Genomic DNA, 121,896 nt, shown 5'->3' with positions numbered 1-121,896 from the left:
CTGCTGGCTCATGGCCAGCCACTGGACACCAGAATTCCCAGGTTCTTTGCGGATTTCCACTCCAGCAGCTCAACCCTCCACTTGTACTGATGCTACAGTTGTTCCTCTCCAGGTTCAGGATTCTGCACTTCCTCTAGTTGAACCCTATCAGTTTCCTCTCTGCCCAGCCCTCCAGATCCTGCTGTATGGCAGCACAGCCTTCTGGTGTCTCAACCATTCCTCCCAGCATCATATCATCAGCAAACTGAAGGTGGGCTGAGTCTGACTCAGTAGATTTTTATCTCCCAGCAGCTGGATTTTATATAATTTAACTAGCACTTTGTGTCTTTGAGACTTCAGATTCCCTATCAAGTTTATTAAAATGAGCTGCACACTCTGAGAAACCATTTATCAGGAGCCACAAACACATTCAGTTTAGGTAGGAAGAGCTGTTGAAAATGAAAGCCTGTCTGCCAGCCTTGTCTTCAGCTGGGGTCTTGGGTGTTATAGAAATGTACTGTGGGTTGGGTGCGAGCTGTTGAATGGTCCACAGCAGGACTGCTTCCCTACAGATGCAGAGGTCATATTTCTTGTGCTTGTTTCTGGAAGAGACTTTTTAAGGCCAGAGGGCAGAGTGCTTTGGGAAGCTCAAAGTGGTGAGAAAATTTCCCCTAATTGTGCTGTTTGGGCAGAGTTCGTTGCTGGGGTGCAGAGCATGGTACTAGTGCAAAAAGCATCCTCCTGAGGTGACTTCCATTTTGCAGGAGCTCTGCATGTCTTGCCATGTTACAACTGACCTGCTACCTGTTCAAGGCAGTTAAATCAGTATTAATATTTTATGATGTTGTCAAAGCCCCACTCAGGAAGTTGATATAACAGGTTGCTAATGCACTACAGCTCGTGCCCAGAATTGATTTCCAGGCCATTGAGGGCAGCTTTGGAGACAGTATCAAACCTTGCTTTGGAGTTCAGTCGCTTGCTGCCTTCCTCCTTCAAAGCAAATTCAAGACAGAAGACCATAATTGGAATTGCATTCTCCCGCAGAACATTACACTGGGGGATGCAGTACTTTTCATCTCTCAGTGTGAGACAATCTATCCAATACGATCTATTCTAAAGAGCAAAGCATTGCTTCAACCAAATCCCAGGACGTGGTCCCCATAAAATTCACGTCCAGAAGTCTGGCTGCAAAGAGTCAGTGGGAGCAGACCACAGGGAAACAGAACCTGCATGGGCAGAACATGGGCATGTTCCAAGGGAAGGCTGAGCAATTGGTCTAACGTGCCCCAAGGCCTACCTACCAAAGGATCAGCTTAACTCCAGGGCTTGGCATGCTTTAGGAAACTGGGATAGCAGCTCAGATCTGCATGCACCTCTAATTTGTAGGCAAACCAAAGCATGATAAAATGCCATTTAGCGTAGTGTGTTTGAATAGAAAGCTACTTCAAATCATTGAGTGTGTGACTGGAGCATGATACAGCACCCCACTGAAAGTCATATCTGCTGCTACATGATGCGCTGCCTAATAGAATTAATAGAATCATTAAGGTTGAAAAAGACCACTAAGATCCTCAAGTCCAACCCCAACGCATGCCCAGCATGCCCACCCATGCCCACTGTCCACAAGTGCTATATCTCCACGGTTCTTGAACACCTCCAGGGACAGTGACTCCACCACATCCCTGGGCAGCCCGTGCCAATACTCTACCACTGCTTCTGAGAAGAAATGTTTCTTGATACCCAACCTGAACCTCCCCTGGGCAACTTAGGGCTGTTACCTCTCATCCTGTGGCTGTTACCTGGAGCAGAGGCCAGTCCCACCTCACCACAATCTCCTGTCAGGACGTTGTAGAGAGCTGACCCTGAGCCTCTTCTCCCGACCGACCCATCCCAGTTCCCACAGCTGCTCCACACTGTGCTCCAGACCCTTCACAGCTCCATTGCCCTTCTCTGGCCCTCAGTTTCTTTCCTGTTGCGAGGGTCCCAAGCAATATGATAAAATCCTTTTTATTCCACACTGAACTCACTGAAAGCTGTTTAAAAATGCTTTGTCCAGGTGCACAGAGATGTGAGAGGTCTCCAAGCTGTGCCCATATAATACCTTCACCAGCCAGTGCTCCAATACAGCTCTACACCATAGGGCCCATCCTTCAGGAGCTGCCCCAACATGGCATCAAGCTGCCATCCAAGGGGACATGGACAGGCTCAAAAAGTGGGCACAGGAGAACCTCATGAGGTTTAACAAGGCCAAACATAGGGTGTTGGGTTGGGGCAAACCCAGATAGGAGTATAGGCTGGAGAGAAACTCACTGAGAGTGGCCCTGCAGAGAAGGACTGGGGGTGTAGTGGATGCCTGGTGGTGACATTCATGGCCAGGTTGGACGGGGCTCAGGGCAGCCTGATCTGGTGGTTGGTGGCAGCCCTACACGTTGCATTGGGCTTGGAACTGGGTGGTCTTTAAGGTCCCATCCATCCTAAGCCGTTCTGTGATTCAGTGATTCTGTGATGTTATGGAGGTGTTGCTGAATTCCAAGACAGATGTCATCAGGGCTCTTCCCTTGTATGCTGACACAGTTACACCATCATAAAAAGCCTCTAAAAAGCGGGTCCTGAAGGAAGGGGTCTGTGATACATAGCTGTTTTGGGGCAGGTTGAAGGGTTCTCTGAGTTGGAATGTGGGACAGGTCTGTGGGGTTCCCTGAGGTGGGATATAGGGCAGGTTGTAGGGTTCCTTGAGGAGGGAAATGGGGCAGGCTGAAGTTCATTCAGGTGAGATGTGGGTTTGTCGGTTCCCTGTCTGCCAAAGCAGACTTTGGGCTCTAAAATTCAGGCCTTGGACCATAAGATGAAGGTCATCCTGTCAGAGAATGCCATGGACACCTAAGAGGAGGCTTTATACCATAAGAATAACAATTTGGGCCGTAAAATGAGACTCCAGGCCTGAGAAAATAGGGAGCAGCTGAGAAAACAGTGCTTTCAGTTCCCAAGTAGTAGCTCTGGGCTCTGAAAATGAGGGTTTGGTACTCAGTATGCGCTCTGTGAAATGAACCCCCTGACCCTACGCTCGGCCCACAGCGCACACAGCCGAGGTCAGCCTCGAACCCTCAGCCGCTCCGATCCCGTCCGTTCCGCCCCTCTCTGCGCATGCGCAGCACCGCCCCATGGCTCTGCGCTGCGGTGTGAGGCGACAAGATGGCGGGGCGGGTAAGTGAGGCGGGGAGAGTGGGATGGTTGCTTCCTGTTCTCCTGCCCCATTGTGGGATGCTTCACCTCATTATCTCCGGCTCTGTCCCGTCCCTTCTGCCCCTCTTTAGGCGTTGGGGTGGGTTCTCACAGCCTGAAGGGTTGTGGGGTACCCGAAGGGTACTGTGGTGATCCCCCTTTGGTTATGGGGAGTGGAGATTTGGGGTCCTCTGTGGTCCTGTGGGGGTCCCTGACCCTGTAGGGTCCTCGAGGAGTACTGTGAGCCCTTCCCCTGCGGGGTGCGGAGAGAGGTGTAGGGTGCTGGGGGGTTCCTTTTGGGTTATAGGGATTTTGGGGTCCTCTAAGGGTGCTGTGGGGACCTTCTCCTCTGTAATTATGGGGCCGGATTTGGGGTTCCCCGCGGCCCTGGTGGGTGTGGGGCAGGTCTGTGGGCATCCCTGAGCTGCGATGTGGGGCAAGTCTTAGGGGGTCCTTGGGCTAGAGTGTGGGGCAGGTTGTAGGGTTCTCTGAGGCCCTGCTGGTATATGGGGCAGATCTGTGGGGTTCCTGCTCAGCCCTGTGGGCACTGAGGGTGAATGTGGGTCCAGGTTAAGTCATATTAAAACACAACTTAAGGACTGTGCAGTGGTTTTATTGTGTGCTTCCTAAAACAAATATAATAAAACAATCCTCTTGGTGACTGCTTAGCTAATATCAGCAAAAAGGCCTAAACATGTAAAGGAACGTGGGATGGCAGCAGGAGAATGATGCAGAGGTCATGTGAGCAGCCAACAGCACACGGTTCAGTGTCACATTGGTTTCTGGTCTGTATAAATAAGGAGCAGTGGGTGTGAGGGTGGAGGTGTGTGATATCTCCGTTACAACAGGTGAGCCTGATGCTGGAACACTGATGCTTTCCCCTGGTTAATGCTATTTAAAGGTGCTGAAACCTGGAGAATGCATAGAGAGGAGAGCTGCAGTGGCTGCAGGTGGCACATGCAGAGGTTTCTCTGCTCTGTTCCAGCCTGCATCAAGCTGTTGGTCCTGCACTGTGTTTCTGCTGGCACCAGATTGGAGCACTGCGTGAAAAAGTGGTGCAGGGAGCAAAGCAGAGCTGTGTGGCTGCAGTTATGCAACAGCTGCAACTTGTATAACCCCACATCATTTATCTGTGTGCAGTTTGGGATTCAGGGACAGGCAGTTAGGCATGAGGTGCTGTTCCCAGCAGCACGGGGCTGGGAGGCACTGCCCTATTTGCTTCTCAAATCTGTGGTTGGAAACGATTTTAGTTTCACTGTTAATAGCAGACATTGGTCTGCCTTGCAGAGCTGTACTGTAACCCCTCCAGAAGTGCCACTGACCCAAGCAGGAAACGCATTGCAGATACCTGTTGAAATCAACTATTGAATCAATTGAATGCAGAGCTGTTGGAATTGCAGTGAGGGACAGGTCCCTCATACCAGAACTGTGCTGATGCATGCTCTGCTGTGCACCTTGCAGTGCATCAGTGGGCAGTTTTAGGTCGGACACTTTGTGAGGCTGAGCTTGGGCTTTATGTTTTTGCTCTAAAGCTGTACATTCTAATTTCTCCTCCTTTCAGCTAACATATGGAATCATTCTTCATAGATGTCGGTGTCATCAGGCAACTACAAAAATATTCGTCAACTTATTTCTTTCTTGCAGTTTATTATTCTATTCTGCAGTCATTATTCTGCTATCACTGACATTTTTATAGTGCTTCCAAAGAAATAGTTTTTTTGCAGTGCTTTAGGGGAGCAGGGGAAAACTACATTGCAATGTCTGTATTGAAGTGCTGCTTCTTACAGGACTTCTCCATGGAAATCCATGATAGATTATTTGGAAAAAATTGTCAGCCAGCAGTCTGTGTTGGTATGGGAAGTCTGACCTTGTCATCTGTGATTGATTTGTTGCAGGAACAACATCCTCAAACCTTAGTAGTTAAAAAAGCAACAGGGAAATGTCAGTGTGTTACTAAGGAGAATCTCTGCCCTTTACTGGATGTGGAAGGAAATGTGACCACTGAGGATAAGGATAAGGAAAAGGTTCTCAATACCTTCTTTACATTTGTCTCCAGACCAGCTTTCCTTGGGGTGCCCTACCTGCTGACCTGGAAGTCTGGGATGGGGAGCAGAATATGCCCTCCCCCCACAATTCAGGAAGCATTAGTTAGAGACCTGCTGCTCCACGTGGACTGCCACAGGTCTGTGGGGCTGGATGGGATCCACCCGAGGATGCTGAGGGAGCTGACAGAGATGATAGCCAAGCTGCTTTCCATCATCTGTCAGTGTTCCTGATCAACCAGAGAGGTCCCAGAGGGCTGGCGGCTTGCCAGCATGACTCCCATCTACAAGAAGGTCACAAAAACTCCATATAACACTTACAGGTGTGGGGCAAAGTATTTGGAAGACTGTATAGAGGAAAATGACCTGGGGGTGTTGCTTGGCTGCACCTGAGCCAACAGTGTGCCCAGGTGGCCTGGAAGGCCAACAGCATGCTGGCTTGGGTCAGCAGTAGTGCAGCCAGCAGAGCAGGGGCTGACCATCCCTCTGTCAGCTCTGGTGAGGCCACACCTCAGTGCTGTGTTCAGTTCTGGGTCTCTCAGTGCAAGATAGACACTGAGGTCTGGAGTGTGCCCAGAGAAGGGCACAGAGCTGTGAGCGGTGTGAACGCAGTGTGTAGTGACTGAAGGAACGGGGATGGGCCAGTGTGGAGAAGAGGATGCTCGGGGGAGATCATATTGCCCTGACAGTGCCCTGAAAGAAGCTGAGAGGGGGAGGTGCCTCTGCTCCTGTGTAACTAGTGATAGAACGAGAGGTGATAGCCTCAAGTTGCACCATGGGAGGTGCAGGTTGTGTATTAGAAAAAATCTCTTCTCCAAAGGAGTGATCAGGCACTGAAACGGGCTGCCAAGGGAGGTGGTGGAGTCAGCATCCCTGGGGGCGTTCGGGAAGTGGAGAGATGTGGTGCTGAGGCACACGGTTTAGAAGGCAGGGTTAGTGGTAGGTGGATGATTGGACTGATACCAGTGGTTTTTTTCCAGCCTTAATGATTCTATGATTCTGACTGCTCCTGACAACCTCAGAGCTGGAGGTATGTCGCTTCTTTTCTCACTGTGGGCAGCCAGGATGACTACTTCTAATTAAGAATTTTCCTTCTCTGCTCAGAGGATGCAGCAAGACCTTTTTTCCTATTCCTGGTTCTGAGAGGTCATTTAGGAGAGGATCCTATTTGGGAGATTTTGTTTGGAATATGCCCTAAGATGTAGCTTGGGGTGAGTTCATACTGTCATAAAATCAGCTCTGCCTCAGCCCACAGAAATCCAGTCCTTAGGAAACAGCTAAATATACATTCTGCTAGAGTGCCCATCGGGCAGGACAGGATTGTCAGTCGGGTGAAACTATTGATGTCGTTATGGCTAATAGAAAAGCCTTGTTCACAAATCCTGTCACTGTGAACTGGAGCCATCTGATGCTGCATCTCATTTAAGTCGAGGCAGAACTTCAGGCACTCTGACCCTGCTGCAGTGCTGGAGCACTCTTTCATGTGTATGTAGGACAGATAGTTCAGAAGGGCCAAGTGTTAGCAGCACGGGAAGATAGAGCACATTGCTCTGCTCTCCTGGGATGCAATAAAGCAATGACCTTCTTCCACAAAATCTGGAGTAAGTTATGCCCTGAAGTTGTGTTGAATTACTTCCTTTTGCTGGTGAGGTCTGGAACATGGGCTGCTTATAATTGAATGCAGCAGTCATTGTCCTGGAATAATTAGTGCTGATAGAGCCCATCGGATGGGATGAGGTGCAGATAAGGGATAGCAGCACCACGAGGGACTTCCAAGTGAAGAGGGTGTTTTTAACTTTGTCCCTATTGCCTTGGGTATCTTGTATAATCAGATAATAATAAATGTGCATCCAGGGGGTGTCCTCATTTACCTTTTAATCTCTCAAACTTCTCAGTCTCAAAACTGTGACTTGTGTTTCTAATAACATTGCAAAGTAATGGGAAGAGTGCATCCAAATCCCCAAAGCTACGTGCACCCAATGAAACAGCACTGGAGATGTTGCCTATCACAAGGCATGGTGGCCTGGTTCAGTAACGGCGCGGCCGCCAACCCCAGGCTGCTCAGTCCATCAGCTCACAGACACCAATGTGGTGGACGGCAGATGGTATTCATTGGCGAGTTACGTGGTGCTGTATAACTTGAATTTACGAGGTGGTTTCATCACAAGCTAAAGGCTATTGGCTGAGAGGGGCCCTATCTTTCCGTACAGCACGACATCTTCCGTTCTCCAGACCCTAACTACCTACAGGAGATAGCAATCTCCCTGCAGAACTGAACTCACTTGGCTGTAAACTTTGCCAACAAAGTGAGCAGCAGTTGCCACCCTGCTAAAAAAAATCACCTCTTGTTGCTAAGTTTGGCACTTTCGTGGCAATAAAATGGCTTTTGTGGGAAGATGGGATTAATTTCTAGATTGTCTCCGCTCCGCGTAGGGGTGTGTCCATGCCATGGCAAAAATGGGAATATTAATCCCAAGATCTTAACTTTCCTCTCTTAACAGCAGAAGAAAATTACTATTTATGAGCTTCTTGCAGATGGAGAATGCAGCTCCTCCCAGACCAGAATTAGAGCTCCCAGCAGACTGCGGTCTCATGGAGCAGATGGAAGGACCTCTTTCCAGCTCAGGAGCTTAATTTTTTCAGATGTCCAGGAAAACCTTCAGCAAGTGATTGAGTGCTTTAGTGATTTTTCTTCTTCTTCTTCTTTTTTTTTTTTAATAATTTTAGAAGCTCAACATTTAGGACATCTGTTGCTGAGTGCATTCCTTGGTAAATGTGCGTCTCAGTGGAGCAGAAAATATATCACCTGTGTGCATTGCCTTGGCTGCTGGGAAATGCTGCTCATTGGCATCTCTGCAGACTAAAAGGCTGCACTAAATTTTGTAAAATTTGTGTGCTGTATCTTTTTCTTCTTTTTAACTAAAGCTTTCGTTTTTGCTTGTTTGTTTGTTGTTTTTTTTTTTGTCTTGAAAATTGCAGTCTGCTGAGATTTGCAGTGACTCCTTAGGCTGTGTCTTCCACTATTCCCATTGAGGGAGCTTCAGTCATTTGCCTTTTCAGGTACTCAGAGTGTATTTTCAACTGAAACTTGTTTTGTTCTGAGAGGTGTGATGGGGTGTTTTTACAAAGGTAAAAAACAAAAACAAACAACAAACCAAAAGCAAAAGCAGAGCAGTTTTGACATTTGACAGGTGTCTGTTCCTCTGCAGGCTGTGGTAGAAACGTGGCTGCTGCAGTGATTTCAGAATTGTTAGGTCAGGAAGGTTAGACTGCTGTTCACATCTAAAGCAATAGAGTAAATGGTTACAAGTTCTGATTTTGTTGAGATTGTGAATGTGCCCAGTGTGTGTGCTGCTAGACTTGTTCTGGCTTCAGTGCTCACCCGTGGGTCTGTGAGTCACAGGCAGCTGCAGAAACTGTCTCGAGGGGAACTCGTCATTATCTCCACAAGAAAGGAGCAGAAAGATACCCCATGGAAAGATTTGGTTGACACAGCATTGTTTTCAAACATCCTGTGTTCTGACATGGTTCATGGGAGGGTGTACAATTACCTTGGTGTCCTGTATTACTCCTGGTGCAGTCATGTGTGGTTTTGGTCACAGAAGGAAAATACTTTCTCTACAGGCTTTCCTATGCTGAAAGAGCTGAATTTGTCTCCTTCTCCCAGGCCATTGCTGACCCAGCTCTGCTCAGCTCATCTTCCTGCATGCTGTGCTGGTGATTGCCATCTGTGTGCAGCAGCCTCCTCCTGCTTACACTTCCCATGCTCATTTATTCTCACTTCTTTCCTCAGGTTCAGTTGATCAATTGGTGCAGTCTGTACCAGCTGCAATGCTTTGTGCATGTCTGCTTTGCAGAAGCAGTGCAGAGAGCAAAACCTGGCTCAGTTGTAGGAGCTGTTTGATAATCTCAGGGGTAGGATTAGGAAATGAGTTAAGCTGTTCCAAATGAAGAGCATCTTTGCCATATCATGTAATTTTTAGCTCTTACATTAAACTGACAGGTAAGCAGTGTGCTTCCATTGTGTACCGCCAACGTATCTCCTGTGGGGTGTGAGTAATGGGAGACGTGTTTTTCTCCAGCTTCCTCTGCCATCAGCCTTACAATTTGCAAATATTAACCATCTTATTGTACTTGGTGCTCACCCAGTTATGTTCTGCAGTACTGCAAAGATTTTAGTATTTGTTCTCTTTCTGCTTTTGCTTTTGGTTAGGATGCTGGTCTTGAAATTCAGGATGAGAAAGGGTGTTTTTCTGTGTGGATGAAAATACCCAAATAACGTTGCTTTTTGGACTGAGCTCTCCAAAATGCAGGGATGATTCGGTGTTGTATTTCATTGCAGGAAAATGGGAATTGGTGGAACTTTGAAAAAAAAAAAGAGAAGAAAATCTCAGATATTTTAAACATTTTGGTGTTTGTTTTGTTTGTTACGGAGCTATTTCTTCTTCAGAACAACTTCTACTTCTCAGAATATGCCAGGAACATTGAACATGGTGCTGAGCCTTCACATTTTGCATCAGTTCAGTAGCAGAGGAATGGAGACAGCACTGCTGATGTCTCATAAATCCGAGGGTGAGGTCCTACACATTTGTATCTCATCGTGACTTTTGTCAGTGCATCACACAGTCTCCTTTCTCTCTTGGCAAACAGAGGGGCTGTTGGCATGGGTGCAGATTTAGGAGCAATACCGCGGTGCTGGAGCTGCGTGATGCATTTCTTTTGCACTAGGAGGGAGACACAGTCTGGAATGTGGAGTCACCTCCCCAGAGCTCCTCTGTCCTTGGAGTTTTGTCCTTGAATAAATCAGGGCAACATCTGGAGGCAGAGAGGACTTTCATTTCTTTCAGCGTTTGGAACCCCAAACGTGGGCAGTGGACTGGATGGCATGGTGATGCTGCAGAGGGAACTGCGTTTCCCCGCACCCCTATCATGTGGTACAGCTTCCCAAAGGAACACTTTGTGCTGGGTTTGTAGTGCATCCCTTTATGTTCTGCATTTCCTTACAGCAAAGCTTGCACGTTCCCTAAAGTGGACAGAAATAACACAGAGCAGTGATGCTTACTGTTCGTGTAGGAAGCAGTGTGTCAGGAAGGATTAAAAATGCATTTGAGGACTCATGCTGTAAAGAGGCTTAATCCAGGAGCTCTGGTTTTGTCCAGAAATATCCTACCTGCTGCACTGCTCTCAGAACACTGAAGAACTGAGACCGTGGTGAATGCTTTTTTGTTCGAAATATGATGAGCTTTACCAGGCATTGTGTATGTTGGAAATCCACTGATGTCCATTATTACAAGAATATTTAATTAAATTTCTCGCTACTCTTCAGATTTGGGTAGATTAAGCTGTCTTCAAGGCAAAAAGCTAGAATGTAGCTCTGTCATCACATATGTCAAGGGCAGCTAGGTGTTATGAAATAATGAGTGAATCCACTTCTGAATAGCCATGACTATAGAGGAATTGCAGTGTTACCCAAAAAGCTGCTCCAGTCCACATGGAGATGAATTCATTGTGGTTCTTTTCTCAAATAGCTCAGAGTTATGAGATGGAGTGGGTTGAGTGCTGAGTGTGATGCTAACTCGTGGGAAAGTATCCAGATAAGCGTGTATGGTTTTAAGTGTGTTATAAGAGAAAATCCACTTGGAATTGCCATCGTCAATAAGTTGATGCTGACAAATGGTTGCTCTGGCTGCAAAATTTTGTCTGACAGAGAAAATAATTGGGTTTATACTCTGAAAGTAGCATCCTGCAGGATCATATTTAGCTTTGCTCTAAATTAAAATCTTCATTCTGTCGCTGGCCATAGAGATCTCGTGTCTTTTCTGTCATTTTCTCTATTTTTAGAGGCATTGTAGACAGAGGTTTTGGGTACAGTCGTCTTTGTTGATTAGAAGAGTTTGGAGAAAGCGATGGAGAGAAGAGCATGTCAGTGGCAATGGCCTGTACTGACACAGGACTTGAATTCTTATGGGTTTACAGAAGTTTTGAGGCATAAGACATAAAAGAAAAATAGGATTTTCTTTGATGTGTTTTCCTCTCTCTCTTTTTCATAGCCTATGCAAGCAGCACGGTGTCCCACTGATGAACTGTCATTAACAAACTGTGCTGTGGTGAATGAGAAGGACTTCCCATCTGGACAGTAAGTGTGTCTTTCAACTTTTAACCAAAAAGGAGTTGTTTTCACAACTTGAGCAGAGCTGGAATGGAATTTCAGATACAGTAGGTTAATTAAAAATTCTGTGTCGTTGGGACCAAAACTTTAAATGTGCTTTCTCAAAACTGGATATACTAAAAAATGTTATTTTTTTCTCAGAAGTATTTCTTCCAGCTTGGGAGCTGCTGAAGTAATTGTAAACACTTTTTAATGAAGGAATTCAGGCCTTTTTTCATCTTTTTTTTCTATTTTTTTCTTTTCCTGTTGTTCCTATTACGTAGTTGGGGTAATTTTCAGCTAGAATGTTATCATTTAATTGTGTTACTGGAGGCACCTTCCCACTTTCACATCATATTGCAGTACTGAGCAGTGTCAGTAGAAACTGTCTCTGCTTCTGGAGATATTCATGCATGAGAACAATAGGGCAAGACATCCAGATTTGGGCACAACAACTTGGGTACTTTAATGACAAGTCTATGCAGCTAATAGAAGCTGAATCTGAGCTTGACTTGTCTGAGAAAGATGAAACATTTTAAAAGTAATTTTTAAAATGGGAAGCAGTGTAAAGAAATGATACTGAGTTCTATTTGTAGGACTCAGCTCAGATAAATTCTGCTGAGGATGGAGAATGTATGCTCTGAATGGGGGGTGAGAAAGAGAGGCAGTGTTTCAGGACTTGGCTCTTTTTTTCTGTTGTGCTGTCACCCTGGAGAGCTCCTGCACTGCACTTTTAGTGCCAAACAAACTTCAGAACCCAAGCCACCTCTCTCTCCAGCCTCAAACCATAAAACTTTGAGGATGGGAAGCAGGCAACGTTGTCTGCTTGGGCATGACCTGTTCAAATGTTTTTCTCCAGTTGTTTTTATTTTTTATTTTTTCAAAATAATGGACTTTGAAAAAGATGTGACCTGCAGTAGGCAGCTGTTTTCCTTTCAGTCTGAGAGCACTTCTATTGCATTTATTGAAATACACAGGCAACAGCGTTCTGGGACATCCTTGAGAGCTGCCTATTTGCAGAAATTGGGGCTTACAAAACAGGCAGCATATGTTTGACTGTGAACAAATCCTATAAATTGTTATGAAAAGTATGAGGCTACAGTATAAACGTCTCAATATTCAGCTGCCACTGAACGATGTAGTCATTCTGCTGCATTGCAGATGCACTGAGCAAGACCATCCCTATGATCTGCTGCAGCAATGTGTGTGCTGTCAGCAGTTTTGGCTTGTATTGCCCTAATTGTGATTGGCTGCAGGGATTTTTTTTTTTTTGTAACTTTTATAGGTTTTAGCTTTTACATTTGGTGCTTATGGTCTAGAGCTGTTCCTTGACAGTGAGGTTGTTTAGCCCCAAGCTGCCACCATAGATCTTTTCATGCTTCGCTTTCCACACCCTGTGTGTTGCAGAAGTATGAATCATGATTTTATGATGCATGAGTTCATGGGATGTAGTACATTGTTGTGGTCACATTGTTTGGTAAGTGACACTGACATGCTTCTGTCCCGTGGATGTCCAACCTTTTGGCTTACCTGGGACATACTGAATAAATAAAACTGGTTTGGGCTGAATATAAAATATATAACACAGTTAATGTATGTAAGTAACAAAACTTAAAAAAAAAAAAGAGCACAGAAGCATAAAACTAGTGGGATATTTGACCTTGCTTTTGTGAAAAGAGTATATCAGGCTCGTTCTGTAGAAGTGATTGTAATTCTTAGTTCTCTACTAAGCAGTTTTTTGATGAAACTTTATTCTTTGTGTGACTCATCCTTGACAATAGTTGTTCACAGATGCACATAATCCCAAGAAGCAATGGCATGAATAAGGCGTGTGGCCATTCTGTCAATTGCAGGTTCCAGCCTCCTTTCTCAAGGACCCAGTGCCTCAGTTTGGGGTTCAGAGAGTCATTTTCTGGATCCAAATACTCACTGTAGGCTCCGGAGCCTCATTTTAAGGAACAGGCCTTCTTTTTTATAGTACAAAAGATCTCTTAAAACTTTAAACTCTCTCTTGGTGTCTAGGAAGCGTATTAATATTAGCCAAAGGCTCCATTTTACAGCCCACAGCCTTATTAAGCACCAAACCCTTATTTTCAAAGTCCAGAGTCTATACTTAGGATCTGAAGATAGCTTGATCACCTGCAGTCTTAATTTTTCAGACCTGAAGTCCTACTTTAGGGCCCAAAGTGTTATTTTTAGGGATCAAAGTCTCTCTTCGGTGTCCTTAACAACATTAGCAGATACTTCCTGTATTCTTGAGCTGCATATGGTGATCTTTGCAGAGATGTGTAAGGTATCCTCTCCTGCACAGGGACTATGGTTTTTCTTCACCAATCTCACCTGTATGTCCATTAGGTTTTACCTATTGTAGTTTCTATTGCACTCAACTTGGCCAGAAGTCCTATTAGCTGATGGTTTCCTGGATCAAGTCTTGAGCCCTTCTTAATAACTGGCATACAGCTGTGCTTTGGTGCTGATAGCTTCAAGCAAGGCTTTGTATGGGAATTAGAGCAGCAATCTCATCTGTTAGAGCTCTTGGGAAATACTTGGTGACTCATTGTTCATTTGTTAGGTTCTAAGCAGAAGTGGTTAAAGAGATTGAGTTTTTTTCCCCTTGCATCTCCAAGCTTCCTCCTGGTGAACACTGAAGTTAGAAAGTGAATTTTATTTTTCCTGCTGTTGCCATATTTTGGATATTCTTAATACTTCAGTTGCTTGAAGCCTGTGGAATTCTTTCTTCTGATGCTGATCTTGAGAAGAATCATAGAATTGTTAAGGCTGGAAAGACCAATAACATCCTCTAGTCCAACCACCAACCCTTGCCTGTGACACCTGTCCTTGTAGAATGTCAGGATTTGAGCTTTTCCAATCTTATCAGTTGGCTATATTTTTTTCAGAAAGCTGATTTTCTTTTCTCTTTTTCTCCCCTCCTCCTGACATCCATTTGACTGCAGCGTCATCATTCTGGAGGAGTTTTCCATGAATGGAACATACAGATGTAATAACTGTAATTTGTTTCTTTGTGGCTACTTCCCAGGCAGTCATGCTGCTGCAAGGGTTGTTCCTCCCCAGATGCAGGATGTGGTATTTCTCATTGTTGGACTTCGTGGGATTTATGCCAGCCCATGTCTCCAGCCTGCAGAGATGCTGCTGAGTGACATCACAGTCATCAGATGAACCAGCCTGTCACTAATGAAGCATTATTTCTAGAGGTCCCTTCCAACCCCTACAGTTCTGTGATTCTGTGATTTAACTGGTATAGGCCCCAGGATGGGGGCTGTGACTGGTGGCTGAAGCTGGGATGGTAGGGCCAGGATCTCCCTTTGCCCATCCATGTTGACCAGTCCCAGTTGTTCTCTTGTCCTTTGATAGATTTAGCTTCCAGGATTGAAGGCTCCACCACCTTCCTAGGCATAAGGTGAGGCTGAGCAGCCCTGCGGTTCCTTGGATCCTCCTTGAAGATAGGATTAACATCTGCTTGCTTAGAGAAAGGGTTCTGGATTTCTGCTTGGGGCAGCAACAAACAGAAGGGTGCACATCTGTGCAGTCGGGTTTTTGGCAGCTCATGGATAATTTGGGGCCAGAATTAGTAAAGGACAAATAATTTGATTCACCTGACAGAGAAGAAGTGTGTTAAAATGCTTCTGTGTTATCTTCTGCGTTATGCCTTCTGTGTTATCAAGAGCTAAAGCTGCTGGAAGGGTTTTTGAGGCTGCCCTGGGTGTGTGGGCAGTGACTAGCAATGTCTGGTCGTCTTGGCTATGCAGGACATGCGTTTCCTCTACTTTCAGAGGGCTGTATGTTCTTTCTTATTATGTAGCTGAAGCTGTTATGTGTACCCAGTGTAGCCAAAATAGATGTCCCTGTTTGTTGCAGGCGAGTTGAACAAGATGACCTTTAAGGATCCCTTCCAGCTCAAATGATTCTGTGTGCAACGCATCCTCTGCTCCAATTCAGTAGTCCTATTTCTGGTCTTCAGGTCCGAAGCAGTTTCATGTAGGTCATGAGCAAACAGGAGGGGCAGCTGCAGTGCCCCTCTGATTTTACTATTTGGACTGGAATTCCTTCTGTTTAACTGCAGTCAAAACTCCTGAACAATATATTAAGATTAATTTATATTATTTTTTTTATCATCTTTCTCATCCGGAATATGTTCTGTATTGGGGTTGAAGGTTGCTGTTTTCATATTACTCGCTTGAGATGTGAAAGTGGTGTTGATTTTATGTCTTTGTGGTTATGATTTGGTTCTGTTATGTCTGTATGGTGCAATTTCTGAAGCAAAGAGCTGCTATTTAAATTCCCCTAACAGCAGTTGTCTTGTAGTTGGGCTTTGAGATCATGTTACACTGACTGAAGGTGTTGGACACCTGTGTGCCAGCATCATAGCAGAATTCCTTTCAAAGCCCACTTCATAGAATGTCTTGGGTTGGAAGGGTGGAAGGGACATTAAAGACCATCTAGTTCAACATAAATCTGAAGTCCTCATTTTTTTTCTGTTACAGGTATAGGCTGGCTTGCTTCTTTTTAATTCTCATAGCCCTGAGAGCAATGCACATGGGTGTATTTTGGAGTAAAATCCTGTTCTCTCTTCTAGACATGTTGTTGTGAAGACTTCTCCTAACCACAAATATATCTTCACGCTGAGAACACATCCTTCTGTCGTGCCTGGCAGCATCGCCTTCAGCTTGCCCCAGGTATAAACCCTTTTGATAAAGAAACCATAAGCAACATCTCCACTTGTTTGTGAATTTGTAATGTTCCCTGGTTTTTGTTTTAGAGTGATTTATTTTGTTATGTTGCAGGAAGTTTCATTGATTATTATGCTCACTGTTTATATTTCTAGAGGAGGTGTGCAATTAAATGCATAAAATAGATGTAGCTGTTCACTCTTTCTTAATTAAGTCAAGCTACTGCATGTTAAATGATGGTTAGAGGAAATAATGATTACAGTTAAAGTCTTTGCAGAAAAATGAGTCTTTGACTGACTTACACAGTGAGTTGCAATGCGTAGGACTGCAACAACTGAGGTCACTGATTTATTGCTTTCATATTTGCTTACTGGTAACCCATCAAGAAGCAGAGCCTGTGCTGCACGCACAAGACTTTTCCTCAGGAGATGACTTGGCGTAAACCCCCAAACTACTTTTGACATGTTGTTCATATTTGTCCGGATGAGTGGGTGAAGGGAGTGTTAAGTTACTGTCTGTGCAGTTGAGTTTTAAATGCCAGGGCTGAAAACCAGCTATCAACGGAAGACGTTTGTATCACAGGGCTGAAACACAGGAGTCTACAAAAATGGCCACTAGGCAGTGAATGCCAGTAGTTACTGTAGATCTGGGGGTGCTCTTCTGACAAGGAGTGAGGCAGTGTGGTACTTCAGATGAAGGTGAGTTTAGGATATCTTTTTGCTGGAGAACTGCAGTGTCAAGGGAAAGGGGGGGATTTCTCCCGGCCTTGTAGATAAACACTGGAAACTGTAAAGAATGAGATTAAAATTGGAAATATTGTTTGTTTTCACTTTCTTGAAAATACCAAAGTATAGGTAAGCTTCCTGTCCTGGGCTTTCATGTCTAACGCTTGATCCCTGATTTGCCAAGGGAATTCTTTCCTTATCTCTAATTTTAGTTTGAATCCATGAAGATACTGAAGAGGGAGTTCAGGGGCAATTTTCATTTTTTGAAAAAGGTCATTGTTCCTTCCAGGATAAAAAGCCAAACATAAATGACCACAAAGCAAAGCATTTCAAATGCAATTTTACCAGAACCCTGTGTAATGATACTTATACACTTCTGTAATTCCCTGCTCTCTAAGGTCGGGGTATGTAAGAGATGGTGAGTGTTGCCTTGCCTGAAAAGCGGGCTGTAGATACACAACAGCCAATCTGTGTCAGAAAAGCCATTTGTTTTTGCAATGACTAAGCAATAACTTTTGGCATTGGAAAGGTCATAGATTTTCACATCTCATGTTATTGACCCATTTCTTATTTCTCAGGAAGTTCTGTGCTGCACAAAACTTTTTAAAGGAATTTGAAGGGAGCTGAAAATTCCCTTCTTGGTAATTACATGACCAAGTTTTAATTGCTTCAGGTTTTAATGCAACTTCAATTGTAACAATTTCCTGCAACTACTGCCTACATGTAAGCTTTTAAAATGGTCAGGAAAAAACATTCTTGTCTGTTGCACTACCTCCTCTGTGAATAGTACTAGAAAAGGAGCAGAATGGGGGAAAAAAAATAACAAAAATCATCAGACATATGCAGTATGATAACTTTGACATCCAAGATAGTGGGGTGATTAATGATATGTGGGAAGTTGGACAGAATCACTTCCCAGGGTCAGAAATTGGGGTTATTAATAGAGCTGATTGACTTGTTTGCTGTAAATTTTGAGTCTTCATCCAGGTCTGCTCTATTTTTCTTATGGCTCTTATGGTGGGGAGTTGGGGTCTGTTTTTCTAAGTAACTTCTGAGTAGACACATTTATGGAAGGACAGGCTTTCTTAAGTTTCTGTCTTACTTTTACAGAGAAAATGGGCTGGACTTTCCATAGGACAAGAGATAGATGGTAAGTCAGACAGCAGCATGATATATAAGAAGTGAGTTCCATGTTTCTGTGCTGAAGTGAAACTGAATTGGAAAATCCCATACCTTCAACACTTCTTCAAGTACTATGGAACCCTCATTTCTGAGATGAACTGCTCTTGTGTTTGCTGGCTTCCTGTCTCTTTAACATTTTCAAAACCACTGGAATATTTTGTCCACACGCAGGTGTAAACATTTAACATGTAACCTGTCCTTGTGGCTTTGGAGAACATGATCGTTGTTGTCTGGGTGCCTCACTGTGTTCAGTGCCCAGCTCTTGGACACGCCATCTGTAGGAAAGATGAAATCTATAGCTTCTTGCTGTCCCTCCCCTTTTGAACAAGATCTTTCCCTGTTAAGCAGTGTGTTTCTATTCAGAGCTATAAGGCCAAGAGGTGAAGGATTCTGCATTTTGATGAAGGGAAAGGGATGCATCTCAGGTTCTTGCAGACTGAAGGTTTGTACTCCATTGTTCAAATAAATGGAGCCTGTTGAGCCATTGCTGGCGTTGAGAGACTGATTTGCATCTCTCAGCTTGTGTGCATTTTCATTTGCTCTTACTGCCTTTCACCTTTACCTGTGATGCATATACAGTTGGCGTCACTGTTGGCTAGAGGTGCTGTTGTTTGGTCTGTCTGTAGCTTCCGGAGCATTGCCCCAACTTCTGGAAGCAGCTGTTGTTATGGGAAGATCTCCACTTTCTTTGCAGCACTGATAAAGGTAATGGATCATACCCATTCTTTTGACCATCAGGAGTTAGCTTGTGTGCTCATGAGTGCTGCCATCTCATAGTTTTCTTTGATAAGATTGTTGTGATGAAGCCCATTTCTTGTCTGGTCACCTTCCCAGATGCTTTAGTCTCAGCAGTCCATGGGGATGGATTGTTAGTTTCAGGAAAAGTCTGAAGTCTTTGTGCATCTTCCTCTGTAGTGACAAGCTAGAGTGGATGTGTTCACCTCTATCTAAAACAAATGATTTTTAATACTGAAATTTGGAGAATTACAGGCTAATATTTAGCACCATCAGTCTTTAGAGGACTTTTGTGATTGTACTTGCCCTAGACCCTGCTAAAAGCCAACACTGTGAGAATGTGCATTTAAAAAACACCCAAACAATTGAAGTAATGTCAGGCAGAATGACTAAATGTCATATGACTGCTGAGAATAAAGGATTTGTAAAGCCATTCTACAGATCAGGAGATATATTCATAAAACGAGTGACTCACTGGGGCTCCCTTTTTGTCTTGTTCCCTGAATAATGTGGAAGCTTTGCTTTAAATGTCAGTTTAAAATGGAGTCCTGCAGTTAGTGGTACAGTGATACTGAGTCCTGGTGGGCTCCTGGGGCCTTCCAGGTGGGTGAATCCTGTAACTTTGCCTTTGGGTAGTGGGTGTTTGATGCTGAGTTTCTCACTGACACCTAGCAGGAATCTCGAGATTTGCCTGGAATCATACTGTTGCCAAGAAGCTTCACAGGAAATAGGGGATTGTGTGAGAAATGCATTCCCCTTATTCAATTCCTACTGCTTTATATTAGCTGTGACTTGTGTATCAGACAAGACTTTTTCTCTGGATTCAAAGCAAACCTAGAATCACAGAATGGCATAGGTTGGAGGGGTCTTGAAGATCATGTGTTTCTGACCTCCTGCCATGAGCAGGGTTACCAGTCACCAGGTCAGGCTTCCCTGGGTCTCATCCAACCTGGTCATGATTGCCTCCAGATATAGGGTACCTACAGCTTCACTGGGTAGCCTGTTCCAGCACCTGACCACTTGCTGAATAAAAGACATCTTCCTTACATCTGGCCTAAATCTACTTTCTTTTAGTTTAAAGCCATTCTGCTATGTCCTGTCACGATCTGCTGGTGCCAAAAGTCGCTGTACCTCCTGTTTGTAAGCTTCATTCCGTACTGAAAGGCCACAGTGAGGTCTCCCTGGAGTCTCCTCTAAGCTAAACAAAGGAATTTCCCTCAACCTTTCTTTGTAGCAGAGGTACTTCAGCCCTTTGATCGTCTTCACAACCCTCTGGATCTTCTGCCATGGCTCCACATTCTTCCTGTAATGGGGGAAGAAGTTCCTCAGACTTGGACGCAGTGCTCCAGCTGGGACTTCACAAGAGCAGAGGGGAGCAGTCAGCTGCTCTCCGTGCTGCCACCCCTCTGTTGATGCAGCCCAGAATACCATTGGCCTTCTGGGTTTGTGAGCACATACTGATGGCTCACATGCAGCTTTTCATCTACTAGAACCTCCAGGTCCTTCCCTGTAGGGCTGCTCTCAAGCTCTTCTTCCAGTCTGTACTCATATCCAACACCCTGAACTTGTTGAACCTCATGGGGTTCTCATGTGCCCAGTGTTTGAGTGTGTTCACATCCCTCTGTGGTGTCAGCTGCACTGCTCAGCTTGGTGTTGTCTACAAACTGCTAAGTGTACACTCGATCCCGTTGTCCTTGTCATTGATAAAGATGCTGAAGAGGTCTCAGATGGAACTCCTATGGGCTCTCATCATCACCTCCACTTGGAGGAATTCATTGACAACAGCCCTGTGGCTGTGGCCATCCATCCAACTCTTTATGCAATGCATAGTTCAGCCTTCAAACCCATCTCTATCCAACTCAGAGGTAAGGACGTTGTGCAGGACCATGCCAGATGGGTGACATCAGTTGCCCTTCGTCCACTGGTGCCATCACTCCACCATAGAAGGCCTCCAGATGGGTCAGGCACTGTCTGCCCTTCATGAAGCCATGCTGACTGCCTCTTCATAATGTACTTTGATCTTCTGCTTCTATCCTTTGCTGTATTGTAATTTGTGAGTTACTTAGACTGCAAGCTTTGTGAGATCCTGGCTTTCCAATCGACTGTGTTGAGGCAGTAGCCCTGAAGTTGTGATCCATGTTTTTTACTTTCTGTCTTCCTTCCAGCAGCAACAGCCCTGAATTTTGATGAGAGATAGTTGAGACCTGTTGTAGTTGATACTTCATTCTTGTCTGTAGAAACCTGATAACATCTATACATTCATGTGCAGTAATATAGTGTAACTTTTCTACAACACTGTCTGGAGGAGAGCTAGTCGATATCTTGAATAAACAGTTATGACCTCTGGTAGATGGTTTTTCAAGCATAACATGCTTCCTTTGAGCTTTCTTAAGACATCCTCCAAAGCTAAAGTTGCTGAGAAAGCTATTGTGGTACTGTTGTTCTCCTCTGTCTTCTTTCCCTAGGCTTGTGTGGTGTTTGAGCTGTTTTAAAAGATGTTTTTTAAAGGACGTTATTAAAGAAATGCAGAGATTTTCAGCAGAGGTATGCCTGCCATGTTTTTGATGTTTCAGCGATAGAAGCAGCTAAAGGAAATAAAGTTTTCTATTAGAAATAGGGTATTAAATTTTATAAAATATACAGAATGGAAGAACGTGCATTGACAAACTTACAGCATGTTTAATTGGTTGTGTATTCTGGAATGGGTGTTTTCTTTTTATTCCAGTTTCCCTGTACACTTTTGACAAGTCTAAGCAGTGTATTGGCACGATGACGATTGAGATAGACTTTCTGCAGAAGAAGAACATCGACTCCAACCCGTACGACACGGACAAGATGGCTGCTGAGTTCATCCAGCAGTTCAACAGCCAGGCCTTCTCCATAGGGCAGCAGGTGTGCTTTGGATTTAGTTTTGTGTGTTGTATCCTAGAGACTAAAAAAACCTTAAGTAAAATGAATGCTTGTATATGCAGTGTTATAAGACAGGGAGTAATATCTAAGTAATTAGATATTAGCTGCAGAGAACAACGGGAAGTAGAAGTTGATTATTGTGTGAGTGTGGTCTTCGTGACGCTTTCAACAATCATGACTTCCACTGAGAGCAGGAGCTGAGTGATTCAGAATGTTCCTTTTCTTTAGCTAAGGAAAGCAATCTTTGTGAGGAAAATGGAGGTTTGAGAATCTGTGTTCTCTCTACATCTTGGCCTGGTTGGAATCTTTTGAGAAGTAGCATTTATCTTCCTTATGTACAAAATGTAAATGAATGTTGGATTTAATTAGTGCTCAGTAGCATAGTAAGGGATATGAAAAAGACATATTCGGTATTCTCTACCTTTTCAGAATGTAAATATGTGGAATTTTTTTGCTTGGGAAGCTTAGTCCTCAGGCCTCTTTGTCTTCCAATCTTACTAGCTCTGTCAAAATCCTTTTTAACACTCAATGACTTCATATCTACTTGTGTTTCTTTTTTCCACAGCTCGTGTTCAGTTTTAACGACAAACTTTTTGGCCTGTTGGTAAAGGACATGGAAGGAATGGATCCCAGCATCCTCAAAGGAGAGTCTGGAGCAAGCAAAAAGCAAAAGGTGGGGACACAGGAATGTACTCCCTAGGTTCTGCAAAGGCTCAAGTACAGATCAGGTGCTGCTACAGTGAGGAATTTGGGTTACTCCCATTTGAAGTCATCTGGCCACTGCTTGTGCCTTGGAAGAGATTGGTGTTCTCAGTTTCATACAGTCTCCTGTGATGGTGTAGTTAGCAGCTTGGCGTTGCACCCACTGAAGTGCAGAGCTGGATGAAATACAAAGATTATCTTTAGGAATTCGTACGTTAAATCATGGAAGCCTTCTCTCTTGAGCCTTTTAGTCTAGCAGATAGGCCCAATTTTGATTTTCCTTTGGTAGGAGGTACAAATATTTTGTTTCTTCTCCTCCTAGACCTTACCATAATAGAACAGTTAGTTTTGAACTAAACAAATAACTTCAAAAAGACAACTTATTGTGGCAATGAAGACCCACGTTCAAATTGTTACCAAAGCTGGTTTTAGAGGAGGTGTTGCTATTTCACCTTCCTTCCAGTAACTTCTGTAGCAGAGCTCTTTCTGCTCTTTCCTCCTGAGATCTGCTTGGAGATTCTGAAGAGGAATCTGAAGTTGATTCTAACAGCTTAATGTAACTATTGGGTTCCTTCTCTTTTTCAGATTGAGGTGGGTTTGGTTTTTGGAAACAGCCAGGTGGCCTTTGAAAAAGCTGAGAATTCCTCCCTCAATCTGATTGGTAAGTGCACCTTTATGTGAAGAGAGAAATAGTGCTCAAAGTTTGCTTCTTTTCGGGCCCTCAAGGACTTGTATACTTAAAAGATTGTTTTTCTTGTTATATTAGTTGACCTGATCCATTGAAAACTTCCTTTTAAAATGTCTTAAAAGTGTTGAGACTGTACTTGACCCCTTAGGAACCTTTCACAGACTCTTCAGAAAGCAGTTAGTCCATTCCAGAGTTTGCTACTCCTTACAGGGACTGTGAAGAAGTCACTGTGTTACCCCAGAGTGCAGCTCTGCAGCTCGCTGACGTGCTGGATTAGTTCTGTGGGCTTATTATCTGAGCATATTCAGAATACTTGGATAGAGATGAGGAGAGAAAAGGTGACCAAGAGACTTTGACAATAGCAAATTGAGTTAAAATAATAGAGGTTATCTTTGCTGCTCTGCACACATTAGCACAGCATATGTGTTAACAAAACTGTGAAGTTTTTGTCTTGGGAAGCACTTTCTAAGCCTTAAAACAAATCCTTATGTGTAATTTCAGATTTTACTAGCAAACTAATCAGCTAATAATTGACGTGTCCTCCTCACGTTTCCTAGAAAGGAACTCATGTAGAGTTCTCCCATAGTCACCAGCTTGAATGATGGGGACCTGGTCCACAAAGTGGGCAGTGAGGGCATCTTCTGGCAGTTGGCTTTATATGTGCCCTGGGCCCATGGTGGCTTTCCTGCTGAACAGGTACATGCTATTAATCTGTTCCCTTTTCTATCTGTGTTATGAAGTGGGCAACACTTTGCAAGTGTAATGTTGCAAACACCTCCCTTGGTGGTTAGATAGCTATAGGCATTCCTTGCTAGATATGATTGAATGTCTGTACTGAGCAGACATTCTTTTTCTTCCTTCTTATTTTCCTTTTTTACTTTCTTCTTAGCTCAGAAGCTCCAGGAAAAGGAAATAAAAGTTTTGTTTTTGCTGTTCCTGTTCCTGTTCACAGATAAGAAGTGGCAGAGGAGGGCTGCTGTGAGTGAGGGCTCAGTGAATGTGGTCAGCTCAGCTCAGTGACTTCCAATTTTTGCAGTAGGTTTGTGCTCAGAGGACAGTTCTGCTTGGCTCTGAGTACTTGGTACTTTGACTGTTTGGTTTAGAGGTAAAACGTGAGGCTAATAGCTCTCATGGCAGTAGAATTTAACTCAGTCAGCACTACTGGAGCTGTAGCAGAGGCACTTTTGATGCTATTCTGAAGTATTATCTCTCCTCAGTGCGAAGCTGTGACTTCTTGCTCTGTAGTTGTCCACTGTGTTTTGTTTGGACAGCTTGAGTTGAGTGTTAACATTACCCAATTTATTGTATCTGAGCAAGCAGTGATATTTTTATTTGCTCAGTATTCAAAGTAACAGAATGGCTTGAGTTGAAAATGACCCTAAGAGGTCATCTAGTCGTGTAATGAAATGACCTGTGACTTTCCTACTGGCCTGGGAAGGTGTGAGAAGTAGTCCTGAGGGAGGGTTAATTGATTGGAAATAGGATTCCTTCACTGTGATCCTGTTTCATTGCCTACAGACAAGACAAAAGAGTTGCTAATGCCTCAGTTTACTTCTGTCAGATTGCTCCCTTATTTAATTGCCTGACTCATCTGAGGTGGAACTCCTTAATGTGCTTTGTTTGTCTCTGGAGAATTGTGAAGTTGTGAATAATTAAATTCAGAGTGAGAAGATAAAAATAAAATGTCATTGAGGGAGGGCTGCTTCAATAAAGGGCCTTTATTTTCTCTATCAGATAAGAAATGTGATCATTAAAATATAATGCCAATTCTGTTTCTTATGTTTTCCATAAAACAATGTGTTATGAAACCATTGGATAGTGGTTTTATGGAATGTGTGAGAATTTTATTATGATCAGATGCAGCCAGAAGGGGGAGATACAGGCTTAGTTCAGGAAAAGTGACATAGGATCATGCCTGGCTGAGTGGACTGATCTAAAAATGCAGTGAGACACTGCAATAATAAATACAAAGCAGTCAGTGAGCCAGATGTTCATTGCTGTCCCACACAGCTATGTGTTAGTGTAACAAAACAAACACACCTCTAGCTAACATATTAGAGCTATAATATATAGGCACTGTGAGTTAAGGTGTTGATTCCAGGTGCATTCAGATGAAGATTCATAGCAATCTTATTCAGATAGCAGTTTGATCCTTACTGGACTTCTGGATGCCTGAATGTGAGGGTTAATTGTTCCCAGGGCCACTGTATAAATCCAAGAAGATACACAATGTTCAATTTCAGCAAAAAATTAATGGGTATTTTGAGAATCTTTGTCTCCTCTCTGAAATTTTAGTATTAATTCCTAATGAGAAGCCATTTGGAAATGTTGGTCCAACTGATATGAGTGCTTTCTATAAATTCCCCTCAGATCTAAGGCAAGACATGTTTCTGGTTGTTAGCAGCTCAGCTGTATTCTTACTGTGGTATTTGTGCTTATTGTCACCCTCCTAAATGCACTGAGTACTTTAAAGCTCTTCCAGCAGTTCTTATCAATGTTTCTTTAAAAGGAAACTAAACAGAAATGGATGAACAGTGAAAGGTAGAAGTAAATAACCAGTAAATAAAGGCTGAGTAACAAGGTGACAAAGTGTGCTCCGATGGGGCTGAGCAACTAAGAAAGAAAATGACAGAGAAAATTCAATATAAATAAACATGAAGTGATGTGTGGGAGAAACAGTGCTCCTAAGTTCAGTCAAATGTGATTGCTGCTTAGTCCTGAGATCCCAAGTATAAAGATGCAAGGAGAGGTTGTGGGCTCTCCTTCTGTGGACATACTCAAAACCCTTTGGACACCTGCTTGTGTGACCTGTTGCAGGGAGCCTGCTTTAGCAGGGGGTTGTGCTCGGTGGCCTCTTGTGGTCACTTCCAATCCTTACAATTCTGTGTGGTTCTGTGAAATGCCAGGTTCTCTGGGTAGAGCCATTCTGGTGTTTGTGCTGTATTTACTGTAGCTCTGCTGTGCCACAAGTTTGAAGTGGTTTCTTTTTTTCAAGGTAAATCAAAGACCAAAGAGAACCGCCAGTCCATCATCAACCCAGACTGGAATTTTGAGAAAATGGGCATTGGGGGCCTCGACAAAGAGTTTTCAGATATTTTCCGACGAGCTTTTGCTTCTCGAGTTTTTCCACCTGAAATTGTGGAACAAATGGGTAAGTGCTATACTGGCTTGAGAAGGCTGGATATCATGTAAGAGCCTCATAGCAGTTTCTTGAAGAGCTAATAGAATGACAAGGCCTTTTCTTCTACTGCTGCTCCCAAATGCCTTTCATTCTCCTATTATGGGGGACAGAGAAGCAACTTGGATGTTCAGCTCTGAACGTGAAATGTCTGAGCAAATGAGATACATGGCTTAACTGAATACTTCTCTGTTGAAGCCCAAATGCTGCCTATTCTCCTGAATGTTCATGTGTTCATAGCAGTGAGACCAAACTCTCCTATTTCTGACTTGCTGGCAACGAGCATTCTGTAGAAAACAAAAGAAATTCTGTCCTTAGTGGTCCTGCATTATGTATAGTATCTATTGTCCTGGCCACTGCACTATGTACTTATATCCTTCTCAAAGTGTTAGCCCAAAAAGGAGTGTTATTTGTGATCCTGGATTAGTCCAATTGAAAGTGCTAGAGAGGATGCAGAGGCCGTGGCATGTCTTGGAGTTGGAGTTTCTGAAATAAAAGCACAGATTCTTAAATATAGACTTTTGGGGTCTGGGGAAGCAAAGGCAGTGCCATTGCTTTGTAAACATGTGCTGGCAGGCAGATAAATGGGACTGATTTAATTTTATTAAGCAATGTGCAGCTGCAAATATCTTATTTTTTCCCATAACGTGGCTGAGGATGTTCTAGCTCGTCTTCATTCTCTGAATATAATCTCTGTGGGATCATATTTAAACTTGGAATTCAGAGCTACATAATTTCTAAATATGTTTATATTTCTCGATTCACCTTCCCTCTTCCCACAAATGAAGCAATCACGATTCTGATTACAAAACAGATTTTCATCAGGATATGTCCTGTTTGTGTGTACTTGTGTGGAGTGTGTCCATTTCCAGTGTTTGTAGAATTAGTATCAAAGTAAACTTCTCTGTGAGGTGTGTTAGGTCTGTTTTAAGCAATTTAAACTCTTAGGGAGAAATGTTGAAGAACCCCTGTAGGCTAAATCCAATTACTGCATGGTTCTCTCTCTGCTGCCTAATTTATTTTGTATTGATCTGTTAGGGAAGGCCTCCTAGGGGCTAATCTTGAATTAAAGGTGTGCCATATTATTTGTATAAATACATATACCCTTACTTGTGCATGTTTACACACATACTACACAGAGAAGCATTTTTCTGGTAAGGAGTTTGACTCCAAACAGAGCTCTGATTAACCCTAGGGCTAAAGAGCTTATCTGAAATTTGAAATAACAAAACTTTCTGACATTCATTTTCTTTGCCTTAGTTATAACTTGCTCTTAACTATATTTCAGATCTGAAATGTCAGTGTGACAGCTGTTCACCTTTGTATATAATTTATTGGGAAAGGAAAAGAAAGAATTTGCTTGCTATCTGGTGCTCTAGTGCTCACCCACTTCTGTTTTTTTGCTTACAGACTGCAACTTCCATGCCAAATGCAATAAATATTTCTGTCCCGTAACTACATAGAGACAGTATAGACCCTTCAGAAATTGCTCACAATTTGTGTGTGGTTTATCTAACTTCCAAGGAATGTTCTGGGTTTGGAGCATATAAATCAATGTTAGTTAACCATATCATCCAACGATGTAAACACTATTCAGATGCTGCAGTCTCTGGTTTATCCAAGAAAAGAAATCTAAGATCCATTTCAGCTGGTCATCAAACATTTCCATAGCTGCCCTGGAATGGGACGCTTTCCTTTTCCCTACCCACGCCTTTCCCATGTTCATATTTACCAACTCTTGTTGGCTTTGGAATTGTGTGCCTCTGAAAAGAGCTAATACAATTGAAAGCAAAAAAAAAAAAACACAACCAAAACCAACCAACCCAAAAGACAGTTCTCTGGTTGGCTTGATGTGATAACTACACTGATTGTAGCAGCAGGAGGAAGGCAGCAGACTCCTAGGGAACTTTAAACAATTTAAGCTGATTGCTTTTAAGGCTGCAGGTTTACAGTCGTTTGTAGATTCTTTAGTATTATGAACATAGCTGATCATAGACTCACTGAATGGCTTAGGTTGGAAGGGACCTTAAAGAGCATCTAGTTGCAGCATTAGAGGAATCTTCTTTCCAAAGGAGGGGCAGAATAATAAGGCAACTGGAGAAATGAAGTCTCACAGTAAAGAAATTACAGCTACTTCTTTTGCAGTCTTTGTAAAGGGCAGGATGTACAAGATATTTTATGTATAGGAAACCCAGTGAAACCCCTATAACATCCACATAGACTTTCCTGATCTGAGATCCAGGCACACTGGGGACTCTGCAGAAACCTTTTGAGTTGGGTTGCTCTCAGTAGAGGGGGTTGGCAAGTTCCTGCAAATTCGTTTTCATAATCAGCAAGAGAGAAAAGGATCAGTGAGCAAATCCCCAGGACATGCTTAAAAAAAAGAAAAGAGACTCTAAAGGCTATGTGTGTGGGGATGGTCTTCATTTCAGGGAGAGGGAGTTCCTTGTCCTGCAGCTGAGGTGCAAACACCTGTTTGGAGTGAGCTGAAGACTGACCAGCTTCATCAACATCGTTGGTGACTGGTTCTGCACATGCGCTCAGTCTGCAGAGAAACGGTTGATGGTTCTCAGTCTGCAGAGAAACGGTTGATGGTTTTCAAAAGTGTATGTTCACCATCATTGAATTGCAGTCTTTCATTCCCTTTGAGAACTCAAACTGCTTACCTGCTTATTATGCCAAGTCAACTTGGTTATAGCTCAGGTTCTTCAGAAAGATGATGCTCTCAATCTCTGGATTGTAGCATCTGAGATATCTCCAGCAACATCACCTCTATGGTAAGGTCTTCTATAAAGCGATCTGATCATCCCTGGTGAGCTCCCAGAAGACAGGTAGTGTTTGGCATAGTCTGCAATCTCTTGCACAGAAGTAATTGCATGTTCTCTGAAGTGAGCAAAACACTGCTGCCTTGCTTTGTGGCTATTAGGATCAAGAATCTGGGGCTGTGATGTACATAATTTTTACCTAGTGTTTGACTCTCAGTGATTTTGTGACTGCCAAATGGAATCTTACCTGGATGAGAACTGGGAAAATATCACGAAATAAAAGGGATGTTCCTTTTTTGGTGCCGTCCATGAGGCTTCTCTTCTGTAGGAAATGATGCTTCTGAGGAAAGAACGTAGTGCCTGCTGGCTGCTGATGGAGGTAACATGGCAGTCTGTGACAAGTGACACTCTTAAGGCATGAATTACTTTTGTGTTCACGTCTTGAGTGACTTTCTGTCGCAGAGTTTTCTGATCAAAACAGCATGCCAGCAGGAGAAGGGAAAAGGATGGCCCTACAAAAGCAGTATTTCTAGGGAGCTCCTTCTGGAGCCCTTTCTGGTTCTCTGTGACATTCAACTCAGAGTAAACCCATGTACCTACATGGTGAACCACATGCAGCTTTTCCATTAATTCATCCCCATTAGTCGCGTTGGACTGGTTCTGGTTACTCTTTGTTGCTGCTTAAGGCATCTTCTTCAAACTAATGCTTCTTGTTTTTATTTGGTGTTATATTATTGAATGCATGCTATAACATCCTTTTTTTGTTGTTTTTTTCTAAATTAAACAGATACTTAACCACGTGGATAACTTTTTTCATATTCAGTGCCTGTTCTTGAAGTACTCAGATAATATAAGAGTATTGGGAAGGATCTCATCCACTCTGTTATTAAAATAGTGGTTTTTTTTTTAAATAAAACATCACTGTCAGAGGTGTCTAACCTGTAATTGAGGTGATAATACCATTATGTCCCAATGCAGCCTGTGCCACTGCTTAGAGAACCTGTACTGTCTGAACTTTCCAGTTGCTTATTCTCTGCCTTGCAGTTTATCATATAGAATAATTGGAGTTAGAAAGGGTCCTTAAAGGCCATCTGGTCCAGCTGTCCTACAGTGAACAGGGACACCTACAGCTAGATCAGGTGCTCTGAGCCCTGTCCAGCCTGGCCTTGAGTGTCAAGTGGGTGCCAAGAAGGGGGCACCCACTGCCTCTCTGGGCAACCTGTGCCAGGGCTTCACCACCCTGATTGTAAAAGAGCCCATCAAATCTGTGTCTTTCCAATTGGAGATAAAGGTGTTCTGGGTACCATGTTAAAAGCCTCACTCAGGTTCAGATAGGTGACATCAGTGGCTCTTCTTTTGTCCAGTGATACTGTTAAGCCATCATAAAAAGCCAGTGTTGATCAGGCACGGCCTGCCCTTGGTGAAGCTGGTGATCCCTTATCACTTCCCTCTCTTGTGCCTTAGCACAGCTTCGAGGAGGATCTTCTCCACGATGTTCCTGACACTGAGGTGAGACTGACAGGCTGTTAGCTCCCTGAGTTGTCCTTTCTACCCTTCTTAAAAATAGATATATATTCTTTCGTTTTTAGAAGGGGACTTTTGTTTCTTCACGTAAGGTGCAGATGTAATGGGTGATCCTGTCCCTCCACTCTGCATTGGAGTGCCACATGTGGATATGCTGTTCTCAGTACTGAGAGACACGGACCTGTTGGAGTGCATTCAGAACAGGGCCACAAAAATGATCTGACAGATGGGACGTCTCCCCTGTGAGGGCAGGCTGAGGGAGCTGGGGCTGTTTGGCCTGCAGTGAAGGGGGCTCCAGGGAGACCTGGTGGTGGGCTTACAGTGTCTGGAAGGGGGGTGGAGCGGAGAGGGAAACAGACTTGTTGGCAGGATCTATTGTGAGAAGACGGGGGAAAGGTTTCAAACTGAAAGAGGTGAGATTTAGATGGAATACAAGAAAAAAGTTTATTATGATTAGGGTGGTGAAGCACTAGACAGGCTGCCCAGAGATTTGTTGCCTGTCCTGTCCCTGAAGGCATTCAAGGTCAGGCTGGATTGGACTCCAGGCATCCTGGTTTAGCTGTAGATGTCCCAGTGCATTGCAAGGGAGTTGGACAAGATGACCTTTAAAGGACCCTTCCAACTCAGTTCTATGATACTGATCCATCTTTCTGGCTATCAATAAAAGCAATGTATAGTGATGCTTCCAAGTTATTGGTTTGGTGTTTTCTTTTCATCCTTTGCTCACTTACCTTTTGACTTCATTTGGGCACTGTTTTTCATACATGTTTATAAGAATGCAGGACCCTTTTGTAATTTCATGAGCTTTACTAAGATCTAAATCTCTCTTCTTTGCTCTTTTTTTTTCTTCTCTCCCCCATATATGACCTCACACGCTTTCCTAGAGGGAAATTGTCTTTAGATGTATATACTAAATTTCTTCTGGATATTGCTTGTATCCTTTGTTTTTTTTTCTACCTGCTTATTATGACACCGTGCCAGAGTTCTCTGCGAATTACGTTAGTGTTAAGTCTATACAACAGAATCAGAAAGGAACAGATCTCCCAAGGTTTAGGCCAACCCCATGGCTCCTTTTCTTTCCTATGGCTCTTTTCCTTTGTGATGTGAAGAATGGCGACCATGTTCTTCCCCCTAGTGTTTTTCCCATCCTGTACAAATTCTCAGTGACTTTGAGATGACTTCACATGCTTGGAGTTCTCCTGAGTGAAGTCCAAGTCCAGGTGTATTCTCTTAAGTATTCAGTACTCCTCTGAGCTGTCTCTTGTTCTTTTCCTATTCTGTGCTGAGATCTTCCTGCTTTGTCAATGAGATGAATATTGACTGCCACATAATTTTAATCATTACTCAAGTAAAAACTATTGCCTGTGGTTGAGCTTTCTTCTCTGTCAAGAGATGGACCAAGGCTTTCCTGTGTCTTCACCTCCTTAATGCAATTATAAAATGAATTGCTGTCTTCACATCAAACCACGTGAGGACTGGAAGAAAGCAAATGTGACTCTTCTGTTCAGGAAGGCATGGAGAAGGAGCTGGGGTTCTTGCAGTTCCTGGGAAGGTGATGAAGAAACTCATCTTGGAAACCACTTCCACATGTGAAGGAGAAGAAGATGATAAAGAGCATTCAGCATAGATGTGCAAATTAAAAAATGATCTTTAACCAAGGTTGGAAAAGACCACTAAGATCATGAAGTCCAACCATGCACCTACCACCAATACTGCCCACTAAACCATGTGCCTCAGTACCACTTCTCTGCAGTTCTTGATCACTGCCAGAGGTGGTGACTCCACCACCTTCCTAGGCAGCCTTTTCCAATGCATTTCTGCTCTTTCAGAGAAGTTTTTTTCCAGTAGCTGACCTGAACCTTCCCTGGTGCAATTTGAGGCCATTCCCTCTCATCCTGTCACTGTTGCCTGGGAGCTGAGGCTGACCCCACCTTATCACAAACTTCTTTCAGTCATTCTACAGTTAGGAGACCAGTTCAGAGAATGAGAGGAGGAGTGTGGATATTGTTTATCTCAAATTTAGTGGACTTTCAGCACTGTCTCTTATAACATCCTTGTAGACGAACTGCTGTAAGACAGGCTAGATAAGTGAGGAGCCCAGTGGATTAAAATTTGACTGATCTGTTGAGCACAAAGCAGTGCAGAATCATGCTGTAGGCCTCTTACTTATGCTGTGTCTCATATGTTCATGCTGGGGCCATAGTTGTTTAACCAAATGACTTGGGTTGGAATAGTTCCAGCCAGAAAGGATGCAGTAGAACTGGAGAGCTTTGGAGCACAGCATTGGGATGATGGGCTGAGAGCAGCTTCTGTATGTGGACTGAGTTGTCTTGAAGATCTTCAACCTTGGTAGAAGATCAGCAGGCGTTTGCTCTTTCAGCACAGGAAATGTGAAATGCAGCTCACAAATGACAGGTGTGTAACAATGCGAAGAGGTGATTATCACTGAAAGTGTCACAAGGGTTTTTGCTGTTTTGATGGCCACGACCAGCACCAGATTCTGAATCATGAAGGACTTCTGCCCTCACTTCTTTTGGCTGCGGTTGTGGTGATCCTTAGCAGATATTACTACTTCTTGATAAGCATAGTGTTGTTCTGGCTGGAAATGAGCATTGGGATGACCCAGTAACTCTGTTAGTTTGACATTTGCTCAATCTGAATAGCTCCGTGGGTAAGTATTCCATGAGGTATTACATCATGTTGATGTTAAGTAAACCGAAGTGATCCAGCTTTATTCCAAAAAGTAGAGATTGCTGATGAGATTTATGGCTCTTAACATCCAGGTTGGATGTGACTGTAAGCATCAGCTGTTGTGTTCAGAGGTCCATCCAAGGACTCTTCATAGTCTTTGTCTTAAATTAGCAATGTCTTTGTAACTCTATTTGAGAGGCAGAGGGATTCACTCTTTTTTACTGTTGCTGCAGAGGTGAGTTCTTTTTGTTATGGGTTTGCATGTCCCATCTCTGAATTCAAAACAGGGATGGTTTCCTTCAGTCCTGCTGCTTGTCAGCAACACATAAATCCTTCAGGAGGATTAATGGGAGGCAGAGATACAGGCTGAAATATTGCTGGACTTATAGGTTGAGAAGAGGGGGAAATTCCACTTGGGTACATTTTGGGAAAGTCTTGTCCATGTAGCAGGTGAAATCTGGGAACCATGATCTTACTGTAACCTGCTTGGAGATGAATGTGGGGAGATAAGCATCTCTCCCTGCATTCAAGATCAGTGCTTTGCTTTCAGTGCAGATTCCTGATAGGTGCATCTGAATGATACAATTACAACAGAATGCTTTGATTTTAATTAGAAGGGGAATTACACTCCCAAGTAGAAAATCCCTGTGATGCTAAAACATTTCTTCTGATCTTTCAAAAAAGTGAATAATGAGAGTTGAACAAATGGACTTCATCCTGTCTCTGGGTAAGTGACATTCTGGATCAAAAGCCTCATTCTTACTATTTTTTGTGACTTTTCCCTAATATTTTGTGTGGTAAAGTTCCCATATTGATACACTTCAGTTCCTGTTAACATCTCTGTTCAGCCTGTAACCACATGTCATTTAATTCATAATTAGAGTATTCCATTACAGGGATGACCTTTGATTTGGGCTCCTAATTGTAAGCTTAACGAGTTAGTTGTCTGCACTGCTAATAATGTGTGTTTGTAAGATTCTCATAATAGTATTGACATTTGGCTACACCAGTGAAACCAGCAAAGTGGAGATAACCTTAATCAAAATTCCTTAGCATTTCACTGCGATTCGAGACCTAACATTTGTAGTTTGTCATCACTTGTCTATTTTAAAAATACCCAGAGTTGGTATTTTTGCTTCTTTTTGGAAGATGTGCTACGAAGAGATAAGACATTACAGTGCAGCTTTCCTACCCTATCAGGATACTTGCAGGGCTGTGTGCACATGCCCTGACTTGTTGGTAGCCTTCTGTTGGCCTCTCCTGCTTGAGCATTTCGGAGCTTTCTGAGCACCACTGACTTAACTTTCCTCTCAATTTCCCCTAAAAGCATCACTCATCATCAAAACCCTGCTTTGTGCTGCTCAGCTACATAGGTGATCATGTTCCTCTGCAAAACACATTCACAATACCTCTCGTGACATTGATTTGACAGGAATAGCTTTTAATTTATCTGAGCCTCATTCATTCCTGTGCAAAATTAGTTCTTCACTGACAGTATGTGTTTGTGTTTTTTGACTTGCAGATGCCTGAAAGTTAACTGATGGATTCTTCTTAACCAGACCTCTTGGTTTTTTTTGCAGTATTTTCTTTTCCCTTCCTTTTCCTCCTTTATCCTTCCTTTCCCATGTAGAAATCCTCCAGGTTTATTACTGTACTTAACCTTGTAGTGATGTTCTCTTGAAACTTTAATGCTGACAGCCTTAACTAACAACGTTAAAGCAAGAGAGCAGTGCATGCTGCTATTAGAAAAATATCTTGTATTGAGCAATTATTCAAGTTGAAAAGAGTCCATCACTGTAATATTGAGGAGTGAATGAAATTAAGTCACAGTTGAGCATTCGTAAGAAAACCTTTGTTTTCTAAATGCATTAGAGTACTTCAAGATTTCTAAGGTTTTAGATAAATCTAATCTTCTTGAAACAAAAACGTTTTTTGTCTTCAATTGTACCAATTGAAGCAAGAGAAAAGGAGAAGGTGGTACTGGACTCCCTACCCTGTAATTAACCACTTGTGTTCAAAGTGGAGACTTGTGCTGATGAAAGCTGCTCTGGGAGCAGTCCAGATGTGCTGTTTTCTCATGGACTGCAGTGAATGCAACTTCCTCCTGGTTTCATTCCTTGGGATGTCCTGTAGGGCTGGTGAGTTGTTGTTCTTTGTCTTCAAAATGGAATGAAAAGCAGAAAACAGATCTGCTGGAAACACAAGGATCTAAGGCAAAATAAGTTGTATGTTTCCTGTCTTCGACTTCCTCACCAACTTTATGGTATATGCATGCTAGTACTGTGATTTTTCTCTTTAAGACAGAGTATAAAATATTCAAGCATAAGGATATAAGGATATTCAAATTATTGATAGAGCACATATGGGGCTTATATGCTGTTTATCTAAAGTTCTGTAAATGCAAGGGAAAACTTTCTTGTTTTCACGTGGAAATATCTCTCAGAAGTTGTGTATACTCTTGTGCATGTTGCTGACTTTGAATGTGTCCAGCTGTAGGTCCACTGAATCTTTACTTTTTCTGAGAGAATGTAAATGCCAGTGTTCATGCAGTGATTGAAAGTCCTGTAATTTGATTGAGTTCTTTGGGTCTTTTTAGTTACAGGTCATGCTTTTTTGGCTCTGTTGGTTCTAATGGCTCATAGAAGCCTTTCTCAGTTTCATGGAATCATAGAATAGCTTGGGAAGTAAGGAACAATGAGCTTTAACCCTCTGCCATGGGCTGTTTGTCAGCTACCAGTTCAGGCTACTCCATCCAACCTGGCCTTGAATGCCTTCTTCCATATTTGTCCTAAAAACGTGGAACCAGAACTAGACACATTAAAGCTCATTGCAGGGGTAAAAAGTTAAATGATGAGGGGATTGAGTGTACCTTCAGTAAGTTTGCAGATGACACCAAGTTTGGAGGTGCTGTCAGTCTGCCTGAGGCTAGGGAGGGCCATCAGGGGGATCTAGATAAGCTGGAATGCTGGGCTGAGGTGAACGGGATGAGGTTCAACAAGGCCAAGTGCCAGGTCCTGCACTTTGGCCACAATAACCCCGTGCAGCGCTATAGGCTTGGGGATGAGCAGCTGGATGACTGTGAGGAGGAAAGGGACCTGGGGATGTTGTTTGATGCTTGGCTGAACATGAGCTGACAGTGTGCTCAGGTGGCCAGGAGGGCCAACGGCATCCTGGCCTGAATTAGAAGTAGTTTGGCCAGCAGGAGCAGGGAGGTATCATCCCCCTGTACTCAGCACTGGTGAGGCCACACCTTGAATACTGTGCTCAGTTTCGGACCCCTCACTGCAAGAAAGACATTGAAGCCTTGGAATGTGTCCGGAGAAGTGACAAAACTGGCGAGGGGTTTGGAGCACAGAGCTATGAGGAGCAGCTGTGGGAGCTGGGGTTGTTCAGTCTGGAGAAGAGGAGGCTCAAGGGAGACCTCACTGCACTCTACAACTTCCTGAAGGGAGGTTGTGATGAGGAGGGGTTTGGCCTCTTCTCCCAGGCAACAGATGTTTCCTGAGGAAACGGCCACAAGTTGTACCAGAGGAGGTTTAGATTGGACCTTTTGAACTTTGAACTTTTTCTCTCAGAGAATGGTCAGGCACTGAGATGGCCTGCCCAGGGAGGTGGTGGAGTTGCTGTCCCTGGCAGTGTTCAAGAGGCGTCTGGATGAGGAGCTATGAGAAATGGTTTAGTAGTTGTGGTAATAATGGTAATGGGTGGACGGTTGAACAAGGTGATCTAGTAGGTCCTTTCCAACCTTGTGATTCTGTGATTCTGAGATTCTGATATTCCATGGTTTCTGATTCAAGAGGTTATCTCCACTATCTGTGCCTACACCAGGAACTGAGCTTCATTTGGGTAATGTTGACGATGGTCAGTGTTACAAAGGATGCTTCATTTCCTTTTGATACATGAAAATTAAACTCAACTGAAACCTTCCTGTAAGGAAAGGTTGTCCTCATATGCGTTATGTGCCCCTGCAGGGGAAGTGAGAAGAGAATCAGTATTTTGGAGAGAACCTCAAAGATCACCAAGTCCAGCCCCAACCCATCCTCACCATGCTCACTGTCTGTGTCCTTCAGTGCCACATCTTCATAGTTCTTGAACACCTCCAGCAACGGTGTCTCCACCACTTCCCTGACTCTTTCCTATGTAACCCTGGTTTTAATCATGTTCTCTCATGTTCTAGGCTGCAAGCATGTGAAAGGCATTCTGCTATATGGACCTCCAGGCTGTGGTAAAACGCTTATGGCCAGACAGATTGGCAAGATGCTGAATGCCAGGGAGCCAAAAGTGGTCAACGGGCCAGAAATCCTCAATAAATACGTGGGCGAGTCTGAGGCCAACATCCGCAAGCTGTTTGCTGATGCAGAAGAGGAACAAAGAAGGGTAATGCAAACATGGATAACTAGCATGGTCAGGATGAATGTGCCTAAAGAATGCCTGGAAAGGAAGTTTGTAATCAGAAAATTGATGCTTGCATTAAAAGACTGAGTCACAGCTTTGCTTGTTATTATAGTTACTCCTTGCAAGTCACTGAATATTAGTGTTCTACAGATTCACACAGTGTTGGCTCAAAGGAAAAAGAATATCCTAGAACTGGAGAAGTCTTCCAGGTAGCTGTGCTGCAAATGGACAGTTTGTTTAACTTTCATATTCAGGTAACTCCTTAGTGCCCATCCTGCTATATTTTGTATTACACAGTATGTCAGCTGCTCAGAAGGTGCTTAAAATAAGTTCATAAGCATTTTGCTCCTTATTTTTGAGTTGTTTTTTTTTTTAAACTTTTTTCTTATATTATTTTTTCTTGTGTTATTCTGGAGATAATCTCCAGTTGGGAGTTTTGCTGCTAGGACCAGGTGGCACATAACATAGGATAGATTTCAAAAAAAGATTTCATGACCTGAAGTTTTTGAGTTACAAGGTTGTAGTATAAGTACATAAGTAAATATTATAATGGTGTTGTGGTGAGTGTAATAATTAATGCATTATTAATTTTTCTCAGAAGAAAACTAGTGGATAAGAACAGTTATGGACTGTTAGTTACGGAACTAATGGATATCTCAAAGCTTGAGAGTATAGATCTCCAATAGTGTAATTGGAGGCAAGGATTGTTTTTCCCAAATTTGTTGTTTCTGTCCATTATTTTAGCTGGATACAAAAAGCCCAATCTTTAGTTTGAGCTGTAAAATTCTTTTTTCCTTTGTGATATGGTAACTGTTTATATCACTACATCTTGCTAAAAGTTTCTGATAAAGAAAATATTATATCAGGTAAGTTGGAGTTAAATATATGGAGGTGTTTTCAGAAGACATTAGCAAAGGGAGTTGTAACCATTATTATTATGACAGCACTGCAGACTTTTAATAGTGGTTTGAAATTCTTTTATTTTGTATTAAGCCAGCTCTACAAGGGAACTCATGTAGATGTAAACAGCCGCCTTCACTCCAGTTGTTGCAGTGTAACTGGAAGCTGTGAGCTTCTTTCCTTTGCAGTAACACACCTGTTAAAATAGATGTGATATTGGCTGGAGGGTATGCTCCTGATGACAAGTTGTGAGATTAAAAAGGTCTCCAAAAGGTTGGTATTGTAATGACTTGTGTCTGGGGCAGATTGCCAGGGACAGCACATTCACCCAGTATTAACGTGGTCCCCAACTGACCACAGTAGGTGTTTTAAAGGTGGAATTTGAAGGGGAAAAGCTTTGCATTACCATCACAAAGACTATCCTGTTCTGGTACCAGCTGCAACTGCTTCACCTTGGAGTGAACCTGGAAGTGAGCAGTTCTGTTCTGATTGGCACTGAACAAATAGACTCTGTGAAAACATTGAGAACAAAATTACATGGCAAGCTGTGTATTTCCTGACTAAATTGTGACCTGGGATGTTTTCCACGTGGGTTACATCCATCCACTATTTCCAGCATTGAGTGCAGTCATCCCAGTTGGGTTGGTTGGATGTACCAGCTGACCCATTTTGGAGGATAGCAAGATGTTACTGAAAGGGGACCTGATGCACAAGATATAATATCCAAAACACTTGAAGAAATCAATGCTTTGTATTTCGCTGACTGATCTTCTTTTGAAGTTATGTTTTGTTAGATTGTTCTCAGTGGTGACGTGGCATTCCTGACGTGCTTTTCTCTCCAACAGCTTGGGGCAAACAGCGGTGTTCATATCATCATTTTCGATGAGATCGATGCAATCTGCAAGCAGCGAGGAAGCATGGCGGGGAGCACTGGAGTTCATGATACTGTTGTCAACCAGCTGCTGTCTAAAATTGATGGAGTAGAGCAACTCAATAACATCCTGGTGATTGGTATGGTAGTCTTTCTTGTTACGGGGTCAGCTTGAAATTTGCTGTTCTGTTTGTTGCAGGAACAATGCGGGTTTGATCTCTGTTGCCCTGATTCTAATTTAAGGCATGACTTTTCACAGTATTTCTGAAAACGAGTGTCTTTTGTTCTTTTCTTGAGACCCTTTGAGATCTCTTCTTACCTGTACAGACTGTATTCAGGAACTGGAGTCCTACTTAGTAAACTCAACTTCTTCTGGTTTAAATTTTGCACTTAGGAATGACCAACAGGCCTGACCTGATTGATGAAGCTCTGCTGAGACCGGGGAGACTGGAGGTGAAAATGGAGATTGGTAAGCAAGCTGTACAGCTCAGTGCATCAGCTCACAAATACTTAGAATAGCAAAGCAAATATGTATCATAATGTGAACAACAAATCAGGATGGTGAGGGGCTAGACTTGATGCAGCTCACCACATAATATTGCATATAATTTTTTTCAGCCAATTAAAACACTATTTCAGACATACCAGCTGATAAGCCATTGACCTCGTATCAGGGTCTATCCACCAGAATTGGGTAGGTGTGATCTGGAAAATGTTAATACCTCTTAGTAATTTAAAAGAGTCTTTTGTAGTTGTGCATATCTATCTGATGCTATCTCCAGATTAAATAATAGTTATCTGATGATCTAGGCTTTTTCAGGAAATTAAACCCGAATCATCTTAAGGGCAGTGTTATCTTTCCATTTGAGATCAGAATGTTTCATCAGTAATGATTATGTTGGTGTATAAGGATGGCTGGATTTGGTGCTCAATTCTGTTAACAGTTCTCAGAAGACAGTTTGAATGCATAGAGAATAGGCTGGGACTTATTGAAGGCGTAGTTCTTCTGTCTTACAGTGAGAACTACAAAGCAGTGGAGATTCATGCTTAAAGGCTGAAAGCACAGTTTCAGATCTGTAGTTTTTGTAAGAACTCATAAAATATTTTCCTATTTACTTCCACAGACACTCAAATGTTACAAAATACTTAGTGTGCTCTGAGCTAGGCACGGTATTGTAAAGGTGAAAAAAAATCACAAATTGTGGTGAGATTTATTGAAAGGACAGGCAAGGCCATCAGTATTACTGACATGTTTTTACTTTCAGTGACAGAAAATCAGACGAAAACTTAAGAGTTTGTTCATACCAAGAGAATGTTGTGCCACTGACTTATCTTTCTTTCGAGAAGAAGCATTTTCTATATCTTAAATTATGTGCATTTCAGAAGGGACTTGGTAGGGTGAAAACTGGGAAATAATCTCCTACATCTGAGAAAACGAAGGTTGTATGAAAATGACATGGTCAAAACTGTGTTTAGGGGTGCCAGGGCTCACCAGATTGCTCTTGTGTAAGGTGAGTTCCTGATGTGGAAGCCTGAGAGCAATGAACTTGGAGGAGATTGAACCCTGTGCTGTATCTCTGTGTAGTTTGGGGATGATGACAAGCAATTTGCCAAGGGCAAAATTTTAAATAATTAGATATTATATTAAATATAAGCATTTTAAAATATTCTAATGGCATGAGGGAATTGCTTATAGTGTCAAAGAGCCTTTGGAAGTAGGAGCACTGAGGAGAGGGGAAGGCTTTGGAGCAGCAGTGCTGGAACACAGGTTGACATGCACTGTTTACCATCTCAGGTTTGCCAGATGAGAAGGGTCGGTTCCAGATTCTCCATATCCACACAGTACGGATGCGGGAGCACCAGCTGCTGGCTGAAGATGTGGACATTGCAGAGCTGGCAGTTGAGACAAAAAACTTCAGTGGTGCTGAGTTAGAAGGTTTAGTTCGAGCTGCTCAGTCTACTGCAATGAACAGACATATTAAGGTCAGTCCTGTCATCTCTCACTGGCACAAAAAAAAAAAAAAAAAAAAGAGAAAATAATAGTTATTTATGGAGTCTTTTCTTGTATTTTTGAAGTGGTTAATGGCATCTTAACATACCTTAGATGATTTTTATATGGACAGCATCTTTTCACGTCATTCTAATCTACCTCTTTCATCTCCTTACTTCTCCTTGCATCTACATGGCTCTTTCATAGCTCAGTGAGAATGGAAGACAAATGTCTCTCAGTGTATTGTGAAAACTGGAAGACTTGATTTAATGGATTAGATGCAGGAAATGAGGTGGAAGTGAGAACAGTCAGTGATACTGGAGAGATCTCTGCTATAGCTTGTGCAGCTCAATATCTTCATAAATTGTCTAGAAATAGAGAACAGTGAGATAACAGGCTTATAGCTTTTCTGTGTCATATTGACTTGTTATCTTTTTGGCTCCCTCCATTCTAGAGGAACATCGCCTTGCTTTCCCAATGTTTGCTTTGTGTCTTTAACTAGAAAGGAGTTATAAGGACCATAAAATGTCAGGTTATATTAATCCAGATGCAAAACACAGTATTCAGTGGTGTTGAAATATGAGATGATTAGTTCATGAAGAAAGAGGCTGAAAGATGTAACCTCTCTCATGGCCAGGAATTGGTGTGAATTACTGCAGAACAGAGCCTTTAACATCAATTGCACAGCACCGATTCATTTATTTTAAGTAAAAAATCTATTCAACCTTTGATACTACAAAAAAATCTTTCTAATTTAAGCAAGAAAAATAATTTGATTTCTTTGATATTTGTATCTATTGGAAGCATTGGTTCTTCCTACTTATATTTCTTGTATAGACAGGAAGAGTTATTGTTTCCCATAATAAAAAGCACAAAGATGAACGCTTTCTCATTTTCTTGTATTCTGTCTCAAAAAAAGAAAGGCATTTTCATCCCTTCACAAACAAAGCATTTTCCTCTAAATATTTAATTCCACTTAGAATTGATGCTTTTTCGTTGCTTGAATTTTACTTGTTGGAGGCTGTTCGTGTTTTGATATATTCCCTGCTGTGCCAACATTTTGCAGTGGCAGAGGAGACAATGGTGATGTATAAATATAAAAGAACTGTCCCCTCCTTGACATCTCAGTAATAGATGTCTGTGTTTTCCGAATGTCAAGCAATCACACCCTGTTTTTCTTCTCAAACACTTACACACAGTATTTCTGGATAATCTTACTGTTTATTCTGAAGATGTCTTCAGCCAAATGATGTTTCATTCTCTCCTGTGAGTAGTGCAAAATTTAAAATATACATCATATGCCTGACCTAGATTTCAGAAGCATATGTGAAGCTACCAATTGCATTTGGAAATCAAATGGAATTATTCTTCTGAATCATTTAAACTCTTCTTGTAGATCATCCTAGTTAGAAGGTGATGGTGAGATGTGTGTGTGAGCAGGAGTGTTATTTGATTTGACCATGGGGGGGAAGATGTTAGACATTGCTATGCCTTCCAGAAATGCCTTGAATTCCCATTTTTTAACCTCCAGAACATTGATGTAGGGCCCTCATATTCTTGAGGTAAAACCATGTGCTGACATAAGATGCAGGTAAGCTTCAATGAAAATTAGGCTTTATTTGGAATATAGAGAAATTTCTTATGGTATAATTGGGAAGTAAAAAATATTACCAAAAGCCAAGATGTAGAAGAATGAAAATCTTTCACCTCATCACCAAGTTACTTAAAGTAGATTTCTGCCGTATCGCCTTGCAGTTAGATGGATTGCTTTACACAGATCAACTTTTGCCTCCTTTGTGACTAATCCTCTTTCTGCTATCTGTGACTCCATGCGGGATTGTCAGCAGACTGCACAGATGGGATTAGTCTGTAATAGTCAGTGTTGGTATGACACTTAGTGGGAAAGTTGCTTCATATCCATGTAATTCCTGATTGGTGCCTAAGGCAATCCATATATTTGCAGATCTAGAAATAGTCACAGAAAATCGAGCTGCTCCACAAAATAGAGTGCAGTCACAGTCAGTAATACATCCAAATTTGGGAGTAGCAGAAGGAAGAAGGTGCTGTCTTCAATTTAGAAAGGAGAGCCCTGTGATCTGAGCTATTGGTAGCATGTTTGTTCTGAGTAATACTGATGGTGCTGCCTTGGGAATGCTCGTGGCTTTGGTTGGACTGAGGCAAATATAGTATAAAGAAATCTAATATTTACCAATCCCCTTAAAGATTTCCTTGTGTGGAGAGGAAAATACTTTGTTTGAAGTTGTCAAAGATGGAGTGGGGAAATGTACTGTTGAGTTAAAGGAAGCTTTAATGTCTTTCTGAAAAAAGTCACAAAATGAAGGCTTCTTCTTTCTATACAGCACCCAGAATCTGCAGTGAAGTATTTCTACAGCCTGTGAAGGGAGAGAACAGTTCCTTACTCAGAAGGAAACCTACATAACTTCTGTTCTCACCGAAGTTTAGATTAGGACTTGATCCTTTTGAGTTGCAGCCCAACTGCAGCGTTGGATCCTTGCACTGAAGTTGGTAAGGGATCGTATGCAGCTGTGCTGTACTTCACTGTGTTTTGTTACCTTCCTTAGGCCAGCAACAAAGTGGAAGTAGATATGGAGAAGGCAGAAAGCTTACGTGTGACAAGAGGAGACTTCTTCGCATCCTTGGAGAATGATATCAAACCAGTGAGTAGGCACTGTGGAACTGGGTAGTAGAGTCACCCGGAACAGCTAATGATGCAAGGAAGCAAATCCTTCTGTAATAAGGCTTAAGCTCCATTTTTGAGAATTGCCTTTAAATGACATAGATTCAAAACCCAGCATTCACTGATGAAAATTTATGCTGAGGATGTGTGTAAAGTAAATGTTTCCTCTGTTAAAACAGGCGTTTGGAACCAACCAGGAAGACTACGCGAGTTATATCATGAATGGCATTATTAAGTGGGGTGATCCAGTAACAAGAGTGTTGGATGATGGGGAGCTGCTTGTTCAACAGACCAAGAACAGTGACCGTACTCCACTGGTTAGCGTGCTTCTGGAAGGTAAATTTAACAATAATATATATGCAAAAAAAAACCAAACAAAAACACCCTTCTGTAAGCTGCTCCTGTCAAGTGCCCAAGTGATGATCTGTTATTGCACTCCAGATTGATTTAGATTGAGTGTGTTGATTAAGATGTGTTCCTGGTCTCTAAATTATTCTGGTGTGAATTCAGGCAAATTATAAATTGTCAGTATTTCCTGGGTATTTATGCTGTTCGTTCATTCACCATGGTACCTGCAGACATCCTGTCTTTAAGAGACATAAACACAATTCAGAAAGATTCTACAAAATAGGAACACTTTCTACCATGGCCCATCCCACAAAATGTGTCATTTTCCTTTGTGCTAATTTCATGGCAAATCAGGTTCTGTGTGCTCCAACAGTTGCATTAATTTCTTTCATCTAGAGGATTGGACTGCACAGTTTTTTCTGCAGATAGAAGAAAAGGTGATTTCTCAGAGCTGAGCCTTACCAGACCCATTTTCTCCCTTGAATTTTTTCTAATTGTATTTTTTTATTTCAGGTCCCCCACACAGTGGGAAGACTGCTTTAGCAGCAAAAATAGCTGAGGAATCCAACTTCCCTTTCATCAAGATCTGTTCTCCTGATAAGATGATAGGATTTTCGGAAACAGCCAAGTGCCAGGCTATGAAGAAGGTACTTCTGAGCCCTTTTGTTTGGTGCCAATCCAGCTGTAGTGGAAGAAGGGTCTGTCCTGTCATTGTGCTCTCTGAAGGTCCTAAATTCCTGTACAGATAGGTGGTTATGAAGTTGAATGAAGTTCACTGTGATGATACTCAGTGACTCATCCTATGACACTTGAGTGCTTTAGCACGTATACAAAGCCTGCTCCAAAAGTAATGCCTGCTACTTACTTCCATGGAAAATCCAACATATACAAAGAGCACAATAACACTATTTGACAGAACACATTTTCAGGTACAAAACACTATTTTTCAATGTAGTTACCATCTTTAACTATGCGTTTTCAGCAGTAATGTGAAACTCTGGCAGAATCACTAATAACACATATTATTCCAGCTACAGGACATCTAAATTTGTATGTATTTATTTATTTTGGTCAGTTGTAGTTATATTTTCAGGGTGCTTGATAGGGTAGACCCGAAAGAAGGCAACATCTTGCTGATGGTAGCATGTATAAGCTTGTAGCTCACAGGCATTGCACTCATTTGTGTTCAGAAAAGGTCTTTTGCTTTGGTCCAACTGAGGAAATTCCATGTGGTCTCTTTGAGTGGGACTCATCTGGAAGGGAAAAATACCATGGTTCTGGCCCAGTTGGATCTGATGTATAATCATCAGTGACAGTGAGACAAAACCCCTGATCATTGATGAGCAAGTCTGGAGCTCTGAATCCTGGGATGAAAGCAGGAAGGGCTTAGGGCTGCACATGGAAAGAACAAATCCTGCCTGAATGAACAATTTTGAGTTGGTAGGGTTTGGTTAAACAAGGGTTTTAACAACTTGGGGCACAGGGCAAATGCAGACAAGTTGAACTCCTTAAAGTATTTCAAGTAGCCAGGTGGAAGGAAGGAAATTTAATTTACAGAAGCAAGCCAGCACTTATTTTTCATCTGGCTGAATTACACTGGATTAGTCATGCAAATGAGAGATGTTACTCTAAGAACAGAGGAGTAGTTCATTGCAAGATTTGCATAGTTTTTAACTTTTTCATTCTTTGTTTATTCCTCTGAATGCTGCTGTGCTTAGTTAGAAACAGTTTGACAGTTCTTATCACAGCAATTGTGCTTTTGCTGCTGAGATTTAGCAGTGACTCCTTATGCTGTTTTTCAGATCTTTGATGATGCGTACAAGTCCCAGCTCAGCTGCGTCGTTGTGGATGACATTGAGAGACTTCTAGGTGGGTTAGGTTGGGGACTGTGTTATCTGCCATGCAGAGATATTGCAAACTGAAAATGATCTGGAACTGTTTACGTTAGGAGCCTCAAACTGCTTTTTTGATACATATGCAACTTAATGGGCATTAAAATATATTTTTCATTTCAGATTATGTTCCAATTGGACCACGGTTTTCTAATCTGGTGTTGCAAGCCCTTCTTGTGCTACTAAAGAAGGCCCCCCCTCAGGTAAGGAGGTAATCGAGGAGTGTGATGCCCTATTCCTGCCATAATTCTGACAGTGGAAGGCTTTGTGTCTTGCTGATAGCTGCTGTGCTGCCAGTGGTATTAGTGCCATTGTCTCTGATTCAGTCAAGTTAATCCCAGTCCTGCTGTTCATTCAGTTAGACATTTCTAGGATAACCACAAAGGATTCAGCTTTAATTATCTCATTATTTAAGGCTGAATCTTACGAAATACTGGAGGAAGAAACAGGTTTAACCTTCACTGTGTAAACTCTAAACATGCAAGCAGTCTGCCTTGATTTAAATAACGAGCAGCTCAGCCCAAATCAATTCCTGGCTCAAACATGTGCTCCCTCCTTATTTAGAAACTGTTTTCTGAGTCACGTATGGTTGTGAATGTTGGGGTTTTAATTTGTTTTTGATATCATCAGGTGAGTATAGCTCAAGGTTTTACATCATTTTCTGGTCCTGTCAGTTTGTACTTTCTGACTTGATGAGGTTCAAGAACATGACAAACGATGATATTTCTGAAGCTTGCGTTGAATGAGACAAACAGGAGGGACTCTCCCTTTTTGTCTGCCATTTTTCCTCTAATGCACTAGAATTCTGCTGTGTGTAAAAGTATCTGCATGAGTAAGTAACTTTCTAACAGGAAAACCTTTAAAGTTGGTGTAAGGGAAAAGTAGAGAAGCATAGCCTGGATGAGGCCTTTTTGCTTTTTGTGTCATTTTTAATATCCTGGAAGCAATCATGTATGCATGAGTATTCTTTTCAATAGATGGATTGGTGAAAAGACCTTTCAAATCCAGAAGTTTGAATTAAATTGTAATGCCACAGGCCCTGAGGTTCCCCTTGTGACTGTCAACCTGGGAGAACAAAGATTTTCTCCCAGATTTGCCTGTGCCATGTGAAGCCTCTAATGTCAGACTTGAATTCTGTTACCTGTAGTTGGAACAGAAGGGCTGGCTGTGTGCAGCTGCACAACCTTTTTTGATTATTGTAATCTCATGCAATCACTGACCTATTGCTAGATATTTCCATAGTGCCATTATTCCCATAGATTAGTAGTGAAAAATAGAACTTGACTTGGCTCAGTAGTCTGAAATACTTAAAATACTACGTTTTCCATTTCATTATTGTGTCCACTGAGTGTATTTTACTGCCTAGCTGCACTTTTGTTGGCACTCGAGTCTCCTGAAAGCAGGATGCAGGGCTTGGAGCTTTCAGATACTTGCCAAGTTTATGCATGTTACTGGAGATTTGCGCTCTGCAATGTTTGAAATGCCCTTGAGGCTGAAGACTTCGGGTTGACAGCCAATATTATGGTGACTTAAGCCATAAATTGTTGGAGGGTAGAGAGTTTTCTTAGGAAATGTCACTCTTTGATTGATGCTTTTTTCTTCTTTTTTATTTTTTTTCTTTTAAGTGTCCACTGTTGGCTACTCTAGAAGTTAGGACATTGGATCAGATGGGCTTTTAAGGCTGACCTAGTTGGGTAGTTCTGATCATAGGGTTCTTTTTCAAGGATTCTGTTTTGTGAGAGCTCCCTGCATTAATCGTGACAGATGGGAATTTTTATTTATTTGTTTCCATAAATAACCCTTTGTATGAGATGTGGATTAATGCAGTAAGAGGACAGGAGTTTTCTCTTCACTGTGAGAAAGATTGAATCTGGGCATGGACTGGGCTCTCAAGCTCAAGTGAGAAGTGCACGAGGGAGGTAACACCACTGTTTAGTCACTGCCCTTCCATGTTTCCACTGGGATCACCAGTTCCCTTGGGGAGCGTTTTATTTGGAGGAAGTGTGTGGATCCAGGGGGTTTGGTTGTAATTTGAGATGCAGATACTGTGCTGTAAATGCACATGAGTAGCATTAGTGGTGCTAACTTGCTCCATGAGGTCAAACCAATGCAAGCTTCTTTATGTTGAGACCATCCTGGTCCCAGCCAGGGACCCAACTCCCCAGCCAAAGACCCAACCCCAAACTGTGGTCACGGATTAAGTTCATTCCCCGTAAAAATGGAGCTCACACTGGAGCTGTCCCAGTGTTGAAAGAAATACTTGTCAAGATGCTGAGGGGCATAATTCCTATCCTCTTCTACCAACAGGCTGAGGGGGTCCAAGTATGAGTACAAGTGGTGTTGTGTTTCCACAGCTTGGAAAGGGAACAAGAAAGTGCTGGGGATGGTGGGCAGCAGTGTTCCAGCGGTGCAGCTCTGCCTCTCCATCATTGTGGCTCAGATTATGTATTCACACAGCGTTGTCACATCTCATGCACAGAGTATACTTAATGTGCAGTCAGCTTCCTACAATCACTGTAGGCTATGTGTGTAAGGAGCATTTCTGGGAAGATATCTTATTAATTATGCATTGAGGTATATGTTAAGTTGGTTGAGGAAGGCTGCTTCCTAGCCTCCCCTCTTCCTATTGCGAATATATTGAGTGTGCAAAGGGCAAACGCTCGAACCTTCTTGTACTTTTGCAGGAGTTTTGGGAGTAAACACAATTAGGCTTTAAAGAAATGAGAAACGTTTCTGGGTTTGCTTTAAATTCATGACTGTGAGTTCCTCTGAGCAGTGCTTAAATAATGGTATCTGTTACCAGCCCCAAAACACTGCATTTTGTTTAGCATCTTTTTTTTTTAAACCAATTAAAAACCTTTTCTAAAATGAGCTAAGAGAAGAAAATAAACCATGTTCTCTTGGGTCTTTCTTTCAATTGAGTGCAGGAGAAGAGGCTGGGGGGGATAGAAAGCCTGAAAAGGACTGTCGCAGCAGGGAGCTGAGCGGGAGAAAAGGACTTCTCTGAGAACTAAGCAGCAGCAGCTCCGAAAGCCGAAGCTGCTTCATCGACATGCAGAGTCACACAAGGCATGGAGACGCTCACCAGCCCCACAGAGGTTTCACATGTGCTTCCCTGCTGGTTCCTGTGAAAAGCTAACAATCGGCTCAAAGGGTGAAAGACCATTGCAGCATCCCCGCGCTAAGCTGGACATACAATTTGTGCAGTGTTATGAGATGTCGGGCTTAGTGAGATGCTCTTGAACACTCCTGTGGATGCCCTTCCACTGCTCCCAGAGGCCCCCAGTCCCTTTCCTCTCCTCTGCATTTTTGCATTTATGAAAGTTGACGGAGAAAAGGGGAAAGTAATCTTGTTTGATATAATCCCATATGCATTCCTGATTCCACATCACTCAGTGCGAATTGGAAGCAGTGTGAGTCAATGGTGATGGTACATTTACACCTGTAAACCTGGGGAACTGCATTTTCTCCCATTTAATTGTTGATATCTCAAAACTTAAAAATAAAGAAGGGGCCGAAGTGAAGTGATCAGCTAATGGGTATCCAGCAGAGGCACTTCAGTGCCCACTGACACTTGTGTTTTGAGCTCCTCTTGCCTGGGGCTGGTGAAATGCACTGAAATTAGGTAATTTGAGACTCTGCTGACATGTTGAGACTTCATTTGCTTGTAGCAGTCTATTACATTCTTGTATGATCTAGTTTGGTCGTCAGTGCAATCATCTGGTACCTGCTAGGAAGCGAAAATGAGGTTAGAGCAATCATTCTCAAATTGGTTGAAAATGCCATCACTTATAACAGCTTCAGTTTATGAACTTGGAATCCCATAGTTGTCCAATTATGTCCTTTATTCATTTAAATTCTGTGTAGTAGAGAGAGGTGAAGTCTGGGGTCATCCCACTTCTAAAAGTCAGTGGGGCAAGTTAGACACCTCACTGGGGATCTCTTGATCGATATGGAGGGACCTTGAGATCCTAACTGGCACTTCCATCACCTGAAAATGGGCAGGAGGAAGCCAGGCTTAGGTGGTGCACTTGTATCTCATCTGTGCTGATGGAGGAAACTGTTCTCAAAACTTCCCAGATAATGTCTGAAATCAAATGATCTCAAGCTGTTGGAAAGCCAAGTTCCTTCTTCCCTGGGGTTACTCTGGTTATGCCTGATTTTTGGAAGTTCACTTCTGTCCTGATCTTCTGTAGCCTTTGCAGTGGCTATTGTAGAAGTTAAGGATCAAAAAATGTAAGATGTCTGGAATCAGGGACACTTCAGCAGTACATCTTAACATCAAGAATAAGTCCGGTGATACCTTGTAGTGTGCTGTCACTGCGGGGCAATGGGATGAAGTCAGCTTTTTCAGTTTGACTTTATGGCTTTTTGTGCTTTTGTGGTAGTGCCTGGGGCAAAACATTTCTGACTTGTAGCTTTTGCAGTTGTTTGCTGAGCAAGTTGCCTGAAACCTTGAAAAGTACAGGGGACTCCTGACACCTAAATTTTGTTTTAGTAATTGGTACAGCAGAGATTACTCTTGTTTTATAGTAACCTTTTCCAGTGGTTGAAGTTCAGAGGTAGCAAGTTAAAGTGCACATCTTCTTTTGAAGAAAGCAGGGGAAAAAAGAATGCTTTGGGTGGAGCAGTTAAAAACTTTAAGCAGTTTTGCAGGAAAGCCATCTGATTTGTTGAATTTTCTACCATTCATACCATCAGTGGTTCAGGGTCTTGAGCGTGGATAATGTAGTCAACATAAAGTCAACATCGAGTCAGCATAGAATTGTTTAAGTTGGAAGGGACCTTTAAAGGCCATCCTGCATTGAACAGGGACACCTGCAGCTTGATCAGAGCCCTGTCCAGCCTGACCTTCAATGTCACATAGTACTCTATCATTTTTGTTTCGAGAAACAGCAGTTTATGCCCTCTTTTCCTTCTCCACACCACCTCTGATTTTGTAGACCTCGCTATTACCCTTCCCTCCATCAGGTTATCAAGAGTCTTTTTAGGGAAGTCATATTTCCATGCATCTTCATTGGTTTCCTCTGATTTCTCCAGTTCAGTGCTATATTTGACATAGTATTTGAAATGACAAGTGTCTTTAAACTAAGAGCATAAAAGCACTCAGATTTCATGCAGTAGAATAATTATTTCTGTTTTCCTCTTTTCCCATTCCCAGTGTTTGTATTTTGAGTAATGTGTAGCACTGGGCTGATGTTTTCACAGAACTGGCCACAGTGAGTGATTCCAGTGGCTTTCCTAAGTGGTCATACAGTGTCATTCTTGTGTGTGTAGTAATTGTCTGCTGGCCTGATTTACTGCAAGTTTGGGATTCATCTGAATAAATGTGGCTGTCAGCAGTTAGGTTTTCTACAGCTGAGCTGGAAAATGGGTTGCTGTGAGAGTTCAGAGTAGAGGTAGCTTTGGGTGGAGGTATGTGTCATCTGGGCTTCATTAGAAAGAAAGAAGTATTGATAATGAGATCACATGAGGACACCTGAAGCTGGAGTCAGTGAAACTTACCTGATTATGTTTCTGTAGTGTTTTTATCTTTTCCTGGTGAGATCTTTCAGTCCCTAATGAACCCTCAGATACGTTCCATACTTACTATAACCAGGCATGCTCTTTGTCCATGTTCTAGTTGATCAGGTCACGTTATTCAAGCAGTTAGTTTGCAGGTTGTTACTCCCTCAGTTGATGTCTTATCTATTACCGTGAACATAACATGTCCTTGGGTGGTAACTCCAGAGAAAATGTTGGAGCACTCCATAGCATTTGTTATCAAGCTTCTATGGCTCGTGGTCGGATGAGAGCAAACTTCCAGCTGCTCAAGGAACTGCTGGATGGGATCTCTGGGGAAACTTTCCTTAAGGGTATTGGAACAGAACAGAGCTGGTAGTTCCCTGTGTCTGGCAGGACCCTGATCCTCTAGGTGTGGGTGAGAGGAATGGATTCCATCCCACTGTAACTGTGGAACAAGCCTGAGACCTCCTCATGAAACTGAATGTACGTAAGTCCATGGGGCAGGATGATATGCATCCCAGGTTCTGAGGGAGAGAGCTGATGTGATTGCTGAGCTGTTCTCCATCATATTTGAAAAGTCATGATTGTCAGTTGAAATCCCCAGAGACTGTAAAAAAGGAAACATGACTCCCATTTTTAAGACCAGGAGAAAGGATGACCCGGGGAACTGTAGTCCAGTGAGCCTCACCTCTGTGCCTGGGGAGATCACGGAGCAGATGCTCCTGGTTAGATTCTTAAGGCACACATGAAATGAAGAGGTGATCTGAGACAGCCAGCATGACTTCACCAAGGGCAGATCTTGCCTGACCAAGCTGGTGGCCTTCTGTGACGGAGTGATGGACCGGGGAAGGGTGACAGATGTCATCTGCCTGGACTTCTGCAAAACCTTTGACATGCAAAACCTTTACCACATCCTTCTCTCTAAATTGGAGAGGTGTGGATTTGAAGGATGGACTGTTTGATGGATTAAGAACTGGTTGGCTGGTTGCAGCCCAAGGGTTGTGACCAATGGTTCTATGTGTGGTATCCTCCAAAGGTCAGTCTTGAGATCAGTGGTCTTCAACATTTTCATCAATGATATAGGTGATAGAATTGAGTGCACCCTCAGTGAGTTTGCAGATAACATCAAGCTGAGTGATGCAGTCGATGCACTGGATGGAGGGGAAGCCATCCAGAGGGACCTGGACAGGCTGAGGAAGTGGGCCTGTGTGAACCTAATGAGGTTCAACAAGGCCAAGTGCAAGGTGATGCACTTGGGCTGGGGCAATCCCAGGTATTTATTCAGACTGGGGGAAGAACTCCTGGAGAACAGCCCTGCAGAGGAGGACTTGAGAGTCCTGGAGGATGAGAAGCTGGGCATGAAGCAGCAGTGTGCGCTTGCAGCCTGGAGAGCCAACAATATCCTGGGCTGCATTAAAAAAGAGTGGTCAGCAGGGAGAGGGAGGTGATTGTCCTCCTCTGCTCAGCTCTTGTGAGACCCCATCTGCAGTACTGCATCCAGGCCTGGGGCCCCCAGCACTGGAAAGGCACAGAGCCACAGAGCTCTTGGAATGGGTCCAGAGGAGGGCCCCTGAAACGATCAGAGGACTGGAACACCTCTCCTATGAGAAAAGGTTGAGGGAACTGGGCTTGTTTAGCTTGGAGAAGAGGAGGCCACGGGGAGACCTTGTTGTGGTCTTCCAGTACTTGAAGGGAGTGTATGAACAGGAGGGAGAATCATTGTTCACATGAGTTGATAGTGATCGAACAAGGGGGAATGGTATTAAACTAAGGGAAGACTTTGATTAGATATTAGAAGGAAGTTTTTCACTCTGGGTGGTGATACACTGGAGCAGGTTGCCCAGAGAGATGATGGATGCCCTATCCCTGGAGGCATTCAAGGCAAGGCTGGATGTGGCTCTCGGCAGCCTGGGCTAGTGGTTGGTGACCCTGCCCACATTACGGGGGTTGAAACTAGATGATCTTTGAGGTCCTTTTCAAGCCAGACCATTCCATTAGAGTTTTGGTGTCCCTGGAGAACTCACTTCACATTCTTAATCTCTAAGCATCTCTTGAACTTCTGGACAGCATGTGAGAAGGGTACTTGGCCAGCCAGATATCTTCCTGGCCCATGAGATTTGTGTGTACTGTATTGGAAAAGGGACAAATGACAGCTGATGAGTACAACATGTCCTTCCATCAGCCAACATCAATCAGTGTCTGAATCTGCATAGTAAAATTCAAACAGCGTTCCAGTGGCATATGTGGGATGATCCAGCAGAGGTTGATTTTCATTGACAGTTGATGTTTTTCATTCTTTTGTCCTTAACTCTATAAACCCTGCTTGCTGGACTTCTGGAATGTGATCCTAGATTTGTATGATTGATGTTGACAACTTCACTTGCTGAGAGGTGTAATCTTGCTAATTTTTAGAATTTTTACATGTCCATCTTCTGTTTCTCATTTGTAGTTAGCTGAAGCATACCCAGGATGATTCCTCTGTTCTTTTGTTTCTCCTTTCTTGACCCTTGCTCTGTTGTGTGGACAGGGTCGCAAACTCCTGATCATTGGAACCACCAGTCGCAAAGATGTCCTGCAGGAAATGGAAATGTTGAATGCTTTCAGCACCACGATCCATGTACCCAACATTGCAACAGGGGAACAGCTGATGGAGGCTTTGGAGGTGAGAAGAAATTAAAGGATGACAAATAACCTTATAATTTGCTGGGAATTAGTGATTTTGCAGTAGATCTGTATTTTGGAATTTTGTCCAACTTAACTACAGCTTCTCTGAATTCCTTGTTCATATGATAAATTAATGAAAAATGAGAGAATAGTAGATTTAGGGAAGAAGTTCATGTTGTGGATTGAAAGATCCCACTTTCATTCCCATTGAAAAGTAGATATAGTTGAGGTACTTAAAGTGGAAGATGCCAAGCTTTCATTAATTTGAATAATGTCAAATGAAGGGGTTTTGGTGCAAAAGAAAAGAAAAAAGAGAAGAAAAGAAAACAGGAATTACAGATGATTCACAAATTTGTGTTCTAAATGGCTCCTTGTTCTATGCCGTAGTGGAAATCCGAGTGAATACTGAAGGATGTTTTGCCTTGTCTGTATATATTGCAACAAATTGTGCTTCTAAGGCAGAAAATGCATTCTAGCTTCTCATTCACGCCCTCTGTTAGGTAGCACTGTTCCTTCAGGCAGTGTCCTGATTTCTTTATTTCTTTTCCAGCTCCTGGGTAACTTTAAAGATAAGGAACGCAGCACCATCGCACAGAATGTCAAAGGGAAATCTGTTTGGATCGGTATCAAGAAGCTGCTGATGCTGATAGAAATGTCACTACAAGTAAGAATTTTTCTGATCCAGGCAGGAGTGGGGTAAATGCAGAACACTCGGAGGTTCCCAGTTGTCTGCAGACTCCTTTGGAAGTCTTTGAATGGGTTTAATTGAGAAAAGAGCTTCAGTGAGAAGAAATTCTCTGAACAAAGGAATCACCAGGTCTTGGTCTGGGGAGAGATCTTTAAAACCACAGTGCCCATGGGCTGTTTAGAGCTGCACTTCAGAGACAAGCGTCTGGCAATGGGAGGGATTGGATTAACTCACTTTTCATGGAATTTCTCCTCTACAGTCAGCATGTTAAGATTGCAGATAGCAATCGCTTAGGATTCTTATTACTTTTTTTAAAGAAAAGGTGCTTGTGCAGGTGTATGTGCTCCTTCCCTGAAGAAGATAAATCTGTCAGGCTGTTCAGCTGCTCTCCTCTTCATTTTCCACTTTCAGCACTTTAAAGAAAATAATTGCAGAGGGCAGAAGTATGCAGCTCTTAACCCTCCCCCGCACCCATCACCCATGCCTGCAAGCAGCCATCAAGCTGCTGCTCGACAGTATGTGCATGCTGAAAATGAGAGGGTGTAGCGTGCAGCCCTAATCCTCTGCGCTGACATTTCAGCGCCCTTCTGAGTCCTCCCCCCTCCCAACACGCTCTCCTTTCACATCAAATGGATTTAGTGCAGCTGAGTGAACTGTCCTTAGATCTTCCTAGGAGAGGCTGAGCATAAGCTAAGAGGCATGTAGTTCAGCAGCATATAAGTCATGTATCCCTCTGTTCACTATTCACAATTCTGTTAAAACTTGCACAGCACTGAGGATATGCTCTGACTGGATGTCACCTCGGGGAATAAAGTCATTTATCTAGATTACTTTTTCTTCTTCTTCCTTGGCTTTTAATTCCATACCTACAGGCAAGTCAGTAAGTCATTGCTCACATGTATTAAATGTATTTAAGGGGTGCAGGCCTTCAGGGACTCTGCTGCAGCCCATTTCACTTCACCTCTACAATGGGTTCCTTCTTCTGACGCAGGATGTTTTCTGTTGCTGCTCTGACCTGAAGTGTTGGTTCTTGTCAGAACTGAAGGTTACAGTTATGTAAATTATGGGTGAAAGTGCTCACCCAGACTTATTCATGGCATGGCACCATGGGCGCACACCTATGATACTGTGTTAGGGACTTTTCATGCTACTGTACATTGTGCAAAGAGGAACTGTGCATTTTTTAACCAGGTAACTATGGCTGTAGACAAATGTGACCAGTCAGACTGGGAGGAGGTGGGCAGAACTGTACCCCTGTTCGTGCCATTCCTAGCAAGTGGCTGTTACCATCAGTGTAGGCGGCTGATGACCCACCTGTGTTACTGCACAAAGATGGCTGGTAGCAATGTGCCTTCACCCAAATTGGTTGTAATAATGTATGGAAGCTAAATGCAAAGATGTTCTATTGCAAAATATCTGAGCTGTTTGCTTGGTTGCATCTGCAGAAATGCTATAAATGCAGGAAAGCAGTGCAGGGTGTCACTGAAGAGGAGAATATTGCCACAATATGCAATTTGTCTTGCTTTACAGGAGAGCAGAATTTTATCAAATGAGATAATCTGATCCTTTTTATTTTCCACCAAGCTAGAACACAGCTTTTTAGAAAAAGTTTCAGTTAGAATCTGATATCCTTAAAAACTGCAAGTGATGAACGATGTTTCCCAAAATGCAGGTGATTAGATCCCATGGTGAATGGATTCTTTGCAAAAAAATCCACGCACCCAACTTCTTTCTCTGCAGTCCCTCAGTCTGTGTTTTATTTTGCTGGATGAGTAAACCCAACGTCTTCTTTTTGTAGCTATTCTTACCCTGTTTAAATTATTTTAGTTTATTTTCAATTTAAGTCTTGCTTAAGTAGTATCATAATCCTTTTGTGGAGTATCGTGAACCACCACATTGCTTTGATGCCTTGGCTTTGTTACCGTGTGTACAGACCTTGTAAACCCACGCTTTCTGGCAGTTCGATTTCCCTCAAACTGCGTTTATTGCTATTCCTGCCCTTTAATGTTGAACCGTTCACATTCAGTGCCTTATACTTTGGTCATCTTGTTTATACTGTGTGTCCTGGCATGATGTTCAGTTCTTGTTCAAAAGAAGCATTTCATGAATGGATCCACTCATGATGTACGACGTGAATCCAGTTTAGTTTTGCAGTGTTCTTGGCTGCAGTACATGGACTGCAGTACATAGTGCTGTCAGGTGCTACTTTCACATCTGTGGTTGGCCTGGACGGAGCTCGAGCACCTGATTGAGCTGTAGATGTCTCTTCATTGCAGAGGAGTTGGACCAGATGATGTTTAAGGGTCCCTTCCAACTCATACGATTCTGTGATTCACTTTAGCCCAACACTTGCAACCCTATCCTGGATATGTGAGCCTTCTTTTCCCCTTGCAGGGGACTGGTTCCTGCTGCCCATTTTCCCTGCCCACCTTGTTGCTCTTTGATTTAATTGTCAGCTCTTGCTCCTTCTCTCCGTTAGGAGCCCGACAGAGCCAGGCAGCTTTCCAGAAAGCCCTTTTTTGAACCTCCTCTATTTCCTGATTTGGTAACTCCTGTTTAGCGTAAATAAAACTTAAATTGCAGACAAACAGCTTCGCTTATTTTAACGTTCTTGGGAATTTATTTTAAGAGTCATCTTAAAATACTGTGTATATTATCTTATACTAAGTAATACATCCAGAATTTAGTTTTTTTGGTAGGTTTACAGGAGTATCCAAGGACACTCACATCTTACTGGATTCTCTCTTCTTCTCTGGACTGAAGATTAATATCTTTCCAGTTCCTTTTTCTCATAAGGAATCCCAGGCATATCCTGGGGCTGTACTGCCTTATAGAGAAGCAGCCAGTTTCTTTCCAGTGGTGGGAATTGTGTCACAGAGTTGGTCTCAGGTCTGTTCTCATAGAAAATCCCTCACCCACTTTGATAGGAGCATTTATCCTTTCACAGGTTGCCTGAAGTTCCACTCAGGAGTCCTGAATCTGGTTCTCCTTTGCGCTCTATTCACACTGTTCTTTCAGAACACATCAGCCTTCTCATTTTTTGTCTACATTTTGTGGATAAGCTATTTGCTTTAATCTTTTGGCTAAGAACTTGCAGGTAGGTGCTGTTCTTCCCAAAAGGTTCTGTAGAAGCTGTGTCAGTAGAAGTGATGGATATTTTTACCATTGCCACTTCTATTGTGCATAAACAAAAAGAGTTGGGGAGGGCCAACATTTTTGATTTAGGAAATGGAACACTGGCATTGCCAAGTGTGAATTTCAGCAGGTTGCTGCCTTAATACACATTTCCTGGTAAAGAAAAGAGATTCATTGCTCCTTTGTTACCATTTTGAGATTGTGATGAGTTTTGGGTGTTCATCTGACTTTTCTGCGGTGCTCAGAGGTTGCACCAAGGTCCTGGGAGCAGGATCATCTTCTTTGCAGGTACATAATGCTCTTGGCAGGTAGCTAATAACCTGTGTAAGTCATTGAGATAAGAAGTCTTGGAAGGAGCCAAGCCCTTGGACTGCTCTGTTTGAGATTTTTTCTTTAGCTTAGCAGTTTTTGCTGATGGTCAGAAGTCATGTCTCAGTGTTCATGGTTCCTTAGGTTAATTGGAGATTCTCACTTCACTCCGTAAACGGATTATTTTTTTGTCTTCTTGGCTCTACACCTGCTGTTAGGTCCACTTGACTGTTGGGCATTGGCATGCCCAGCAGTGTAAACATTGGTGGTGGTTGTACGGATGTTGCCTTTGGCCCTCAGCAGTGCTTCTCTTTGGAGTGCAGGTATCTGCGTAGGGAATTGCTGTTCCTTCAGTTGACAAAACTGCAATTCTGTGGATGGCCTTAGTTACAGAATTCTGACAGTGTTACAGTCTCAGAAGCATTCTGGTTGGAAAGGACTTCAAGATACCACCTAAAACAGCCATGTAGATCAAAGCAAGTCATTTGTCCACTTGTTTCAGTTTTCTCATGGATAATCCATCTGTGAGTTCAGATCGTACAGGAGAAGTCAAGTCTGAGGTCTTTGTGGGCTGCACTTGAGTTACTCCTCTGAAGTCCTTTCAGAAATAGACAGCCAGTACAGCCAATATCTACAGAAATGCTGTAGGTCTTACCTGACACGGTCAGGGATCCCTCCCAATTGCACTTTGCTACTCATGATCAAAGATTGGATGTATTTTGTCCTTTTTCTCAAATCCTTTTGAGTTTTGAATATCTCCAAGGGTGGACTCTCCATAGCCTCTATGGGCTGTCCCTAACAGTGTCGGATCACTGGTCATGGAGCTATCACTAGGTCTGTCTGTGTCCATGATAGGGGGACAGCAGGCCCACTGGCCTGAAAAGAAAAGATGGGATGGGATCAGTGGTTTACAACCCTGTTCAGCCCAGTTCTGTGACTTAGGGGCTGGGGAACCCATGGACCCACTCCCTGGGAAAGGGGAAAAGTGGGAGGGTAGAGAGATGGGAGATGGGCCTAAAGACAAAATAGCAGCAACGAGGAAAGTTAATTTACTAAATATGATATTGGACTTTAAGATAACACAATATACAATATAATTGGAATTGAGATTAATAAATAAAATGAGAGGGAGTGTCCAAAACTGAAGGCCTTACTCTGAAGCTGAAGGTAAGACAGCTGTGGAGCACGCACTGCTGAGCCAAGCAGCAAAGAAGAGAGCAATCTCATGACTTGTGAACAGTTTCATCCTTCCCTCTCAATGGAAAATGGAAATGCAGAGTCCTTTGGGGTATGTAGTTCTTTTCTGAGAACCAGTTACCTGGAGATTTGACAGCCCACAGAACTGGCACATTCTTTAACTCCCAGTTCTTTACATGATGTTACAGCGTGGAATACCGATAACAAAATCATAAAACCATGACATCACCCTAAAAGAAAAAAACCTTTCTCTTATATTTACATGTAATCTTCTGTATTTCAGATTGTACCTCTGATCTCTTGTCCTGTCAGTGAGCAGCACTAAGAAGATATTTTCTTACTTACTCCCCCATTTCTTGTTTTTATGCATGTTGAAAGAGTTCACCTTCAGGATCCCAGCGCTGAGTCTTTCTTTCTCCTGGCTCTCATGGCTTCTCCTTGTATGACAGATGCTGAAGTCATCGTTGTGGCCCTTTAAACTCTCCAGTGTATCCCTCTCTTAAGATTTGAGTATTACATTTCAGACACTATTATAGGTAGTAATGTTGCCTTTCATTCTTACAGAACCCTGAACAGTACAGGATGCCATTATGGGTTAAAAACCCATCATCAGAGCTCATCGATCCTTACTGAGTTCCTTCAAATCTTCTTTTATTTAGTGATTTATAATAATAATTCAGCATTTGGTATTGAGGTATTGACCTTCCTGAGATATTTTATCATGATAGGAAGTGAACATTTTTAGCTTTCCGTAGCACAAATTCTCATTATCTGTTTCTTTCCTGCCTGCATCACTGGTAATACTGCTGCTGTTTTAGGATTTATTCACCCTGGGATAAGTCCCAGTTCTACTTTCTAGTGAAGCCACTTGCTTGTTTATCACCAAGTGGACAGAAGGTTTGGAATGCTTGTTGCTAGTCATCTTCTTGGTACCATTAACCGCTTTCAGGATGAAACCACTATATTGTTGTTACTGTATTAAAGATACTGTGGGTTGCTGAAGGTACAAAGAGAGTATATAAATACAGACAGGACATGGAGCTTCTGGACCAAAGGACCTGTTGCAGCACAACAGAGATACACTGAGAACCAAGCTTCTGGTTGTCTTTGTGGCATTATTTTCATTTTATGCTACCTGGGAGGCTGCATCATGTACTAAAGATCTGTTTTGTTTGTGTATAGATGGATCCTGAGTATCGGGTGAAAAAATTCCTGGCTCTTCTGAGAGAAGAAGGAACGTAAGTACTCTAATATTTTAGAGTATTGGTTGAAATTCTCTTCCCATAAAGGGAAACTGTACAAGGGTGTATTTGCTGTCACTGTTGACCCCTCCTGTACAGAGGGATTTTCAGGTCAGTTTCCTGTGTGGGTTATGGGAGGGAGAGGTTCTGAAGACTTTGGGAACCTGCATGCTGGAGTTCTCAGCTTCTCTTAATTTACCTGTGACTTCTAAAAGGCAAATGAGATACTGGACTACAACTGAAGTTAAATCAAAAGAGGGGCTGCTAGAGTTGACATCCATCTGTTTATCTACTAAGTGGAACTTGGATTTCTTATTTTTTTTCTTCTTTGAGAGAAGGATGTCCTGCCCTTTCCCCTGTGGGTATCACAGGGAATATTTGAGCACAGTGACATCAGCTAGAAGATGACTTTCTAATGCATGTTAGGGCAGCTGAGGAAGCTCGCAGCAGTGCTTGTCCTGCCTGCCTTTGCGTGGGTCCCAGTTTGTACTTGATGCTTTTATACCCATGCATTCATTTTGATGGATTTGATTTCTTTTCCTAGAGTTCCCTAGACTGAAGATGCACCAAGTGCAAGATCAGCAGCTGGAATAGTGACCAACTTAGAGAATATACACTGGGATCTTTACTCTTCTGTGTTCAACACACTGGACAAAGTGAAACGCTCCCCTTTTTCCAAGAACCCAATGTGGAATTTTGCATGTTTAGTGCAATACAGTATCTTTATTCTTTGTCTTTAATCTACAGATGTCATGTGGAAGTGTCTTCTAGAACACTGTGCTTCTGTCTCTGTGCAGGCGAGGCTGCGTTCTCATTTGACTTTAGCATGGGGGAAATGTTCTGTAAGTTTTGAAGCTAACGCTCACTTATGTCCAGCATCCAGTTACTACAATAGGAAGGAAAATGTGACTTCTAGTAAAACCTGTGGTGAAGGCTTATTAAGGTACACCTCTGTGTTCTGATTTGATGAATGCTTTCTTGTTCGATTATGTCATCCTATGCCTCACTGAGCATCGAGCAGGGCTGCTAACACACAGTCAGTGACCACAGTAATTAAACTCCAGAATTTCCAAAATGCTAATACCTGTTTTCTTTTATGCCCAGGTGTTTTCTGGCCTGATGAGAGAGACTGGTTAATGATAATAGGGACTGGAAGAAGGCAGGGAAGTATGTTGATCATGATAGAGAAAAAACTCCAGAATTCAGTATTTTAAAGTATTGAAACTTGTTGTTAATTCAAAAGCAGGCTCAGAGGTGCTGATTCCAACCTGAAAGCTCTGTATTAGTGCACTGGAGATGACAGTTTTAGCATTAGTTGGCCTCACTACATCCCATTTTTCTGCCACGTTACCAAAGGATGAAGTTCCTCCTTAGAGATGAAGAGGAAGCCAAGCTCTGTGGATGCACGAGATGTGTGTTGCCATGTTTTTGCACTTAAACTTAAGGAATGTATCAAACTTTGCTATGTGGTCTTTCCCCAGTAGTCATCTTACATCAGTGAGGTGCTGTTATGATGACTGCAGGAGGATACTCCCCTCTGGTTCTTTGGCTCCACATGTTTAATAAGGTTCATGGAACATACCTCAATTTGGTGGGGCACGGAATCAAAGCCATTTATGAGGTGTTAGTCAGTGTAGCTTCCTTGACTTGACAGGACATGCTGCTAAGGGCTAGCAGCTTGTATCCAACGAGGTGTTCCCAGGGAAGGAGGGTGCTTTGCATTTTTTCAGGCCCAGAGGTGAAGGTACTGCAGTCCTTATTGCATACTTATGGCAATCAGAGTGTTTTAGTCACTCTACTCTGGTTTCTTTTCCTTTGGCAGTGCTGTTGTATTGTGATGACATTGCGAGTCCCAGTGGTTATTATTCCCTCTCATTTTGTGTATGATCTTGTGACTTTTGTTTGTTCCTTTCTTTCCTCTGCTTGTCCTTGTGACAGCAGCACACGTTAACTTATTTCAGAGTGAAAGATGTAAACCTTATTGTGTCTATGTCCAGAGCTATATTGATGAATAAATATCTTGTTCAATTGCACATTAATGGATTCAATAAAAAAGCACAACTGGGAGACTGTGTCTTTGGTGTTAGTCAAACAGAGGTGTCTGTCTAGAGCGCATGAAGATGACATGCTTATCTCTTGTGTTAAGGAAGGAGGCTGTAAAAAAATGAGGTCAGTCTCTTTTTAGTGACGTGGTTTAGTGGGCATGGTGCTAATGGTTCAATGGTTGGACTTGATTTTACTGGTCAGTTCCAACCTTAATGTCCTATGATTCTAAGACAGTAAGTGTTTCCCAGGCTGCTGGTAGCCAGAGAGATGCTAAACTGTTTGTACTGAACATGGATGGAACAGATAGATCCCAAAATCCGGATAGCTAGACCACAGGTAGACCTCAAGCAGGCCAAGAAGACCACTGCAGCCCACCCTTTCCATTCCAGCTTTATAGACCTCACGCTGCCTAGGTAGCCTCAAAGATGTGCATGTGTGAATGCACCCACGCGTGTTGCATCACTCCTTGAGAAGTCCAAGTTGGAAGACCTGAGAAAAATGGGCACAACCTCTTCTATTTCCTGCAGGTGGCGAAAGAGAATGACCTGCTGTGCCTGGGCAGGGTGGTTTTGTAGTGAAAACGGATTGTCTTAGCCAATTCCTCATCCCTTTCCTTTTGCTGTTGGAAAGCGTTGGGGTAGCTTTGCTGGGAATAAAATGATGTGGGGGATCTAGATTAACCCAGTGCTGTATGCACACTGTGAGGTGGCACTCTGTCTGACTGCGAAGATTTTTATTCATAATCTCCTGTATTGGCTGCATAATGGAGAAGAGCCACCATTCCCATAGATATCATTCAGCAGAACTCAAAGGATTTGGAGGCAAACGACACACGCTGGGAAGTGAATGTTTGTGGTTTTTTTACCTTCTTTTTAATGATGTACCACAAAAAAATGCAAGTTGAAATATATTTTTCTCCAAATATATATATTTATATAATATATAATCTTAGTTAACTCAAGTATATACATTGTATAATAAATAATGCTTATAAAAAGAGAAATTTTCTGAATATAAAATAAAAAAACAATCAACTTCTACAGCTTTATACAAAACTTTGGATACAGCAGATTGATGGAAAAAGATCTTCCATTCAGTGCTAGAATACCTGACTACAGTAAAATAATTACAAGGCAATAAATGTTCTATTTAATATTAAATACCTTTCCTTGATTAAAGACAAAAAGAACAATGAAACAACAAAAAAAGAACAAAAGGAATTCTGTTGGAAGTCAGGTACTTGGACTCTTTCCAGACACAGATTTTTAATATATACGTTAAATAGAATGCAGATCAGGTGGTTGATGGCTGAAATGTGGAGGTTTCACAGAGCTCTCCTTTGTCTTTGTTTTAGAAAATGAATGCTTCAAATCTGATGGCTCTTTGTTGTGCTCTGCAGAGGAGGGGCTGTGGATTTTGGTCTGGTTCATTCCAGACACAGGTTTGAGTACTGTGCTCTCTGTATGGGAGGTATTTCACCCATTTTATTGCTCTTTCAGGAGGACGTGCTACTCTTTCCCATGGGCAAAGAAATGAATGGAGTAGAAAACACAACTGTAATGTTTTAGACATTTTTTGCAACTTCTATGTCAGACCACTGGCACATGAGAATTGGCACTGGAACGCTGTTACGTTGTCCTTGTTGTGGAGGAGCCTGCCAAGAAGGGTCAGTACACCACATTCACGTAAGCCCGAACTTGGAGGGATGTGGCCAAGGAGCACTGGTAGGGCCAGGAGCACTGGGATTCCTTGATGCCATCCTCCGAAGTGTGAGGCCACCGCGTGGGGGCTGGCAGCCCCCGGCCCTGCTCTGGGTCGGCCTCCCAGCAGTTGGAGACTTACAACGTTTACTTGCAGGTGTGGACATCGTAGATGCGTATGCACTCCTGGCAGCTCACGTAGCAGCACCAGTGGAAGATGCAGTGGCACTTCTCCTTCCTTTTTTCAGTCCTGGTGTTGTGGCCCCGACCACAGCACAGCAGGTCGCAGCCGTCAATCCCATGGGAGGTGACATTGCATGTTCTGTCCCTTGTCCCGAAGGAGCCTGTCTCTGGGTTGGGCTCGCAAAAATTTGGGGAGTTCTCATAGTAAACCAAATCCCTCTCTGTTGGTGGCTTGAAAAGAGCATACTTAGCCCGAAGAGTTTCTACCCAGCCCCGAGATTCTCGGTGCTTCTCCACCACCATCTCGGAAGCGCTGTCGTATTTATCCTTCAGGTAATCACCGATCGCCCGAAAGTCGGGCTGTGCCCACCAGCAAGTCTTGACTTCACAGCTTCCTGAGAGCCCGTGGCACTTGCACTTCAGGTGCATATGGTCCAGAATGGTCTGTCCAGGAGAGAAACACAGTCAGCAGGGGATTGCGCTCATTGGACTCTTTATTAAAAGGTTGACCTGACTCTAAAGTGGGCACTTCACAATAGGGTATGCCAACTAAACCTTTGGGGCAGATAGCATTTCCTCCCCTCTAGTGATAGAAATTACACAGAATATTTGAGTCTAAATGGTTGTCCAAGCTTAAAATCTTGCAGTTATCTTCTTTCCCCTCCCCCTCCCTCCCTTTGAATACTGAAAGATATTAATCTATCTAGGAAAGCAGCTATTCATGTACCATCCTAGAGCATTTCAGTGTACGCTGACACAAAATGATTTAAGAAATAATGTTTTTAATTGTTCTTCAATACTGTAATACTGGAATGAAATAGTCATTAGGCAGGGCTAGATTGCTCAGGCTTTGCCAGTGTTAAGTAGAACTGCTTTGTGAACAACTGAATCTATTGGTAAGTTGATGTTTTCATTCATAATTACGTGGAGCAGGCTCATTGCTCTCTACAACTGCCTGAAAGGAGGTTGTGGTGGGGTGAGGTCAGCCACTGCTTGAAAGGAAATGGCCTCACGTTGCACCAGGCGAGGTTCAGGCTAAATATTAGATAAACTTCTCTGAAAGAGCAGTGATGCATTGGCACAGGTTGCCCAGAGAGGTGGTAGAGTCACTGTCCCTGCAAGTGTTAAAGAACCATGGAGATGTGATAATGGATATGGCTTAGTGGGCAGTATTGGTGGTAGGTGGATGGTTAGACTAGACAATCACAGAATTGTAGGGGTTGGAAGGGACCTCCAGAGATCATCGAGTCCAACCCCCCTCCAAAGCAGCTGTCTATCCCAGGTTGCACAGGTAGGCATCCAGGTGGGTCTTGAACTTCTCCAGAGAAATTCTTCTCCACCACCTCTCTGTGCAGTTCCAGTGCTCTGTCACTGCACTGTGAAAAAGTTCCCACACACATTTGTGCAGAACTTCCTATGCTTCAGTTTGTGGGCATTTCCCCTCGTTCCATCACCACACACTGCTGAGAAGAGTCCGGCCTTGTTCCTTTGCCTCCCGCTCCTTAGATATTTACAAACGTGGATCAGATCACCTCTGAGTCTTGTTTTTTCAAGGCTGAACAGACTCAGGTCTCTCAGCCTTTCCTCACGCCCTTTATCATCATTGTAGCCCTCCACTGGACTCTTTCGAGGAGATCCCTGTCTTTTTTGTACCAGGGAACCCAGGACTGGACGCAGTACTCCAGGTAAGGCCTCACTGGGGCAGAGTAGAGGGGGAGGATCACCTCCCTCGACCTGCTGGCCACAGTGTTCTTAATGCACCCCGGGATGCCATTGGCCTTCTTGGCCACCAGGGCACACTGCTGGCTCATGACCAGCCTGTTATCTGCCAGGACACCTAGGTCCTGCTCCTCAGAGTTCATCACAATCTTAGTGACCTTTTCTTAATGATCCTATGATTTACATCCCAACCCTTTTTCAACTGGATTCAAACAGCTGAGCTGTGTTTGGAAAGCGTAGGCCGGTGCCTAAAATCATTCAGGTTGGAAAAGGTCTCCAAGATCCCCAAGCCCAACCCTGCCCACCCCCACCATGCCTGCTGACCACGTCCCTCAGTGCCACATCTCTATGGTTCTTGAGCTCCTCCAGGGACGTTGACACCCCCCTGAGCAGCCTGTGCCAGTGCACCACCGCTCTTTTGGAGAATAAATGCTACCTAATATATCCTGATATAATAGTGGGTAGGAGCTTTGGTGGGAGGTATCTGTTGGGGTACTTAGCGTGGTGGGATATGTGTGTTGGAGAGCCGCTCTAATCATCTGTGTGCCTACCCACAGAATTTGAGGGGTTGGAAGGGACATCTGGAGCTCCCACAGTCCAACCACCTAGAGCAGGGCTGCCCACGCAGCTCTGTGCCTGTGGAGCACTCACCGTCCTTCCGGCCTCGTTGTTGTGTCTGTTCATGGCCGAGCGTGCGTCTGGACGGTTCTCTCGAGCGTCCGCGAATTCCCGGGACACCAGCACCCCGAAGTCAGCATCTTCACTGCATCCACCCCATTTCCAGCCTTCTCCTGGAGGCCCTTTGTGGTGGGAATCGCAGCCACAGATGGTGGATGTGCCCTCGGCGCAGGAGCGGGTCACAGCGAAAGCAACGCCTGCTGACGCGATGGCGTGGACAAATGCAGACTCTCGCGTGGCTGGGAAGGAACAGAACCCATGGGGTTATGTGCCAAGTAGTGCTTTGTTCCTTCCCAACCTCGTTCAAAATCTCAGTAAGACATAAAGCATTATTTTACTTCTTTTTCTCTGAACCAGGTACCACAGGCTGTCAATGCCCTTTGAAACATGTGTGTTTAAGTGTGACTCCAGATTAAGGAAAATGTTTCAGAGTAATTAACAAATAACTTGACCCAGTGGGAGTTGTCCCAGCTCACAGAAATGTTGGAAGTAGACAATCTTGAAGGTCTCCAATTCAAATCATTGAGGATTCTTTAGCTATACTCCTTTATTTCTGATCTGGAAACACAAAGAGGACACAGTGACTCAGCCCAAGGAGAGATGAAACACAGAATTGTGGAATCACTAATATTATTCTCTCCAACCATCAACCCAAATAGGATTGTAGAATCACTGGAGTTGGAGGGGCCCTTGAAGGTCATCTAGTCCAACTCCCCTGCAATGAACAGGGACACCTGCAAGTAACTAAATACATCTACAAGTAACTGCTATACATTAAAAAAATGGGGAAAAGTCTTCAGGTGGTACAGGGTAGACCACAGCAGAGCAAAGCCTAAGAGGTATTACAGTTAGATGTGTCTAAACTAAACCAAGTGACTTCACAGCAATGGGTGCTGTTAGCTGTCAAATTAACCTTGCTCTTTATCTAGTGAATAATCCTGTAGGAAATCAAAGCAGGTGAAACTTCAGTGTGACAAAGTAGACAAAGCTCTAGTCTGTGTCTGTGGGCGTGCTCCAGGTGCACAGTTGCAGTGAGTGGATTTTGATAGACTCAGTGGGGAAAATCCTGAAAGCATTGAATGCTGAAGACGGGGATGAATAAATTGCCCAGTATGGCTGGTGGGACAGGAGTGAGGAATGGGAGCATGTGTGGATCTACAAAAAAATGAAGGTGCAGTGGGTTTGGTGAACTGGAGCATCTCTGTCCATCATGTCTTCCAATCATGACCGTGACTTCAGGATCTCCCCTTCTCTATTTTCAATTTTGTGAGGCCTTGACCCAGAAATGATGGGGACTTCGGATGGCAGCAGCCAAAATGCCATAATGAGTGGCTTCTCAGCACAGCCAAATCAGCAGGTGCCATCAAGCCAACAAGACAGATTTTCTTGTCCTATTATTACTGGACAAAACTTAGGAGATGTAGGAGCACCAAAACCTGATGCTATATCGGCTCTGTTGAAGTTCTCTTTGTCTGTTCTTGGTTGAAATTGCAGAGAATTCTTTTTTTTTTTTTGAAGTAAAAAATCCTCCAGGTCTTCAATCTATCAAGATTTGGCCATGGCAAATGAAGTGCAGGTCTGATTCCCCTGCATCCCTTGTGCAACGTGTGAAAGGGTCAGTATGCAATATGGAGAATGAATGCAGAGAACTGGGGAAGGCCACCAACAGTCACTGAAGGCCTTGACCTATCTTTAGAGGATGGAAAAAGGGATGGCCTTATTCACTCTTGAGCTAGCAAGTAACTGTTGGCTCTCCTATCATGAGGCCATTGAGTTTAATTAGTCACCTCATGCTGGTTGTCTCATCTCCATGTGGATGGGTGGAAGGGTCTGTCTCCCTGGGTGCTGGAATAGCTGAAGGTGAAATTAGGCTGCCTTGAATCATAGAACCGTGGAATCAGAATATCTCAAACTGGGAGGGACCCACAAGGATCAGAGTCCAACTCCTGGCTCAACCTAAACCCTATGGCTGGGAGTGGTGCTGTTTTTCACTTTCTTTAATTGAAACTCTTCTCTCCTTGCCCTCACTGGCTCCAATACCCCACAAAGACTCAGCATCCATCTGCTGAGGCAGAGACTGTTTTCCTTTGTTACCCTTTTATGGGGTGACCACTGGGGGCTGTGGGGCCACAGGTTGAAAATCACTGCTCCAACTCCAGTTTTTCAGCCCGACAAAAGCTATTTGGGTGGGCTGTGGTCTACAGCAGATCAAATTAGATGGGCTGGTGAGCCCTCCTGGCCCCAAACCAGGACAGAGGGGGAGGACACGAGCCCCTCTCCTTGCTGACATGCCATCATGTTCCATCATGGGATGGAAGAGCAATGAAGGGCACGTTTTGTAGAGCTCACTGCCGTGGTGGTGCAGTTCCTACACACGCACCCACCCTGATCTGTGCTCGACCCCGGCCCATGGCAGCCCCTTATCGGGGTGGGGAATGAGCTGCCAACACAACCGCATCGCTTGGAAATTCTCCCCTTGGGTCTGGGCGAGGAGCCGGGAGAATTTCCCAGAGATGAAATGAGGGAGCAGAGTTCCCAGAACCAGAGGAGGGGCCGGCGAGGGAGGATTAGAGCGATCTTGACAGTGCACCACTGCGACTGTCTCCCAGCCGGGCCTGTTACCTGCTGGGACACTCAATTTGCCATTGTTCCCGCGGTGTCACACTGTATTACCAGCATAATGCAGAATGTTTCCGCCGGCCAGCGTACCCACGGCACAGAGCACTGGCATTCCCCAGGAGCACCTCGTAGCAACGGGGCAATGTTCCCCTGTCCTGCCGTCACCCTCCAATCCCGCCAGCCGGGCTGGGAAATCCCTATTGATGGCTCTCCCCAGCCCCCCGCCACCGGATCAGAATGGCTAAAGGGCGTGTGAATGGTGCAGCAATTTGAAACGACCGCAGTGCTGGGATGGTATCGCTCGCCCTGCCTCACAGTAGGGGAGGAAGCTTAGCTCTTTCTCATCGGTATAAGCTTATTTTTCTCTTTCCCTCTCTCCTTTCCCTCCCCCTCCCTTTAAGCTGTTGAGTTTATATCAAGACGGCCCCTGATCCCACACACCCCTGTTTAGATGCAAATGACTGCGAGTGTCATGGCTGAGAAAAGCCATGGGTTATCTTGGTGCGGTCTGCCTTTTCACTGCTCGTGTCAGGGGCTTAGCCAAGCACAAGGACCCCAAAGGCAGCCCAAGCCCAGCTGCCTTTCCTGCACCTGGCTCTGCCACATTGAGCAACGCGTTTGGTGCCACCAAAAATGGACTTGAGCTGCCCCAGGGCTGAGGAGCACCTTAGTGGCACCTGGAGAGGAACAGCGAGCACTGCCCTGAAAGGAGACAGAAGGAAGAGCCGATCCCTACTGCTTATGGCGTGGAATCATAGAGTTGTTAAGGGTGGACAAGGCCTCCAAGGTCATCGGGTTTGACTGCTCACTTAGCACTGCCAGGTCTAAATCACAAAATGATAAAGTTGGGGAAGACCTCCATGATCGTTGAGTCCAACCCTAACCATCACCATTATGTCCACTCACAGAACTGGAAAAGACTTCCAAGATCACCAAGTTGAATCCCAACCCATCACCACCATGTCCATTCATAAGGTATGGACAAGACCTACAAGGTCATCAAGTCCAACCATTAACCTTTAAACCATGTCACTGCATATCTCTTAAATACCTCCAGGGATGGGGACTCAGTATCCAACCTAAACCTCCACTGTCTCAACTTGAGGCCATTTCCTCTTGTCCTATTGCTTGTTTGGAAGAAGAGATGCGCCCCATCTCACTATGACCTCACTGAGGTTGTTGTAGGGAGGAATAAGCTCTTCCCTGAGCCTCCTATTGGCTCAGCTTTGGTTTTGGTGTAGGACTTGGCTGGAAAAGACATCATATTTTCATAAAAGCTGACCTTGTTTTAAGAAGAAAAGGGAGGGAGGAGAGGGGAAAGCAGGTTTTTCCTTCCTCCTTGTCCTAACTCTGCCCCAGACTGCACACCTGCAGTATAAATCACGTTGGAGGATTTGCTTGTAAAAACATGATCCTACCCCAGGTTCTGAGGTTGTGTGTTTTTTGTTTTTTGTTTTTGTAGAAAAAAGACAAGCAAAAAAAAACCCCAAAAATACCACCACCACCACCAACAACAACAAAAAACACCTGTAGAAAGCTAATCAGTGAACCTAGGGAATGAAAGGCTCACTAGTAACAGCAAAACCCCCATGAGCTGGAATTTTGGGTTGGGCCGTGCCACATGGATAGAAAACAGGTTGATCTGGGCAGAACTCTCAATGGGTCGGTGTCCAGCAGCCCATCAATGGGAGCATTTCTATTGGTATGTTGTAGTTTGATCAGGACAACTGTATATCAAATGTGCTTCATAATTTTTCTCCATCCGTCAGAATGATTTCAGAGCTACAGGTGATACTTTGTCAGCTCAGAGTGTGTGGGGATGTTGAGACATGTCTGCATGTGGGACTTCAGTCCCCACAGCTGAAAGAATCTTAAAATATTCTTCATTAATTCAAAGTTCAGTTTGCTCATTATGGGGAGGATAGTTCACATCCAAATCTTTAGTGCTTTAATGATGATAGAAGTGGTGGTGAGAGATTTTTTCAGTGCCTAAGTACTATAATAGTTCTTTCATAATATGCTTAAAAATTTTACAGTAGTTTTAAGGAAAGTTAAAACCTTCTGATCTTCTAAGTGTTGACATTTAGGACATGTATTTATTAGGCAACAGTTACAGTGTAATAAGACTTTGTGACAAATTATGGTTGTAAATCAATCAAATCATTGAAATACTGACAGGGCACAAAGAAATTTAATCTTATGGTCACTATTAGCACTGTAATGGGGTGGGAGGGTTGGAATGGGAAGGGATGGGATGAGAAAGGATGGAATAGGATGAGATGAGATGGGTGAGAATGGGATGGGATATGTTGGGATGACTTGTGATGTGATGTGATGGGATAGGAAGGGTTAGGGTTAGGGTTAGGGTTAGGGTTAGGGTTAGGGTTAGGGTTAGGGTTAGGGTTAGGGTTAGGGTTAGGGTTAGGGTTAGGGTTAGGGTTAGGGTTAGGGTTAGGGTTAGGGTTAGGGTTAGGATGAGCTGGGATGGTATGGGATGATATGGTATTGTATGGTATGGTACGGTACGGGATTGGATGGGATGGGACACGATGGAAGCTTTTTCTACTATATGATTCTGTTTAATGAGAGTACTATTTAATCTGGAGTCTTGGTTTCCTAGTTGGATATCATGTGAGATTTAGAATCTGATGCCAAAGTCCTGCAGCAGTATCATTTCAGATCACATTTGGCTGCAGGCTAGTGGTTCAGATGCACCCAACATCTCACTTTTCTCAGTATAATGCCCAGGCTGTTGGGATTTCCAACCTTTTTGTGCAAGTTTCCAGAGTACCTGATTGGTGGACCTAAGAAGATGGGCATTCAGTAGGAAACGATGAAGAGGAGCAGGAAAATACGTTTGGAAAGCCAAGTGGAGATGAGATGCTAGGGCTCTGCCTGCCCCCTAACCCCTGACTTTGCTGTTTACCTTTGTCCAGGACAGGCCCAAAGATGGCCAGGCTGTCATCGATGGTGGTGCAGTTCCAGCGGCGTCCTCGGAACTGATGTTGGCACTCCTGGATGCCCAGCTTCACACCCTCGGCCACGCTGGGCATGATCTCGATGTAGTTGCGGCAGAAGCGGAGCTGCTTGGGGACGAGGCCGGGGATGGAGCCGCAGAGGATGGGCTGGGACCCCAGGGAGCTGTACTGCTGACCGAGAGCAAGGGACCTGCAAAAGAGAGAGGACAGTGTGAGGGGTGGGAAATCAGCTGGCAGTTCTGCCAGGGGAAGTTCTGGTTGAGTTTTAGGAAGAAAAAAAGGCATTGGAACACAAAACTGATGGAGTCACCATCTCTGGATGTGATCAAGAACTGTGGAGATGATGGCACTGAGGGACGTGATCAGTGGGCATGGTGGGGACAGGTTGGGGTTGGACTTACAGACCTCAGAGGTCTTTTCCAGCCTTAATGATTCTATGATTCTATGAATGGGCATAATTGGGATGAGTTGGTGGTTGGACTTAATGATCTTAGATGTCTTCTCCAACCTTAATGATACTCCGATTCTATGAATCTGTGATCCTGATACCCAGCTCAAATGAGGAGACCACACAGGAGCAGTGATGCTCCAGGAATCTCAGACAGTTCCCAACTTCATTTCTCCAGATGTCAAACAGGTGAGTGTTCTCAGAAAAGCAGGGGGAGAAAATACCATGAAAAAGGGCTCAGTTGTCCCCATCCACACCAAGTCTCAGGGTGCTGTAGGTCTGCTCTGACCTCCTAGGAACCACAGACTGATGATTCCTTGTGTAGTCCCTGAGACACAAAGATGGAATAAAACCTGTTCCAAATCTGGATCTGAGATGCCAGAGGCACATCCTGGTGGGCCTTTGTGTGCATGTGTGTGAGCATGGAGCACAACAGAGGGAGCATGAGTGTCTATGGCAAACACATGGGAAATCCCTTTTTTCTTTCTGTGCTTAATCCCTTAAATCTCTCAGGAGTCCCGACATTGTCTGTCAGGCCAGTGACTCCCTTTGTTCCAATAGCCCTGGAGTTAGCACAGTTAGGATCCAGCTGACCTCCATGGCTCCCATTGGCCAGGGATGAGGTTTTGGAGCCCTGGGAGAAAATGGTGTTGTGCAGAACAGTTGGCATAATTCTTCCTACATCCTTCCAACTGTCTCCCCTCTCTTCCTATCTTTCCCCTTCATTTTATCTATTTTCCACTCTTCTCCCCTTCTTTCCCCTCATTTCTCCTCTTTCCTGCTCCTTCCACCTCTTTTTCCCTCCTTGTTTTCCCTTTTCCCATTTTCCAGTTTTCCCCTAGTTTTCAAACAAACTCATCTCCTGTTTGGGCAAAAATCCATGATACTGAAAATTGAGAGAAAATTGACCTAAAAGTCTTTGAAAGGAACAGGATTTGGCCAGTTTAGAGTTGCACTAAAGCATATTATGTCAAGTAGAATATGAATATTTTTTTAATTCTCATAATTTGCTGACAACAGCCCTTTGTGAACACAAATTTTTGGGTTTGTCTAAAGATCAAGAGCAGCATGAGTGTTATTTTTGCAAGTAAAAACATGCAATATATATGCACATATGAGCTTGAGAAATGCCAGGTCTTGACTGAATGGGCAGAAAGACAACAAAATTAGAATAAGGAATAATGCAGTTTGCTAGTGAACTGGATAATATAAGTGAATCTCACGCCTTTGCTCATAAATCACCCACTATTTAATCTCTACTGGACGTGCCTTGACTTTTGATCTTCCCTGTACAGTGTCCGGAAACCTTTCCTGAACCCTTACAAATGCAAATGTTCACCCATATTCACTCCCAACATTGTGGTTGGGTGTAAGCAGGGAAAGAACCATCTGAGAGCTCTCACAGAGGGACAGCTTGGGGTGTTCCAGTCCCCCTCTGTCCCCACTGCTGTCGCCTTCTGGGATGTACTCCAGTGATACAGAGACAGCCCAGAGCATTGCTGGCACATTGCTTGAACCTGAACTGTCGCACTGCTAGATTCCCTCATCTTCACATCTGTTGGGAAGGGGAGAAGGAAGTGTCCTTCCAAAGCTCTGCATCAAACAGGTCTAGAGCACTCAATGCTGGATGGCTGACCTCAACTTCAACACCAACTCCAGGGTTGGCCAATCTCCCAAGAGAGGAGAAGACATGAGGTCCACATCTTCATGGGTCCATGTCCATGGGTTCTCCAGCCAATTTCCTAAGGACTCAGCAAGTCTTGTGCCAGAATACTACCCTACTACTAGTAGGGTGATGGGTCTGAGAATGCTGGGTTGACAGAGACATTGTAGCAGAAAAAATAAAATTCTGTATAAGGCAGATATATGTGCTAAAGAGGGTCAATTCAGGCAATATGGACAAAGCACCAGTAGTGGATAGACAGCAGATGAGGCAAGAAGAGATTTCTCCTGTGGCAGTCTGCAGAAGCTGAATTATGTGAAGTATTTAATCCCAGGGAGGCATGAATAATAAGAATGACAATTGATGTAGAAAATGTCAAGAAGGGAAATCCAGAGAAGGAACAACCAGGATTGGGTCCACAGAGATGCAAACTTTGGTGACTATGGGTAATGTCCTGGTGAGAGGACCCTAATTCTGGGGCAGGACCACCTCCCGTAGATGCTCCTGAGCATGCAGCTCACACTGATCCCAGCAATGCCAGACAGTGACTATAGTTATTGCTTATCTGACACTTAACATGTAATGCTCCCTTCCATCACACATGCTGAGCATTAAATAACCTGTGGGGATGGCAAATGGCCCAGTGTGAGAGTGGTGCCATCTGATGTCATAGTGGTACTAATGACTTGTGTTGGTGAACATGGTGGGATGGGTTGGAGTTGGACTTGGTGTACTTGGAGGTGTTTTCCAACCTTAATGTTCTACAATTCTGTGCCTGGTTTGTATCCCATCAGTGGTTGCTCTCAACATGTGCAAGACACTTCACTTACTGGGCTGATTATTATGGACTGAGCACATTAAGGGGAATTACTGTCCTCTTCTTAGTGTCGGTGACACTGGACCAGAAACTCTGTCCTTTTAGGTGAGCTAGAGGTGTATAGAAAGTAGGCAGTGCCCAACAGATGTGATTGTGTTGGTCAGAGGTTGAGAGCACATGGTGGAGCAGGAAAGGATGAGAGAAGTGGGCCAGAGGAGGGGAGGATGAGGGCTGTCTAAAACTGTCTACAACATAATGTGATGAAGCTGTAAATTTGGTGGAGCCAAGCTCTTGGAAGTTCAATTGACATCAGGAAAAATTCTGTTTGCTGGAAGGTGTGGCCCTGGGCCAGGTTGCCATCAAAATAGAGGTCTCCACTGTGGAATGTTGGTAGGGTTCAGTTGGAGCCCACTGCCTGGGATGGTGCTGGGGATGGCACTGCCCCAAAAGCAGATTGGGCTGTAGAAACCAAAGGTTCCTTCCCATTGGCACAGTTGCTGGGAGAATTGTAGTAGCAGCAAATTCCCATAACCCAACAGCTGTATGAAGGCACAGGGTGATGAATACCTCTAAAATAATTCCAACAGGGTCTTGCTGCTGTTCATCCTAAGGATGGTTTTGTATTCCTTTTGCCATCATTGAGTTCTGGCCAAGTGAGTGCTGTCTTATCCAGTCAAGAGCACATGAAGCTGCAGAAAATAGAGTGTTTTAAGCCTCCTCCTTGTTGTAAATCGGATGTTAAACATGGAGAGGGGACAAAAGAGCAATAGCAGTGAGCTGAGGCAGTGGCTTATGTTGACAGTTTGATTGGTCTATTGGAAAGACTTCTGAGAGATTATTGAGTTAAAGTGAGGAGAGCAGTGAGATTAAGACTTTCTGTGCAGCAGAAGAGGGCGAGACAATGGCTGGTGAGTGGGAATTCAGAGGAGCAAAAAGCAAAGGCACGAGTGTCACAGAAAAAGACAGATGTCCAACACTTGCTGCAGATTCCCTAACACTGGGTGTCTTCAAATCCAGTATATGCTTTTCTGTTTGAGCCAGTACAAATGAATTTCTCACCCTTATGGTAAAAAGATCAAATGCACTGGTTGCCAAGAGGATTTATTTTCTGTCCTCTGGGTTAAAAGTCAGCTCAGTAACTGGAAACAGTATGGTAACTACAGACCACATATGAACCCCAGTGCCCCTAATGCAGGGGATGGAAAAAGGATGCTGTGTTCCTAAAATGACTGTGCTGAAACTCCTCCCAATGCATGCTGATGGTATAGGAGGCTGAAGTGTTTCCCTTAAATTCAAACTGAGGAAAGTTCATTTGTTTCCTTTGGATTTTTTACCCAGTGTTTGTTCTTAGAGACAGAAAAATATGTATTCATGGACAGTGGGTTGTCAAAAGGATAGAGGAGAATGTGGAGCAAATGGGCAAATTGAAAAGCAAGAAGTGCCAAGGTTGGAAGCAGGTGGTCTCCTCAGGGAGATGTGTTTCATAATCATGGAATCATTAAAGTTGGAAAAGATCTCCAAGATCATCAGTTCCAAACATCAAACCACCCCCAACATGCCCACTCATAGAATCACAGACCGTTAGGGTCGAAAAAGACCACTAAGATCATTTATTCCAACCGTGCTAATGATAAACCTGAATCTCAGAACAATTTAAATTATATAAATAGAATCTCTTTCTTAATCTCCTTTTATGTCCCGTATTGGACACTCTTGGAAACATTATGTAATTCCATGTATGCTACCCATGATCCTAAGGATTTTGGATAGGTGCTATTGAAGATTTCTGTAGGTTAACTGACGTTTATGTTTGGGAATACTTTCTGCTCTCCCACAGAATAGAGTAGAACTCCAACATGTAGCTGCCCCAAGGTCTACCCTTTGGATGGCCTTGAATGTATCAGCACTGCATCTTTCAAACTTGGAACAGAACTGACACACCAGCTTCAGTAATTATTTTTGGAATACCGCAGCACAGGATGTCGAAGATTATGGAAAAAATCCTCTTCAAGCCATGTGCAAGCACATCACAGACAAGAACACATCTGGGAACTGCCAACATGATCTTATAGGTCCTTTCCAACCTTATGAACTTATGAACTTATGAACTTATGAACATGGATTTACCAATGGTAAATTCAAAAGATTATTCCCAGCATGCTGAAAAATCGTATGGGAGTGACGGGTTGATGAGTGGGCTGGATGGTCTTAGTGGTCTTTCCAACCATAATGATTCTGTGATTTTATGTGCTGATGGGAACTGCCTGAGTCTCAGAAAAAGCTAATGAAAGTCCTATTTCTGGGTTGAGATAGTCCATACAACAGGACAGGTTGTGCGTTGACTCAGTAGAATGCAGCTTTGCATGGTGCATTGTGGTGGGCAAGAAATCCATTACAGACATCTCCATCTCAGCTAGAACTCAGGCTCCCTTTGTAACAAATAGAAAATTATTCATTATTATTGTTTAGAACATGATCCACTTTACCTGTTTGCTTCTGGATGGGGTTCTCTGGAGCACAGTCTGGACATGAAGTCAGACACTTGGCTTTAAGCTGTGCCTACACACAGTTTTTACTCACTTTTGATTTCCACAAACGTTGTCCACAAACCATGAAGAGTGGTTTGAAGCCAAAGAGGCATTTCTCACACAAGCTAGCACAGGAAAATGTGCCTTACCCATAGAGCCAGAACCCTGCCCACTATTTGCAAAGCTATTCAGAAAAGCTCTTTTGGAATCCTCAAATGTCATGGACTGTGCTCTTCATTTCTCATTGCTCAGGAAGAATTTGACTACAACACCATGGATGGAGATGAAGGAGTCTGTCAGCTGAGTGTTCTGTTCTGCCTTTATGCAATCCTGTGTGGGAAGGTAAGAGACAGTAATAACCCAACTGGACAGGGTCCCAGACAGCCCATTCTCTATGGCCCTGATGTGGGCAGGAGGGTTGCGCTCATTACTGTCACCCTTTTCTCCTCTCTCCTCTCCATATTCTCCCCAGTCTGGAACTGTCCATACAGAGATGGGAATTGTTGAGGCCAAATCTCACACATACAAAGTTAAACGAGGCTGAACCAAAATGGAACTAAACTGACTTCATAGAGTCATAGAAATGTAGAATCATGAAGTCTGGAAAAGACTTCCAGAATCACCAAGTCCTGACCCACCCCCACCATGCCCACTAACCATGTCCCACAGTGAACACAAGGAGGAAGTGAACACCTCCAGGGATGGTGACTCTACACCACTCTGGGCAGACTGTGCCAGTGCCTGACAACTTTTTCAGAGAAGTTTTTCCTACCATCCAGCAAACAGGCTTTTTAACACCTGTCCTGGCTTTTATCACCTGACATTACCTGTTGAAATTCTAGCCCTGAAATCTTTTTAGTGAGGGAGTCTCTCATTCCACAGAGAATTGTGGAATTCTCTGTGAATCACTCCCACTGAGTGTGGCTGAATGAAGTGTGTCTTCCCTTTGTACACACTTCATTCAGCCACACTCAGTCCTCCTATCCCTGGAGCTGCCTCCTTTGAAGGAACAACCTTGTCCTTTGCCATGTCAACCCTCTCTGCAGTCTCCATATTGTCAACTCCCTTGAAGCCAGTCTCTTTCTGCATGATCCTGACCTCCACATCCGTCATTCTCAGTATTTCTACCAAGGAATCAGGGCAGGACCTGAGTGCATGGACATGGTGGAATGTAGGGTCTCAAGTGGTCTTGTGTGAACAATCCCTTCTCCGTCCTGGGTAGAGAATTTGAACAAATGATCATATAACTCAGCCCATGATATTGCCCAGAGTGCAGGGAGCAGAGTCAAAACGGAGCCCTTTACTGTGCCAACATTCCTTCTACTGTCAGAAGCCTTTGCTGGAGGAGTCGCCACAACAAAGAGCTTCAAAACAGAGCAAGAAGATCCCTCCAGATTCCTATAATTTCCTCTTGTCTGAGCATGGTGTGAAGCAGACGAATCCGCTGTTGCATCCCTCGCATTATCTCTGCTGACTGCCCTGTGGATTAGTGTTGCTGCAGCAACAGCACTTTTGTGAGATGAGCCCATTTCAGGAGAGCTGCTCCACTTTGGGTGACTCAGGGCTCTGTCATGGACTTGAAAGTGATTTGGCATCTGCCTCAACCTCTTTGTCTTGGCATCTCCCAAGGTTCATCTCTGAGTTATTTGCTAGCCAGAATGGTTGGAGCTGGGGGCAGGGCTGGGAGTTGGACTCTGTTTCTCTTCCTAACGATGCAGCCTGAATAAAGTTGCTGACGAGGGTGCATGTCCAGGCACTGGGCTCCTTTATGCCCTGTGTATCAGATGTAAATGTTATGTTCAGCAATGCCTGCTCAAAGCAATGTCACTCTCCATTTAGAAAACACAATCAAGTGATTTGCCATGGGAGAGAATGTATTCTGCGGGGGACGCGATAATATGATTCACCCATGAATTTGCATAAATGCATATGATTTGCATATGCAAATCGGACCGTACAGACTGTGACTGCAATAAACACAGCGATATTTTTAGCACTGCAGAGCAAGATACTGAAATTCATCTGAGATGCACTCTTTCTCCATGGCCGGGTGCTGGTAGGGCCCTCCAGTTGGGTGACACTTTGATGAGTCCTTGACAACGGAGAACCATTAGGTGTTTAGTTCCTAATGTCTGGAAATCACCCACTGTGAGGCACTGAAACTATTAAAGAGCATTTTCCAATGCTTGGATGCTACAAGTGCATCTATTTTAATGCTGTGGATTGGAGTGAGATCATTCACCCAACTGTCCAATACTTGGGATGTAATCTAGAATGGATGCTGCTGAGAATATGATACTGAGCTCTGCAGCATCTGGATGAACTGGATCTTAAAGTATTCTGTGTCAGATGTAACAGGGAAAAAAAAAACAAAAAATAAATAACTGAATCTTCTGGAAACCAGATCTACTATTAGTTCTGGTGGTTTATGGTGGTGAAAAATCAAGCTTCAGCCTGATAAACTCACTGGCAACCCTTGGATCTTCTATCCTGAGCAACAAGCTCCTTTTCTTAGGCACACTCCCATTATCAGTTCAAGATCTGTATTACACATACTCATAACTGAATTTCCCCAAGATAAAAATCTAAGGTGAATACTGTCTTCTCATCTGAAACAATTCAACACTTCTTGTTGCTTGTTTCTGTTGGGCTGGGGTTGGACTTGATGATTACAGTGGACTTTTCCAACCTTAACATTCTATGATTCTAAGAGGGAATCGTAACTAAAATCAGGCAGGGTTGGACACCACAGATACAAAACTATGACCACCTGACCATAACACAATGGATGCTTGTTAAGAATGTATCTATAAAACTTTGAGCCAGGCCACATGGGCTAAACTAAATAAAAGTAATTAATACAGTGCAGTTAAATAGATTAGACGAGTGGTATGGTGGGGAATACCACCAAGGCAGTGCCACGTCTACCTCGATCTTACAACTTGGTACAAAATTTTGAAGGTTGAGTAATGGCATTATGGCATGAGACAACCAGTCTTGTGGAGTCTCAGTGTAGTACATAAACAGCTTGTTAAATACAAATCTCATGTATTTGAGAAAAATTCATTAATCTATTTATTAACAAAGACAATGAGGTCAGAGGACACACAATACAATAATCAGCTGGAAATTAAATATATGATTGGAAATCTAAGGAAGAATATAAAAGGAACAACCAAACTGCTGAAAGCCTCAACAAACAAGGGAAGGAAATCAAGTGGAAAACAGGGATAAGGGAATTTACATGACTGAGGTATGAAAAATCTGTAGTAGATCCAGGAAAACTGCATGGCTATGAGACACAGAAATGGGATCAAGACAAAAAACTGAGTTTATCAGCTATTACTAACCCCTTCTGTTCTAAACTTGAGAGATCTATTTGTTGGAATAATAGCCAGTGCCTAAGCCAGTGCGATGCTCAGTGGCTCAGGGAAAGTGTTTCTCGCTCAAAAATAAAGGATCCAATACTGGGAAAGGTGCCAAGGGGACCTGATTACGTTCATAAGATTAATTGAAACCAGAAAGGTTCAGAGAACTGAAAAAAACAAGTTAGCAAATCAGGAAACCCATCTTCAGGAAAAAAACGAAAGAATTCAGTTCCTTTACAATGAAAAATTTGCTGAGCAAATCAGAGTTCTTTCATGGTTTCAGAGGTGGCAAAGGAACTGCATCAACAATCCATTAACCTGAAAAATTCCAGGAAACACCCTGAAATAATATATCCTGGTACCCTATATCAGACGCTTTTAATTACCTCAAAACTTGAGTATTATTAAACCACATCTATTTGTAGATATAAAATAAACCTTAGACCAAATCATCAAAAAATAAAAATAAAATAAAAATTAAAAAATAGAATCACATCTACCAGCAGAAGGCTAAAATTAAACTTTGAGTAATTTAAGGAACATAGGCTGTAACTGTCTATATATGAGATGTGAATTATGCAGCCAAATCCTTCCCATTTCAGACTCTTTAGGAAAATCACAGGTAATGAATGAGTTCATGGACATGTGCAGGGGCTAATCTGCATCAGATTTACCTCATCCCTTAAACATCCATTGGAAAACAGGTGTTTAGATGGTAAAAACTGTTTGCCTGTCTCTACAGACAGAGAGAGGACAGATTACAGAGTCATAGAACAGATTTAGGTGGGAGGGATCTTTAAAAGTCATCTAGTCTGATATCACCCTTTCCAAGATCAGACTTAAGGTAGATTAGTTGGTGGTCAGTACAGGGGCAACATCTTTCCATCAGCATCAATTATTTGTTGATTTGCATCCAGTTGGATTGTACCTTCCTGAGAGTCAAACCCCATTGCAATTCTTTCAATGTAGTATTTACAGAAGTGATTTACAATTCTTTAGAGCAACATCAGTCACAATTTCTATTTCCAGATCTGTTTAGAGCCATGTTCTTTGGGAAACAGAGAGTAAAAGTGTGCTTACAGTATGAATGCCAACCCACTGCATTTTAAACCAGGCCCAAGCTGAGCCACAGGCTGCTGCAGGACCCTCTGTATCCTCTTGGCCAGAGCAAATGAGCCCTGAGCTACTGATAGCCATGAAGTCACTCCTGGATTTCACATGCTGTTGCATAGGTTCCCTTAGGCATGTACTTTATCAAATAGCACTTTTAATGAAGGATTCAAATGGAAAGCATTCATCTTGCAATTAAAGACAAGTGAGACACTGAAAGCTAAAGAAGACAAGTTACATGTCACCTCAAACTGCACCTATGTTCAAATGCTTTTCACATAAGTGCTTTTCCTCAGGAGGAAGTTACAGTGGGATGAGTGAGGATATGTTTTTAAATTTCTATCTGTCTTTTCCTAAGGGCCCAGTGCCACAGGGAACATCAGAGACCTGCCAAAGCCTCCAAACTCTCTTAAAAGGGTTGAATTAAATTTGATAACATATGATGGTATTTTCCATTCTTCCACCTGCTTAGGGATGAAAAAATATGGGTCAGGTATATGCATTATGTGAGTCACAGTGTGATCTCAGGAGACACAAGAGGACTGGGGCTGAATTCTTTACTTCCTTTCACCTGTGGCTCTGAATATGTCTCCTTTCCACAGGATAGACTCCTGCTGGAGGTCTTCATGCATCCTTGCCTCATTCAAAGGTGGAAAATGCTGATGGAAGAGGAGAGCATTCAGTATTTTTTACTGGAGTTGTCTTCTTAGGCCTCTAAGAGCTCCTGAGGAGCACCTACAAGGTCTGCTGGCATGACCCAAGGCTGTGCATGACAACTATGGCCTTGCTGCACACTTTTCTTCCATCTGAAGGGATAGGAAGCAGTGCTGTGTCTCCTCGGCCTCTCCACATCTCTCCATCTCTCCTTTAGAATTAATAATGTAGACAGCATAAATGCTGAACACCTACCTGAGGAAGCATATCTCCTGTTTATTGCAGGAGAGTTGGACTAGATGACCTTTAAGGGTCCCTTCCAACTCAAACGATCCTATGATTCTATGCCAGCCCTCCATGGGTAGCATATAGACAAATTTTCCCATATCTTCCCCATTTGTTCCTTTTCACTTTTGTAGTATTAGGGTTAGGTGTTAGAAGAGTTGGCCCTAGTCAAATAGCATGGATAGCTCCATCTGTCTAACTCCTGTTCCACCCGAACTGGATGGGTGTAGGAGATCAGTGCAGGGCACAGAGATGATGCTGTGTTCCATCTTTGCTCAGGCTGTGCTGAGCCCTTTGTATGCTGCTCACCACCTAAAGACCAATGGGCTGCGAAGATGACATATCACAGAGCCCGTCCCCTTCCCTTTGACCCTCTGTAGGTCTCTCATTTTAGAGCAGAGGAGATTCTCTGGCACACTGGATAAAGCCGTAAGTGCTAAAAAAAAACAACAACAAAAAACCCAGTTGCAAATGTATTGAACAAAATAGTGTGGATATCTTGTTTGATCCAAACATTTTCCATGGACTCTGCTTGCCATGCCCCATGTATTTCTGTCCATCTTATGTGTCCTCTGCATTGTTTATTTGGGCTGAACTTTAGGGATTTGAAGCAAGGCAAGGATGTGGGGCATACACCTTTCTGCAGAGTCTTCTCCTGAGAACAAGGAAAGACATTTTGCTAATGGGGATATTTTCATAGGAAAAATCAGACCTTTTTGTCCAGCAGTTTTGGGTTCCTCACTTAGAGAATCCCGTTGCCCCATGCAGTTCCAGGGCATTTCATTCTTTGGGAAAACATGCTGTGATTTAGCCATTTCATGAACCTGCAGAGCTTTAAATGCTTCCTGAGCATTCTCATTGTATTCTTGGTCTTTCTCTTTGGGAACAACGTATTTTCATTCTCAATAAGCAGATTATTTTAAACATCGGCTTTCCGTCCACATCCCTAAATACTCCCAGACATGGCAGTCCATTTCCAAGTTCACTCCCACCTACTTCTTGCCATCTCCATGTTGGCACTGAAACGATCTCCTTCAGGAATTAAAAAAAAAAGGACTTTTCTGGAAAAAGACGGAAATAACCCAATGATCTCCGTGGCACCAATTCCAACCTCTCCCTCTTTGCTCTGTGAATTGTTAGGTCTAAAGCCCCCACCTGGCACACACAGAAACTTAATGAGATATATTCCAATGAGAAATCCTACATGATAAACAGGGAAATAAACTGAAATATTCTGTTATGCAATTGCTTGCTTAAATGACATCAAATGTTTTATTCTCTATTTCTTTTCAGTTTTTAACTGCTTCCTTTTGCAAATGTATTTATTTATATTGATATATTTATTCTTAAAATAAGAAACTCAGGTTATTTGTTGTAAGACACAGCCTATTCTTTTATTATTGTTATTGTTAGTGCAAGAAATTAAGTGATGTTTCCATAATTAGAAAGAACAAAACCCATCTTAGAGGAATTTTGCTAACGAACATTTTCTCAGGTGCCATTTGCGTTCTCAGATCGTTTGCTGGACTAAATCACAGAACAGAATGCAACAAAAGAAGAGAAAGAAGTCCAAAAAACTGCAGTGGCCAAAAAGAAAATGATTAATTTTTTTTTGGAGGAGGAGGATTATTGGAAAGGAAGGAAATAGCTGTGAAACAGCCATGCAACAGCCAAAATTTTTATTTCACAAGAAAATAACAACACATCCTTTAACATCTCAAACAAATGCCTATTGCTACAGTGACGAAAATGGAGAAATTAAGAGTGGTGGGGAAGACTCCATTTGCGCAAGGGGAAACGTAGGCATTACCCTTTAAAAATCATCCCCAAACTTTTCATTAATTAGCAGGCAAATCTCGAGAAATTAAGCTTAGAATTGAACATGCAATCATGGCCAGCTCAGGGTGAAAAGAAACATGCATGCACACAGATCCCATAGCTAATAATTAATTAATTCATTAATCAATCATAGAAAGAGGGAAGGGGGGAAGGAATCTTACCACCAAATGGGGTAACCCGCTAAGACCTTTGTGCCATTGAAGAGAAAAGACAAAATTAATCCAAGCAGGTGGTAATCCATCAGTCCACGCTGGTGCAAGGGGAAAATCGCTGTGAAGTTTTCAGCAAAACATTAAGTGTCAGAAAGAAGAACAACCCCCTTCCATAAAAAAAAAAAAAAATTAAAGAAAAAAAAAAAAAGAGTGAAACAAAGTCCCTTGAAGTGCGGATGACTTTGTGGCTTGTCAGAAACACACCTCTCCAAGCCTTTTCCCCGTAGATCATCCCAAAGCGTCTATTAAAAAGTGCAGGGCTCGGGGATGTCAGCCGGCAGCCAATCAGACTGCATGGCCCAAGGTGAGGGATGAGTCTCCGCTCAGCGCTGTCAATCATCTTCTCCTCCCCCTCCACCCCACAACTTTGTTCCTCTCTCCCACCGACAAACCATCTTTGCAAGAGGCAGTGGGATTGGTGGTGGGTTTTTTCCTTTTTTTTTCTCTTTTCCTATTTTTTCCCTTTTATTTCACACCCCTCTCCCCCCCTCCCCCAAGAAACTCAGGATGCACAGACTGCTGGCCAAGACACTGCAAGGTAAGGATGGAGGGCGGCTGTGATTACACTTAATTTCATGGTGGGGATGAGATAGACAACTTATTCTTTAGAGGGATGTGAGCATTAACCCTTGCAGGAGCACCAAGGAGCCAAAATAACCCTTTTTTATCCATGTGTTGATCTGAGCCACATGGACAAAACTGATTGTAAACAGACAAAAACAGTTGTAAAATTTAACTGAATTTTGCAGTGCCCACTGTGGGGTGGGATGGGTGGAGGAAGGAGGCAGTGACAGCCTGGATTTCTTTTGAGGAAAATAATTCATATCACGTCAAGAGTGGGAGATGTCCCATTATTCAGTTTCTCATGAAGTGCATCTATGGATGCAGAAAGATGAATTGTAGAATCGTGGAATCATAGAATTGGTACTGGAGAACCATGGAATCATAGAGTTATGGAATCACAGAACATCCTGAATTGGAATCATAAAATTGTGGAATCTTAGAGTATCCTGAATGGAAATTAAAGAATTCTCAGCCATTACATCTCCACTGCAATGGAGCTGCCCACTTTATAACCATGTAGAGGTGCTGGCCAATCAATGTTGTGCAGGGGAGTTGTTGCAGCAAAGGTGCAAGATCTTGGGCAGCCCAATGCACCTCGTGGTTTTGAAAGCTATAGAGGTTAGCTATAAACTTTCTTACCTAATTTCTTACTTAACACCAGCTTTGTTTTACTGAATTTGAGCACTTTGGATTAATTAAGGAGTGATACTGAAATGGGAATTTGAAGGCACAGATTTGGCACAGTTTTGGGACAAAGCAAGATCTGTCCTGGCCGATATTTTAGAGATCCACAGATATAATAATGATTGAAAGTAATGAATGAAAGCACTTCAACCATTAAAATGACCCCCCCCCCTCCCAAAAAAAAAAAAAAAGGCAGATTGAAGTGTGATATCTCAGGTCATTGGCATCCCATAGGATGGGTGGCGCAGGATCCAAAATACTGCAAAAATTAATTTTGGGAAAGCTTTTGAAATCTGAATTGAATGATTGGTTGGAGCACGTGTGGACACTCAGACAACAGAGAAAGAGGATTTCCCCATCATCAGGAATAACAAGAAGTGCTCTTCATTCATTTCTTGACACTGCAGTTTATAAATCAAGACAATATGAAGTCATAAAATCATTATTCTACACATTAACAACAGAAAAGTGATCCAAGACTCCAAACCTGGAAACTTCATTTATTATTTACTCCAAAATGTTGTGCATCACAATGAGCAGAAAAATGAGAAAAACAGCGGTGGGTTTCAAAGATGTCTTCATTTGTACCATGCATCCAGGAAGACATAACCTAGGATGGTGCCCTAACTTTTGTCATTTTTTGTCCTTTTAGATACTTTTCCTTTCTCTTCCAGAATATACCAAGCAAAGTAAGAAGCAAAGTGTCTGGGGAAGGTGATGGGGATGTGGAGTCTCCTGGATTGGTTTTCACCATGTGTTTCAGCACCCTGAGCCTAGGAACTAAAGCTATTCTGGTGCAGTTCATCTGCCCTGGGTGGATTTATCGCATGGGCAATGCAAGGCTGCAAGAGATGGATGATGTGGGCTTGCTGCTGATGGAGCGGTTTCATGCTGGGGAAATCGAAGGACATGCAAGACCTGTGATCCATGGTGCAGACTAAGTGTTGTCATGAAAGGGCTTGACTTGCAGATGGGCTCTTGGGCACTAAATATTGAATTGCACATTCAAGCAGCTCTGGGCATGGCCAGAAACTGAAAGTGAGAAGATGGATTCCTCAGTACCAATGGGGTCTTTGGAGGTTTCAAGTCTCAGAAGCATCTGAATTCATTGTTTTGAAGACCTAAATTTTGTCCTAGTATTTAACTGGAAGTAATAATAGGAAACTTTTTTTGTTGGTCCTAGCCATCAGTCCTAAAGTAAATCATTATTGTAAAGAATGTAAAAACATGAAGAAATTCTTCCCCAAAGTAAGAATGAACCGTCTAAGTCCCTTCCATTTTAAACTACTCAAACTCTCTGTGTTTCTGAGGGCAGAGTTTGCTGCTAACTTATGACTGGTAACACTAACTTTTCTCAGTTTCACTGGTCATTGGGACCCCCTTATGTTCCCTGCCATTGACATTAACAAACTCTCCTCCTCTGCTCCCTGTGGTTCTTCTTGTCTCAGTTAATTTTAGCTGGATACGCCAAGACAGTGTGTCCTTACCTAATCTAGAGACAGCAGCTTGTATTAACACCTGAGCAGAGTGACCTAAAGAAGGAACTCCACAGATATTATATCACTTCTGTTCTTCAGACAGGAACATCTTTTTGCATTTCCCTGTATCTTCTCAGCATGCTTCATCACCAGTGATATGGGAACATGCTCCATTGTGCTGACATTGCATGCACCTGCCTCTACTTTCCTTCTTTTCACAAACTCATCATAACCCATGTTACTGAAATCCTGCATCACTCAATTGACATTTTCTGTCTTCCAGATAATGATATGAACATTTTTGTATCAATTTTTTGCCAAGATATCTCAGAGGGGCTTGTAGCCAAGGGGTTGGGTTTTCTGTGCTGGCTTCTGCTTTGTTCTTTTATTTTGCTTGTTTAAAAAAAGAGATTGCATTTTCAAAACATTGATACCTGTAGTAGCTGTTGTCATACTCAGACTCAAGACAGTTGGGTTTTCCCTTGGCTTTGCCAGTGACTTCTTGTATGATTTTGACTGCTCAGGTTTTTTATCTGTGGCTGTATTGATTGCTTGCAAATCTTGAGAAATAATTAGTTCCAGGTGTTTCCTATATATCCTTTAGGAAGGATGCATCTCACCCTCTGTGCACACTGAGCTGGAACATTAAGGAGCAGCAATGAATCACAGACTTGATAATAAAAAATATTTTTTGTTATTAATTGTACTGCTGTTACTAAACATATGAGCAGAACTGGAACCTTAGTCCTTGTATTTGAGGGGTAGAATGAACGACAAATGCCTGTGGTTTAGTTTTTCTCATCATGTGATGAAGCCCTAAGCCATGTATTCTTTTAGAGACAATGACAACTTAGAGCAAAGAGAGACAGCACTGAAACCTATCTCAATCTCTGGTAAATACAAGGCCATAAAGACTGTCTTTAACATAATTTTTTTTCCTGAAATAACATTGACTCATTATGTGGCGATACATCTTATGCAACAGGCATAAAAAGAGACAGTTCTGATACAGTGATAAAGCTTTAAAGTCCTCTCTATTAACTTTCTATTCCTCTATACAAGTCAACTCTATTCTTAAAGGGGAGGTCTTTGGCTGGAAGGAGAGGACACTTGTCCCATCAGTTGGTAATCGGAACATTATTTCTAGATAACTTGAAGGGTTCTGTTCAGACTTCACCTGAAAAGAAGCATCTCAGGAGGACCTTTTGCACATTGCTGTGATTTTTCATCATTTTGAAGCTCAGAACAAAGGGGAGGCAGGAACAGAATGGTTGAGTGCAGTCAGCATATGTTTAAGTGGTCTACACATAGGGCTGTGCGAGCAAGAATAGATGGCAAAGGGTGAAAGAGCATATGTAGACCAATGGTCATAGGTATGTGAGGTCCTGCTGATGGGAAAGGAGGCTCAAGGTTAAATCCCATACTTTCTGGGGAAAAAGTCTGCTACAAAAAGCATTGCACGGGCAGAACATGTTGTTTCTCTGAAATTATATACTGTAGAGCAGTTTTACACTTTATAAACACATAAGGTACAAAACACAAGGCCAGCTGTGCTCTGCAGGAGAGGCAGAAGCTGCCTTTCCCAACGGCAGTAAATCTGATTAATTGGGCTAGATGAGCATATCTACGCCACAGGTCTTGGGCTTGTTTGAAGATGCACTGTCTACCCTGACATCTGGAGGAATGCATCACAGGAATGGGGGAAGGGATGGAGAGGAAAGGGAACGGAGTCATTCCTCTATCTTCTTTCTTCCCCTGGCTGTAACCTGGCAATATCCTGGAGACTGGAGAACATGTAGCAGAAAATGAGAAGAAGGAATTTTTGCTGCAGGCTGACTTTCCAAAAGCCATGGAAATCATGAGACCCAGTGATGCAGCAAGAAGCCATATGCATTTGTGTGAATGTTACGTGTTCTCCTGGGCTGTTGGGTCAGCCATGTTGTAGGGTAATTATATGCCAGAAACACCAGAGAATCACTATTTTTGCTTGATCCAATATGTAGTTTGGACCATACTTTCAGAAGATGAACTAGCAAGTGTTTCGAAGAGGGGTAGAACAAATGTCCTAAAAGGAAGCCTAGTTGAGGGCTGAGTTTGGGATGTATTTGTGCCTTGTTGGGCTGGAGATGGCTTTAAGATGGATTTAAAATGGCTTTGGGTGTTGCTGGGCAGGTGCAGTCTTTGGAGTAGCTTTGGGTTGGCTTTGGGCTTTGCTGGGCTGGGGCTGACTTTGAGATTTGCTGGGCTCATGTGGCTTTCTATGGCTTTGGTCTTTGCTGAGTTGGTTATGGGATGGTTTTGGTCTTTGCTGGGTGAGTTGAGTCTGGCTTTGGGATGAATTTGGGAATGCTGGGATGGGGCTGGCTTTGGGATAGCTTTGGATCTTCCTAGCCAGGGCTTTGCTGGGATCAGTTTGGTTTTGGACTTTGCTGGGCTGAGGCTTCCTTTGAGCTTCACTGGTCTGGGGCTGCCCTTGGGTCTTGCTGGGACAGGGTTGGCTTGGGGATGGCTTTGGGATTTGTAGGGTTGTGCTGGGGGATGAGTGAGGCGAGGGCAGCTGGCTGGAGGCAGGCAGGAGCCTGGAGCAATGCCTGGTAGGGATTCAATCTGGGCCTTTGGCAAGGGAAGTTTTAATGACACAACAACAACAACAAAAGAGGAAAGGGGGGAAAGGAAGAAAAGGCTCCTGCAGGGCTCGTTGCCACGGAGACCCCAAGGAAGTTTGAACCAGTCCTGCTCTTTTCACAGCCGCCTTTCAGCCAAAGAGGGAATTATGGCTGGCGATAAAAGGAGACATGTGGCCCTTTGCTCACAGGGACCGGCCTCTGCAGTTACGAGTCTTCAGCTCATTTTCCCCCTTGTCTCCTCCTGCAATTATACATTCAGATCTCAGGCAAAAAAAAAAAAAAAAGAATCTAGGACAAGTTGTGCACCCTTTGCCCTGGGGACCCCTCCCTAGAGGGCAGCCTGCTATCTCTTTCAGCCCATTCTTTGCTGGCTGCTGTGCACCGCCCACATTTCCTCCGTAGTTATGAAAATGTTACGTGCTCGGGGCTGATAAACAGCTGACGCCTGCTGTCGTCACTTCAATCTGCCTCCTCAAGCAAGGAAAGCCTTTTCCAGGAGAGCTTTGGGCTGTTTTCTTGCTTGTTTTTTGAGGGGAGATCTTTTCTGGTTGACCCGTGAGTCTGGCTGACCAAATGTTGGAAGGTAAAGGGATGAACTTGTCTTGATTCAGTGAGTTTTCCTTGACTAAGTTCTGTGCTGACTTCTCCAGTTTCTCCAGTGGTAGTCATAAATGTGAACCCTAGAGGTGTGTTGCAGCACTCAGGTTGTGCCCTTGACTCCACCTCGTTGAGGTCTTAGAGCTGAGCACATGGGGATGAGGTTTAGTGGGCAGTATTTGAGGTAGATGAACAGTTGAAGTTGATTATCTTAGAGATCTTCTCCACCTGTAATGATTCTATGAGGAGTGGGCATGGTGGGGATAGGTTGGGGTTGGACTTGATGGTCTTAGAGGTCTTTTCCAAATGTAATGATTCTCTGATTCTATGAATTCCAGTCCATAGTTTAACATGCTACTAGAATTCCTGCCTGTGATCGTTGGACACCATATGCAAAGGACAAAAAGGCAAAGGGAATGCCAGTGTGCCAGCAAGAGAAATGAGTCTCTGACAGGCGTAGCACAGAACTGGAGCAGAGCGTATCTCTGCTCACAGCTGTCATCTCCTCTCCAGCTGGACTCAGCTGGGCTAGCAGAGCCCAGTTCTTCTTTTCCAGTTGACAGTGCTATCCAGCTCTTCTCTCCAAGCCTTGGACCTCCAGTGCTGGAAATATCATGGTGAACCATGAAATGAGTGTGTCTGGGGGTACAGAGTGGTGAGAAAGACTGGGCTCTGATTTTCCTGCCAACACCCAAGATGTTGGATGGGGCCCTGGGCAATGTGATCTGGTTGGGGGGGCAACCGGCCCATGGCAATGAGATTGGGATTGAATAGACTTTAGTGTTCCTTCCAACCCAAACCATTCTATGACTCCATGATTCTGCTAATCACAGTATATCTCATGGAATGAGGTCTGGTCATCTGCTCATTCTCACTGATGAACACCTCTACCAAAGAGGAGCGTGCCCTGAATGAAGGGAAGTTATTAACTGAAGAGCAGCTGGAACAATTCAGAATTATTTGGAAAAGTGTTTGAAGATAAGTTTTAGCCTGCCTTTCTCATGCTCTGGGTAACTTCCTCTGTTCTTTGCACACGCTAAATCTCTCTAATCTTCCTTAGTGCTTTCATGAGCCTACTGAGCATCATAGGTGATAATTTTCCGACTTGTACACCCAGCCAGTGTGATCTGTCTGTACCTACCATCCTACAGCTTTCCCAGACCCAGACAGAGTAGAAAGGTTTTTCAAGGCCCTAAGGAGAGAGTGGTAGCATAGGACACAGTGCCATCCAGTGGACCTGCCACACCTGACTGGCAGGATTAAAAAGTAGAATGCCCTTTCGTGATGTGGGTTGAAGCATTGAGCTGAGTTTGATTTTTCCCTGGTCTTGGTTTTTCAGCGCAAGGAAGCACAGGTACCAGATTATACCCCTGAAAAGGTCTTCCCCAAAGCCTTAGGTACCCGACTGTGCTCAGCGTGTCAGTGTTCCAACTGTGAGGCTGTAGGGGACAACGTACGTAGGGAACAGGTTAAGGTTAGGGTAAGGGTTAGGGGTTAGGGCAGGATTAGGGTTAGGATTAGGGTTAGGGATTAGGGTTATGATTAGGGTTAGTGTTAGGGCTAGGGATTAAGGTTAGTGGATAGTATTAGGATTTGGGTTAAGGGTTAGGCATTAGGGTTAGGGAGTTACTGTTAGGGTTAGGGGTTAGGGACTAGAATTAGAGTTATTGTTCATGTTATGGGTTAGGGATTCATAATAGGATTAGGGATAAGGGTTATGGGTTTGGGGTTAGGGTTATGGGTTAATATTTGGGTAAGGGTTAAAGGTTATTATCAGGGTTAGTGTTATGGGTTATGGTTAGGGTTATAGATCAGGGTTATTGGGTTAGGGCTATGGTTAAGATTAGGGTTATTGTTAGGGTTAAATGTTAGGTGTTAGGGTTAGGGATAGGTAATGTTTAGAGTTAGGCTTATTATTAGGGTTCAGGTTAGGGTTAGGGTTAAGGTTAGGGTTAAGGTTATGATTAGGATCTGGGTTAAATTTAAGGGTTAGGCATTAGGTTAGGGTTAGGGGTTAGGGTTATGAATTAAGGGTTAGGTTTTAGGGTTAGGGTTATGGGTTAGTGTTAGAGTTAGAGTTAAGGGTAATTATTAGGGTTAGTGTTAGGGTTAGGGTTAGAGATCAAGATTTGGGATTGGGATTAGGGATTAGGGTTAGTTATGGTTTGAGCTGGTCCAGAGGCTGGAGGGATGCAGCAGAATCCAAGTTATCTTTCCCTTGTGAAGCGAGCTCCCTCCTGTGAGCAAAAATCCACGTGTATCATTTTGCATAGATCACTCCAAAAGAATGCTTCCTAATTATTTGCAGGGAAACTACAACAGCTACAAAGAGCACAACCATTCTACTTGATAGAGTAAATCCTCAGCTACAAAACAGTTATTTCATCAGTCTCAATGGATACCTATGCATTTTTTGTCAGTGATGAACAAGAGTCTGCGTGCTGCACTCATCAAAATCTGCATCAAGAACTCCAAGTATGGTAAGGTGTATAGAGAAGGCAGAGTAAAATAACAAGAATTTGGAAAGATTCCTCCTGGAAGAGCCCTTCCAGCCCTTCCAAAGGAAGTATTGCTCCTTGCGTCATTCCTGGGGGCACAGTACCACCTGCTGGCAAGGAGATGGATGGTCGCACAGCAAGAGGCAGTGACACGTAACAGTCCGGGTAGTTTGTTCTCCAGAATTAGAGCAAAATTCATGTTTGCTATTCCCTGTGCTTAGTTTTAAGTATTCAGGCAGTAAATGTAGGCATTATAGTTAAATTTCCTTTTGAGGGACTGCAAATGAAGTTTGGCACATTTAGCTACTAGCCCACACAGTGTGGCCAGGAAACTGTGGTTTAAAGGCAATCCAGAGATTCAAAACATGACTTTTGAGAGTGTTTATTAAGCTATGTGGGTTTAAATATGAGCTAGGACTCAGTCCCATACTTGGAACATGGTTGAAGATTGGGAAGGGACAGGATGCTCCATGTTTGCCTGCACTCCCCAGATTTTATTTTCCTAAGTGTGACTCAGCCTATCAAAGTGCACCTGTCCGAGGAGTTGTATCTTAAGTCCATATGTGCAAAATTATCAGCTTACAGGAAAGCATCTCCTAGGAGTATTGTATATATCTGTTTGAACTGAGAAGGGGACCAAACCAAAGATTTCAGAGCTAATTTTAAGATGTTTCTGGTAAGGTTCAGCTCACATCAGCTCAGAGCTCACAGTGAAGGACTCAGTCTGAACAGGTGATGGCTCAGATTTTCCTTTATTGGCACCCTCAGATTCTGCTATTGAAGCCTAGCAACTCTACGTGGTCTGCTTGCATATTATGATCAATAGGTTTTTTCCATCCATCTTAGACACCTCTTTTAAGGCTCTTCTAAACTGTTGGCCTTTCCCTAGGACCTTAGCCAGATCAAACATTCCATGGACAACCCTTGCCAAGGCTCTGATGGATAATCCTGTACCTCTGGGCATATGGTAGAAATTCCCTCTATGAGATGGAAGTTGGGTTTGGTGGGTCTTACTAAGAGTGAAAACTCAAGTGGGACTGAATGACCTCTCCCTCTACTTTGCTCTCTTCTCAAGGAATATCTTGACTTTGGTTTTGAGGAATCAAACAGAAGCTCTAGCTCTGCTGATTCCTCATTTTTGGCACTGCATGCTTCATTTTGGACTTCTGTCCCACCAGCCTTCCTAGCTGTCCCAACATACCATTTTATCTTGGACAAACAACACCCAATTTTCCCAATTTTCTGTTTAGCTTTTCAAATTGGGCTCATGTCCAGCAGGGACATTGTGCAAAAGCAGATTCCTTGGGAAAAGTACAAGAACAGAATGTGCAGTAGAGATACTTACCCTGAAAATTTTTCTAGAGGTCAAGAATTCGCAGCTTAGGGACTTCCTCAGCGCAAGGTGGTGTAAATGGTTTTAGTGACAATGTTTGCTCTCTTCCATAAACCTATATGGTTTCCCCTTAAACCACAAGCAAACTTCTTTGCTTTGATGACATGGTATAGCCATCAGTCCCACAGCTCCTCGTGACAGTATCTTGGTTGTGTGAAGAATTGCATCTAGTGTTTTTCCCTTTCCTCTTCCTCTTCCTCTTCCTTTTCCTTTTCCTGTTTTTCTTTTTCTTTTCCTTTTTATCTTCCTTTTCCCTTTTTGTTTTCTCTTTTCCTTTTCCATTTTGCTTTTCCTTTTTTTTTCTTATGCCAGTAACTAGCTTAATTTGATATCCAGGTAGTTGTCAATTCTTGCCTACCCTTTCTCATCCACAGGAAGACCTCTATAACTATCCCCATCAGTTGTCTCTTTCCCAAACTGGAGAAGCCCAGTCTACTCAGTCACTTCTTCTACAGATGTCCTTACCTGTCTTTGATCAGCCTTGCTGTAATTCTCCCAACCTTTCCTTGTTCTATCACATTACTCTTTGAGATGGAAGTAGGAGATGGTGTGTGCCTGTAACTGGGCTTAAAGCACCGTGTAATCCGGCAGCCTGCAGACAAATGTTGCAGCTTCTTGCCATTCTTGCTTGCATGAGCTAAGGAAGAGCTTAAGCCACCCAGATACTTCCAGATAAATGATAGCTGAGTGGTAGTAAAGGTATAGAGCAATGCTTAGTCAAGAAGTACAGAAGCAATAAGGGCCCTGGAATATTATCTGAGGGTTTAGTCACTCATGATGGTCACATGGTGGACAGAACACCAAGAACTACTGCTGGAGAACAAGACAGGAAGCATATCTGGAATACATACTGTTCTGCTCTCCACATTGACAGCAGAGACCCACGTGAATCTGAGCACGCACTGGGAAAAATGTAGGCAATCAAAGGTACTTATTAATGACATTATTAAAGTAGAGCCAGGACTCTTCAGCTGGAAGACCTTTTGATTATGCCAGGCCTTGATGGACTAATTTACAACTTTGATGAAGATTAGTGTGGGTTTTGCAAAACCCCTGGATGGAAAGCGTGAACACTGGCCTTGCCAATAAATGTGACCTATGTCTGAAGATGAGAAATTCCTATGAAACCAAACTCCAGCATTAAAAGATATTGAGTGAGAATTTCTCTTTGATTCTCATTTATCCCTTGAGATATCATCTTTTTCCAAAGTCTTACAACATGTACCTCTATCTCATGTATCCATTAAAGTCAGCTGACAACTGAAATTCAATTAAAAGCTCCTTGAAACCTTATGGATGAAGAAGCTATGGGAATTGTGGGTATTAAGTAAGTATTAATGTAGAAACTTGCTCAGAATATTTATAGAACAATGAGTAGAGCAATGAGAAGTTGGCTGAGTTGACTAAAACAGTTTGTTTTAGAAGAAATATGGCCATTGTGCCTTCAATATGCTTTCAAAATCATGCAGATCAAATATACCACCATTTTCTCCTCCTCCAAGTCTATCCAGTTCCTCCTACCAAACTTTCCTCTGCTTCAGTACTTCTCACTTGATTCTCCTTCAAGCCCATCTCTCTTCAATGACAAACCCGAACCTGTGGTTTTATGGTCACAACTCCAACATAACATAACTATAAGGCTGCTCCTTCCACACACCCTATGGTCCCCATCTCCTCCTGCGGTGGGTATATACCATTTGAAATTACACCCCTAGCACCAAACAGAAGGCAAAATATCTTCTGCCTACCCTAATTCTCCCAATATAAGCAGATACTGTCTAAAATTTGAAAATCTGGCCATGACTGTGGCCTCCAAACAGTATGGGAAGATATGTTCCTCATATTAGAGACACTTTTCAGGAGGGACTAGAGGTATGTTTGTGTCCTCTCCATCATCACTGTTTGATTATCTCTCATCTGAATTCTCTCTGGTTCTTTTCATTCTTCCTCAGCAGCTTCCTGTAGGGTTACATAGTACTATGGAGGCTTATGACTTTTGTCCCTAGACAAGGCTTTGTGACATGACTGGGGAGCTGTCCAAAAGCCTTGGACAGTGAAATACTGGCTTGCAAGAATGGGATTCTTGTGCGTGAAATTATCCAAGTCTGGAGAGCACTCCCAGCTCAGGAGGACTGCAGACTACCAGTGGCTGTACTGAGGTCCTCCTTACCAGAGACATCAAGTGGTCATCATGGCCCTGGTGACAACTGGCATTCTCTTTATTTTCAGTGTTAGATTTTGAGACAGACGCCTGCCTTCTTCCTGAGCATGGTCTGGTGGTGTATGGCTGGGGATATCTCTGCACAATGACTGAAGATTTTGTTGGAAAAATACCAAATTGCATCCTCCAATACATTCTCAGCAAATATTAATACCCATGCTTCCTTGATGCCCAAGTATTTAATCACAAGAAGTGAGTCAAGAAATGAAAGAACTATCAAAAATACCTACCGTCTATCCCAGTAATTCCTACACAATTTAATAAAATGGGGTGAAAAATAACATCAGACAGCATTCGCTTACAGACACCCCTAAAAAGACTCAACCAAATCAGTGAGACTCTGTGTTGCACCTAGAGAGCTTCTTGGAGGGGTGGACAAAACTGAAATGATGCTCCTTGAATATATGGGCAACAAGATTAAGACTGAAGCAGAGCAGGTTCAAAGGCAAGTCACTGGTGTCCTAGGAACACAGAAGAGAAGGAGCTTTGTAAGAGGTGAAGGCAGTTGGGTTGTTCATATGATTTTCATAGTACCTGAAATATGGGATGCACCTTACTAACATAGATCCCAGTGGTGTCTCTTGTGTTCTGGATATTTGTTGCTGTGTTCTTCCATGAGTGTTATCACGCTTGGAAGTCGCCATCTCTGGAAGTGTTCAAGAACTGTGGAGATGTGGAGCTGAGGCACATGGTGAGTGGGCATGGTGGATATGGATTGGAGTTGGATTTTTAACCTTAATGATTTCATGACTATGACTGGAAGGACTATCTATGGCTACGGACTATCAAGTTGGGCATTAAACAGTCCTTCCCGAGGAGGGTTGTGTAGCCCTAAGCAAGTGCTCAGAGAAGTTTGAAAATCTCCTTCTTCAGGAATTTTCTGGGAAGAGTTGTAGCCATCCTTATCTAAATTTGATAACAACCTGGTTTGGGACAGGAGCTTGGTCTAGAGTCCTGTAAAGGATCATTTGTATGAGTGTTTCTCTGGGAAGTCCGTGCAATGCATGTTTGGTTAGACAAGCTTATGGTAGTATGCTCCATGAATCCATGACCACGGACACTGTTGCCCTTGGCAGTGAGACCAAATGAGAGCAGGGTGTGGGGTGAAGACTGGTTGCCTGGGCACAGTTGTTTCCTCTCTGTCTTTTCCTTGATATATCAGTTTGCAAAGTCAATGGTAAGGCTTGGAAGCAGGATGGTCCTGCTGCATCCACCATCACTATGCATGGCACCGCCATGCATTCTCAAGCTCAGTACGGAGACAACCCACACCCTGCCATGCTCTGTGAGGCCCATGGGCACCCAGCATGGAGTCCCATGGAGCCCATGAAAAGCTGTGGATGCCCCATCCCTGGAGTTGTTCAAGGCCAAGTTCAAGGCAACAGCCTTAACTGGTGGGTGACAACCCTGCCCACAACAGGAGGTTGGAGCTTAATGATCCTTAAGGCATCCTCCACTTAACTGTGCTGTGATTCCACGGTTCTATAATCTTTAAGGTCCCTTCCAACCCCAACCATTCTATGATCCAGTGATTCTTCCTGGGGTCGGCGGCATCCAGTGGCATCCAGCTGCCTGAGGGCTCCCTGCCCCACAGACCCCACAGGGGTCGACGGGTCCCCGTGGAGTGCTGGGGGTACCCGGCGCCGTCCAACACGCCGTGCCCGGGGGCTGTGGGACGGGACGGGACGCATGAGGGGTCCGCCCCGCCTCCCGCTTAAAGAGCCGCGGCGCCAGGCGGCCGCGCACCGAGCTGCTCCCGGCACCATGCGAGCTGCCGTCTGCCGCCTCTTCCTCCTCCTTCTCCTCCTCCTCCTCCTCCTCCTCCTGCTGCTGCCACCGCCACCCGCCGCCGCCTACTTCGGGTCAGAGCTGCGGGGATCGCGGGGAGGGAGCGCTGCGGGGATGCGGAAGATGCGCGGGGAGTGCACCTGCGGGTCCGGCACTGCGGGGTCTGCCTGGGGAGAGGTGGGAGAGAGGGGCTCGGTGCCCCCGCAGGAGGGGATGGGGGAGAATTAACTGAAAAGAAACTGCGTGGAGGATGCTGTCAGCTGGGTGCAAGTGGGACAAGAACAGACTTTCTTAAACTCTGCTCTGTTTCTGCTCCGTTCTCAAAATTAGCTCTTGATTGTTACTGCATATAATGCCTCTTCAAACTGCTTTCCTGGGGAAATAAGGTGGGAGAAGAGGATGGCAGGGAGAACTGTGGGGTGGTGCCAAAGTGTGAGGGATGTGCCAACACTGCAGGGCTCCAGGGTGGCATGGGCTGGAGATGAAGGATGTCCCTGGCACAGAGAGAAGCTTCAGCCCAGGGAGCAGTGTGGGTTCTCTTGGGTGCCATACCCTTAGGTGCTTTGCTAACATACACACGTGGAAGCTCCTGGTCTCTCTCCCAGTCCTCCAAAGACACATATACCTAAATCCACATGGATCTACAGACTTGGCACTGCTTACCTATGACCACTGTTGCTATTTCATTTCTATTTCAAAGCTTCCTTAGAGTGCCTGGTTTAAAAATTCTTAATTGTATCATCTGGCTTATCTCATATCTGGGAGCCTGATGGAAGCAGAAGACTGTCTTATTTACTCCATGAAGGAGTTGGGTTGGGTTTGACTTTCCAGTTACAGGAGCACATTCACAAGGCTGGAGGTGAATGTTTTGGTGTTTCAGGTAACTAACACAGAGCTCCTATTGCTCCAGCTGGACTTGTTTCTTAGACCAACATGAGTGATTCTTCACTCTATGACAATGATCTCCTTCTTGTCATAAGAAAGTTGGGTGTGCCACCTTTTGACTGTGTATATCTCAGGATTTGAGGATGGAGTTTCATTTTGTAACGGTTTTATTATTTTTTTTTCTTTTTTTTTTCCAAGTGTTTTGGTACAAATATGTCTGGCATGTTCTCACCTTTTCATTTATTTTAAAGTTCAGAACAAAAAAAAAGGAATACCAGAAAGTCAAATCCATGAACTCAGTGAGTGTCTGATGATGGTCAATTATGAGATACATGGGTGCTTTAAAATACATAGTCAGTATTTAAGGGGGGAACTTGAATGTCTTGGAAGTCCTGGCATGAGTATCTGTGTGAATCAGACTGGGAAAGGAATATCTCACCTCCAAACTAGTACTGAATTGGAGGGATCCTTAGACCCTGGTTCAGGGTTAGGGTTAGGGCTAACTTTGCTGAGTATTAGAGATGTAGGGATGTGAGCCAAATCCTTGCTTTCCAAACATTAATTGAGAAAACCTTATAAAGATGTAATACAAAATGAAGGAGGCATTTGGGTGGCTATTCACAGAGACAGGACCGGAGTCCTTTTGGCAGAGGTGAAGTATTGAGAGTTGGTAGCAGTGAAAAAATTACCAAATTTTGCTCTGTCAGGACAAAAGGCAAGAAAGATAGAGTAATCCAGCAAAAATAGCCGAAGGCTCCAGGGAAAATGAAGATCACCTATTTGGCAGTGATTGCCCTCTTCCTAGAACTAAGGGCAGAATTCAGAAGACAACCAGCTCAGGTAGGACTTCGCTGGGTCAGCAGAGCAACAAATGTGATTAAAGCCTTCACCTGGGGAGGGAGATACGCGAGGAGCGGGCTGTAGCATGTCTCGCTCATTGGCCAGTGTGGCTCATGCTCTGTGGGCAGCCAGATCCACAGGAGCAGTTCTTTATAACTCAACCTGAAATACCTGTGGTAGGTCCGGAGGCGCCAGGCTGCCTGGAATCTCCCATTATGTGTTGTCTTGTTTTGCAGCTCTTCTTAACTCAGCTCTCAGTGACTGACACTGCAAGGAGAGTGTGTGACTGCAAATGCAGTGTATGAGGGCAGCTCCAAAAGTAATGCCTCCTATTTTATGGCTGTCCACAGTGTCAGAGGTGAATGTTTGTGGTAAAGCCATAAAGGTTGAGCCTTCCCATTGATATTTCGTTACATTCCATTGCCACAAGTGGCAGAAGAGGGGCAATCTGAACAAATGATATCTGACTTGGAAGTGCATATGAAGCACAAGTGTGGAACTGAATTCCTTCATGAGGAAAAAATTGCACGAGTGACATTCATTAAAAAATACTTCTTTGTAGTTGAGAATTTGCTTTATCAAGTAGTGTTCTTATGCACTTTGTATCTGTTGGAGTTGACATGGAAACAAATAGGAAGCATTATTTTTGGAGCAACCTACACAGGTGTTAGGGCTTTTCATGGATGCTTTCCAGTTAATTTCTTGGCTTCCCTTTAGGTGCTATCTCAAGGTACCACATTTTCTAAAGTCATCCTGCTCAGTGCTGAGTATCTTATGTAGGGTGTGGGAATCCCAGAGTCAGACTGAAAATCAGATCTCCTGTGTAGTGATGGATGTGGCTGTTGGTTTGAACTGAACAGACAATAGAAGGGATAGCACCGCCCCAGAATCAGGAGCTACATGGAGCTTGTGTTGCTTCTGAAAGGTTGAAAACTCTATTCCACTGAGCTGCCAGGATGAGAGGAGAGCTGAGGACCCACAGTACACCTTAGTGGCCTTGATTTGATCTGTCATTGCTCAATATTTTCTTTGCCTTGCCTGAATGCTTGTTGCAGTGATCTGTGGGGTGTGTGTATTTCTGTATAACATGAAAGGCTGGTGAAATCAGATACAAAGTACAGTTGTGGCTCCCTTTGATTTCTCTCCTTCCTTGGGAGAGGGAGAAAAGGCATATTTTTAAGGTTTTAAAGACCTTTCAGATCCAGGGGACATTAGGCATTGCACAGGCTCTCATTAAAAGTCTCTTAAGCAGCTGGAATGTGGCTGGAAGGAGATTAAAGGAAAACGATGAATTTAGCAAAGTGCTTAGACAGAAAAGTAGGGAGAAATAAAAGTTTGAGATCCTTATTGTTTTTCCATATTGCTAACAGGTGTGCATTAATTCAATTTTTTTTGTGTGTGTATGATCTATAGATAATAAACTCTAAATCACCTAAAAATGATGTGCAGTTTGCCCAATGTCAACTGTGTGACCTTGGGAAACTCCAGTTTTTCTACCCGCTTCCCTAAACTGAACATTATGTGAGATTAGTTTTGAAAGTGCATGTATGCACCAATCCTAGGGAATGAAGCTCTGTTTCTGTAGTGAGAAACAGAAAAGACCTTGAGTCTATGCAAGGACTGGTCAGCAATAACTAAAACATTGGTGTATTATCAATTTCATCACAAATCACCATATCACCATATGAGCTACTTTGAAAAAACTCTGAGCCAAAATCAGTACAGCGGTGCCATGCTGCAGTTGATGTGTACCGTTCAGATGTCTTTGAAAATGAAATCAACTTCTTGAAAGGTTGTTTTTTGGGTGCCTGTCATTATCCTCTTTTGAGTTTTTCACAACATTTAACATCCTTCAGTATCCAGAGAATGACAGTATCAACTTCTTCCAAACCTGACTGGAAGGTCACAGGGTATCTTTGAGATAATCTCTGTCCATGACTGTAGGTACAGCTGTCCTTTGTCAGACCAAAGGTTCATATTGCCTCACAATCTGGTTTCAACTTTTATAACTCACCAGATGTCAAGGTATTCACATCATAGCACTTCTATATTGTTTCTACAGAGTTGCCTGGTTCAGTCCTCTTGTTTGGTGTAGATCTTCATATCTGTTTTAAAACTTTGAAAATCAACTTAAGCAATAGGTTCAGCATCACAACTGTCCTTCGTACACCATGTCTGGGTAGACTGGATTGACAACAGGGACAAGCAGACAATGAGCTCAGAAAAAGATGCCCACAGAGTATGTGGAGAACTAGAGTAGAAGCTGTGGTACTTGATTTACATCCTGCGTAGTGAAGGTTATATCACCCACAAGCGTTTGGTGTTGCTTTAACAGCTGAGCAATATGTTTATCGTTTGTTGAGCTATGAAGGTCTTCAGATGCAACTTCTCTACCTGCTAAAATTCTTTTCTTGTGAGCTGGAGTGTGGCAGATAATATTCTCTGGTGATCAGGAATGGCACTCCAGATTAATGTACAAATACACGACTCTTCCCAGTTTGTTTGCAGACTTAAAATCTTGCATTAAAATAATATTTTCAAACATCCTGAAGTTGCCAAGGGAGATGAATTTTCAAATCAAAATGCCATCTTGCTATGAAAAGTGAAACATTTTTCCTCAAAATTAGTGACATACATCAGCTAAATCATACGTAATATTTGGTGCATGGTTGGAACTAGATGGTCTATGATGTCTATTCCAGTCCAAGCCATATGATTCTATGATGCTACTGTTCTATCATTCTATGGTTCTATGATTCAATGATTCAGTGTTCCATGGTTCTATGATTCTGTGATTCTGTGACTCTATAGTTGTATTGTTCTATGATTCTAACATTATAATACACTATGATTCTGTAAGCACATAGAGTGCTTGTAAGAGTTAGTGCTTTCAAGGGAAATTTCGAAGCATGACTGGCTTTTTTTTAATCTCTTTGGATATTTTCATGCGTAAATCTCTGCTTTTCTTGGATACAGAATGGAAGCCCGATTTACTCTTTAACGAATATACTTATCAGCCAAGTGTAATAGATTTCAGTTGGCCCCTCCTTCCTCTCTGACAAAAGCTGTACTTGCTCTGGAAAGGAAGGTGTTTCTCTTCCATGACTCATTATCTCACTGCTTTCTTTCAGCCTGACTGGGAAAGAAGCCCTGACCCACTTCCCCTCTCTGGGAACCTCAACAAACTCTGCTCAGGGGAAAGCTCACATGAAGCAGTGTGACTTGCTGAAACTGTCTCGTAAGCAGAAGAGGTTGTGTCGGAGGGAGCCCGGCTTGGCAGAGACATTGCGAGATGCCATCCGCCTTGGGATCATGGAGTGCCAGTTCCAGTTTCGCAGTGAGCGCTGGAATTGCAGCCTGGAGGGACGGACCAGTCTGCTGAAGCGAGGTACAAGGTAGTCTTTGTTTGCAGTATCAATCTCACTCGGTGTTGGATCACCTGGAATATACATCTCATTGTCAGCAAGGACACAGGGCAGTCATCAGAGAGCGCAGAGAACATAGAATCAAGGGATCATAGAATTGTTAAGGTTATTTTTAAGACTCCTAAGATCACCAAGTCCAACCATCATCCCATCCCCACCATGCCCACTCTTAGAATCATTAAGGTTTTAAAAGACTTCTAAGATCATCCAGTCCAGCCAGCCACCTACTGCCAGTATTGCCCACTAAGATCATCTACTCCACTTAGGAATGGGAGCTGGGAATAAGAGAAGCATTTGGCCTCATATCCTCCAGTATTTTATCCTCATATTTCCTGTGTGGTTTGTCATGGTTTGAAAAGTGGAAGGAATTTCACACCATTGGGTTGTTGATTTTTGACCAAGAGTTTCCTAAGCTGGCCGTCCTTCTTGGCCAGCAATCAAGGATGATGCCTAGAAGATCAGTGACATTTTAAGACAATAAATAAATACTTTCAGCTCTTTGTGTCTTTACACTTGTAAAGCTCAGCCATTCTCTGATAAAGAATTTAATCCTAGTTAACCATTAAAAAAAAGCTATTTATCAGCTTTAGTGCATTTCATTGCATGTTTACAAATATCTCCTAAGACATTTTCTCATATATTTGGAATTCCCACAAATGTGCAGCTGTACTGGTCAGAAGGGTCATTGGCTTCTGTTTCACAAAGGCTTTATAGGAAGAAAACATCCTCTAAGTGCTGTCTTTGAGGTTACAGAGAGTAATACAGCAGCTAAAAAAGCCAGCATTAATCTAAATTAAATAAAAAATTTAATTGGCATTGCAATTGAACCATTATAACATAATCAAATGTTATTAAATTAATATTTTAATAAGTTTCAGCATAAACAAGATAAGATTTACTTTGTTGCAAGGCTCTACGATGAATTTGTTAGACCACGAATGTCCACAATCATTTTGAGTGACTTTCTGACATGTCTGCCTTCATTAGCCTCAAAGAACTTGAAAATGGCAATTGAATAATCCTCATCTTCAAATAGCTGGAAAACATTTAATTATCTGTTGGTGACATGCCCCAACATTTCCATGGACTCCAGATTGACAAAATAAAATATCACCTGTAATTTAAAACCTGTTTTGGCAGATGGGGAGAAGTGTTTGAATACTTTTATTACACCATCTTAAGGATCAAATGATGATTTAATACAGTAAAGTATGCTGTGTATATCCCCTTGTGTAAGAGGACAGTTGGGCGAAAGGAGTTATTAGCTCTCAGTTTAACTTGCAAATAGTTCAATTTCTTTCATAAAGATGAACGTTTTCAGCTGCTATTTTTGATCTGTTTGTCAAAAATTCAGAATGCTGTTGTGCTGCAGTTTGGAAATCATCACTCAGACAATAGACAATTTTTCTTTCAGTTCTTATATTCTGTACTTCCTCATTTTTAGTAACAACAACAAAAATGTAAATATATTGAGGACCTTCTGTTTTTATTTTATTTTATTTTTTGCACTGTCAGCTTTATTTTCACTTTCTGCTTTACTTGTTGTTCACACTGACAGCCCTCCTCCCATCCATCCATTTTTTTCTTCAGGGTAAATTGATTTTCCACCAGTGGTTTTAGTGATAATACGGGGAAGCTGGAAATGGTGCAGAACAGAGAAGTTGTACAGTTTCCATCCTTAGAGACTTTCAGAACTCAGAAACCTGAACAACTTGACCTGTCATTGGAGTTTCCCTGCCTTTTAGGCAAGAGGTTGTGCTGCAGAACCTGAGAAAACCTTCCTTTCTAAATCTTTCTACTATTCTACATCTCTCTGCTCTACAGTTTGTGTTTGTTGGGTAGAGAGCTGTCTCTTCCACTTGCTCAGAAATGAATCATAGAATCATTAAGGTTGGAAAAGAACTCTTAAGATAATCCAGTCCAGTCGTACACCTACCAACAATACTGCCCTCTAAACTGTGTCTGTAAGTACTCCATCTACCCTCTCTTTGAACACCTCCAGGGGCGGTGATCCCCTCACCTCCCTGGGCAGTCTGTTCCAAAGCATCGCCACTCTTTCTGAGCAGACGTTTCCTACTATCCAACCTCAACTACCCCTCACACAGCTTGGGGTCCTTACCTCTCATTCTATCACCAGTTATGCTCACTCTGTCTTTACTGTAACAGTGAAAAATCTTTGACCTCGAGCATTTTTCCTTTGGCAGAACCACTATACAGCTCAACTTCTCCTATTATAGTTTTCATTGTGGTCTAGAGCACACCACGCCACATAACAGTTTCTTACCATTGCAGCGAGGGTTGTTTTGTAGCTACAGACTGATGAGGTAGAGAAATAATTCAAGAGAAATCAGAGGATGACAGTCTAGAGGGAATCAGTGTACACTTTTCAGGCAAGAGCTTGATGCTTTGGAGACACTAAACCTCTGCCATAAAAAGAGATAGGAGGGAGGAGAGGAAGGACATGATTTTGAAGTATGCTCGTTATCTTGCTGTCTGCAATAGTATGACCACAAGCAATGGTCTCTGATTTCAAGTGGGTTGATATCTGGCCAGCAGTTACGTGGAATGCTGCAGAATGAACCAAACCATCACCAGTCAGAAATAGCAGAAGCAGTGTGGTGTTCCACAAAGTCAGATTTAGCAGAGTGTGTGGGGCTGAGTGGTACCACTAGCTTTATATGGTGTGGGAAAGCGCTTCTGAAATGTACTCCACTCAGCTGGTGTCCCACCAAGTCAGATAGGATTTGGGAATCTGGTAAGGATTTGAGGATCTACTGCTGGATTTTTTTTTGTCATATCTCAAATGTGTGGGCATCATGCAGCTGTTCATATTCTGCATTGAATGTGTCCCAAAAATGTTTTCAAAATTTTAAAAGGTTTTGTAAAAAAATTTTTTATTATTCTTTTAGTTCCCCCTGACATGATATGGACCATTGTCAATCAGAGAGACTAGCTGGTAGGTACTTGTCCCAAACAACTGAAATGGAGAGACAGGAAGAAAGTTATTGATTGACCTCACTGACTTCCTCAACATTTTCTTGTCTCTCTCATCCACATCTAGACTACTGCTAGATATTTCATATAATATTTTGGAATTCCAACAATCACATATGAAGTTCACCTTGAAGTTACAGACACAGCCTTTGTACAATTAGTTATTTTTATCTTCTTGCTGATGCGCTATTTGTCCTCTTCTGTGATTACATTTATGGTGGCTTCACCTGGGTCTCAGCAGTCAGTGGTCGGATCTGTTATTAGAACTGGATGAGAAATCTGAGGAAATAGAATCATAGAATATGAGGAGTTGGAAGGGACCTCTGGAGACTGAGTTCAACTCCTCTGCTGGTTGAATGGAATGGTGGAAGGATTTGAGGCTAGACTGTATGGATTCCATATGTCCCTTCCAACCTCTGCTCAAAGCAGCACTAGCTGCAAGACTGGACTGGATCTCTGCAGTTCTCTCTTTAATTTTTTAGGGAAACAGACTTGTTTCCTTCTGTTGTAGAAGGAAAATTGGAAATTTCCAGTGTGTAATATGTTTTCCCCTCCATGATATGTACAGATGTATTTTTCCTAAACATTGTCAAGTTTAAAAAGCAGAATGGCTTCAGAAAGCATTACCACAGACATGGGAGAAGATACTATACAGAGAAGTCAGAAAATCTGTAGAATCTGTCCTTACCCAGGATGCTTTTCCAACATGAAACCTTTCCGAAACAAAACACGTGTTATCTTGCTATACAAATTATATAAACTTGCTATTACTACCATGTCAACACCGTCCCAATTAATGTCATTTTGAAATAAGGGGGTCAATTTCTTAGAATATTTTTAAAATCCTTTTTCAGACTCTACTAAATAGTTCCTAATTTTAAATCACAACAAGGTGCCAGTGGCTGCCTTGCTTCACACCTATCAGCTCTGAAGTGAAGATGCGGTCAAATAGAGTTTTGTGACTTGTTGTAGTTGCTCATTTTCCCAGGTCTATTTGTCTGTTGATTCATAAGTGCCAGTGATGTGGATAAATGCATTATTTTGCTTTCCTTGCTCCTACCCTCTCCTAATCCTTCTCTCATGCAGGCTTTAAGGAAACAGCCTTCCTATATGCAGTGTCTTCTGCAGCGCTTACCCACTCCTTGGCCAGAGCGTGCAGTGCGGGGCGCATGGAGCGCTGCACCTGTGATGATTCCCCAGACCTGGAGAACCGCAAGGCCTGGCAATGGGGCGTGTGTGGGGATAACCTCAAATACAGCACCAAGTTCCTAAAAAAGTTCTTGGGTCAGAAGAGGATTGGAAAAGATCTGCGGGCGAAGGTGGACATCCACAACACCAATGTGGGCATCAAGGTGAGATCTAGAAAAATTTAGGGTTCAGTGCAAGTCTTCCAAACCACCAGCTGAGGTTGAGTATTCATTGCTCCTATTGAGAACCCAGACGGGTTTATCTGTGTTTTGGACCTTGTGGTACTGACAGTCTCCTAAATTCTGGCATGAGGAGTTGCATGTGTGGAGTAGGACAGCACCAAGGACTGGCACTCTGGAGGTCATTTATGAGTCCATTGGTGATTTGCAATATCTGTATGTCTTCCTGTGGATCTCGTTATTTTTGAGTTAGGGAAACCATTAGATCAAGCATTTTGACCTTTATGTTACACTTCACTGACTTAACAACGTTTTCAATTTATTGAGAACAAATACTTGTTTGATTAGTGCACTAACTTGAGTTGATTATACTAAGAATGGGAATTGATAATACTGGAGGTACAATTTCATGGTTGACTACTGCTGCCATTGCATACATCTGATTAGTGAGAATTTGACTGGCCTCAATGTTCAGGCATTCAAGCTGTTACTCTTTGGTGAACTCCACAGTCATTCCTTCGTGGTTTTTTTAGATTTGCCTCTATGAAATAGCAATAACACCAATAATTACAAAGTAGCATCATAGAATCAAATTACAAAGTAGAATCATAGAGTCATTAAGGTGCAAAGACCAATTAGTCCAACCATCAACCCATGCCTGTGATTGCTTTAGACCATGTCATAGTACTTACAGCCTGCCTGCACCTGAGGTGATCTCTCTATCCAGAACAAGGCACATGCTCCTGGCACGTATTGATACCACTTCTCTTCCTCATTAGGCTGTGAAAAATGGTCTCAAAACCACATGCAAGTGCCATGGTGTCTCTGGTTCATGTGCTGTCAGGACTTGTTGGAAGCAGCTTTCACCTTTCCATGAGGTCGGACGACTGCTGAAGCTGCGCTACGATGATGCTGTCAAGGTCTTCAGCACCACAAATGATGCTGTGGGACACTCAGAGCTGGCCAGCCCGCAGAGACACAGCCATTACACCAAGCACCATGCTTCACCCCGTGCCACTGACTTGGTGTATGTGGAGGATTCCCCCAGTTTCTGCCGTCCCAGCAAATATTCCCTGGGAACTGCTGGGAGAACATGTTCTCGGGAGGGCAACTGTGACAGTATGTGTTGTGGACGAGGTTACAACACCCAGAGCCGCCTCGTTACCTTTTCTTGCCACTGTCAGGTGCAGTGGTGCTGCTATGTTGAGTGCCAACAGTGCATGCAGGAAGAAGTGGTCTACAGCTGCAAGCAGTAAATCAGTGCTGGAGGGTTAAGGCAAATCCTATAGTACAAGAAAGCAGTATAGAGAGTGCGACGTGGTTCTCTAAGGTGGGGTAAGGGAAAAGGCAAGCACCAAAAATGTCCTGTTATCTCAGTGCTGAGATCCTCCAGTCTGGGGACAGGGGGATGTGAAATGCAGAGGTTTTGCCACGTAACAGATCAGGAAGGAAAGATTGGAAATGAGAAGAGGACAGTAGGAACACTGAGGCAGTCAAACTCTCTTGAGCTTGTAACCACATCTACAGGAATATTCCCCTCTCCCATCCCTCACTTGCAGTTATGGAAATGCATTGGGGTGGTGACACCAAAATACCAAGGGCTTGAACCCTGTTGCCTGGTGGAGAGAAGGACTGGAGGGGCAGCTAACCAGAGACTGGATGCTGATGCACCAAGGCTAATCATTCTGGCAGCAGGGGATCATAATTACTGTTCTCCAGAAGCTGTTTGAATCTTTTCAGCTCTGAACACACTGTTGAGTGGCGTCATTTTGAGGCAAGTGTTGTGCCTTGGAATACCAGTTTGCCAACAAATGGAGCTCATGTCATCATGTCTCAGGTCAACACTTTGGTTATTGGACTCCAAGCACATTGTAACTGTAGCTGAACCTTGCTGTACACAGAAAACCTGGAACTTCTGATGTAAGTGATCTTCTGCAATGTGCAGCCTTCCTCACAGGGGGTTGTGTTATGGTGGTGGATCCAGGGTGATAGTGCTAATTATGCATCTCTCTGTTATTTTATTTTTTTCCCAATCAGACTTTCAGTTATCTCTTTTGTCTTATGTGTACCACTCTTTGCTCTTGCACCCAACATGCAATCCTGCCCTGTTGTAAATGATACACAAAATTTCTGGAAGGGAATTATGAACCACAGTAACTGGTGTGTCTTAAGAATTTGCAAGTTGTGAATGATAATGGGAAGTTAGATATATCTGGACAGTGCAGGGATCTGTCATGAGGGAAGGTGGCCTAGGGGAAGAGCATGGACCAGAGAACCATGGAACCACAGAGTGAATGAAGTTGATTGTGATCATTTACTCATGCTTTGAACGCTGACTTTGCAGTAGTGTGTACTCACTTGTTGCTCTCTGGATTTTACAACTATTCTCAATTTCTGCTTTATATAAGGATGGTAGAGTGCTGACTCAGGGCAGATCAAGCCACAAACTGGCTCTGTAGATGCCATTAACACCTTCCTGTTGGCTATCTACGTGTCTCTGAATGGGTCTATTCCTTTTTATCCTTTTTTTTTTGGCTTAAGTTGGCTTGAACTGAATTAAAGTGTTTATGACAGACATAATGCTGCAAATTGGGTTAATTGGCCTTTTTAAATACCCGAGAAATTAATATCAAGCAGACCATTATTTACATTTTGCTTTTAATCCTGTTGGAGTCAAAAATTTCCCACGAGTCTCAATGTTCTCAATGAACAAGCATACCAGTGAGCTAAAATTATTGGGAATGGGAATCATAGATGAAGGAACAAAGGAACTGACTTTGATCTGCACTGATTCCAGCCAGCCCTGCTTGCACAGCAGCTGAGAGAATGGCAGTACCATGTCACTGGATCCCACATAGTTTGCACAGAACATTCTAATTTAAACAGTGACTGGGACTTGGTGGGTGGAGGTGGGAAGCATTCTTTGGGATCTTATTCTTTGGGAAGTAAGGGGAGGGTACACCATTCTGTCTTCTTGCCTTACCAAAACTACACTTCTCAGATGCCCACTAGACTACTGCCACAATCCATTCTTCTCACCCAAACCTTGTAATTTGAAGGGAGATAAGATGCCCCTAGATGGAAAGTGTTCTTGGTGAGCTCAGTCCTTTTTAATGGTCTTTGTAGGGCCCTTGGAGTCCTTTCCAGGTACCTAAGTAGTGTGGTCATTCCAAAGTGAAGCTTTTTTTCTCTACTATTCTTGTAAAAAAAAAAAAAAAGAGAGAGAAAACCATACAAGAACAGACATATATGTAAGTCTTTTGGTTTTCTCCAATGATCTGGTCCTGCTGTGCTGTAAGCATGAGAGGAAATACTATCAACTTTCATTTCTCTGACAAGAGCATTTCAAATTAGTAGGCTTCTTTCTCCCATCCCAAATATGTGTCTGACTTTCACAACATGGAAAGTGTTATTTTAGCAATGTCTCTTTTCAGGCTCCAAGTGCTATGATGATTTAAACTGGAGATGAACACATTTCAGGGGCATGTTAGGTGTTTTGCACAGCAGACTGAAAAAGAAGACTAGAAATATGATAAGATGGTTATTTAGGCAGAGAGGAATATGGTCAGACTAGTATAACTTGCATCACTGGTTATTTGTGTCTTTTGTGGCTGAAACACTGATGTCAGTGGGAAACAAAGGAGAGGTTTGTGGTAAGAGGACTAGATGCCCATTTTTAGGCAATATCAGTGTGGATATTTTGGACTGAGTTAGTCCTTTCAACGGGCATATTTAGATGTATTTAAGACAGGACTATCTACTGCATTATAGTACTAGGAAAGGATCTTGTTTTTTCATGACTAGCCCCTGTCATATGAACATACAAGTCCCTTGTCATTGAAAATGCTGTATCCTTTGAAACGTGTAGGGAATCACCTCTTGTTATGGAGGATTTTAGCAGTTATCTGTTATACCATTGGAGTCACAAGCTGTTGTAACCAGCAACATCTATGCAATACAGTGTTTTTATCCGATCAGTCTTATGGCATAAGATGGAATGCTGGATTGACACAATTGCATAGGGATCTCACATCAAAGTTTGTATTTTTAGAGTCAAAGGATAACATAAATAAAGAAAATTGAGAGGTAAGGTTGTATCTGGAAGGCACACACAACTGAGTGTTAAATGAAAACTGGACAATAAGATACTTAAGAGGACAGTTATGTTCTGGATTCTCATGTAGATAGTGATGTTTCTGGGTTGATGCTCAGAAATATGCTTTACACAGATGAGAGCCTTTGTGTTGTCAGGGAGCAAAGCTTGGATTTGTTAGCCATTCAGTATTCTCCGTTTGAACTGTAGTAAAGAACGAACAAAAACTACATTATCGTGAGCAAAGCTCTTCCGCCACCTCCTGGAGATCTGGGATATGAAGAGTTGGGTCTTCATTTGATGTGCGTAAACTTTTAAATGATGCTGCAGACCTTACGATCTACTACAACTCCAGGAGCTAAGCTGCCCTTTGGTATATATATAAAGAAGTTACTAGACTGGTAGGATGGAGATACTAAAGGTTCACTGGAAATCTTTTTAGTAGAAAAACAGACACATTGTGTAAGACTGGAAGGGCAATTTGCAATACTATAACGTCCTATGGAAAAAAAAAACACAAAAAAACACAACAAACCAAGAAAAACAACAAACAAACAAAAAAACAATATAAGGGTGTGCTTTAAGGGAATTAAAATGTTTGACTACCTCAAGATGTACAACTTATGTGACAAGAAGTATAGTTATTATTTATATTTCTTTTTTATCTTCTGGACAGATATATGAGCTATGTGTTTTAAGTTGCATTACAATCCTGCTTGTACCTTGTCCTAATTTGTATGTAATCTGTAAGTGATTTCCCTTTGATTATAATGTGTGTATCTATGTAGCTGGCTCTGTTGTCCAGCACTGCACTCATGTCTGCTCTGCTGGTGCTCCTGTTAGTCAATAAATACCAGTTGATTTCTAAAAGTGTACATGTTTTTCAAGGAAAATCACTGGGAAATAGTTTCAAAGAATTCCTCTCCTCCATTGGCACATCGACTATATCCCTTCTGTTCTCCTTTACTTAAACCCTCTTCACTTACACTCTCTCCAGAAGATAACTAGAAATGCCCATTTCTGCCCACATAAAGGGCTGCCCAGGTTGAGCTCAGGTATGTACATGTTGAAGACTTTAGTAAGCCAGATTCCTTCAGAATCATCTCCAGTGATCCTTCTTGCCCTTCAGTGTGGGCACGTGGGAGCTCTGACTCCAGTACTGGCTGATCGTGGGTTCACCAGGAAATCCCAAATAGCTCTCCCAGACCTTGGCTTAGCACCAAGTCACCATAGCATGGTGGCACCTCATTGCAATGACCTCAATGGTGACCACACAAGACCAGAAGAAGAGCTGTGGCCACAGGCTGAGTCTGATGCATGGCACATTCTGATCTGAAAGTGTGTCAGAAATACAGTTCAGAGCAGCTGGATTCTCCTGGATATTGTGGAGAATGAATAATTAAAGACACTCATGGGTCCACTCCTAACCTTCTGACCTCCTCTGGCAGCTTCTGTTGTTTCTTAAGGTCTTCCATGGGGAAAGGTACACCAAAGTCATGAAGTTTGTGTAGAGTTAGATTGGATATTAGGAAAAAAAATATTTTCAGAAAAAATGGTGATGAATTGGAATCAGCTGCCCAAGGAAGTGGTAGAGTCACCATCTCTGGAAGTTTTGAAGAAAAGGGGTGGATGTGGCACTGAGGGACATGGTCTAGAGGTATTATAGGCATGGACTGATAGGTGGGTAGATGATCTAAGTGGTCTTTCCAACCTTATTCACGCTATGATTCTATGAAAAGCAATACCTCTTTACAGACAGACTTCATGAGGTCAGACACGTTTTTCTTGGGAACTGAATGCATCAGGAAGGAGCAAATCTGCACAATCCTTGTATTAGGAATGTCCATCTGCTATAAACTCCAGTGGGATTAAAATGTCATGGGAAAGAGTTTCTGGCAAAGGAGGCATGCAGGATGCTTGCTTATTTGTGCAACCATGCTGAAAATTCCCACCTTGCTGAATGGAAAAAAGCTGGACCATCATGACCAGACAGGACTTTTCTTGATAGATTGGTGTCTTCTATGTCAGGCTGCCCCTCTGTGTAGAATCATGGAGGGTCAGTGTCCCATTGCTTTGGGGAATTAAGCAGTTCAATGCCAGCAATTTATAAAAAGCACAGATCAAGTTCTTGTTTCATGTCAAGGGGACAAAGGACTCATTTTTGAAATGTAAAAATCATGATACCTTTTGCAGACTTTCATGGACCAAGTACAAGTTCCTTAGTTCCACAGATCAACATTGCTCAGAAACCTGAGTTGACAGCAGTGGATAGTATTATCTCTGTAAGCTTTTAGTAAAACTCCCTGTTCTTATCAGCATCCCATGTTACACAGCACATTTTAAATGTTAGATGCTATAGACAAGATATTTTGGCAGCCAAACTCGTTAGAAACTACCCTTCAGACGTGGAAATGCTGGTGCCATGGATCTACCAGATATAGATGACATGGTCAATATCTGTGGGTAGAACATTTTGCATGCAGAAATAAGTCCTAAGACTACATAGGGAAGATCCCTTTCAGTGTTATAACTGCTCAGCCCTGTTTTAGAGCCATTGCAGAACAAAGATGTACCACTTACAGCGATGCCTTTAACTGTATGGACGATGTCGCATTTGGATTCTGTCAGCTTTGCTCTATTTGTTAAGTTCAAGAAGACCAAGTGTTGGGTCCTACACTTTGGCCACAACAACCCCAGGAAATACTACAGGCATGCAGCAAAGTGGTTAGAAGACTTTATGGAAGAAATACACCCGGGAGTTCTTGTTTGATGCTCGGCTACACATGAGCCAGCAGTGTGCCAGGTAGCCAAGAAGACCAATGGCATTCTAGCTTGTATCAGCAGAAGTGTAGCCAGCAGGAGTAGGAGGGATCTTCCTTCTGTACTCAGCTCTGGTGATGTTGCACCTCAAGTGCTACATTCAATTTTGGGCTCCTTACTACAGGAAAGACACTGAGGCTCTGGAGCTTGTCCAGAGGAGGGCAATGGAGATGTAAACAATCTGGGACAAAATGGGGAACAGCTGAGTAAACTTGGATGGTTCAGTCTGGAGGAGAGGTGGCTCAGGGGAAACTTCATTACTCTCAACAACTGCCTGAAAGAAGGTTGTCATAACTTGGGTGTCGGCCTCTGTACCCCTGTAAATAATGATAGGACAAGAGTTGATGGCCTCCAGTTGCACCAGGTTCAGGTTCGGTATTCGGTAAATGTTTTTCTCCAAATAAGTGGTAAGGCACTGGAATGGGCTGCCAGGGAAGTGGTGGAATCACTGTTCCAGGAGTTGTTCAATAAATGTTTAGATGTTGTACTAAGGGGTATGGTTAATAAGGAAATGGTGGTAGATGGATGGTTGGACTGGATGATTTCGGAGATCTTTTCCAACCTTGGTGATTCTATGATTCTATTTGCTGCTAAGTGTTTTCCTATACTACTGAAGGCAGATGGGAATTGATTTTAGATGTTAGATCCTGGGTTCAGCACCATGTTGTCCAAGCAAAATTCTGCTTAACAGCCTTCCTCCTGTGCTGCTCTGGTCCAGCTCACCTGCCTCCTCCATATCTCCATCTTCTCTTTCTTTTAGGAGGAAAGTTATTCATGGCATTGCACTGCCCCAGGCAACCTCCAATGCAAAAATACCTTGAGAGCATGGAGACATGGCTGGGTGAGCAGCGTGAGTTGGGCCAAATCCAGCTAAACTTGGCAAGCAGGCTGCTGAACCATGCAGGTAAAGACATATCATATGAAGAAAAGGAGAACAGATTTGTTGGTCTCCCATTTGATTATGCTTATCCACAGATACGTCTCCTGAGGTTTTGGGACTTGCTCTTGTCTTGAGAAGAACTGTCAGTAGGGTGGAAGTTTGAGTACTTGTATGGTCACTCAAATTCCTTGTATCTTAGAGCCAGAAGATATGAAAAAGTATTAGTCCCTTTTGTGTACCTCAGTTAAAGTCTGAAATCTGGACCTGTTTTGATTTTCCTCTCTTGCAATTTTGGAACAGCTTATCCTAGTGTTCAAACCTTTCACTCAGCAAAAAAGTGTATAAAACCTGGAGAACCACACAAGTGACCCACAGGAGAGCAAAAGTCAGGGGACAAATGCAGAAGGTGGAAAAAATAGCATAAAAACAAAACAAAAAAAAACCAACCAAACAAAAAATACTTAATGAGTCCACATACTAAAAAACAGAGAACGAGGAAAGCAGAAGAAATGCATTATATCTGACCAACTTCATCTCCTTCTATGACTAGGTGATGAGAGAATGACTGTGGATTTAATCTACTTAAACTTTAGTAAAACTTTGATTCTGTCTCCCACAGTATTCTACTTAGGGGAGATCTCACTGCCCTCTATAATGCCCTGAAAAAAGGTTTTGGAGAGATGGAGTCAGCCTCTGCTCCCATGTAACAGTGATAGGACAAGAAGGAATGACATCAAGTTGCACCAGGGAATATTAGCAGAAACTTCTCAGAAAGAGTGGTGAGGTATTGGCACAGGTTGCCCAGGGAGATGGTGGACCCATCATCCCCAGAGGTGTTCAAGAAACATGGAAATGTGGTACGTAGGACCATGGTTTAGTGGACAATATTAGTTGTGGATGGACAGTTGGACTTGACAATCTTTGTGGTCATTTCCAATGTCAGTAACTGTGAGGTGGAAAACCATTTCCCAGTGAAATTTGCCAGCAGATGCTTGCCTGTTTGCCTGGAGAAGCCCAGCAGAATGGGCTTCATTTATTAACCCACATAGTAACAATTATCATCTTGCTTTCATAGAATCAGACTCATTAAGGTTGGAAAGATCAATAAGATCATTTAGTCCAACCATCAACCCATCATCACCATTCACATTCGTAGAATCACTAAGGTTGGAAAGCACAGTAAGATCACCAGTCAACCCATGCCTGTGACCTCTTTGATCCAGTCTGTGACTGTTGTATCACCAACCTGTGAGAGGAGATTGATCCCTTCTCTGCTATCCAAAAACACCCTGAGGTCACCTGAAACCAGCACTTTTTTATTTTTTTTAATCTCCTTAAATGAGCTTTCTCTTCCTCTTTGCTTCTCTCACCCTGTGTGCCCAGAGGCCTGTGCAGGTGTTGTGGGTGACAGGGGGCTTTTCTCCCACCTCAGCTTTGGAAAAGATGGGGAAATTGCTGAAGGGGAATGCATGACACACATCAGGAACCAGGGCTGCCAATGTTACATCTCACATTTCCTCCTGCTCAGGTTGAGCAAAAAGGCTGGGTCAGGTTTGAACAGGAGGTTCAGACTGTAGCTCATAGCCCAAGGTCATATGAGATTTCTGCAAGACAGACAGCAGCATGTTGTATTCGGTTGTTTTTACAGCGATAACCCAATGCCCTCCCAGTCCTTAGCCCCTAGCATCCAAGTAAAGGTTTTCAGGGGGACAGAGCAGCGCGGCCATCCTCTCTTCCAACCACATTGTTCCATGTGATGGTGTTCCAGTCTACCTCTGTGTTGGGGTAAAATTCAGTTGGATCTAAGAGCTCCCTGCAGCTTGAGAGGGGTAAGGAAAGGGCAAGGACCATTTGCTGCTTAGCTGCCTTCCATACTCATCGCTTCCTTTTTTTTTCATTGTTTGCAATAACAATTCATGTAAACTTCCAAAACCTTTGCAGAATCCACCATGTCATCTGGTTTTGATTCTGCAAGGAGGTCTCTGAGAAACAGTCTGTGACAGAACTACTTACAAATCTGTGGCTAGTCGGGTTACTACATAGGTTGCTCCAAAAGCAATACCTCCTATTTATTTCCATGGAAACTACAACAGATACAAAGAGCACAAAAACAGGATTTGATAGAGACAATTCTCAGCTACAAAATGCTATTTTTCAACATAGCCACCACCATTTTTGCCAGCAGCGAACAAGAGTCTGGATGCTGTGGTTGTAATAATCTGTACCAGGGGAGCTGACCCACTGTTGCTGTTGCCAAAACTGAAATGCACCACCCACCCCACACTGTGCTCACATCCACTGTTTGGTCTCCATAAATATTTAGCAAGCATCGACAGATGTCAGTGGCTCAATTTTTTTCCACAAGGAGTAATTCAATTCTATACTATTGCTTTGTTTGCACTTCCACGTCAGATGCTATTTTGTCAGACTGCATCTCTGCTGCCATCTGTCACACAGAAAAAAAAAAGAAAAAAGTAATATTGATGAGAAGCTTCACCCTGTACTGATGTCTCACCAACATCTACTTCTGATGTCATGGGCTGATATCATAAAATAGGAGGCATTAATTTTGGAGCAGTCTTCATACATAAGCTTCATACACTCCCCTCTAAATGCAATGTTGTTTCTTCAGTCTCTGAGCTCTCTGTTCTGCTTTGCCTCTTCTACCCTGATTAATAATATTCCTGTCAGCTTAAATTACAACCTTTTACTTTCTTTACTCCAGCTTAAAATACTTGCGGTTTCATGTTCTCTACAAAGAGACAATAAGAGAAGAGCTTCACTCATCTGCAAATGATGATGAAAAAAGAATGTGTTGTTTTGAGTTCCTACAGGAGTCTTTATTGGATTCCTTGGGATTTACTGAAGGACAAGTGCTATATTTCATTATATCTGCTACTCTTCTGAATTTCTGCTTCTTGTAAATGTTGGTCTTCATTCCGTGTCTGTTTATCTTGCTAACTGAAACAGAAACAGTTGTTCCATTTATCAGTCCAAGATTTTTATATTGACTTAGACATTATCCATCACTTTTTTTGCAGTGCTGGGATGGATTGAAGATGTTCCTACCAAACAAAGGCATAACTTAAGATCAACAGAGGTGATCATAAACAGAATTCTTCCCAGTTCTGGGAGAAAGTTCAAGTCATGACAGTAAAGGTCAATAGCTAATTAGTCTGTGTTATACAGGAAGATACTTAAGACGCTATGCTGGTTACGCTAAATAGTTGTATCACACCATAATTCATGCAGGAAGTCCATGCTTTGTTGCCACCACCTGTAGGCTTAGATGAAGTATGCTTTATCCCAGTATCCTAATTGTTAACTAACACATATTCTTATAATGGCAGCACCAGGTGTGTACCTTGGAGACTGGAAGAAATCTCATGACACCACTCCTTGAATATATTTCATCCCCAGAACAAAGTTGGTTAGCTTGTCAGAAATTACATGGAATGGACTTATGAGAACAAACTGAGAACGCTGTGGCTCTTCAGTCTGGGGAAGAGAAGGGAGAAATTATATAACTCAAATAATTCTGTGATTCTATAATTCTACGATTTTAATATTTTTAATCCAATATGGCTGACTCTCTGGATTTTGATTGCTCCTGTGTCTTGACTTTGGATAGAACCTGGACAAAACACATTCTCAATATTGCTCATGCAATGAATTCAGAAATTCTTCCCCTTAGGGGAATTTATCTTTGTTCTAGACTCTAGGAAGATTTATCACTGTAAATCAAGCCCATGAGACCTGATAGCAATGGATCTATCTCCCTCTCTTCTGAGGTCCCTTCATCTCTGAAATTTTCTTTCTGATTTTTTCTTCCACAGTTCTCAGATATTTCTTTTGTTCACTCCAAATGCTCAATTGGGGTGGTGGTAATAAAATCCTTTTGTTGTTTTCTGTTGTCTTTCCTGGTCTCATATCCCTCATTGTTCGTAATACTTGGTTGCTGGCTGTTGCCTTCTGTTGGATGGCTCTAGCTCTGGAGAAGTTTCTCTTCAGTGAGGATCTTGGGAAGCACTATGGGGCTATCTGCAGGACACACTTGTCCATCCCTCCCCCATTCCTTATACACTAGATACCTAAGAATAGCTCAACTGAGTCAGAGGAGCAAGAACAGGTATGGCAGGTCTGCGGTGCCTGTGGCTTTTTCATGCCTACTCCCAGGAGAATGAGAAGTATTGCATGCCCCTCCATCATAAGCTGCTGCTAATGATTCCTTCTGCCTGGAGGACATGGTTGGGATCGATGGAAGGTCAGCCATTAGATGTACATTTCCCAGTGCCCAGCATAGCACACGGGGTCAGGGAGCTAATCATCACTCCTATCTTGCCTGCTCCACTGCGGTGTCCAGCCTACAGCAATTAGAGGTGCATTAAAGATTAAACAAGAGCTGGGGGGTCTGGTGAGTGTGTTGGAGTGATTCCAGGGTGGGTGGGCAGTGGTTGGCCCAAGAAGTGCATTTCTGCTGCAGCGGCCCCTACCTTAGATCTTTCAGCCGAACAAACTGGCGGCATCTCTGTTGAGACAAAGAATGCCTCCAGCTAAAATTCCACTATCTGACCTCAGAAGTGCTCCAGCTGTTTCTGCCACCAACATAGCAGCAAGAAGAAGAATGTTAAAGACGTTGGCCATGCTGAAACAGAAGTCTACTTTACATTAGTGTGAACACAGCATGGCCTCAGTGTTGGCTCAGCCAAGTGTCACTTACCAACACCATACCATGTGCAATGGAACATCATATACTGCAGGATCTGTGTATGTCTTCTAAAGGGGCAGGACTAAATTGTTACCTTGCTTACTCATTTCTAATGTCACCAATCTCTAAAATCGGTACATTGCAATGGAAGTACATTCCTATCAGACTTGAGTAT

General features: G+C 43.1%; 3 protein-coding genes across 3 annotated transcripts; 2 read left to right on the top strand and 1 right to left on the bottom strand.

Annotated features, from left to right (window-relative positions):
* Positions 1–3,139: 3,139 nt before the first annotated feature.
* On the top strand, positions 3,140–63,081 carry NSF (N-ethylmaleimide sensitive factor, vesicle fusing ATPase). Its single transcript, XM_065747723.1, has 21 exons — positions 3,140–3,183; positions 11,294–11,379; positions 15,986–16,085; positions 17,915–17,954; positions 21,447–21,613; positions 22,197–22,304; positions 22,919–22,994; positions 26,017–26,172; positions 37,357–37,556; positions 39,320–39,485; positions 39,740–39,814; positions 41,141–41,328; positions 43,918–44,013; positions 44,213–44,369; positions 44,895–45,028; positions 46,184–46,250; positions 46,397–46,476; positions 54,306–54,440; positions 54,993–55,106; positions 60,954–61,009; positions 61,557–63,081. The coding sequence occupies exons 1-21, from the start codon at positions 3,172–3,174 to the stop codon at positions 61,564–61,566; spliced, it is 2,223 nt and encodes a 740-aa protein (XP_065603795.1). The 5' UTR covers positions 3,140–3,171; the 3' UTR covers positions 61,567–63,081.
* A 1,824-nt stretch (positions 63,082–64,905) lies between these two features.
* Positions 64,906–85,888, bottom strand: WNT3 (Wnt family member 3). Its single transcript, XM_065747724.1, has 4 exons — positions 85,809–85,888; positions 72,884–73,125; positions 67,312–67,577; positions 64,906–65,385 (listed from the first exon to the last, which is right to left on the bottom strand). Exons 1-4 carry the CDS (start codon positions 85,886–85,888, stop codon positions 64,906–64,908), a joined length of 1,068 nt encoding a protein of 355 aa, XP_065603796.1.
* Positions 85,889–99,685: 13,797 nt separating this feature from the next.
* On the top strand, positions 99,686–110,476 carry WNT9B (Wnt family member 9B). The gene is made up of 4 exons (XM_065747705.1): positions 99,686–99,783; positions 104,566–104,822; positions 108,940–109,205; positions 110,000–110,476. The coding sequence occupies exons 1-4, from the start codon at positions 99,686–99,688 to the stop codon at positions 110,474–110,476; spliced, it is 1,098 nt and encodes a 365-aa protein (XP_065603777.1).
* The last annotated feature ends 11,420 nt before the right edge of the window (positions 110,477–121,896 follow it).

This window comes from Cyrtonyx montezumae, unplaced genomic scaffold (assembly GCF_038088225.1).
Source record: "Cyrtonyx montezumae isolate F1298 unplaced genomic scaffold, pur_monq_1.0 scaffold_48, whole genome shotgun sequence".
Lineage (NCBI taxonomy): Eukaryota > Metazoa > Chordata > Aves > Galliformes > Odontophoridae > Cyrtonyx > Cyrtonyx montezumae.
This window is presented reverse-complemented; position numbering and strand designations above follow the sequence as displayed.

Bases quoted from the DNA above. Each gene is read 5' to 3' on its own strand.
- NSF (XM_065747723.1), top strand. The intron at 16,086-17,914 runs GTATAAACCCTT...TTACTTTTACAG, and splicing joins TCGCCTTCAGCTTGCCCCAG to AGAAAATGGGCTGGACTTTC. The intron at 44,370-44,894 runs GTAAATTTAACA...TTTTTATTTCAG, and splicing joins GGTTAGCGTGCTTCTGGAAG to GTCCCCCACACAGTGGGAAG.
- WNT3 (XM_065747724.1), bottom strand. From the start codon at position 85,888: ATGGATTACCACCTGCTTGGATTAATTTTGTCTTTTCTCTTCAATGGC. The intron at 73,126-85,808 runs GTAAGATTCCTT...TCTCTTTTGCAG, and splicing joins GCGGGTTACCCCATTTGGTG to GTCCCTTGCTCTCGGTCAGC. The intron at 67,578-72,883 runs GTAAACAGCAAA...GTTCCTTCCCAG, and splicing joins TGGGCCTGTCCTGGACAAAG to CCACGCGAGAGTCTGCATTT.
- WNT9B (XM_065747705.1), top strand. From the start codon at position 99,686: ATGCGAGCTGCCGTCTGCCGCCTCTTCCTCCTCCTTCTCCTCCTCCTC. The intron at 99,784-104,565 runs GTCAGAGCTGCG...GCTTTCTTTCAG, and splicing joins CCCGCCGCCGCCTACTTCGG to CCTGACTGGGAAAGAAGCCC. The intron at 109,206-109,999 runs GTGAGATCTAGA...CTTCCTCATTAG, and splicing joins ACACCAATGTGGGCATCAAG to GCTGTGAAAAATGGTCTCAA.